Genomic DNA, 140,278 nt, shown 5'->3' with positions numbered 1-140,278 from the left:
ATGCCACTCTACTGCCCTGCCCCCTTTCTTTGCATGTGCCCCAGAACTGCCTCCCCAGCAGAGATGATGTTAAGGCAGCACTGGCTGCCCTGGGGCAGAGGGAGGTGGGCTGAAGTCCAGTCCTAAAAAAGTCAGAGGAACTTGCACAGTTGTCAAATCAACCAACTTCTCCTTATCTCTGCTGTGATTATTTCCTCCTCCCTGCTGCATTCCTCGAATAGCAACATTTATTTAGGAAATTCCTCTCTCTAACAGTTTCAGGCTGGAAATCTGTGAAGATGCAGGAGCAGTCTGGGGACAGAAGTTACACTTGTCCTGGGTCTGTGTGCCAGGCTGCCCTGCCCGTGTGTACTCATGTGGCACCCACTGGGATTTATGGCAGAAGCAATGCCCCAGTCCTGCAGCTGCTGAGGATGTCGTTTTTGTTGTCCCATCACTTACAGTTCCTCTGTGGTTTAGCATCTTGCTGCACAGCAGTGGTGGCACAGCAAAGCAGCTTACTCCTCCTAACCCTGTTGTTCCAAATCCCAACTCCTTCCTTGGCTTCAGGACTGTGCAGGCCAAACGAGAAAGTACTTCCTATGGCAGAAGTACTGCAGCTCAGCAGAAGGGATCTGGTGCTGCCAAGCTGTTTGGCACGTTTTGCTCTGTCTGGTGGCCACCATACAGTATGTTTTGTTATTGCCCACTAAAACATTAGTATCTGTACTGGTCGAGGGGAACCATGCAATCACAGGTGAGTCTGTGAGCATGGGTGTTCTGGAGGACAGCCAGTGATAACGGGGGGCTCCTGGCCTGTGTTTGAGCATGCTGAGATGGAGACTGGGCTGAAAACCGCGTTCTGGGAAGTCAAAAATCAAGGCAGGGAGAGGGGCTGTGGAATAGTTGTATGTTTATCACCCCTGGACAGCTGCCTGGCATCCTGGTCCCCTCAAGAGACAGTTGCAAATCAATAACACAGGGAACATCCTGATCCAAAGAGGACTCAGTAGGGGAAAGAGTTGTTGGCACCAACTGAGCAGCTGTGCTCTTAACCTTAGCCTGGTGCCAGCAATAGCCTGCATGACTGGAGAGCAGATCAGTGTCACAGATCAGGGACTTGTCTGACATGTTTCTTGGGAGCAGAAGACACTTGAATGTGCTCATGCACAGGACAGAGCCATACTGCAGCATATACAAAACACATCCCCACGTCTGAAACCCCAGACAAGCTGAAGGAGGGACATCCAGGTCTGTCACAATGCACAAGCAATGAGTGCACACCTCTTGCTAGCAAAGACTGTGCAGATGTCTACAGGTCAGACAGCCTGGAGGCACTGCTGTCAGGACCCCCAAAATCTACCTCCTACAAAGCTGTACTGCTTCCAGAAGGCTGTGGACTTTTGCTCCAACCAAAGAGGCACTTCATCCACCTGGTAGGTCTTTAAAATAAGAGGGCAAGTTCTTTGAACTGTAGGATAACCCCAGTGGGTGAGCAAAAGTAGAAGGGAAACAACCTGTAGAATTGCTCCAAAAGCCAAGCATCATGGAGTTGGGTCACAGGCTGGAAACCCTTGGTCATGTCCACAATCCCTCTCACCTGCCCAAATATTGTATAGTGTTGTGGTTCCACACTGCATATGGAGCAACATCTGGATCTACTGTGCCTGGCAAAACATCATCCAGAGGATCATGTACGTCTCTGCTCACATATGCAGTTCTGCAAGGTCCTCGTATATAAAAGGGCAGCAGAGACATCTTGCACTGCACCACAGGAGAGACAACAAGGCTGCTGGCCTAGGGAGCTGCCATGGCTCCAGGCAAATATGGGTAGTTGTGGAAGGTCAAAATCCCATACAGGAGTGTCAGTCCTGTGCGTCAATGCAGAGAAGAGAAACAACGCCCTGCACACCAAAATCTGATGGCAGAGAAAGCCTGAGTTGCAACATTTTTTTGGCAACCTCTAGGAAATAAATTAGTCTCACTTCACTGCAAACACAGAAATTTACAAACACATTGTGAGACAGCTGATGAGTCTGGGAGCTGTGGCTGTACTGGAGAGAGGAGCTTGAGCTGTTCCAGACCCAAGGGTAGGCTCTGTTACTGCTTGGGACAGACATTCTCTGTGGCAGACGGGACAAGGAGACTGCTTGAAAGTTACAGGAGTTCAAAGCAGTTTGGCCATAGCTTTGGACATGAAGAAGTGTGAAACTAGCAAGCTGAGGGCAATGGTCCCTTAGAAGGAGGTGTCAGCTTCATAGCAGAGAGGGACTGAGAGCACAGAGCCAAGAAGAGCAGCAGGGGGTGGGGGGCAGCAATGCCCTGAGGGATGAACATGGGACAGGTTTTTCCACCTTGTGCTTCCTTTGGGCTGAGTGCTGCTAGCAATCCTGTGATGCACCCAGCAAAAGCAAATGACCTTTCTCAGTGGAGTTTCATGTTTCAAGCACAGCTTGCTCCCAGAACACCAGTATTTACAGAGCACTTACTGGTCTCAAAATAGAGCACTTAAAGCAACACTGGGGGGTTTTCCCACATCATCACAGTGCCATTTGTCACTGGACCTGTTGCACGGGGGACACAGTGAACTAGTAATTTGAATTCATATAGTCATCAGAAGAAAACATATTTTGCTGCACATGTAAGACCGAAATTTATCTTGAATGCCAGAAAGCTTGACAGTGCTCAAATGACTAGTGTTGTTATGTCTTTTCTTGGACCAGGTAGGGGCAATTGCCTCTCCATTTCTGACTGGTATGGCTTTGGCTCCTTACACATCCTGAGCACAGACACCAAAACTCTTCTGGCACCCAAACTCTGCACAATGACTGCTGAGGATATTCATTGTGTGCACAGCCTGGGCAGGAAGGTCCAGCATGGGTGACTGCATGCTGGATAAAGTCTTGCCTTTTCAGACAGGCTTTTTCCTGACCCTTCTGTTCCCTCATTAAAAGCAGATGATGATAGGCCAAGGCTGCATGGTGAACTACCTAAGAGTTTTATGCCCTCTGACTCCCACAGATGCAGAAGGTGGAGTCTGCATTGCTGTTGCTAATGATAACTTGCAGTTCCCTACTGCAAAATGCAGCCCCTGTGCATGGGACACGTAGAGAGCACAGAGTGGTGCTTGCTACACTGGTGGCTCCTGCTCTCAAGTTGCAGCTGCAAAGACAAACACAGTTATCTCTGTGCCTAGGAGAGAACCAGGCTTCAGATCTCTTGCCAGTCAAGTCTGAGCCAGTGTGTATCTGGACACAGCACTTTGCACACTTGCACAGCCCCAGCCAGCACATGGCAAGAGCACAGGCAGATATGCTTGGTGGAGGCAAAGAGATTTACTCTAGGAAGAGCACTCTTCCTTTGGGTGGGCATGGGCAATCCCCATTCTTCAAAAGGGATCTCCACATTGAGCTAGTAGAAAAACTGACTTGATTCTCTCTTTGATGTATTTCCTGCCCTTGGAGCAGCTCGGACCTTATACACACTACCCTCCCCTGCCCCAGCATTGCCTTTTTGTGTGCCATGCCTGGAGCAAAGCTGGGGACAGGCAGCTCTGTGTGCTCCCAGCCACTGCAGCAGGGGGATGCTGACTCAGGCCTGCAGGTTGCCATGGAAACTGCAGTCATGCCTGAAATGCCATCATACTCCCTTCTGCAAACCAACCCCTGAGAGCCCGGGTAAAAGCCAGCAGCGGGCCTCCCCTGCCTGGGAGGCTCAGCTCCAACCCACTGGCAGCAGCTGAAACTGCAAGGAGAGACTCACCCTGCCAGTGCTACCAGTTGGAGACAGTGAGAAGGCCCCATCCCTGTGGTCATCCCTCCTACCAGGCCCACACGGCCAGGCACAGTGGGAGGGCAAATGAGCTGGTCTGAGCTTCAGGAAGCCCTTTGTTTTGTTTCAGCTCCAGCCCCACCACAGGCCCTAGTACTGGGTTTCCCTGCTCCTTTGCCATAGCACATAGATGCCTCCTCCATGCAAAGACCCCTTCCCAATGGGAGCACAGTGCTTTGTGGTCTCACAGCTCTGCTGTTCTTGTGTGCCCAACGAGGGGGATGTGTGTGGGAAAGATGCATACACGTGTTTACTTCACCATCGTTTGGGCAGAGACCTGGCATGGGGAACTGCTGTTTGGATGCAATGAAAAGCTGGTTCCCTGTGGAAGGGATGCAGCCAAGAAACAGAGGACTCGTAGCATCTCTGGTCTTGGAGATACCATAAACCAAATTGATAAGGCTCAGAACAACCTGACCTGATATTGGGGGTAGCCTGCTTTGAGCAGGGGAGGTGTTAAGAGCACTGCAGATCTCACTTCCGATTTGTTCTTCTGACTCCCTGCTAATAGGAGCCAGCTGGTTATGTAAGTTTCTGAAGGACATGTTCTGTGGGAGATCCCTCTTCTCTAAATTCAGGACTGTAACTTGCACAGTACCCAGCTCCCTCCCTCCCACTGCCATGACTGAAGCCAAGGAGAAAAACTCAGGGCTGTTGGTTGACAAGAAGCTCAGCACAAAGCATTTGCAACCCAGGAAGCCAACCGTGTCCTGGGCATCAAAAGCAGCATGAACGGCAGGTTGAGAGAGGTGGCTCTGCCCCTCTGCTCCACTTTGGTGAGACCCTACACGGAACACTGCAACCAGTCTGGGACCCCCAACATACAAAGGACATGGACCTGTTGAAGCAACTCCAGAGCCAGGCCACTCATCTGATTATAGGGCTGGAGCCCAAGCTGAGCCATCCTCATGCAGCACCCTCCACCCACATACTCCACCACAGGTTCACCTCATGCACCAGACCCACCTGGGGCCAGAGACCCAGCCCACCTCTCCACCCATCCTCCAGACTTGCTTAGCTACCACATAATGTCTCTCCACACCAGCATTTCTTGCCACCATGTCTCCTAAGTTCCAGCTGTGCCCGTGTGCAGACCACTCTATCCCAACCCACAAGAGCTTCATTCCCCACCAGAAGCTGACTCCTCCCTGGTCTGCTCCTATTTAGGTCTCTCAATCCCAGGAATCCTATCGCAGTCTAAATCTAGGTTCCCAGGGATGGCCGAGCAGTTGGAGGTGCTGAGTGTAATTCATTACGCATGTTGATTATGCATTCCTGGTTGACTAATATCCCCAAAACTAAACACCCATCTGTGTTCACATTTAAGCATAGAAATGTTTTTCAGGCCTGGTGATAATAAAAGTTACTGATTTGCAATTGGGAGAACGAGAGGAAAACTGAGGAGAAGAAAAGGAGAGATAGTTCTTGTATAAGCAAATCTTTCTGTCATAAAAATGCCTGGATAGGTCTCGACTCCTCTTGTATCTGAGTGCAGATGTTGCTGATGCTCTGCTGTATTAGCTGTTCAAAATTTGTGCCTGGACCTGATTAAACTGAAATCCTTCTCTTAGAGCTTCTCCAAAGTATTCCATCTATGGTAATTTGAATGCACGAGAAAAATCTTTGCCATTCCGACATTTTTGGACTAAGAATAACTACCTACAGAAAAGACTTCAGACCAAAGGTCTTATTCTAATACCAAAGACCCCTATCTTCCATCCCCCCACTGGGCTTGCTTGCAAATTGGAATAAACAAAAAACTGAAACAAAGGGGGAAATTTAATTACTATGTTTGCGAAATTTTTGTTGGAAAAGTAAAACAGTAAGGAGTTCCATTGTTAGCAAAGAAAAGGCTGCTTCTTTTGTAAGCAGCTTCCATGTGGTCATTGGTTGCACATGAGTAAGTGATTATCCTGTTTCAATAACATCCAGGAAACTCTGAAAAAGCACCAGACATAATGCCATTGCAATGTCTTAACAAATCAAATTTCTAACCCCCGCTGTCAGAGTTACAGTATTGCTGGGACTACAGCACAAAATAAGGGCAGAGCTATAAAGATCCTCCTCTGGGGAAATAAGTAACTTTTGCTTATGCCAGGGGCTGCTGTTGCACCAACAGCTTAGGGCAGAGAGTGCTCCAGCCATTTCAGCAACCCCCACTCCACTAACATGAGATGGTGTGATAGTAACAAACCCACCCAGCAGGAACCACCGATGGTATCGGCAAGAATAACACTGTGGAAACACGGCGTGGCCAAGGAGCCCAGGCCTTAGCAGCAGCAAAACAAGCCGAAGGACATCAGAGAGTGCCAAACAACTTCCATTTTGTCTGAGAAAGGAACAGGCTGTGCTTTAAGACTCGTCCTAATCTCTACCTTACCAGCTTGCTGGGAGTGATGGCCCTGGGAGGAAGCAGAAGGGACGGTGCTGCTGGTACCCTGCACGCTGGCACAGCTCTCATGGCTGCCCCATTCAGGCAGTAAGTTACTCAGGCAGTAAGTTACTCAGGCCATGCCAGCAAGCATGTTCACTATGGTGCCTAACATATAGCAAGACATCTTGCCTGCTGTCTTCTGCCAGCATGCCTGTGCACTTTCAGTCTCCCTGGTGGAACACTTGAGTTTCCACTGGTCTCACTACCTGTGACCTCAGCAGTTTTGTGGAAGGTTGTGAAGGGATCTTTCCTGAACTTTGCCAGCATCATTATCCATTTCTCCATAGTATAATTGATCCTATTGAAGAGCTTTTCAGACTCACAGCTATACAACAGTATCCAACATCCCTCCACTGGGCTGGCCACCGTCCTTCTTTTATGGCCCAGTGAGCAGTTTGCATTATGCACAATGAGAATTATTTTTGGGCCATGTTCAAGCTCATGTTCACAGTCACCTCCAAATCATATCAAGCAGCTCCACCAGTCACTTCTTAGCCTGAACCAATGCTTAGGGTTATCCCTGCCTCACCCCTGCACACCAGGTGCCACTGACACTTCTACTTGCTGGGCTTTGTAAACATCCTGATGTTCCAGTCTTCCCATTTAGAGATCTCCCTCTGGACTGAGGCTCTGCCTTTCACCATGTCAGCCTCCCCCTCATAATGATGATTTCCAGCACTGTAAAAAGCCAGAAAAAGAATATGTAAGTATACATCTACATATATATATGTACATGTGTGGAGAGAGAGAGCGAGCCATATAACATTCCTGTTTTCTAGAACTTAATCTTTTGTCTGCAGACATGCTGTTGAACTTCTGGTTTTTTATGTTCCCTGGCAAATGAAGACTTCCATTAAAAGCAATACAGAAATATCCAGTGATGTATTTCAAATTAATTTCATCCAAATGAGGATAAAACAGGAGCCAAAGTTTTCTTGAGGTTACTTCTTGCCAGTAACAAGTCTCTGGGACCATTACTGGATCCCCTGCCAACTCCATGGCCTCTCCGTGTTGGCATGGTGCTGTGACTTGGTCAACAACTCCAAAAGGCCCAAGGTGATCAAAGGTCTGATACCGGGTGGCAACCTGCCCTTTTGGTAAAGCCCTCCTGAGATGGCAAATAAAGAAGGCTTTGTACAGCCTTCTCACCACAACAGTACTACAGCTATGGAAAATCTGTTCTCAATAAATTCTTGTCTAGAGGAACAAGCACTAAAGCTAAGTAAACCTGCAATTACAGCTGAATCCTGTGAAAATTTAGGTTGGAAGGGACCTCCAGAGGTGCCCAGCTCCAAAGCCCTGGTCACTATGCCACCCTGTATGTCACCCTGGGCTCAGCCCCATGCCCCAGCCATTCTGTGCACGTGAGAGCATGAGGAGGTGTGTGTACACTGTACTGCCTGAGGTGCACTGAGAGCTGCCCCGGGTACCTCCACTACCCCCAGGCCGTCTCCAGCCTCTGCCACCTCTAAGCTGAGGTGCTTCAGATCACTCATCCCTGGTTTGAGTGGAAGGGAATGAATTGGAGACCCCCAGAGGCTCAACCACAACCACCAGCACTGCTGGGGGTCTGAAACTATTCCGGTGAGACAAATTGGTAGTAAACAGCAGTGGCCGAACGTGCTTTTGCTAAGTTACTCAACGAAGCACAAAACCACGGTTGTGGTACACAGCTGAAATTAAATCACTAAGTACTGCCTACAGCTTTTCACATTGCACAGATAAAAGAAAATCTTACTTAGGTGCAAATACCGGGAAAGTTTGTCTTTGTTCTGAGACACAGGTGCAAACTGACCCACCCTGCCAGCTGGCATTCACACCTTGGCTGAGAGGGATACTGCCGTCGAGGATGACAACTCAGAGACTGCTTTGCTTTTTCTGAATGTCAGGTAGCTGGCTTTTCTCCTCATGACAGGAGGAGCTGGGCTTCTTCCACTCGGCTTGGGGTTCTGACTATAAAATCTGTAAGAGAAGGGTTCGAGCAGACATTTCCAACACTCTCAGACTTTGACTTCAGCCCACAAGAGGGGTGTGTGTGTGCTTCTCAGTGACAGGGACAGAATACTCAGGGATCTCATCCAGCCACCCTGGATGAGGTGAATTGATTTAATCTTGGCTGCCTCTGGCAAGAGCACATCTACAAATGATCTACAAATGTAGATCATTTAAAAAAACAAACAAGCCACTTGTAATTGGAGGATTATGTTTGTCTCCCACACCAGCCTGGTCCACTCTGAGGTTTGTTATGGTTAGGCTACACACAAAGCAGCAAGAGGATACCAGCTCTGCCTCCACTGCCCAGCAGCAGTACAGGCTGCTGGAGTCTCTCTGTCCTGGTGGCTGTCCCTCCTGTCAGCCCATCCCTTTCTTGCAGCCTGGGAAAAAAGCCTGGTCAGTCTTCTCCCTGGCCAAGCTCCCACACAGATGGGTGAGAGGAGTTGTGATTGTTCTGCACTCACTCCACCTGGGAGAAAGCACCATTTTCCAGCTGGACACTGTTTGTTCTAAGGGACAGCAGCTGCTTGCCAGCACTGCACCCCTCAGGAAACACCCAGAGGCAGAGACATGGCCAAATGAAGGAGAGGCAGCTCACACATTTTGAGGCACTGAAACTGCTTTTGTTTGGGGTATCAGGGAGGAACAGGGTGAAAGGAGAGCTCTTGCTCCTGCAGCTGGTGCCTGAAATGCACGGTATGGAACCCCAGCCCTGCAAGTCTAGAACCCCGGCACAGACTCAGCTTTGCTGTGCTGTCAGACTGCTTGTTTTTGTCCAGAGCCAAGCCTCACACATGGGCAAAGGCACTTCACACCAGTCACAGAGCAGCGAGACCACTGCTCCTGGAAGAGAAGACTGAGTGTCTTGCTGGTGTTGGTGATCCAAAGGCCTGGACTGAGACTGGGGCTAACCCTGAAGAAAGGTGGCTGCCTGCCAAGCCACAAACTCCATTCCCTGTCACCTTCTTACTTCTACCACTCATGTTGCTGCATCTTGCCTCACTTTTAAATGCATCCAAGAGCCCTGCCCAAGATTATGACTTGGAAGTATAACACAGCCTGCAAGTTAAATATACTCAATTCTATCTGACATCAACAGGGAGTGTTGTTACTCATAATTAGTCTCCAGTTACACAGAAATTACTCTTTTCACAGTTCTCCCTTGCAGTCCTTAAAAACAAAAGATAAATGTCTTGAATCAATTTTTACCTGTGATTAACAGCTCTTTCAGCCTAATTTTTAATTTCACTTCTAACTTTGAAGGGGTTTTGACATAAGCCACATGTTAAAATTACTCCAATGGGTTGGAAGGTCCAGCTTCGGAAATAAACCTGTAATGTGGTCTCCCCCTCTAAGATCATACAGCCAAAGTACACCATGCCACATTTTGCTTTCAGGAGGCCTCCTCTGCTCTGTATGCGCCCAAGTGAATGCCTGTCTGTACTTGTATCACAAGTTGTCCCAGGATTTCAAAAACAGTGCAGGTCAGAAGCACTGGCATTTTCCCCAGGCTGGGAGGAGAAGCTGACCTGAGGCTAGCTGGGGATGCTAGCACCACATTGTGTAGGTTGGTTTCCTGCTGTTTGCAGTAAGGAACATGGGGGAGATTCAGCGCAGCTTGCAGATGGCAGGCACTTGCTGGAGTTCCCAAGGTGCCGAAGCCAGAAGTCAGGGGGCTGAGATGAAGCTGGTGGGCAGTCTGATCATGGGCCCTTTACATGCTGCTGCAGACCACCATGCAGGCACATGTGAGGAGCACCAGGCAAGCTGGAGACTCCCTATCACCAGCTGTTTACTCAAAACAGAGCTCAGCCCTCCCCACAGCTGTGGGGTAGGCTTGGTCTGAAACAGGATATGAAACCTCCAGCCTAAGGTGGCCACTGAATGTAGGTGTAGGAAATATCTGACCACACTTGGGCCATCCTTTCACCTCTCAAAAGCAGAAGTAAGAACGACTCCAGCTCTTACTACACTCTGTACAAGTCACCTTTTGCTGCAAGGCCACCTTCCAGGGAAATAGTAGTTCCTACAGCTCACCTTAGATCCCCAGCCAAGAGAGGAGGAAATCCTCATCAGTTCTCAGGACCCTTCCGAACCCACTGCACATATGTCTGGAGGATCACATAGGAGGAGAGATCCCAAGGAGAGATAAGAAAAAGCCCATAGCTAATATCAACTGGGAATGGTCACTGTGTTTCAGGAGAAAGGCCTGTCATCTCCTGTGATTTCAACAGGCTGAAGGAATGGGCCAGAAGCAACCTTGTGAAGCTAAGCACAGGAGAGGTGATTCTTTCTCACCACTTAGTGCTGCTGAAGACTCATCTCCATACTGCATCCAGTTTAGGCCTCTCCAGTACAAGGAAGACACAGACAAACTGGAGAGAGTCCAGCAGTGACCACCAAGGTTGTGATGAGGCTGTGTGTGCTGGTTTAAGGGTAAACCAGCAGGGGAAATGAACTCAACTCAAAAGAGAGACCACAAGTCAGAATAACAATTTATTAAAACAACACAACAAGTATGATTATACAGACAAACAACCGGCTTCAATCCACAAAAACCCAAATGTACAACCCAGCACGCTGGGATATGAACAAGCGGTGTTCCCTGGGCCCCCCTGAGTCCAAAGTAAAGGGAGAGCGGAAAAACCTGCTGGTGGGAGAGCTGTTGCAGTCCGGTCAGAATGGTGATTGCAGTCCAGTCGAGGGTGGTGGTCTCAGTCTGGCCGAGAGCGGTGAGCTGAAGTCCTCCTCTGGATCCCACGAGTGGTAGAAAAGTTCCGAAACTCCAGGTTTACATATTCTCCAGTTCAGGCAGGAATAGTCAATCTTTCCCTCAGAGCGGGGAATTCCATAAAAGGATGCTCAGTTCGTTCCCTCAGAGCAGGGAATTCCATAAAAGGGTATGAGGACAGGAACATCCCCCCCACAGGCAGCCCTCCCCCCCCAACAGTTTCTGGGAAATGGCATGGGGGGCCATAGAATACACAGTTTTGGGCTACACCCATCCAGTGATGAATCGGTCCCAGCTGTTCTAACTAGGACACTGTGGCACAGGGCATATGAAGAGACATTGAAGGAACTGGGCTTCTCCAGCACGGAGAAGTGACAACTGCAGAGTTCTCGCAGGGGTCACCCACTTCCTGAATCGTGGTCATGGAAAAAACAGAGCCAGAGTCTTCTCAGAGGCAGACAAGGACAAGACATGGGGCAATAGATACATGCTGTAAGACAGGACATTCCAGCTGGGCATGAAAAAATTCCTGCACTGAGGGTGGTGCAACTCAGAGAACAGATCTCTGTCCTTGGAAGTATGCAGAATTCAACATGGCCCAACGCAACCTGATCTAGCTTTGGACTAGGGGGTTGGACTGGAGGTCTACAGAGATGCCTTCTTACCAAGACTTCCTGGCAATTCTGTGTTACAGTGGGAGGCAGGGAATACGTCTGCCTTCCTTTGGAGGTTTGTGGCTTCCCTCTGCTCTAAAACATCCCTGGTGTCCAGGACAGACCTGAGACACTACATGCCTCTCCCTCACCATGCCTGGGCTGCTTTCCTCCTCATGCAGCATTAATATGGCAGTGAGGACTTTTGGTGTGGTTTTTTTCACGGCCTGGCAATGGCTGGAAGGTGTGTGTCCCTGCAGGCTGGCCTGGAAAAGAAGGTCTGAGAACACAGAGCTGCGCTGGAACTGGCACCACTGTACTGCATGGTGCTGTGTACTTCCAGCTGGCCCAGGAAATAACACAGCCGCTGCAACTCAGAGCCCTCTAACGTGCTCTTGGTGATCTTCTCTGCTACCTTTTGAGAAGTATTTGAGAAGTATTGAGAAGTATTGAGAAGTACTGCAGCTTTACTGATGCAGAGCAGTGACCGAGCAGCCAGGGGAATGAGACAAGGGTGGAAAATGACTGCAGGCATGTATTAAAGTATTCAGCTTGTCCAGCTGAAAGAGATTTCTGCCAAACGATTTTATAAGGAATGAGGCATTTTGCAGGAAAAGCAGGGCCTCTCCTCTCATTTCCTTTCTCTTCTTCTCTATGAACTTCAAAGACAAGAGGGGTCAAAACAGAGGCCAGGCAACTGAAACCGAGTTCCTGAGCCCTAAAGCCTAATTAGTCCAAGATACATTTCATTGGGTATCTTTCTGAGACTGACCTAAATTGCCAATCCTCCCTGCTGTGCTGCTGAGGGTCAAATAAAGCCAGAGTGTGGTCCACAGTTTGCGAAGCCCCAGCAGCACCAGAGCTCTTGCAAGGGTGGGGGTGAGGTCTCCGCCCAAGTCCCACTTCTGACAAGGCCCTCCCAGCCCCTACAAGCTTTCTGTGACCACAGCTAAACCCGCTTCTCCAGGACAGGGATCAGTCCACCTCCATGGTGCGTTGTCCCAGGGCTGATAGTGACCGCAGCCCACTAACATCCCCCGCAGCTGTGTGGCCGCTGCCCCTCATTGCTTCAGCCGAGGCTATCAAAGAGCCTTCAGCCATTTGGAATTGCCCTTCAGCAGTTTTAGGCTGATGTTAAAGCCCCTCCTGCCTCACCTCCTCCAAGCAAGCTGCCAGCTCCTGCCAGCTCAGCCTGCAGGCCACGTGCCCCATGCTCTTTCCTGCCTTGCAGTTGTTTGCTAGATCCCCCTCCAGCTTCTCCACATCCTTCCCAGACGGATACCCAGAAAAAGGGATAGTTATGTCCCTTTATCTGTGGCCCAGCATGTGGTCTGCCTCACCCGAAATGACAAACAAAGTCGGTTTTGCACAGGTTTAACAACTCTCTGGAACCACACCCCGATTTCAAATCACAGTGTCTCTGCAAGACACTGCTCTTGGGGTGGTTTTTTTATTAATTTCTTTTTTTAGGGGGGCCCACGAAAAGTATTCTCAAGAACAGAGAAACAGAAACCACACAGGCTCTTTCCCTTGCACAGCATCTCTCAAGAGGCTGGCCTCAGAGGCATGCATCTTATTTTGAGACTACAGTAAATGCACTTTGATGGAAGGATTCCTTTCCGGCCTTGTGGTCTGAAAGCTGAGAAAAGCAAAACTCCCAGTGCAGGTCACTAGAGTAATTCCAAGAGCAGGGAAAGGGCGTCATTGTCACTGTAAGCTTATGTGGCCTCCTGGTGCCATAGCACAGCTCTGGAACATAGGACTGGACAGGCTGTCTTGTGAGGAAGCAGACAGTGGCACATGAAGGCAGATGGCTGTCTGGCAGGGAACGTGGTGATGTCCTCATGGATGTGGGGTGGGCTGTGATTCTTCTCTCCATCTGCTCCATGGATCCTGCTGCCCAGCCACTGCAGATTGGTGACTTGGTCAACATAAGGCACGGCTCACTCCTGGCTTGGTGCTCAAGCTGCTCTCACAGGAATCTGAAAAATATTTTATTAAATATTTTATTAGATTTTCTGCCAGAAAAAAAGGTAAACTTATTCCCTTAAAAATAAAAAGTTTTGATTCCAAGGCACTTGCTCAGCTTCCATTTAAAGAGTGGGTCTGTGGCTGATGAGGCTTGGATTCAGCTCCAGTGTACTGCAGATACCTGTGCTGCCTAACTGCAGCAAGACTGTTTATCTGTCTTTGCATCCATTTCCCAGTGGAGCCAAAATATAAAATGGAAACCTTTCCTTCCCTTATGTAATGCTCTGCTAGAGCTGGCATCCTGTGAGTGTTGGCTAGAAGGATCTCTGGAGGTCTCCAGTCTCCAGACGCTGGACTGCTGCCAGCACCAGATTAGATTGGCCGTAGCTGTGTCTAGCCACAAAGTTGAAGTCTGCTTCTCATGTGCTTGCACAGCACTTGGATTGAGTTCATGGAAAGCACAGGAAGATTCACCTGGAGTCTCCCCGCCCCTCTCTGCATCTCTTTGGGAAGGAAGGCCAGAGAGGGTATATAAATCAACATCCATCCAGTCTGTTAGCATCTTTACCTCTCAGAAAAATACCATCCTGAGGACTGGGATGGTGCAGGACCAGGTAGCCTGACTGTTTGGTTTTTTCTGCTAGAGGCCAGTAACACTGCAGGGAGGGCAGGCAAGAGAGCACCAGCTGAATTTACTGAGGAATCGAGCCAGATTCCTGTGTGCTGCCAGCACAAAAATAGCTGCCATCTTTGGATTTTATGGCTTTGCTTTGTTACAGTCTGGATCAGACTTGTTTTCAGAACAACCTTCAGCCCACATAAGTACACCTGTCATTGAAAACAAATTTGCCTGGAATAATTTAACCAATACTTTCCTGCAGTAATCCCTGCACCTCTGTACAAGCAGTTAAACAAACTAGTTGGGATCACACAGAGGAAACAACAGCATACAAAATGTTAGCCGCGTGCCTCACTCACTATTTTTTCAGCTTCATGCTATTGGATTACTTTCTTAAGTGCTCTGGGGACAGAGACAGTGAAGAACAGCTTTCCTTGGCAGTTTCTCACACACGGCTCTATTTTCCATGGCTCATCCAGCAAAATGTACACGCCTAAAAAAAACAGCAAGAAACAATCCCATCCAAGATGGGACGAGTACTGTGGATTTCACACCCCCACGCCCTGGCAGTCTAGCACTGGTATCGGGGCATTTACTGGGAGCAGGTGACAAGTGTGCCATGCCAGGGAAAGGCGAGCAGCAAGATCCTCAGTGCTGCCCAGGGAGCGAGGAGCTCCTTTCCTGACAAGGCCACCTAACATGCAGGCAGGCATCTTACATGCAGCCAGGAAAGACACAGTCAGTTTTATCCATCCTGTAGCATTAACCAGAGCTTCAAGACTTCTGGCCTCAGTCGGAGTCCAGCAGAGCACGATGGACTGCCACAGCCACCCTGTGTGTGTTTAAAGGACAGTTGTCTTCTCATGCCCCATCCCCGTGCCACTGGAGGGCTCTGCCTGGTAGAGCAGTTATTTTTTTAATTCTTAGTCCATAAATAAAGGAAGTAAGTCATGCTATTAATTTCCTTACTCGTGAGATACTACTTCGTGTACTGTCATTCTTTCATACATGACCACACTCTTGAAATGCAAAGCTCACAATAGCTTATTAAGACTTGCAAGCTGCAAGTAATACCCCTGACTTGCACCTGCAAACCTGCACGTGCAAAGCAGCAGGAGGACAAGGAACTGTTCCATGTCCATGCCAGGATGCATGACCTGCAGCCCAACATGTCTGTGTCACCACAGGGAATCCTCTGAGATCCCAATGAACGAAAGACAGAGGGTGCAATCACAGAATCAATTAGACTGGAAAAGACCTCTCAGATCTCTTGAGTCCAACCTGTGACTGAACACCACCATGTCCACTAGACCACGGCACTAAGTGCCATGTCCAGTCTTTCCTTAAACACCTCCGAGGACGGTGACTCCACCACCTCCCTGGGCAGCCCATCCCAATATCTGATCACCTTTTCTGTGAAATTCCTCCTGATGTCCAAACTAAACCTCCCCTGATGCAGCCTGGGGCTCTGTCCTCTCATCATGTCACTAGTTACCTGGGAGAAGAGACTGACCCTCACCTGGCTTTAACCTCCTTCCAGGTAGTTCTAGAGAGCAATAAGGTCACCCCTGAGCAACATTTTCTCCCACCTGCCTCAGCTGCTCCCTATAGGATTTGTGCTCCAGACCCTTCCCCAGCTCTGTTGTCCTTCTCTGGACCTGCTCCAGCACCTCAAAGTCCTTCCTGAACGGAGGGGCCCAGACCTGGACACAGAACTCGATGTGCGGCCTCACCGGGGCCAAGAACAGGGGGCAATCCCTGCCCTGGCCCCGGCGGCCACAGTATTCCTGGTTCAGGCCAGGATGCCACTGTCCTTCTGGCCCATCTGGGCACGCTGCTGGCTGATGTTCAGCCGGCTGGCGCTGTGCTGCAGCTCGGTGGGAGGCAGCGGGACCGCCCGCCTTCCCGGACCGTGTCCTCGCCCCGGCGGCCGCGCCGGGAGCCCGCCGCGGTGCGCGCCACGCGGCGCCAGGGGGGCGCCAGAGGGCCGCCGCCACAGCTAGGGGCTGTCCGCGCGCGGGCCCCGGCCCCGCCAAGTGATGTCATCGGCGTCGGCGGGGGAGGGCCCCCGCGGGGCTTGAAAGCGCGAAGGTCTGGCGGAGAGTGAGTTAGGGACGCCTGGCGGAAAACGGATAGGACGCCTGGCGGAAGTTGCTGGACAGAAGGCCTTGTGCGGCGGGGTGGGGGGGGGCGGCGCAGCAGCAGCGCATCGGGCGGTAGCGACAGTATCGGCGTTAGCGGCAGCGGCAAGAAGCGGCAGCAGCGCTCAGATGTCGATTTGAAATCGAGTCCCTCCGAGTACGATGTGGCGGCGAAGGGGGGGTGGGCGGCGGCGAAGCGGGGGAGGGGGGGCGACGGCGAAGGGGGGAGGGGGGGGCGACGGCGAAGAGGGAGGGGGGGGCGAAGCGAAGGGGGGGGGCGACGGCGAGGGGGGGGCGACGGCGAGGGGGGGCGGACGGCGAAGAGGGGGAGCGACGTGAAGGGGGGGCGACGGCGAAGAGGACGGGAGCGACGCGCGAAGGGGGGGGCGACGGTGAAGGGGGGGGCGACGGCGAAGGGGGGGGGCGGCGGCTTAAGAGGGCGAGGGAGGGGCGAACGGCGAAGAGTGGGGGGGCGACGGCGCTGGGAGGGGGGGCGGCGGCGCGGGGAGGGGGGGCCGGTGCGTGCGGGGGCGCAAAGGGGGGGTTGGCGGCCACGGCCTCGGCGGCCCCGTGTGCGCCATGCCCGGTCTGAGCGCTCACTGTGCCGTTCCCCACAGCGTGATCCGGCTCATCATGCAGTACCTGAAGGAGAACAGCCTCCACCGGGCGCTCGCCACCCTGCAGGAGGAGACCACCGTGTCCCTCAACACCGTGGACAGTATCGAGAGCTTCGTGGCGGACATCAACAGCGGGCACTGGGACACGGTGCTGCAGGCCATACAGTCACTGAAGCTGCCTGACAAGACCCTTATCGACCTCTACGAGCAGGTGAGTGAGCACGGGGCTCGTACCGGCTCTTCAACCCGCATGGGAGTCTCTGTGGTGTTCTCCATGCTAATACAGACGTGTCTCTTGGTGCAGGTTGTACTGGAGCTGATCGAGCTCCGGGAACTGGGGGCTGCCAGGTCCCTGCTGAGACAGACAGATCCCATGATCATGCTGAAACAAACCCAGCCTGAGCGCTACATCCACCTGGAAAACCTTCTGGCCAGGTCCTACTTTGATCCTCGTGAGGTATGTTGTGCTCTCTTAGAGACTTCTGCTCTCCTGCACGACCCCCAGCGTCAGCCCAAGTCGCTGATGGCTCAGGGAGTCTCTTTTCCTTATCTCTGGGAGTGAGAACCTGCCTGCAGTTTCCCAGTTTGAAGACTTTATGTGTTTTATGAAGTGTTAAGGAACTGGTGCTTGGCACTTGATCATGAGACAGCACCAGAGCAGTGGGAGTTCTGGGGTGTATACATGTGTCCTGCCACAGGATGACATCTGTACTTTGCTTTTTCTGTCTTATGTAGGACAGCAGAAAAAAAGGCACCTTGTGCCAACAAAAATACTACTGTATAGTAGCAAGGCGTTATTTCTTACTGGTTATTTCAGTCTGATGATGTCAGTCTGACATTTTTGGTGAAGGCCTGTTAGGTTATTGGCTAACTGGGTTAGTGGATTGATCCTGGAGGTCTTTTCCAACCCTGAGAATTCTATGATTCTGTAGCCTGAGTGTTTCAAGGGCGGGTATTAAAGAGAAGAGAGTTTTGGAGGTCTGGTGGAAAATCGATATGGAAGGGGCTTCGATTCAGAGCAACAGAGGTTTTTGCGGAAAAAAATAATTATGCTTTGGAATAATCACCTCATAAAAACAACTTCTCTCTAGGCATACCCAGATGGGAGCAGCAAAGAGAAGCGGAGAGCTGCTATTGCACAAGCTTTGGCTGGAGAAGTCAGTGTGGTGCCTCCATCCCGTCTCATGGCACTGTTGGGGCAGGTAAGTCTTGGAAAAGTATTTCAGTAGCTGTGTCAGCTCCCTTAGATCTCTGCTGCAGAAAACTAGCTATGGTGTAGTTGAGTTTCCAACCCTGTAAAAGTAAGGCTCAGATGTTACGCATATACATGTGGTAAATTTAAATGTGGTAAATAGTTAAAAATTAAATTTTTCCCATGTCGCAAGGATTTAGCTGTTGTAGGAAAAGTCATCACTCGAACAGTAGATTTCTTCCAACAGAATAAATATTCAGCACATAGAATGCACTTTGAAAATAACATTCTATAACACACACACTGTTCCTGTTGTGCTTTCAGCCCATTTTTGGTTCTCAGAATGTTTTTGTTGATACTCTGTGCAGACAGTATTTCATATATCGTGTGTCTGTGTTAACTGATACCTAATGCTGATGTCTTACAACTCTTTTAAAGGCACTGAAATGGCAGCAGCATCAGGGCCTGCTTCCTCCTGGCATGACAATTGACTTGTTCAGAGGCAAAGCAGCTGTGAAAGATGTAGAAGAAGAAAAGTTCCCCACACAGCTGAGCAGGCATATTAAGGTGATGTATTTCCTTTTATGTATGTTACTGCTACTTGTTCCTTCCTGTGCTTTATGTTGGAAGATAAGGGTAAATCATCTGAATTCTTCTGTTCTTTTTGTTGTAAGTCATCTCCCCCCTCCTTTTCCCCTCCCCATTTCTACTCCATGCTTTATCTCATCGGGAGACTTTCCTTCATGAGAGTCTGAGATGAGGTCTTTTAACAGGATTGAGTGCTTGTGGTATTTGTGATTAAGATAAATGTGCTGTTTCTTTGGCTTCACAGTTCAGAATCAATCAGTTTCCAGAAGTTGGCATAGTCTCCTTCTTTGTCTGTGCAAGGAAATACTTGTATCTTAAACTGTTTTTTAGAAGCCACGAGTCAGAACTTGTGAAATCAATTTGTGGTGTTCAGTAACAGCTTTATTAGAACTTGTTTTGTTTACCAGTGCTGATCTTGTATTTTTATTTTGATTAGTGAAGACTTTTTTTTCTATATTCAGTTGTCATGGTCACTTGTATTTAAAAACTTGGAAATTTAAAAATTGGATATAAAAAAATATCAAACATTCCCTGTAAAAATTACACTGAAGAAACATCACTCCAAGTGAAGCAATGCTCCTTGTACTAAGGAGCATTAAATTTGTGAGTGCATACCTGTACAAAATGCTGCATTTTTACCATCAAAATGAGACTACAGTTTTGTTTTAATGAGTTGTTCCTTTTAAGTCGCTTATCAAGTTTTGCTTATATTCTTCTATAAAACAGTTTGGGCAGAAGTCGCACGTGGAGTGTGCTCGGTTTTCTCCAGATGGACAGTACCTGGTTACTGGCTCTGTCGATGGCTTCATTGAAGTGTGGAACTTCACTACTGGGAAGATTAGGAAGGTAAGTTGCTCCTTATTTCACACGAATGGTTCATTTGTCAGAGCACCTGAATTTACTCTTTGAGATTTTGTTTATTTTCATTTGTCAGGGAATTTGAACCTGAGAAGGTTGTCTGCTTAGGCGATTCACATATCAGTCTGGAACACTTACATGGGTTTAACTGTTTGGTCTGTCACAGATTTCCCTCTGTGATAAATTTTTTACTTCTCTGCATCACTGTTGTTGCCTTTGAATCCTGCATTACAAAGCTGTGAAGTCTGTTTGACGATAGGTTATAAAATATAACTGTAAGTTAAAACTGCTGTACTTTTGTACTTTGCCTTAAAATAGACATCTTCTGCTTTTGTTTAGGATCTGAAGTACCAGGCACAAGATAACTTTATGATGATGGATGATGCAGTGCTGTGCATGTGCTTCAGCAGAGATACAGAAATGCTAGCAACTGGAGCACAGGACGGAAAGATCAAGGTACAGATCTTTTTGTACTGTATATTGGGAGAGACGGTGACCAAAAAGATTACTTTGCAATTGCAGGAACGTTGCCATCCCATATAATAATAAATGAAGTTTGACATGGCTCAGAAACAGATATGTATATTGGCTTTGGTGTTTAAGCTTCTGTGACCTCATAGCAGAGTAACCACTTTTATTTCATTTGCTCTTTTCCTCTTCAGGTGTGGAAAATCCAGAGTGGTCAGTGCCTGAGAAGATTTGAACGAGCACACAGTAAAGGTGTTACATGCCTCAGTTTCTCTAAAGACAGCAGCCAGATTCTTAGTGCTTCTTTTGATCAGACAATCAGGTAAATAAACTGAGAAAGTGTGAACTACAGTGGGGGAGAAATGAAAACAGAATTTTCACATTAAGCAGCTAAACTATAAAATAATTTAATTTAGAAGGTACCTGTACAGGTCTTTAGTCCGCTAAGCTTCTCAAAGTGCAACAAGCCTTTCACTTAGGGTGGTTTGCTCAGGGCCTTGTCCAGCTGAGTTTTCAAGATCTCTGTGGTTGAAGACCCTATTGCTCCTATTGCTTTTCTTGGAATCTGTCTAGGGCTCTACAGTTCTTTTGGGGAAAATCCTGTTTGGAAATAGGAAAAAATGTTTTGGGTTGGTTTGATAATGATTTTTTTTTTTTCCTTTTTAACATGTATCTTTTACCTTTTGTACTTCAGCCGTGGGCCTTTGAGAAGAACTTGACTCTGTTTATTCTTTAAAAACATGTTGGATAGTGATGTTAAGCAAATAGTTATAAAAACTCTGTTCTAATCTTAAGTTACCAGGCAGCAGCAACCTCATCAAACCCTTTTTCCTGCAACTTTTAGCACCTCGGAGGTGTTGCTTAATGTTTGTGTAATGCAGTGGTTCTGATCTTGTGCCTACTTGGTGTCTTGTTACTGAGTGGAATTTACTCACTGGTTTGCACCTGTGTTTTCTGACAGGATTCATGGTTTAAAATCTGGGAAAACTTTAAAGGAATTCCGTGGTCATTCCTCCTTTGTCAATGAAGCTACTTTTACCCAGGATGGCCACTACATTATCAGCGCCTCCTCTGACGGCACAGTGAAGGTAAGATAGCATTTACCCTTTGTGAATAACACATTCAGGCTCTTGCTTTCTTCTAGCTGATTTGTTGTAGTTGCTGCAGTCTCTGGAGAAGAACTTGGGGTTACTTGCAGTAGAGAGTCTGCTTGTGACCTGCACTCTAGATTTGTGTGAGCACTGATGGCATCTCATGCTGTGCTTACAGTCTGTTGCAGAGCCCGTCTCTGCTGCATTTGTGAAAGGGGGGCAAAAGTGCAGGACTTATCTGCCTGTTCTCCTTTATTCTAGACATAGAGTTGACTGTGATACCTCTTGTCCTAGGACCTGGGGATTCCCTTCTCTGGAATAGTTGTATTTTCTTACTGTGTTGGTCACCTGTTTGTTTCTTGTTGCTTAGGAGCCCCTTGCTGTGTAAACTGGGTAATTTGACATCAGTGAAGCTGATGACAGGTCTGGCTTTTAGTCTCAGGAAAGAGTGAAAGTGCACAGTGTGTAGTAGTTAAGAGGAGTAAAGCATTATTGCATAGAGGGTATTACTCACTTATTTGGTTAATGTAGTTGTTTCTGTATTTATTTATTAAGTAGAGCATCGATGTAGTGCACTGAGGGTGGGCAAACAGATCCTGTTCGTAGATGTGCCCAGGAAACTGTGATAGGTTTGCTCGTATCAAATGGAATGTTACTTCAGACTGGCACCCTTTGCTTGACTGCCCCAGTCATGGGAATAGCGTAAGAAGGTGGTTTCTTTTGATTGTACTAGTAGGTAAACAGCACAAATATTTCACAGATGATGAATTTTAAATATTAAACATTTTAAATATTAAACAAGTAGTTCTGTTTCCTGTTTCTAAACAGCTGGTGTTGAGCCTGAGGCAGCTGTAAGCTGGGATGTCCCTCTCAGTAATAGCAGTGAGGCTTTGCTTTGTCTGCAGTTTTCATGTCAGTCTTGTGTAAAGCAGATTGCATGTGCAGAGGTTACTCATATATTCACAGATACCAGCTAAATGCAGAAAGGATGTCTGGATTCACCCCTTAGGGAATATGCTTAAAGTAAGGGAGCCAGGTAGAATTTGGGTAATGGAAATTCACCTACAGTTCAGTTGTAGTGAAGTTAGTCGTGGTGTTCACACTTCATAATAGATGTGATAACTTTCTTTCTCAAATTCTGCATTAGATTATAACTTTTGGAATTCATATTTCCCTCCAGGAGCCTTAGAAATTCTGAATTCTGTATTAGCTCATTCTTGTTTTAATTTTTTAAAGCTAATTGGTTTTATGTTTGTTTTTAAAACTAGGTTTGGAATGTGAAGACAACAGAGTGCTCAAACACCTTCAAGTCTCTTGGCAGCACTGCTGGGACAGACATTACTGTGAACGGTGTCATTCTGCTGCCTAAAAACCCGGAACACTTTGTTGTTTGCAACAGATCAAATACAGTTGTCATCATGAATATGCAAGGACAGGTATGTGACCTTACTGGCATTCTTTAAAGTTTCTCTGTCATTTCTAGAATGCAGAAAACCCCGGTTAATAACCTAGTGTTGGGTTAAACCTGATCTCTCTGGTTTGCTTTCTGGACAAACTATTCTGTACTCAGTTTATAGAATGCAGAAAGCACTTTTAGCTGTGGAGAGATCTTGTGTTCTAAGCAGACTTAGTACTGCTTAAATATTTTTACCCTGAATAGAGTAATGGTGCTGCTGTTTAATCCTGGCAATTATTTCTTGGGGGGGTGTCTTTACAGATTGTAAGAAGCTTTAGCTCTGGTAAGAGAGAAGGTGGTGACTTTGTCTGCTGTGCACTTTCCCCTCGCGGTGAATGGATCTACTGTGTTGGTGAAGATTTCGTGCTTTACTGCTTCAGCACAGTGACCGGCAAGCTGGAGAGAACTCTGACTGTAAGTTTTTAGCTTTGAACTTTTGCAGAGTTTAAACACAAGGAGGATGTAACTATTCACCATGACTTCCATAAAGAGTACTCTCAGACCAAGGAAACAGCCGCAATTGGTAACAAACATATTGCAGAACATTTGGCTGTAGAACGTGTTTGGTTTTGTAGAACCATTTGATTGTAAAAGTTAGAAAAATATTTACCCACCAGGCCAGGAGCAAATTGGGTCAAACCTATTTGAATGAGAGCATGTGTTGTCCTGGGCTCCAGCTGGGGGAGGATCTGACCAAGCTGTCAGATGTAAAGCTATCAGGCTGAAATTTGGCTTGGATTGAACTAAAAAGGAATACCAGATTGAATGTCTGAATTTGACAAGGAACACTTAAAATTTGGGGATTTCTGTGGATGTAAGCTTTCACTGAACCTCCCCTTGCCCAGCAAAAAGTAACTGCCATGTCACAAAAATTGTTGTGACTGGAATTTGTTGTTGGGGGGTATGTTAAAACTCAGTCCAGCTTTGCTCTAGTTCTTGTTTGAAGAGAATATCTGCCTCGAATCTGCTAAAGGAAGACTCTTTTGACGCATCTTTCTGCTTATTCTCTAGGTTCATGAAAAGGATGTCATTGGCATTGCTCATCACCCCCACCAGAACCTGATTGCCACTTACAGTGAAGATGGCCTCCTCAAGCTCTGGAAGCCATAGATGGGTGTCACAGCGAGCTCTGAAGCGTGCCTGTTAGTCACGGGTTATTGGTGTTTGTGCTTTAACAAGATCTAAATGTGCAGAGTATGATACTTGCTCAATTTTTAGTTAGGGTTTCCAGAGAAATGCTTAAATACGGCATTGCTTAATTTCATATACTTATTTTTATCAGAGTAGTCAAAGTGACTTTGGTGAGAGTGCTTTTGTGTCTCCTGAACTCTGTACTCTTCCTACAATGTTTGTAAAAGTTGAATGAGCCAGGAAGTAGGCACACTTATGAGTGGTTGCTGACTTCCTAAAATACAGCAAAATGTATTGTTGTTTTTTTTTTTTTAAATTTGAGTGAAATGTGGAGTGGGAAAGCTGTTTCTTTCACACTGATGAAACATAAGCATAGTTTTTCTGGAATGCACATGAGGCTACACTTCAGCTTGAAGGCAAGGCCATTTCTAGTTCATTGGGTTTTGCTGTGTTCAATTTTCACTATCATTTTTCCAATTATATTGGAAAGTAGTGTCACACAGCTTTCTCAGAATGAAACTATGCTTCCCCATCTGCCAGCACTTCCTACTGTAAACTATAAACTTGCCTGATCTGGCAGTGAAATACAGTTGGTTTTGTTTTGTTTTGTTTTGTTTTTCCTTTTGTTTTATTTCACTTCTAGATTAAAAGGTATAAATACTCTCTTCCTGTAAGTGCAAAATGTCTTCAGACCAGTTGTAACTGAAACAGACTTTAGGGGATCAATATTTTAAAACATGCAAAAGTTGGTTTACATAGGCTGAGTTCCTAGTGCTATGATAACGCTTTTCATAATTATTTGTAAGATTTTCTTTTTTTCAATTTCATATGCCTGTGGACCTAGTCAAAGTGATACTTAGGTCCCACAGATAAAAAGACACTTTCAGGTTCTTCATATGCTCAGTTTGGAGCAAATGAGTTTATGATTTGAGATCCTGTCTAATGCACGCTGTTGTGAGTGTACACCAGAATCTGACCATGTCTTTTCTACGATGCAGAAGATGAGGTTTCTCCTGTAATGATGAGTGAAACGCTTGTAGGTGTGAATCTGCTGTGCTGTGCTCTGTCCTCATCTCTTGTAGAATGCTTTCCTGCCACAGTAATCTTTCAAACAGTGATGATTTCTGTTTGATTAAATAAATTAGTTCCAATTCAAGTATTTTGTCTATGTCTATAGTGGTCCAGGGAATGCAGAAAAAGTTCAGCTGGAATTCTCACGTAGCATTGCTTGTTCAGTGCACTAATTAAACTGTAGTGTTTAGTTCTCTGTTTAGCTGTGATGTTTTAATTCCCAAGTTGTTTTTTTTACTTCCTTAAATACATCAATAGAGGGTTTTTTTAGATAGCAAAAAGTGATTATTTTTCCTGCCTGAAAAGACAGAAATATCTAACAGTGATGCATCTGACAGGCTCCATTGGCAATTAGTACTTTTGATACAGAAGATCTTGACAAAATATTTTTAATACTAGCTAACTTGTGGTTCATTTTGTCTTCAGATTACACAGAACTGCTAATCCTCAATGAAAACTGTATCTTACATTGTTCTCTAAGAGAAAAGTAGTTACAGCAAATAAAACTGTCAGAATTTTAGTGTTTAAAGGTTGAAATACATTCTCTAGCTTAGAAATGTAAGAAACTCTGGCCTTTCTTATGCTTTTCTTTGAAGAGTTTCAGTTTATTGCATTAAATACTCAAGACAAAAGGGGGATTTTTATGAGTACTTGTGAAAGGGCAGTGGTAAAACTTATTTCCTGGGCTATAGCTGTAATTTGTAAAATAGCTGACAGTTGACACAAAAATGTAGTCTTACTCTTGAAAATGTGAATTTTTTTTTTTTTTAATTAAAACGGAATTTTTTTAAAGTAAATGTTAGTTTTTTTAAATCTAGGAAGACATTTTCTCTCTGGACAACCACCCGGGTGTTATGCCACTTACCTCTCTGTAAGACTAGAACAAGGCAACATCTAGTGCTTTGACTCACATTAAAGAAAACATTGTTCACCCGTGGGCTTTGCTTTGTTCTTGAATTGTTTTGTTTGGAAACGTCAAGTTCTGTCATACACAGAGAAGTGCAAAATGTCGGGGTGGGGGGGAGTTGTGCCATGTGGTGAATGTCCTCCAAATATTTCCTTGAACGAGGCAGCAGAACTAACTCCCCACACCTCCCGAAGGGAACGGAGATAACGGCAGGTCGGAGCAGCAGGCCCTGGCCTATACAAGCAAAAACCGTCTACAGAGAGACCTGTCACCTTCAGCCACTGGAAGAGTGAAGAGAGTGAACTCTCTCGTCTGCACCTTTTTACATGTTGTGTTACGGAAAGGGATGATATGGAATACTTCCTTAGATCTCTGACCCCGTTGCTAAGGAAGGCCTAAAAAATCCAAAAAAACAACCCCACTACGTTCTCCACCCCTTATTCCATATCATTTCTTTATATAACACTTATATCTCACTCGTTTTTTTGGTTTGTTTTTTTTTTTTTACTGTCAAAAACGGCTAATGGAAAAAGAAAATAAACATTAGATATGAAGACATGAAGTCCTGGGTTTGTTTCACTCCCGTCCCCGTGCTAGCGAGGTCAAATAGAGCACAATGAGAAGTGCAAAGGGATACAAAAGAATAGCTGTGTTCTTCCAAAGGGCAATGTATCCTAGGAATGTCACATAGATATAATAGCTGATGGCAATTATTACGAGCTTGACATCCACAAACAAAAATCAAACCCTCCCTAGTGAAATCTGGGGAGACCACCTGAAAACGGAAGACTTGATCTCAACAGCAGTGGATTCGTTGTGAATGTCTTGTAAAGCAGGTGAATTCTCACGAAGCCTGAGAGAGTAGATGGCCTCCAGGATTGCCTGTCAGCCCTCATGAATCTCTGATCCTGTGTTTTGCAGGGTGTTTTGAGCCAGGACCCTCAGTAAGAGGGCCTGCCTCTGATGTGAGTCATCTTGACAGGACCAGTGTTCAATTTGTGTGAAAAAAAAAAAAAAAAAGAAAAGATGTTGCATAGATTTATAGGAAAAATGATGCCAGCAGTCAGCTATAAATACTTTTTGCATGCAGCTTTTCTTCACTTTCTGCCTAGTCTGTGTGGGTTTTGGGAGTCCTTAAGCATGGTTACTCCAGCTCCAGCTCCTGTTGATGGTATGGGCCCCCGTATGTTCACTGGGTAGTTGTAAATAAACCCTATGACCTTCTGGGCCATGACGACTCGTGAAAGACAGGCTGAGCAAACTTGGGTCTCACTATCAGGAAAAAAAGCACAGGCTTTAGGTGAATCCTAGGGAGAAAGGTGGTTAAATGCTTTATTTTGGGGGCAGAGTAGGAGTTATGGGAATTCTTTGACTCCTCATGGAGCAAGAGGTGGAGGCATAACAATTTTATTTTAACAGGTACTTGTACCATGAAAAAGAGTAATTAAGCTGTCCTAGTTAGAACAGCTGGGGCCGATTCATCACTGGATGGGTGTAGCCCAAAACTGTGTATTCTATGGCCCTCCATGCCATTTCCCAGAAACTGTTGTCGGGGGGAGGGGGAGGGCTGCCTGTGGGGGGGATGTTCCTGTCCTCATACCCTTTTATGGAATTCCCCGCTCTGAGGGAACGACTGACCATTCCTTTTATGGAATTCCCCGCTCTGAGGGAAGGATTGACCATTCCTGCCTGAACTGGATAATATATAGACCTGGAGTTTCAGAACCTTTCCACCACTCCTGGGATCCAGAGGAAGATTACAGCTCACCGCTCTCAACCAGACTGAGACCACCACCCTCAGCTGGACTGCAATCACCACTTTGACCAGACTGCAACAGCTCTCCCACCAGCAGGTTTTTCCCCTCTCCCTTTACTGTGGACTCAAGGGGGGCCCAAGGAACACCACTTTGTTCATGCCCCAGGGTGCTGGGTTATACATTTGGGGTTTGTGGGTTAAAACCAATTGTTTGTTTGTATAATTGTACTTACTGTATTATTTTAATAAATTGTTATTCTGATTTATAATCTCTCTTTTGAGTTGAGTTCATTTTCCCTGCTGGTTAACTCTTAAACCAGCACAGAAGCCCTCTTCAGTTTCTTTATTTCCCCTAGTGTATAAACCTTCTCCCTGTGTAGTAACAAATTCTTTTGATAACTGCCTTTGTTGGGCAGGAAATGGCATTTGCTTGTCTGGGAACAGGCATGTGCTGTTGGAAGCTAGTTAAGCCTTTCCTGTCTTCCCAAATTAGAAGTAAATGTTCTTGCAAGTTTTATTCACAGAACGACAGGATGTCTGATGTTGGAAGGATGGAGACTCTACCACTTCCCTGAGCAGCCTGTACCAGTGCCCAGTCACCCCCAGTAAAAAGAGTTCCCAAATACTCAGAGGAAACCGCCTGTGTTTCAGTCTATTCCCGTTGCCTCCTGTCACTGGGTACTGCTAGTCAGAGCCTGTTCTTCTTTGCACCCTCCCTTCAGGTATTTCTGCACATCAGTGAGATTCCCCTTGAGTCTTCTCCAGGCTGAACAGTCCTAGACCTCTTAGCCTTTCCCCATAACAGAGATGGTCCTGTCCCTTCAGCATCTTTGTGACCCTTTACTGAACTCTCTCCAGTACAACAAGGTCCCTCTTGTATTGGGGAACTCAAAACCAGACACACATTCCAGATATGGCCTAGCCCTTGCTGAGTAGATGGGAAGGATCACCTCCCTCTACCCGCTGCCAACAAGGACAGCATTAGTCTTCTTTCCAAAAAGGGCACATTACTTGTTCATGTATGACCTTGGTGTCCACCAGGACGCCCAGGTTCCTTCTCTGCTGCTTTACTTTCCATGAGTCTTTGGGCACTTCTCCCAGATACCATGATCAATCAAAGATTGTCAAGAGGGGCCTTGCAATGACATCTGCCACTCCCACAGCACTTGTGGGTGCATCCCACTGGGGCCCGTGGACATGTGTTTGTCCAGTTTCCTAGGTCTTCTGTGACCTATCCTCTTCCACCAGGGGTACCTCATCCTTGCTCCAGATTTTTCCCTTGGTCTCTGGAACCTGGGATTCTCTGAGGGCCCATGTAATCAGTAAGACTGAGGTAAAGAAAATATTCAGTACTTCAATCTTTTCTATGTCCTGTGTGACCAGATGCCCCACCTAATTCAGTAACAGACCCACATTTTCCCTACTCTTTCTCACTTTTGTACTTACAGAGGCGCTTGTTGTCTTTGATGTCCCTGACCAGATTCAGCTCCAGTTGAGCTTTAACTTTCATAGTTTCATCCCTGGATGCCCAAACAACATATTGGTGCTCCTCCCCACTCAACTCAACCCTGGTTACTCATCCTCCAGATGATTCCTTTTTATGTAGCCAGGAGTTCCTTGTGCATCCACACAGACCTCCTGCCATTTTTGCCTCACTTCCTGTTCACTGGAAGGGACTGCTCTTGAGCCTATGAGAGGTGAACCTTGAATATTAACCAGCTTTCTTGGGCCCTTCTTCACTCCAGAGCCTTATCCCTCGGGGTACTTCCAAAGCAGATCTTCAGAGAGACCAAAGTCTGCTCTCCTGGTCCAGAGCTGAGAACTTGCATTTTATCCTCTTCCTTCGTTTCAGGATTCTGAACCCCCCCAGCTCATGGTCATTGCAGCCAAGGCTGCCTTTGATCTTGACAATCCCAACAAGCCCTTTGTTTTTGAGTATGAGGTCCAACAGAGCACCACTCCTCGTTGGTTCCTCTGTCACTTGGGTCAGGAAGTTTTCATTGATGCACTCCTGAACTGATTATCACAGAATTTTTAGGGTTGGAATGGACCTCTGGAGATCATCTAGTCTTCCCCCCTTCCCTGCCAAGGCAGGGTCACCTAGAGCAGGTGGGTTTTGAATGTCTTCAGAGAGGCAGACTCCATGATCTCCCTGGGCAGCCTGTTCCAGTGCTCTGCCACCCTCGATGTAAAGAAGTTCTTCCTCATGGTGAGGTGACCTCAGCCTATCCTCACATGGCTTCCTCTCAAGGCCCTTCACCATCTTCATCGCCCTCCTTTGGATATTCTCTAGTAGCTTAATATCTTTCTTATATTTTGGCACCCCAAACTGCACACAATATTCAAGGTGAGGCCGCCCCAGGTCAGAGCACAGTGAGACAATCCCCTCCCTCGACTGGTTGGTGATGTTTTGCTTGATGCCCCCCAGGACATGTTTGGCCCTCCTGGCTGCCAGAGCACAGTGGGTAATTCTCACCCATAAACTCTCAACTGGTTTATCTGTCCCTGGGTAGAGTAAGTTTATCATCTCACCTCTGACTTACCATTTCTAAAAAGTACATACTCAACCATGACAACATTCCAGTCATGAGCTATCCCACCACGTCTCAATAGCTGCAATGAGATCATGGCCTATGACTGCACATATCTTTCCAGTTCTTGTTTATTCCCCATGCTGCATATGTTTGTATACAGGCATTTCAGAGAGGATCAAGCAATGAGGTTCTCTAGAAGGGGAGTAAGAGGATTCACCATGACCAAAAACATCCTTGATGTGGTTAGCCCTTTGGTCCTCAACTTGAGAGGCAGCCAAGGAACATCTGTCACTGCACTGGTTGGTATGACCTACTCCCCAGGGGGAAGCAATGGCAAAAGCATTGCCACTTTGGACTCCAACCCTAAGTCCTTCAGTTTAAAGCCTATCTCACCAAACTGGCTGGCCTGCTGCCAAAGATCCCATTTCTCACTAACAGGCTACAATCATTAAAGCACAACCCATTGTTACAAAAGCCCAAACCTTCTCAATAGCACCAGACACAAGAACATTGACCTGCACTATGCATCTGCTTCTGGCTGTCCCGATTCCTCTAACCAGGAAGAAAAATGAGAAGATGACTTGGGCATCAGTGTTTCTCATCTGCCTCACCAGGCCTTTATGGTTTTCCTTGATCCTACCTCTTTTTTGGCTTGTGGTGCCATTTGCACCCACATGAAAAAGTAATAGTGGGTAGTAGTCTGTGCTTTTGACAGTTTGGTGTACCCTCCTGACAACATCATGGATCTCAGTTCCCAAGAGGCAGCAAACTCCCCATGACTGTGTATCAGGCTAGCAGGTGGGTGCCCCAGTACCCCTTAACAGAGTCGCCCACCACACTCACTCAACATTTCTTTTTACAGTAACCACTGTGCACTGCTAGTGTAGGTTCTCCTTGTTGGCCTTGCTCATGGACATCTAGAGCCTTTAATAGGTATATGGTATCTGGCTTTGGTCTGGATGGTGGAGGTTGAATTGGAGCCCTGCTTTTGTGCGTCACCATGTCCAAGGTGCCTCATGCTTGGTGGTGTCCACTGTGAGTGTATGGTTCTGAACCTACTCATCTACCTCTCCTTTGTCCCTCTAATACTGCAGAGTATATTAACTGTCTCTTGTAATTTAGCCACCTGCCACAACACTTCATCAACCTCTGGGTTGAGTGCCCATCATTATGGCAGAGAGCACTTAGCACTTACCTGAGGCGTGGATCTACCTGTGTTACTGTTATCATGTCCCGCTGTGTTTTCCTGACAGCAGTTTTCAGGGTAGTTGAAGTCCCCCATTCTTTGAGCACCATAATAGCACTCATCTTACCTCCTAAGACAACATTCAGTCTGGCATTTCTTTGGTTTTGTTTCTTTCGTTTTCGTGTGTTTTTGGAAAAAAAATGGTTTAAATCAAACCTCCCTTCTCAGTGTGCCTTACCAATGCTCTAAGCAGTAATCAGCCATAAACATGTCTTCGCAGATGAAGTCACCAGTGAAGAAGTCACAGGGGCGAGTTGCTTGCTTGCTTGACCTTGCATCACACTGCAAGTTCAGAGCAGATTTGGGATAATTCAGTTTACTCCCCTAGGCTGAGCAGACTTCTTGCACTGCTGCTGGGTAGCAGGTATTCAAAGCTATGGGGAGGAAAGGACCTGTTTTTTTAAGGGCTCTGAAAGCAGAAACAAAAATGAGAGCAGGCTCTTAAATGAGTCTGCAGTGGGTGTTCTGTTTCACAGCAAACTTGTGCAATAGTGGAGCTGCAAGATTTCTGGGGGGAAAAAAAAGTCTCAGATGCCTGGTGCAGAGTGGAAAGAATAATAATAGACTAGACTATCGAGTTGAATATATGAATTTGGCGGTGTTAAAACACTGGAAGTGACTGCAAGCATCAACTCAGGTAACAACACGTCAGATTACTACACTGGTAGTCATGGAAACAGCTATTTTGTGCTACCGTGGCCTCAATTTCTACAGCTGTCCATTCATTTCCCAAAATGGGAAACTGTATTCCACATAAAGCAACAAGAAGTCAGAAAAAAATGTCTTATTTCTCAGTGGTAAAGAACATGTTTTGCTGCTTGCTGCAACTGTATAATACCTAGAATATCATGGGACAAGAAAGAAGCTTGGAAGAGGTCACACCTTGTACCTGAAGGTCTAAGGGCTGGGTCCTTCTTGCTAGCTCTTGCCATCATTGACTAGTGCTTTTTGCCAAATGCTCCCTCTAATGCTGCCAGTATTTCTTTGGGACACAGATTTTACATCAGTCACCAGCTCATTTCAAAGCAGAATCCTAAACTGGTGGTGTTTCTGCTGCCCTTCCTGCATTAGTAGTATGATCTTTCCCTGGACTGCTCTGCTAAGGCTTCCAGAGGCAGCTTCTGGTCAGCCACTCTTGTGGAATCTAGACCTGGCCCATCCCCTCTGGTGTTACCAAGCATGAAACAGAATCATCCGTGGTCTGAAAAGTAAGTCAAGACCATTACCTCAACTGTGTGGCTGTGGGTGTGGTGAAAGCAAAATGAAAGTGGTGTTGGGAAAATAAGGCTATGGAATGCTGTTTTTTTTTTTTTCTGTGTTTTTGTGATTTTTTTTTTAAATAATACACAGTCATCTGAAGCAAAATAATGTTCCCTTCTCATCCTCCAAGCACTGCATAGGTGTTGTTTGCTCTTGCTGCTTTGATCCCGTGCTTAAGGGAAAAAATAAACATGTAAAAAAAAAAAAGTAGCATATTTTACTGCTGTTTAAGTCTCAAGACAGCTGTGCAGAAGTCAGGCCTAGACAGAGGTAGGATTACTTTGTTTCTGCCCTTCACTCAAACAAACCATCCCTCAAAGAGAGCACAGGCACCTGCTGGTCACATTTGTACAGCTCACTGAGCTCATTCAAAGCAGAATTTGGAAAAACATTTTGCCTACAGGATTTTATTTCTGCTGAGCAGAATAAAGAAAACAAAAAAGCAGGGGAAACATGCAGACAATTGCTGCTCTGTGGATACCTGAAAGGGAACTACATTTCAGGTACAAAACCCATGGTGATAGCTGTCTTTATAAAATGACACCTGTAACACTTAGAAGAGCTAGAGCTGTCTTCTAAGAGTTTCCAGATATTCAAGTTACAACACATGTACTGCCACATAGCAGCTATTTACAAGAGTTCTCTTTGTGACACTTTTGCTTCAAAGCAGTATGAAAAGCATAAGCTCTGTCCCAAGCCAGATGGCTGCACAAGACTAAAGCACCACACTAGAGGTTAAATCTGGACCTGTCTTCTCAGCATATTTTCTGAAAGGTTTTTGCTAAGATTTTTTCTGTGAATAGCTGTCTAAAAAGAAGGGGGTGGTGTCTTTAAACCAACATCTGGTCTAAGAAAGGAGGCAATGAACCATTTTGTAATTATATCGGAAACGCTTCATCTACAATAATTAGAACATTCATACAGAATTTCCAAGATTCAGCTTAAAATAATGCACACAATACATTAATTTCAGAACATCCTATATGTTGTATTCACTAAGCTTCTCTCCTCTGCAGGATCACATATACCCACCAAAAGGGCCAGCACTGCTTTCCACGACACACCACTGAGGGATATCTGATTTCAGTAACCAAGGTGGAAATCAAGCAGCAGTGTGACAGATCCCAAGCCATGTGTGTGCTGATAAAGCCTAGAGATGTTCACTAATTCGCAGCAGTGAAGGAAGCTCCAAGCAAGCGCTGGCTCTAGAGGCAGTGTGGTGCAGGACAGCAGCCAAACAGGAGTCACTGGTGAAGCAAAGCAAGCTCCACATCGAGCTCTGGGGTCAGGACTAGTGTTGGCACAGGAAGGGACTATCTGACCTTAAGTGCAATAGCTTCAGAGAGCTTGTGGATCACATGGCTTCAATGGGCCTGTGGAGACTGACCACATCCACATCAGCTTCATGTATCACATGGCTGCATTAGAGCGAGTGCCCGCTTAACAAACAACAGTATGAGCCCAAAACATTGTTATCCTAATTGGTACAAAACTTAACTACGTCTTACCATGGATTGTAAGTACTTGTGCATACTTTATTCACAGAGTATAAGATCTAAAATTCCTAAAAAGCACACCACAGAATCTTAAAGTTTAAGCTTGGGCAATTGCACACATACAGGAATTACAAGGTTTGGAAGAAAAGACAAGCAGGTAAGGGAGTTTTCTGGACCAAGAGTCAGGGGTGAAGTGCAATCAACTTCATTGGAGCTTGCATCCTGGAGCTTTATACAAATTGCAAAGTCAGTTTAATTATTTAGTTTATTCCTTTATGCTTTTAGAAATAACTATGGCTGGATAGAACAACATATAGCAGGAGGTGAGGGCGAACTGTCTGTAGTCCTTCACTCATCCACTACTGCATACAAAACAAGCATCACAAGTTATTCACTGGCCCATTTACGATGTCTGGCATTGAACACCACCTTTAGGCTGATGCTCATCATCTTCATACACTTCTCCATTATAGTGGTGTTTCCTCTTTTGAGATGGATCAAAGTCCACTAAATCCACCTGTTCCATTTCCTCGGTTTCTTCTATTTCCTGCCTTGTAGGTAGCAGTTTTTCGAGTAAAGACAGCTTATCTGAGGAGAGGAAGCCACTCTCTGGGAAGTTGACCTGAAATCATCAAGAACTGGGGTTACTCAAGTCTGTCTGAACTGGTCTTCTACCATCGCTCCTACATACAGGTCAAACATCTGCCAAAGTCAGCTTTATCATCACAGATCACTTAAATCCAGAGCTTAAAGAATTTATCAACATCACTAAGCTATTTTTTAATGCCTGTATGAAGTTAGTTTCTAACTCTGGCAACTCAACCAATACATTTCTTCTGCCTCAGGCTGCCCTCTGGAATCAGCCTAGAACCAAACTATATATAAGATACATATAATAACATATAAAACTATATATTTGTATATATAAACACAAAATGTTAACATTACAGATATGGTTAAATATCTTCTAAGCCATAGCAGACAGAGCCTGCTGCTACAGCTCCCAGCATTAGCTTCTCCCCAGCGAAGAAATCATCATTTTCCAGCCTACTCTTCTGCTCCAGCACAGAAGTTGAAGTTACTCATCCATCCTTCCTAAAGAATATGTGAAACAAAAGGAAATTCACAAGGTCACTGAAGAAATTCCTCTGGTACTTTCAGCATAGAGTGTGCAGGAAGTTCTCTCTTTGTTCTGAACTGTAATTCTGTTTGATGGATTACATGTTCTCACTCATTGTAAAACACCAAAACAGAACATCTGATTACTGGTATCTCTTCTTGACTGAGGTAATGCTTAGAGATTAAATTTGGGATAGATATTCAGTCCTGAACTATGCCATGGGAGTGAGTTGACCCACTTACCCTGAATTCTATGATCAGACGTCCTTTTTCATATGGTCTGCGATAAATTGGCATACCTTCATTCAACACACACTTAATAGCCCCATGCTCAACTACCTGGCCTAAAAACAAAGCAAAACAAAAAGATCACACACACAAAAAAAAGGGAAGAGATACATGCAGGCAACAGAAGCAGCTTTAGTTTTAAGTCCCTTTAATATTTATGTAGGTTTCTATACTGTGGTTAGGCACCTACACCACTATGTAGTAGTCTAACAGGGACTTACTGCCTGTAATATCTGAGTAGGAAAGGAGGTTGATACTAAATTAAATCTGTAACCTTGTTATGCTTCCCAAAGGAAACATACTTACAAATTTATTAAGTGTTCCATCACTTCCAAGGCCGAAAAAGTGGTTTTCAGAGACCCACGCCCTTCAATTCTCATGAGGTATCCTCAGGATACAAGTATGTCCATGAGGTAAGGTCTGTTACTATGTCATGCAAAGAAAAAGTTACTGCTGACTGCTTTCCAAAACTCCCTTTTTAATTCATGATTTGTACTGTAAAGACTAGGGAAAAGAGCTTGATAGCAGCATACATCCCTTGTACATCAAAGCTGGATGTTTCTGTTCCTTTCGTTTCCAGCTCACATTCACCTTGTGCTAGGACTTCCAACAGAAAGTAAAGCAACTCTTACCAGGATGGGAGGTAATAATGATAGTTCTGTTATCCAACGTTGTGATAGGCTTTTGAAAGCCACAGAGTGCTTCCACCAGTTGAATATCCATAGCCAGAAGAAGATCTTCATCTCGTCTAAGGCAGAACCAAACAAACAACTGTCACAGAGAGGCAGAAGCAGTAAAAGGACCATACCCAATCTCAGTATTTAACTTGGAAATGACAATAAGCTGTAATGTTAGTAGAAGCTCAGGCACTTAAATAAAGAATACCAAATATTGATGTAGCATTTCAAGCCAGTAATTACTGGAATGATACCCACAGAGAGCCATTACTGATCACATCAAGCTAACTAAAGTGTAGAAGTGTTTACTGAAAAGAAATACATACAGCAAGGCTCACTTGCATCCAGTTTCACTTCCCTGTTCCATTCCAATTCTAAGAAAAAAAAGATCTCTCAGTCTCATAAACCCTGCAACAATTAATCCCTACCTTCATTTTCTTAAGTGTACCACCTTGCTCTATGTTAATATGTTACACTCACTCTTGAAGATCTGTTACTGGGGGAGTTTGAAACGGTGATGGCCTCTGTGTAATGATGCAAGTACCTTTTAGAAAGCACCAAGAAGTACCTGGAATAGATCGTGTGAATTCCTTTAACTACTGCCTATTGTGGCTTCAGTACGGCAGTGCTAGTGATGTTTACGTGTTCAGAAGCCTATTGAAAGAACTCGTAGCACTTACCCTGTTTTTGAAAGGTCTCTGGAAGGAGACTTGCACGAAAAGCTAATTTTAGACTCTTGACAGGAGAGGAGGAACATCCCACTTGCGCGAGAGCATGACCTCAGCATAACCCCACAAAACCAGTAATATCAAGGGTGATCTAAGGACACTAGAACTGAAGGCAGTGGGCAGAAAGATGGACAAAAATAATCTAGCAGAATTCTGACTTCAAGACCCAGGAAACCATGAGAACAGGCACATCTGATTCAGTGTCTGGTTTCACTGGAAGTTGAGAAAAATCAGCTGAGTAAGCTTATCCAAAGCAAACAGAACTGATTCTTAACCTGTGAGCTCAGTGTTCTTTGGCATAGAATTCTGGCACCAGCTTCAAGAGCTCAGTAGCATGCAAAAGAGTCAGGCAGACCAGCCGCAGGTTTCCCAAGAACCTTTGGCTCACTGTTCCTATTTACAAGGTCAGTGGTTGGTGCTGAAACAAATAAATGCTTCATCTAAACTGACTGGTTCCCTTTTAACTGCTGTGAACAGAAGCAGCACGACATCAAGTACAATGCATTTCTGCAAGATGAACAGCAGTGCTTTTAACTGGGCCAAAATGCACTGCACAGACCACTTCCACAAACAGTAACTTGAAAGAACGAGGTGTGCAACACTGAGCAGGACTGTCTGGTCACGTGAAATAGCTGACATGTGGGCAATGCTGCTTGAGTCACTTCTGCATTCACAATAAAAAAACAGGCAGGACCAACTACCCTGCCCACAGCACTCAGGCAGGAAATTAATTGAGGGAAACCACCTTTGATCAGAAGGGTGCAGGCTATACTGAGTGAGTTGGTCATAAGTAAGATCCCCAAACAAATGTGAACACACTCCAAGTTTTCCATGCCTTGAGGCCAAGCAGACAATAAACAGCTGCCTATAGGAAATGGTAATTTTCTGAGCTAAGTAACAGAATGCCATCCCAAAGTGACCAAGGAAAGAGTCACAAATACTCAAATCTACCACACAAAATCTCAGTATTTTAAGAATTCTTAAAACTAAAGACCTGTAAAGTCTTAATTACTATAACTGGTTCTGTTTGTCTTCTATCCCCTTACTCTGCCAAAGCTCACAAACAATTCTCTCATGCTACTAGAACACACACGACTGAGACTATTTGCACCAGAATTCCTGCACCTCGGTGCTCCTCTGGCCACCCAAACACACTCAGTGAGTTCCAGTCACATGATCATATCCACTGACACTCCAGCAGGCACCAGAAGTTAACACAAGAGGATTCAAGAGTTTTTACCTTGTAAATACAGAGTGGTCTTTTTGATCCAATACAATAATAATATCCCCTGGCTCCAGACCTGGCTCTTGGTCCCCTTCACCATGGAATGTTATTTTCTGACCATCCTTCATTCCTATTGCAGAAAACAAATAAACATTTTCCTTATTTTTAAGTGAAAAGCACCAACAAGAAATACTTTTATAGACACAAGCTGGTATCAAGAAATCTCTGGATCTTTAAACAAGAACATCAGAATCTTCCCTTGAAGAATTCTTCTTGTTTTTAATCCACTCACGTGTCCAACCTTAGTGTTGGCTAATCTGAATCAATATTATGGCTGAAGGTCACTAAGCTTAATTGTACTATCAAAACAGCCACCAAGATAAAACTCTTTAAGGGGAATACCATAAAATTTTCATTATACACACAAGTACTAAAAATAAAACAGCAACACTGTGTACAAACTCCATTTTGAGAGCAAGTGACCAATAAGCTATTTCAGTTTTAGAAATACGTGGCACATCTCCTTATGAAACATCATCTCAGTGCCTGCCAAGTTGAAGAAGCACTTCTAGTGGACTGTAATCCTTGTGTCAGACACTCCTTTCACCCACAAAAAAGTGCATCTACCAAAACTTCTAGCTTCCTAATGCTAAATAAGTCTATTTTTCTAGAAAGGAAAAGACACTCTTCTCAGAGATTTTCCTGTTTGAAACATCAGTATTATATCCCTCTTAGTCCTCATATTTACTATTACTGTAGGATTTTCCTTGTTAAAAATAAATTCAGCATTGCACAAGCTATGCTTACACATACAACAGTTGCAGCTGATAATCAGGAGCAAGCCTGTAGAAGCCATGTGTTGTAAGCTTGCTCTGTCTTAGAAGTTGGACTACTCCAGAGACTTCTCCCACCAGCTTTTGAGCAGCCCCCTCAACAGAGGTGCATTTGCCATCCAATACTGCCACGTTCACCCACAATTGTGAGGGTTGGTGTGTGGAGCTGCATTTTGGCAGGCAGGGAAGGAGTACCTACACTGAGCAGCACTGTCAGGGTTGTGCAGCCACCAGAATTCTAAGCACAAGAGGCTTAGCACTGTCTCAGCGCCCTGTTACTGTAGCAGACCTGGTTCCCCTTCACACTGAAACACAGCAGAAGTGATCGGAGTCTGCGGGGTTTCCCGACGGGCAGTGAAACCTGATTAGGCTTCCTGACTATGAAGTGTGCTTACAGTGAGTTCAAAAATAATTAATCTCTTACAATAATACAGGTTCTAAAATTCATCCTTAGTTACGTGCACAGGTTTTAGAAGGGAACATAGAAGTAGTCAACCTTCCCTAGAAAAAAGTCTCCCACTTCAAAAAAGGCAGCAACAGGCAACTTTACTGTATGTGTATTCATCAGTGTTACTCACCAAATAAACACCACGTATTTTCTAAAGCTTCTGTTTTAGAGCTGCAAAGTCAGTCAGTACATCCAAGTTCAACACTTCACCTTAGTAAGACACCTCACCTTTGTCAATGTGCACTTCTAGGATCTTCTTCTCTCTAACAATTTTCCTGCCATTGCAGCTCTTACACCGGTCCTTGGGGCTGATACGCTCTCCGTGCCCCTGACACTCCATGCACACAGACTGGATTTGCTGCACCATTCCTGGCCCGATCTGGTGAATTCTGATCTGCATGCCTGATCCCCTGCAATTAGGGCAGCATTCTACTGCCCCTTTCTTGCCACCACGACCTGACAATGAAATTTGAAGACAGACCGTTATGTGCTGCCAGAAAAAAAACACGTTGACAACTTTAAAAGCAAGTTATGTTTAGTTTCAGTTTCACAGTTACCTTCACATTTGTCACAGATAACGTTTTTCTGCAGTGCAAGTTTCCTCATTGCACCATTGTACATATCTTCTAAACTTACTGACAGTTGGTGGACCACGTTTTTACCTGCAAAAGAAAACAGATATTTAAGTCTGTAAGCTTGGTCTCCAGCTTCCCATGTCTCCATGCTCAAGTCACGACACAATCTTTAGGCTTTAACATTTTGTTTCAACAGAACTTTGTCTTGTTTTGTTGGCATTAGTCAATAGCCCCTTCCCACCTGATTTCAAGGTAGGTAACAATTCTAATGGCTTTGCCCTTAGAAGAGACTTTCTGTGAAAGCAAAAACAGTAACAGAAAGAAAATATACAGAACCTCAGCCATTTAACTTATATAATGAAGGACTCAGTTTTAACAAGGTCACTGAACATGTGTCCTATAAGGAAGTGGGAGACACTGCCTGGAATCTGTGCTCCAGCACTTCTTCCTCTTACCAGGAGACTTTCTGGAAACAGAATTAAGCAATTACATTTTTGCACTCAGGAATTTCTTAGAACTTTAGGTGCTGCAGGCTTAGTTTAGCTCTGGCTTACTAGGAGTATTTTGCTACAACACTATAACACTTTCATACAAATTCTTTTTTCTTCCCTTTGTCACCAGATCTGCACCAAGAGGTGATGGGGTCAGCACTGCTCTTAACCAGTTTAGAATTTTTCCCAGTGTGATTAATCTGGAGCTTAACTGCTGAACAGCGTTTTGCTGCAGCTTCAACTTAACTCCACTGAACAGTGCAGGAAGATAAAAGGTTTCACAGACTGAACTTGATTCCGATATCTTATTTAGATGCAGTTGCTTGCAATTAAACATGAAAGGCACATTCAGGCACTACACTTACAGTAGCAGGGCTAACAAATCACGTTAAGCTACTTAACCCTTATATTTCCTATTCGGCCTATTGACAGCTGGGATTACACTCCGGTAAAGGCTGCCCAAACACAATGACACCTGGTTAGCGATTAACAGGGGACAATGAACGGCAAACCAAACTACCACCGTAGGAAACAAATGTCCTCTCTCCCCTGCAGTCTCAGGCATTAAGGGACAACAGTTTTCTGCGATTTTGAGATTAAGCCCGTAACTTCCCTTTAACTCTCTTTCAATTCTTACATCCAGACTCTGATTTGTCTACCACCGCGGGCACCCAGAGAAACTGTCGGAGAGTCGGCACCTCACCTCGTCTCTCTCTCTGCATCCTCCCTCCGCCGCCGAAGAACATATCGAATATGTCCATGGGGGACCCGAAGCCGCCCCCGGAGCCGCCCTCCTTGATGGCCTGCTCGCCTCCTTTGTCATACAGCTCCCTCTTCTTCGGGTCTGACAGCACCTCGTAGGCTTGGGAGATCTGCTTGAACTGCGCGAGAGACACGGGCACTCGGACATCTGCGGGCCCCCCCGGCGGGACTCCCGCCCCGCTCCCTCCGCCCTGTCCCGCCCCGCCCCGACCTTCTTCGCCCTCATTTGGGTTTCTTGTTCGGGTGGTACTGATGCGCGAGCTTTGCGCGTTAGGCCTTCTTCAAGCTCCTCGGCGGACGCGTGGGCTTTCAAGCCCAGCACGTCGGTAGTAGGTTTGGTTCTCCTTCACCATGATGGCGGCGGCGGCGGGAGGCGGCCGGGGCTGCGGGCGGAGATCCCGCACTTGCGGCGCGCTCCCGACTCTTCTTGGAAAGATTCGGGCCGGTCCCGCGCCCGCCGGCTCTTCGCACCGGCCCGCCCGCCCGCCCGGAAGTCCGCCCCCGCCGCTGGCTGGGCCGGAGCGGGTGCCGCAATGGCTGCTGAGGAGGGGAGCGCGGCTGGCCAATCAGCGCCGCTCTCGCGCCCCTGCGCGCGCGGGCCGCCCCGCCCCGCGCGGGCGGTGACTCCCGCCCTGCCCCGCCGTGCGCATCGCCGGTGCGCGGCCTGCGCGCCGGTCGCGGCCTCGCCCGCCTCAGCGAAGGGCACCGAGCGCACAGGATAGCGCGCCGCCCTGCTCCGCCTTCCGGCGCCGGCTGCTCGCCCTTTCCTGCCCCGTCCTACGCGGGTCTGCCTCGCCGACGCACAGCTGTCGGCGGCCCGGACCGCTCCGCGCCCATTGCGCCTGACGCCAGGCCCGCCGCGTCCACCCCTTAAGCGGCGGGTCGGTGCCGCCTTGCGGCGCGCACGGGCCTCGGCGGCAGCCACCGCTGGTCACGTGGAGGGATGCGCGTGCAGCAGGCGATTGGCGCAGGCGCGCGCCGGTAAGGGGCGGGGTGGGATGGGGGTGCGACCGGGAGTTGCCATGGAAACGGGGCCTGTAGTTGCCAAGGGGATGGGGACCGTGAGGATGGGGCGGGGGGTGACAGTGCCGGTGCTGCACTGGGGACCGAGTCTTGCTTTCCGCCGGCGTGGGCTCACCACAGAGTTGGGAGGAGGAGCGCTCAGCGCCGAGCACCGGGCAGGGGGAGGGTGAGGGATCTTTGCTGTCCAGGGTCGAATGAGTGTAAACCTGAGGGTTTCATAGCATGATCCATGTGCTGACTGTTGCTGGATGAAGCTATCCCCTCTCTCTCATTCTCTCTGCTGCTCTCTTTGTTTTAGCGGTTAAGTTAGTCACTTGAATCAACTCTGGTTCAGTGGGAATCAAATAACTTTCTTTGTAGGTAGGCTTTTCTGTCGGATGGAACCATCAATCCAATTGATTTTTCCTATATATGATCCACGGTTTTGAGAACGTATTGTAACGTAGGAAGGAAAACAGCATTGTCCTTTCAACAGCTACTTGCTCTTAGGTTATGTTGAGTGTTAATGCCGTGCTTTGCCTTGAATTTCAGAAACATGAACCCATTTAGCAGAACTGGGTCAGCTAATGGATGGGCTGGCAGCAAAATTCCTGGACTCTGCTCCACGGGAAGGTGGCCTCTAGGGAAGTGGTGTGTTGGTAACACACTGTTTATTTTGCTCTGTAGCCCAGCCATGCGTGTGTGCTGGCTCGTGGGGAAGGAGAAATGCAGTCAGCGAGTGAAACTGCCACACTTGGAAGCAGTGGTAATTGGGCGTGGCCCAGAGACTGGGATAACGGATAAGAAGTGTTCACGGCAGCAAGGTAAGGTGGCTTAGCCCAAATCCTGCTTTCCACATGCAGCAGCAACCGAACTTACCTCCTTCCTCTGTGTGGTCTGTAGGGTTGCCTGGTTCTTGAAGTCATCAAGCTTTTTCAGTAAGCACTTAGGGAGATCTCTGAGTCCTGAAAAATAAGAGACACCCAAAGACAGGACGTTCACCTTCATAAACTAAAGCACTGAGTATCAGCGTGAGTTCCCAGGCCCACAGTTGTGTTCCACTGCCTGCTTTGTGGGTGGCACTTCTCTCTAGTATTCCACCGGCTCATTTTTGGTATGACTTGTTATTCTGTACATAAAATAACATGCTTTTGGAGAATATATGAAAGTACCTGTGATCTGTAAAATACGGCGCATCTTCCCTGCCTTATTTGTCATCCCTCTGGACACAGTCCTGCTGCATGCCTTATTGTCACAGAGAGCTGGTAAGAACATGTAGAAGACCTCCAAACATTCCACTTTCTTCTGAAGTAATTTTGCTGGTCATGGTGTGGCTCTTTGTGTGGGCTGGTTCTGTTTTACCTGTGGTTCTGGGAGGAGATGAGGCAGAAGTGCTCTTTGCATACATTCACAGCAGTCAGCTTCAGAAGGAAGCAGACCTTCAAACAGAGGAGTATTTTCTGCACTGGGGGGGTTCATCAGAGTTTTTTTTATTTACACTGTTTTGTGACACTTTGTTCTTTCTCTTTTGCCAGTTCAGTTAAAAGCAGATTGTAACAAGGGATATGTCACAGTTAAGCAGGTATGTCTTTATGCGTGGATATACAATATTTATGATACTTACTGGGATGATTGTTGTACTTAACTCCACAAATGCTCCAGCTGATGATTCTGATCACTGATCGCTGGATCTGAAGGACCTGGAGCTGTTTTATCACCAAAGGAGAGCGCAGCAAGTGGTCCTCATAAGTGATCTTTTTCTTTGTGCACCTCAGTGACAGACTGCACTATTCCTTCCAGATATGTGCCAGTCTAAAGACAGACAGACTTGCAGCATCAGGGAATGCTACTGTGAATCCTCCATCAGTTCTTCCAGGTGCTGCATTTGGGAGATTTTGGAGTCCTTCCCCTAAACTTGCTTATCTGCCTCCTGAGCCTTAAACTTCTCAAGCTGAGGCAGCCCTTCCTTTGAGGTTGAAATTCTTGTGTTGGTGGAACCACACAGTTGTGAAAGGTTTTTGTTTTGATGGTTGATAAGAGCCAAAGACATGGTTACAAGGGATAGGATGGATGTGAGGCAGCACTAAAGGCATTCTCATGTTACCAGCTGGATGGATGCAGGGCCACTCCCTCACACTTACGAGGCCCAGCACCAGTCTTGTGAAGCAAGCAGGTACTGCTGTGAAGAAGCTATAGAAATTCTTTGTGGCAGAATTTAACAGTCACAGGAGGGAGCTGGTTTCCCAAAGCCTGCTTCAGGCATAAACATTAACCAAAAGCATTTTTCTGAAGAGTCCCAGTTTTCCTAGGGTCACCCTCACAATGGGGCGAAATCCATCTATCAGGCAGTCACTGTAGGTTGCCCACACCATGTGTGATTGGACTAAAATAATTTGTTAAAACCACTGTCACTGCTCAGAAATAGTTGCTGCTGTGGGATGTGTGGCACGAGTCGTGCTGTAACTCTGTTGTCAGCTTTGCAGACCTGCAGGCTCCCTGTGACACCACGTCCCTGAGGCTGTGTGCTGACAGCTGTGAGTGTAAGACTGGCCATAGACAGCTGGACTTCCCTGGTCCTCTAGAGCGGGTTGATGTGGGCAGGGGGGCAGTGAACACAAAATGCATTTGCTGTCCAGGATGGTGAGTGGTATTCCAGAAGAACGGGGTGGAAGTTGGCGATTCCACTTAAAACATCATTTGCTACTGTTTTTTCCTTTTTCTGTCTACCGAAGATAGGGGTCAACCCAAGTAGTGTTGATCTTGTGAATATTGGCAAGGATGAAGTGGTGAAAATGAAGCCAGGCCAAGTTCTGCATATTGTGAATAATCTTTACCCCTACACGGTGCAATTTGCGGAAGAGTCGGGGAAAACTGTTACAGAAGTGGAAGAGAAAACAGGAACCCACAAGATGCCACACGAGGACTCCTGTGAGAATGATGATGCAGAGCTTGTGCCCAGAAAAACAATGAAGATGGAGGTGATGGATACACAAGGCAGTTCTGCAAATCCCAAGCTAAGCACTACCAGTGTATCTCCACATGAAGGAACCTCAAGCAAAAAGGCAAATGTATTGTATTAGTACTGATTATATAGTACTGATTGTTCTGGGGTTGTCTCCTCCATGGGGACTTTGATCTTTTACTTTTGTGGATTCCAGCGGTGGGGAGGTGTCTTTGGTGAACACGGATCCTCAGAGCATACAGAGCATGTAAGCTGATCTGTGCTGATGCAAGGACTGTGCTCCTGGCATCATCCAGGCCCTGAGACAGTTACTTGGGACCCCTTCTAACCTGAGCTGAGGGTTGGGTGTGTGTGAGGGAGCTTGCTTGTAGCAGGTGAGGATTTAGTTTCTGGTTTCTGTTGCAGTTTCTTTTAGAAGGACAGTCCACGTGAACTCTATTTAGCTGGAGTCACCCAAGGATACTGTCCTGGCTCTTGCTGTCTAAAAGCAAACACACAGAGAATAGAACAACTTGAGACCTTTTTGTTTTGTTTGTTTTTAATTGCGTGGGTTTTTTTTTTCCCCTCCTGCTTTGTTCATTCCTTTCAGTAAAACCATTTTTACATTAATGAATGTAACCAGCTAGAATCATTTGAAAGGGAGTTTTTAGCCCTGTGAACACGGGCAAAATAAAAGACTGCTTAATGCATTTGGAACTAGTGCACTTGCTGGAGGAGAAGGCACAGAAATGAAACCCCTCAGGACAAAATATCAGTCTCAGGTTGCAGTGGGTTAAGCACTTACCTCATTCGTGGATTTGGGCTAGTTACACTGGGGCCAGATCTGTGGAATGAGCCGGCAGATAAGATGATTCACAGTGTTTCTCTGCCAGCACTATAATAATGTTTGAACATCTTCCTCTATACAAATATGCTGAGGGTCATCATTGATAATGCTTGTAAAGTGATCTCAACACATAAAACATCTGTTTTGAAAGAGGTGCACTCGAGGCAGCCCTTCTGTGAAGTGTTCAGTAACCAAGTGAAGAGAGCTGCTATTGTTGGCTTGATTTTCCCGTGCCTTTTTTGTTTGTTCTACAAGCCACTCCACAATACAAAAAAATCAGTACATCTAAGAGTAGGGCCACACACCACAACTACTTTATTCTGCACAGAGCAGTGTGGGATAGGACAGTTAATGGAGATCTTTGTACTTCTTGTAGCCCTGGTGATCCCCGAAGCAGAGGGCCTTGTGCCATGATATGTGTATGCAGATTATTAAATTCAAATAGAATTAGAGCTCCCTGATGTTAAATTTCCAACATTTGAAAGATTTAACTTTTCAGCCTCACTGTATCTTGTTAAAAGTTTTCAAATGTAGCTTTTTGGGGGCAGTTGGAGTAGATATGTTGGTATTTTATGGAAGGGAAATAGCTGTCATTCAGCTGTTGTTTTACTGTTACATACTAATGAATGTTTCTAACTAAATCCTTTAAAATATATAAGCGGATGCTTAATTGCCTTATAATTTATTTTTTTTCCTTTTGTGCTGTAGGAACATCTAGGACACTGGAGTCAGGGTCTAAAGAGCTCCATGCAAGATCCAAAATTGCAGGTAAGGGTTGTACACTTGTACTTTACAGTAGTTCCTGTCTAGCAAAGCTAAATGAGCTTGATTACTCCTTCAGTTTACTTTCACAATCTGGTTAACCAGTGGAGTGTTGCATGAGGGCTGAATTGTACTTGCATCTCTCTCTGTAATAAAATTAATTGGGGGCAATTTTGCAGATTGCAGATTACTGATTTTACAGAGTGTCGTTATCTTAATTATCTTTGAGCTCTCTATACTATCAGATTTGGCCAACAGATTTCAAAAAGGTTGGTGGAAGAGCAGGTGAACCATGCAGTTGCTTTGTTTCCTCAGGGAAACCAACTAAAATGGGGTTGTGGCTTGAAGCAAGTCATGGAGGTTCCCGTTTTCCTGTAGTCAGCACTGCCTTGTTTCTAAGCATAGTGCAGTTTCCTGGTTTCCAGCAAACTTAACTTTGATACCTTTGTGCCAGGGGACAGGATCTGACCTCTGGCTCCTCCTTCACTTGGTTTCTTTGTGCCAACAGGAATTTTTCTGGGTAATTTCTTTTAATCTTGTGCAGATAAGCAGAGTTATCTGTCCCAGGTGCAGAATCAGGCACTTGCCCTTGTTAAACTTCATACAGTTGGTGATTGCCCATCTCTCTGAATTTGTCAAGGTCTCTCTGCAGGGTCTCTCTGCCCTGGAGGGAGTCGACAGCTTTTCCCAGTTTAGTGTCATCAGCAAACTTACTTAGTATTCCTTCAAGTCCTGCACCCAAGTAATTTATGAACATGTTGAAGAGCACAAGATGGAACCTAAGATGGAACCCTGTGGAACCCCACTAGTCACAGGTCACCAGCCTGATGTCACTGCTCTCACTATAACTCTTTATGCCCAACCTGTGAGCCAGTTGCTTACTTAGCTGATAACTTATCAGAAGGCCCTATTTCTTGACTGATGTATTATTATTTTTATTCGAGTCTGGAGTGTTGAAGTGCATACAGTTGTGGAACTGGATGCTTATTGTCCTGGAATTGCCAGCACTTTCAAATGAGTCTGTCTGTAGGGAATGATAAAGTTACTGAAATTCTTACTTACTTTTTAAACATGAAGCTTAGTTTTCATCCCTGAAGTGGAATTTCATACAGCACTTATCAAAAAAGTGCTTTTTTGACCCAAGATATAAGCATAAAATGTAAGAATAGAAAGCTTTTTCCTTCTATAAAGTATGTGAAGAGGGATGCTGCAACACCACGCCATAATGCATATTATGGAAGAGGGCACTTATCCTGAAGCAAAATTTCTCTTTGGATAACATCTCAAAACCCACTAAATACAGTGCTTATAGGATTAATATAGTTAACTTTCAATCAGAAAGTAATCTAGTTGTTTTTTTGCAAGGTTTACAAAGATGAGAAGACTGTGGTCATCAAGGATAAATATCCCAAAGCACGTTACCATTGGCTTATTTTACCATGGGACCCCATTTCCAGCTTGAAGTCAGTCACCAGGGACCATCTTGAACTCCTGGAACATATGCATGCAGTTGGGCAAAAAATGATTGAACAATGCCCTGCCAGAGAGAGCCTAGAGTTCAGACTGGGTTACCATGCTATCCCCAGTATGAGGTAAGACCTGCAGGAGTCATCAGGTGGAGACCCTGTTCTTCCAGTCACACAGATTTGGGGCTCAATCTGTGAGGTGATTTGGCATGGCTAGAGAACAGCTGATCCTCCTGAGCACCACAAACAGCTTGGTGTCCAGGTCCTGTGCAGCACACTGCTGCATACATGCAGATGGGCTAAACAGTGTCTTGTGTCCAGTGGGAGATGCCTGTTGGGTTCCCCTGGCAGAGGGCTGGGGCTGTGGGATGCCTGTGGTCCAGCCCCAGCCAGCTCCCAGTGCCAAGTGCGAGGGCATCCTCATCCCAGGTCACCAGTGTGGCATGAGAGACTGACTCTTGGGCCTGTCAAGTCCTGCCTGATACCACGCAAGGATTTGAGTTTTGTGTGTAAGTCCAGATCCCAGAGCATCCAAAGGCCTGTAAATATTGCAGTCAGTGCTCCTGAGTTGTTCTCTGGTTCTTGAGTGGACCTTCTGGTCACTGATCAAGTCCCATTCAGTTACTCTACAAAGTTTAAATCTTTGGTTTATTAAAACTACTCTCTGCCTTTCTGGAAACTAGTAGGAATATAGACTGTAGTGAGGGGCCAATGGAATATGCAGGCTAGTGACCTTGACTGTTTAAGTGAAATGCTTGGCAAGAGGTGGTGCTTCCAGAACAGACTGTGTTTCTTCTGTCCCGGGACTGAGGGCCAAGACTGACCCACAAAGCTCTGCTGAATCATCAGTTTGCAACTGATACTACTGCAAAAGAACTTGAAGCGTTAACATTCTTCTCTCATATCTGTGTTTTTTTTTTTTTCAGTCAGCTACATTTGCATGTAATCAGCCAGGATTTTGATTCTGTGGCCCTGAAAACCAAAAAGCACTGGAACTCTTTTACTACCGACTATTTCTTAAACTCTCAAGGTAATATTAGAAAAGGTATTTCATAACATGTAATCCTACTTGCAGCTTCTGGCTTTGGGCTTTTTTTCTAAACAAATACGTAAGCCATGCATTTTGTTGCAGAAAGTGAAAGGTTTTATTTCATTTCAGATACTGGGGAGTAGCAGTAGGTAACAGTGCATTTTGTGGCTGGTTTAAATTAGAATGCAGCAATGACATGCTGTGCATGCAAAGCAGTGCACAAAGATTTGCAGTGTCACGTGTTTCATGACGCTATGTGGTCTCAGTACCTCTGGTTTCTTTATTTTTCCCCCAGATGTGATAGAGATGGTAAGAAGCAAGGGAAAAGTGATGGTGAAAGATCATGTGTCTGAACTTCTCAAACTGCCCCTCAGATGCCATCGCTGTAAACAACAGCTGTCCACAATCCCACAGTTAAAGGAACATCTCAGGAAACATTGGCCAAAATGACTTTGCAGAAAATGGTGTCTCAACCTGCCTTTGGATTTCAGGCCAAAACAAAGACTGGGAAATGTAAGTGGAAATATGTGTTTGTTAACTGGAATGACAAATGTAATGTTGGGAAAAGTAGCCTGGAAACAGCAACATACTGACTTTGTAGTAGCTGAGACAAAAAAACACCCCCCCCTTCAAACAAATAAAAACATGAAGTGATTTCTGAAATTGAAGGTGTGTTTGCAGCTTTGCTGTGGTACAGCCACACTAATCTGTACGTGAGCCAAAAAGTCCGGAAGAAGTGTTTTGTTTCCATTAAAGGGTTTATTCTAATTCAGAAGCTGAACTGAGCTCAGATCTAGGTTTCTACTGAGAACGCAGAGAAAAGGATTTAGAGGTCTTTCTAGTCATGTCTGCTGCCTGTCACTGAAGTTTCTCCTAAGGGATAATGTTGCAGGTGCTGGTGTGGCTGACAGAATGTGCTGTCAGTGTAGGGGAAGGAGCATCAGCTATAGCATCCACACTTTGCTGTGCCACTGAATGGCTTGACATTTCAGTGCTGCTGAACTTCCCCTCAGCTATGGAGCAGGCCTTGCCCCTCACCAGGGTGCAGGATAGCCACTGCTCAGGCTTTAAGTGGGGCAGACAATGTCTTTCTTGTACAAAGATGTATTTAAGCATTTTTATATAAAAATACATGCATAATAGGAAATGATCAGCTTTACTGCTCCCCAGAGTAATAAACTATCAAGGTTTGCAGTTGCTTGTCTGCATACGTTGAGTTTGGTACAGAAATTGTGTGGTTTAATCCTGCTCTGTTTCTCCCTATCGGAATTTTGGTGAGCCTCTAATAATTTGATTATTTTCAAGATGTGAATTTGCAGAGAGGCAGCAGAGCAGTACTAATAAAAATCTGTTTCTGGGTCCAGAACTGGTGTGTACAGTTCAATTTCATCCTAAGCCCAGCTCTGACTTGTTAAGTAAGATGCCTTCTGGGTGAAATGGCTTTCAGTAAAAGAGCATGCAGAGCTTTTACTACACAAGGAAAATGCTGCTTCTAACTCTTGATAACGCATTTTGCGGGAAGAGGGTGTCCTCTTCTTCCATCCCCCCATGCAGCTGCATGTTGCTATACACACTCCAATGGGCAAATAGTAAACTTGTTGCTGCTGGAAAAGAACAAAGACATTCCTGTCATGGAACTGTCCCCAGAAATGGGTTCTTTCACCTGGTGTGCAAGGAACTGAGTTTATTTCATGCCAGCGCAGAGATGGGTGCTGGGTGGTGAATCCACAGAGCCAGCACACCCAGTTACAGCCAAGCAGTGTGTTTGTATTTTCAAAATACCGAAGTCTGGAGTTATCCAATTTCTAAATGCATGGCCACTCGATAGCTACTGGACAATCTTTTGCCTGCTTCAATTTAAAGGTACAAAGCATTTCAAATTTATTGTGCATGTTCAGTAGGTAGCTGTTTTCACTTGGACAGGGGTAACCTAAGATTTAGAGGCGTGGCTTTCACATTATAATGAGCTAAGTTCATCTAAAGGACCCGTTTTTAGCTGATTTAGCTAAGTTCAGTAAAACTTACTGAACATTGCCAAGTGCAGTGTCCAGTATCTAATTCAAGATCTCTGTTTGTGATATCTCTTTACTTGTTTCAAACTATTCTGCAACACCTTGCTGTTTCCCACTTTTCTGGGTCTTTAAAATATTTATTGTTCCCTTATGAATCACTCTGCAAGATCTCTTTTTAAACCATTCATCTTTCACCAGAATGGGGTACAGTAAGTGTGAGGGGTTGGCTCTGGCCTAATTTCAAACACCAGTCACACTTAAGCTTTTGCTGACATTATTAATAATATGCCTTAATTTAGAAAGCAAAACTTAAAGAGAGTAAGAAACAATAACAAAAGCACTGCCAGTCTGTGGATTCACTCTTTATACAAACTAGGGCTTCAGCTGGCCCCAGAGATGAAGTAGTGCTGATGTTTTGCAATGGGAACTATTTTGGACCAAGACCAGTTGCAAATACTTGAGAACCATGATCCTCCTCATGGCAGACACAGGCCAGAAGGGAAAGCCACAAGATTCACAGTTAAATGCAGCTGGAGCCACAAGGGTCAGCTCATGTCTGTGACTCAGGGCAGCCTCAGGGCCATGAAGGAAACAAAAGCAGCATTTGTAGACATTGGCACAGGTTACTTCATGTGGCTTTGCAGGGAAGCTATGGCCTTCCCACATCCTCTCATGCACAGCTGGTAAGCCCATACAGGAGACTGAGAGCAACTAAGAAGACATCTTTGTTGGAAAGAGAACTTCAGAATAGCAACATAACCTTAACACTCATCAGCCAGTAAGACATGGCAGTGGTGGACTGAAACTGTCCCAAGATACTTTGGAGTGTATTTTGCAGGTGAAGATTCAGCTGGAGGACTATGCCACGCTGTTCTGGTGTCAGTGTCCAATTACTGATAAGGAGAGAGATGATGAGATGAAGTTTGAAGAATTTCTGCTGTCCTTGTTGCCCACCAGTCTTATTTATCCATGTACTCTTATGGAAAAACCTCAGCTCTTGTGGTGGAAAGGGGCCATGGCACTCTGCATGTGTCTCCCCATCCATGAAGGTTATGTTACATGTAGCATCACTGAGATTATGGTAGCTTAGATGTCACATGTTATCTGGTAAAGTTACTAAATGTGTAGTCACAGTACTTGACAACAGCCTGAAGTCATCCCCACACCACCCAGACAGGCCACATAACTCAGAACAGCTGGAAACAAGAGGCACTCCAATGCTTCACCCTGACAAAGGAGTGTTTTACCATTCCACTCGAACAAGCCCAAGCCAGCACAACACACAGGGCACAAGACCAAAGGGCCATCCTGATACAAGGCACAAACCCACTGATCTGCAGCACTGGATGTGCTAATGCCACGCAGTAAGAACACAGGTCACTACTTTGTCATTAAATACCTCCAGCAGACATGAAGTGCCTTGGTTTTGCTGGCATTTTTCCATAGCACCTGAAAGGGCCTGCATTGAACAGAGCAGCTGTTGGGCCAAAAGTAACTCAGAGGGGGCTGCTACCACTGAAAGGTTTTCCAGCCTTGCCCTCTTCCTCTGCTCCCAGAAGTGCTGCTGTTACTGCTTGCATCAGATTACAGAAGTATTCTTGGGTGAAACCCAACTCTCAGGTACGAGACCAGTTTCCAGATGACACAGTTCTGCAATGGTGCACAGCATTATCAGGGTACAGCTGCTGATCTGTCAGTGCCATACAGCAGCATTAGTCTGTCTTCTTTAAACTCAGATAATTAGTTAGGTAATTATACGTAGTATTACCCATCAGAGCATGACACTGACACCTCCTGCCCTGCTTTTATTCATGTTTTCCTCTGCCTAAGATTTCCCTGGTGTGAATGAGCACCGTTTCAGGACAGCAATGGCTGTTGGCACTGCAGGGTTCACTCTGATGTAACAAAGCAATATTGATGAAAAACTGGTATTAGCAACATCCAGCTTCAGCAGAGAAAACAGTTAATTTGTGTAGCAACTACAACAGTTTGCTATTGGTACAGACTTACTGGTGAGATCTACAGCAGGCTGAAGTGCTTAAAATGTGGCCTGTCATCACGGCATGTACTCCCATCCATGGGAGGGAGTGATGGCAGAGAAAACAGCCCATTCTGGTGGGATTGCTTCATCCAGAAGGGAGGGAACAGTGGTGGGAGATGTTGGATTCAGCCAGCAGCACTCAGAGCTGCACAGCCTTTTGCTCCCCAGCTTCACAAACCACCTCTGCAGTGAGATGTGAGTGGCTGTCCCCATGAGTGTGACACCACAGAGGTCACAGTCACAGCCGCATCAGGTGGAGGGACCCTTCGCTTGCACAGCCCTAAGAACAGGACAGGACAACAACAAGCCAGGACAACAACAGTTTCTGTAAAGATATAATGAACTTATATGAAAAATTACAGTTCAGAGTTCACAGGGATTCCTTGGCTTGCAGAAGATGCAGTTTCCACTGTAGATTTTTACTGAATTTTGGTGGAGTAAGTATGTCTGGATCTGAAAAGCAAATGGAACAAGTGTCAGAACGGGGGGTAACAGCAATACAGGTTCTTCAAGAGCTGTCAACTACTTATTTCACTTTTCTTTACTTCAAAGGACACTGAGAAATCTCTCAAGATCTATCATTTCCCTTTAGTGACTGATCACCAGCCTGCACAGAGGAGTGCTGCCAGCAGAGCTGCTTACACAAGAAAATCTCTGGGGCACATCAATCCCCTCTCAGTTATTGTTACTGTTCAGAAAGAAGAAGCAACGAGCAGTGTCACAAAGCAGAACTCCATTCATTCACCTGTCACTGGGCAATCACACACAACAGCCAGCTCTCTCTGTTTGGCGTGAATAAGAGCCACAAGGTTTTTTCTGGAGCCAGCCCTGGCAAGTGGCAACAGGCAAGTCACATCTAGAGGTTCATTAGAGGATTTCCCCAGGCAATTCCAGGACTAGCAGGGGAAGAGACTGTAGGACTAGTGGGGAAGAGGGAAGACAGGGTAGTTGGGACCCTTGCTAGGTCTCTCAGCCCTAATTTTGCATTAACTGCAAGAACTTCAAGATGGCAAGGTGACATGACAGGCTGTAGCCTGCCCTGGTCAACACCATGGCCTGACTGCCAAAGCCAGATAGAAAAATTCAGCAGGTAAGTTACAAGAAAAATTATTTAACACATTCCTTAAGAAATTAGATTTTCGATTCCCTTGAAACAGACTGACATTACACACACAGGAACCAGGAGCACAACTGAGACAGTTTTAGCACAGGAATTCAGAATAAATAAACCTTGTTAAGATGGCTGCTCACTTGCCATGAGGCAGGACAGTACATCATAAAGAAAAGCAAGAAACGCCTACAGCTGAATAACTGGTACAACTGCTGGCAGGCAATGGTTGGAGAGCCTCAAAGCCCACTAACCTTACTGACATTTCACATCCACACCTAACTCAGAGCCTCAACTAACCTTGTACAACAGGAGGCATCATCCTCTTCTGCTGGTAGGCAGCCATAATGCTGTTTGCAGTTGAATTGGGTCCCAAGACCTGTAATAAGAAGCAATAGCCATGTTCCAACCTGAACTAAGCAAGGCTAAAAGCAGGGATACCCTCAAAGGAAATTCTGCTGTTAGTGTTTAAAAGCAGAAGCACCTGCCTGCAGGAGACCTCAGAGTACAATGTAACCAGGAATGTGTGATCAAGTCCAGTAATATCTCAGAAAAGTTAACATAGAGGAAGAAAGAAAACTGCTTTCTCACAGCTCTGAAGGACACAGAACCCTTATCCCAGCACCGACTGCTTCACAGCCCTGTAAATGTCATGACTTGGCAGTACTAATTTCATTACAGCACCATCAATATTTAAAGTTCTTTTGGGAGTCTCAATTCCCTGTCATACAGAAAAGTGTTAATCTGTCTTTATGAGTCCTGCTGATCAGCAGTTATGGAGAAGATGTTGGGGAACATCTTGTATTCACTGTGAATGCTCAGAAATCACATATTAGAAATAAAGACTTTTACTCTGGAAGGGAACTAACTACAGTCCTAGTGATTTCCTTATTCTGCATTAAGCTGAAGCTTAGAAACCTGACATAAGCCTTCTTTTTGCAATATACTCCTTATGATATACTGGTTCAGACTAAACTGACTGGTCTGGTAGCTTTTCACTTCACAACACCAGGTTGAACAACCACTACTCTTGTACATAAAAGCTATGTTAACACTTCTACCATTAGGCCTGAAAGAGAAAACAGTGTTCCCGTGTTCTACAAATGGCTTAAAATAAAGTTTACAAAAAGAAGTCACCACTAGGACAAGGTAACACAAACCTCAGGATGTCCAAAGTGGCATTCAGTGCAAGGACACAGTAGGCTATACCTGTTGTACACATCTAGTGTGTACTGACTTGGCAGATACTGCACAGAATGTCTACTGAACCTCTACAGAAAAAAAAAAGCAAACCAGATTTTGAAAGCCAGGGAAGGATTCTGGGCTCTTGCTGAGTAATACAAAATACTGGTAAACACTTGGTATTGTATAGCAGGTGTGATAGGTATTGTGGATGAGCACAGACCAGGTCGACAGAGCTCTGATGCAGGTCTGGAGTCCAGATTTCTGGGACGGAGGTCTCCATCAGCTGCAAAACCTCCTCCAGGACTTGCTGCAGTGCCCCAGCTTGTTCATCATAACCAAAGAGCACAAGCTGCTTCAGAAGGATGTGTATATCTCCTGCAGGAGGGAAGAGAAGCACAAGCAATAGCAATTAACGCAAGTATGCTAAATAAACAGCTGCATTTCTTTGCTATCAGTGCATAGGAAGGAGAGTGGCAACTCAGAGCTTGTTCTGTCCCTATCCAGCCCCCACAGTGCTGGAATACAAAAGTAAGACAAACCTTGTCTGTAGAAACAGACAAGGCCTTGCTTCTCTGCTCCCAAATTTCAAATGCAGGGAGCTCACACTATCACATGTTCTTCCAACCACAGAGCCAGAGGAACTATACCAAAGTTCAACACAGATAGTTGTACGGACCAGGCAACTTTTCCTTCCAACACACACAGTAAGAAAAAGAGGGGGCACAGTGCCTCAGCTGTCCTCACAAGCAGAGTGGATTAAGACCACCAAGCGTCCTACCCTTCACAGACTCAACAGCACGAACACTTTCTCCCAGGACTTCCAGAAGGGCAATATCTTCAAAAGGACTCCCCTCCTTCAAGCTGTATTTCTTACGCTCTGCCTTGCGCCGATTCTTTGAGGATCGCCTGAAAAGGAGTGCACTCAGTTACAGGATGCACAACAGGACTGGCTGTTAACAGGGTAAGTCTGAAGGAACATCAACAGTGTGCATGAGACTTGTTATTCAAGTCCTTACTCTCTATAGTGACAGGGGACTGTGTGTAAACTTCAGCACTGTGACAAAGTTTTCAGTGCTACTAAACCCATATCCTTTGTGGTCTGAAACACCAGACAGGAGTCAAACTGTTTCTCTACCACAAAAAAGACTGCTCTGTGTTCCAGCAAGGTTAAAGCATGACTTTAAGCACAAAGCAGTAGTCACTATCAGGCAAAGATGAGCTCCACTTGAAACACTGGTGCCAGGGTTGGCACTTGTGTGTGCACATTTTAATTTTTGCTGTCTCCAGAGCCTCTTACTCATTATCACAGGAAAGCAACTTAATTCATAGGCCAGACTTAGCTGTATATTGTTCCCAAGTGATCAGCACGCTCTGGCACAGGTGTGCTGAATACTAAGGCCACATTCTCTTTCTCTTTACATCCGGTCCACAAAAAAAAAAGTTCCCTAAGAAGCCCACAATTTTTACACAACTGTATTTTTCTACATTTCAGCTGGGAATTCAGAAGTGGTCCCACAGAGTACACCAGCCTGTAACACACCACACCCCACACTGCAGCCCATATTCTTAGGAGCACTCAAATACAACGCAGACGCCCGCTGTGGGAAGACATCGGTATGAGATTTAGCAGCAACCCCCACACACCAAGTGCAGAACCAGGGACAAAGAACACAAGTCATGCGCACAAGCTGTTAATGTTTGAGAGGCTCTGCCTGTATTCTGTGTCAAGCTTTCTACAGCCAGCTATTTTGGCAACATGCCCAACACCCACAGAGCCAGATCCCGCCCAGAGTCTGTGCTCACAGCTCCTCTGCTGGGCACTCAGTTGCACTAGTAGCTTCTGGCATTTTCTCCTCTTTCCCTTCCAGTAGGAGTTAAAATAACTATGAAATGCCTGTAATTAAAGCAGCTTCAAGGCACACACAGCTGCAAGGAGGAGCATTCTAAGCACGAGCAAGCTGACCTGCCAAATGCTGATGCCAGAATAGTCACTACCTAATTTGGAGGCAGATACCTACGCTGATATCCTTGAATTGCTGTGTGAATATCTGCTGTTCATGTCACTGGCTGTCACAATACTGCTGGTTTCAGAGAAAAGCTCCAATTCTGGGCAATTTGGCATGTCATAATCTGTAAAACACGGTAACAATTGTCACAGTATGGAAAAAGATCAGAGTTATTTCAAGCTATCTCTCTGGGTGATCAATGTAGTTTGCTGGGCAGATTCATTCTACCTGCTGGTGTCCTGGAGCATTATGGCTCTCAATCCCACTCAGCCAGCACACGAGAAGAAACAGCAATTGTGAGAACAACAGTGCTCCTCTTCCCTGGTGGGGACAGTGATACTGAACAGCACAATCAGAGGGATGGCAATCTCAGCGCAGCAGATCTGCACCAGGACAAAGCATTCTGCTTTCAGAAAAATCCCCTGAGCCTGTGTGAGCTGGCAGGTGAATATGGCTACAGGTACTCAGCACAAAGGACATGCAGAGCACTGTCTCACCCAGCCAAGATGGCACTGTGGAGACAACCCTGTGTTATTCTGAAGAGCTTCCAGGTGCGTTTTGATCCCATGAAAGCTGTTACACAAGATAGCACTGAAAATACAGAATAAGGAAGGCAAAACAACCACACTCCAAGTATGGTATGAGCAGGGCGTGAGGAGAGTGCTGTTCTACCTGCTGGAGGTGCTACTGGAGCTGGGGGAGAGCACAGCTCTACCAGAGCAAAAGGAAACCACAAAGAAAAAGATGATCATAGTTACTTATGCAGGATAAAGTCATATGCACTTCAATACCAACCCTGCAGGCTCTCACAGGCCTTCTCCTTCAGCTCTCGGACCACTTGCAGGCGACTCTTATAGCGAAGAAATGCTGTTTTCTGAGAATCTAGGAAGATCAGCTGACTTTTCTGAGCTGCTCATTGAGAAAATCAGAACATCAACATTTGTGCAACAGAAACAGAAAAGCATTTTTTACACAAGCACAGTCCTCAAGAAGCTCAGAAGTCAGGTACAGAGCACACAAAAGGACTTAAGTAGAAGAAAATTCAAAGCTTATAATACAGGAGACCACCAAACAAGATACCCTTGGATGTGGAGTGAATTAACCTGCCATACAAGTGTTTTCTAGCAGAGTCTTGTTTCTGATACACGAAGACCAGAAAGTTCTGTGGCTTAAGTCTCTTTCCATTAATTAGATTTAAACTAAAGAAAAAAAATTCAACTAGTAAAGTCCATAATCTGAGAAGAAGAACAACGAACAATGGTAACAAAACATCCTCCCTGGATGGGAGAATACAGCTACCAAGTATTTTTTTTCCTCAGAACTACTCAAAACTTATAGCTGCTACCCATTTTCCTAGTTCGTAGCCCTGCTGCCACATGTTCTCTGGAACCAGGACTGTCCTGCTTGTTCATGGACATGCACACACAGACACCTCTTCAGTTTGTGACTGTGAGCTCTGGAAAAGCTTAAAAGGAGCCTGACTAAGTTAAAGAGAGCCCATGACACTGCAGGGCTTCGATATGCATTGAGCAGAGCCAAACGCTGCTAACTGAGATGCATCAGTTAGGTGGAAGCAAAGCTTCCACACAGCTTCCAGTACTGGAGTGCTGTGACTTCCCTCAGAGCCAGTAAAGACCTTCTTTAGCCTCTATAGCACAGAGATCAGATTTTTGCAGATTCACCTTCCAGAATAGCAGGTTTCAAGTTGGTCTCCAAGATATCCAGTCTATCATACTTGTGAATCTAGATTAGGGAAAGGAAAGAATGTATTATTTAAGGATCTAACCCAGATCACATCCCTTTGTTCTTGCACTCTAAACAAGTACTTCCTTTCCACAATTCTTGCGCTCTGAAATGTCTTACCAGCCTTAAAGCATCTTCCCAAAGAGCCCCTTCTAAGAGCAGGAGAACAGCCTCTTCATAGTCCTAGAAGGAAAGAGCAACCATGGGCTGCTACTGATGCTAGTAATACACATTCAGGTAGCAGCTATTCAGATGCATACTTCTGTGCAGCAGCATCACAGTCAAGACAGGAAAACACTGCTATGCCAGGTACTTTGAAGTGTTGACATAAAAAAGCCAAACAAGCAAACAAAAACCACAAACCCACCACAGCTATGTTACTCCTCCCACAGTAAGGGGAAACCCCTCTGGAACTCTGTCTTCCTTACTCCAGCCCTCATGCTTCAGCTGTCTGAGACAAAAGGTTTCCATATCAAAGCACGGGCAGCTTCGTGAGTGGAAAAACTCAGGGACACAGTGTTTATCCCCACCCTGCTCACTGCATCACCTGGACCTGCTCTGCCCTCCCCAAGGGAGCCCATGGCACAGACTGTTTTGCTGTCAGCATGCACGGAGTCACATGTGGTGCAGGAGAACAGAGAAAACACAGATGGTGTATCTATCTGACAGAGGGTATTACTGGGGCACAGACACGAGGGTGATATGTTACCTGAGAGTACTGTTCCAGGAGTATGGCTGCCTCTGCATGCCTTCTCTGTTCAACTAGTTTTCCTACAAGAAAAGGTGGAGTTTCAGCTTTTCAGAAACAGCTAGATTTTGTGCCACAGAACTGCAAAGCAGAGGAAAATCCCACTCACTGAAGCACTTCCTATCTGCTCACACACACACTCAATCACTAAATTACAGCTGTAATTTAAGAAGGGCACCAGAAAAAAGTACTAAAGGCAAGACATGAAGGATTCAAAAAAAGCAAATACTGCAGTATCCAACTGTGGAAGACTACACTCCCAGAAGCCATATTCCCACTGTGTTAAGCGGGCCCTTCACAAACTTGACCTCTGGGTAAGGCTAAAATCAGGACAGTGCTCCATTTCTCTTGCTGCAATATATGCCAGGTCCACAACACATCTCACACATGCAGTCCGAGATGCACTAGTGAGCACAAATTCTGAGACCAGTTGCCTTTTTCTCCTGCATCAGGACAGCACAGAGTTTTACATGTACCATGTGGTCCTAGCTGCTAGCAGGCTTTAAGTGGAAAACATTAAAATGCAGCTCTGAATTATCCAATAGCTTTCAAGATCTGTGATTAGGCACAGTACTTGCATCAGTGATGTCCAGAGGCCTCAGTAATGTCACACACTTCAGAGCATGTCTATTCCCTGAGGTTAACCAAGGAGGCAATTTGGAAGAGCAGTTTAGCAACCAGTTGCAAGGAGACAATGCAAGAAGCAGTCAGCATGGGACAGCCAAGGCCACAGCTAGCTTGGCAACTCCTGGGCGCCTACCAACATAGCTCCAACACATTTAGGTTCTTTTGAGAAACAAAGGTGATTGCACAAATCCTTGGGAAGCAGGGGATCTTTGTTCTCATTTAAAAAAAATGCTGCTGAATACTGAGGGTTTCACTGAATTTTAGAAAAAACCAAAATGAACCATAAATAACAACAGCCACTTCTGCTCTGCACACTTCCATCTCCTCAAGGCCTACCTGCCATGCTCCGTGCCAGACTGGACAGCTTATCCTGTGTGTAACCAAGCCGTGATGCCATGCACAGGGCTTGCTGCCAGCTGCCACTGCTCTGAAAAGCATCAAGTGCTTTGGCAAAGATGCCAGCACGAGCAAATACCAACGCAGCCTGTTCATACAGCTGCTTCTGAATCAAGTACTCCCCATACGCATCACTGATATCCTGCAAGAAGAAAAATAAAAAGTTAGCTGTAAAGCCGTAGCAGTCCTCTGTTAGTAAATATTAAGGGCCCATCAACAAAAGCCTACTACCCCCTCCTCCAAGGGGTTTCCAGGCACAATGTTTCTACCTAATTTCAAACTTTTTATTAAGCCAAAGGCTGATGATCAGCACATGGAGACATTTCGCAGGGCCAAAGCAAGTGACGTGGGGAGGTACCTAACTCTCCAAACCAAAGGCCGGGTAAACTAGATACTGCAAGAAATCAGACCCTTCTTCCCCACTCACATGAGCAGTTTTTGTCAGAATGTCTCTCTGAACCAACTTAATTCAGGAGGCAAACATTGGCACAAGGGAACAAGCAAGCCCTGCACTTCCAGGCACAGGCTATTTGAAGCTCACTAGCTCCATAAGGAAGGGGCAGGTGGATTTGACTTGAAGGATACAAAAAGAATAGAAGACTCCCAATGAATCACTCAGGAACAGACGTCCCTCATGAGTAAAGAGTCCTTTCTGCTTTCACTGTGTTGCAAATAGACCAAGTTTCTATATTTCCCCTCTTACTCAATCTACTCCTTTTACAAAGGCTTCTGTGTTGTGTATTTACAATAGCTAAATAAAATTATATTAAATGCATTTACATTTTATCTCAGCCTTGGGCAAGCTAAAGTTCTTCAGTAATACCGAAACCAACAAGGGACACTACATAGTACAAAACTGCACAGCTGCAAGTGTCCCAAGCTCTATAGCACTTTTCAGAACAGTTTAAGGATAACAAAGCATCTCCACACAATCTGCAAGCCAGACAGAAATCAAGACAGGAAGAAGTCTTCCTGTGGTAATGGAAGTTCATCAGCACACCACAAGATAGTGCAGCACAAGAAACAGGAATTCCATGTGCTCTCTGGGTCACGGGACCAAAGAAATAACAGCCAGTCCTTCAATGACCAGGCCCCATAGGGTTAGTCCTAATAGTCATTCCAGCCATCATCTCAGAGGAGGGTCTCAGACAACACTGGAACAGCAATCACCTGCAGAACCTGCACACAAGCAGCTGCTGTTTCATTCCTGCCCTCATGCAAAGTGCTGAGGACATGCAAACACCTGAATAAGAGATTGAAAAGCATGGACACTGCAGTGTCACATGCTTACACACCTTGTACTCCTGAGTGCTAGAGGGGTACAGCTTCAAGGCTTCACCATACAGATTCTGATCCTTCACCAAGTTCAGAAATTCAGAGAAGTGTTCAGGACCTGCAGAAATAATGTACTTTTCATAAAAGTAAAAGAGAAAGCACACAGCCCTCACAGCTTTCCCAGACAGTCTGGGTTCATTACATCAAGAAGCAACTAGAGGTGCTTGGGTGGAAGAGCAAAAAAGCACCTGTTCTACTACTGTAAAATCAGGGTGTTCACTTCCTTGAGGTTTGCTCCGCTTTTGCCACAGATACCAACTGGGCACAAGTCACTTAAGCAGGAACAAAACAAAACTTAGGCTTCCTGATCACTCCCTGCACCAAGCTACCATTCAAAAAGCATGCAGCAGAAGTTCACCATGCATTACCAGGAGGGAAGATGACCTTGTGCAATCCTTCTCTTTCTTCAGATATTTTACCCAAAAGGCTACCCAAAATTAAAATGTTACACTGCAGAAGTTCTCCTTAGGACACCTACCACATTTGCTGAGGTGCCCAAGAGCTTTTGTGTATCTCTTCAAGTGTCTGTCTATTGTATATCGCTGATAATTGGTTTCCATTTTCCGGAGGGTATTTAAGAAGGGCAAGTATTCTTTTGGGTCCTGCAAAGAATAGTAAGAACTGCAGTTGAGCTAATATGCTAAAAATCCTTATTTGCCGCCATCCTTACCAAGAAAGAGTCCCATATTTGAAAGTATGTAATACCCTAAAAAAAGGCTTTTTTTTTTTTCTTTCCAAATGTAAGTAATTTCAGAGATCAATTCTGTATATGTACTCTCGCCAGGAATTATTAACTTAAATTACCTGCCTCCCACATAGACTTTGGCAGTATCTAAAAGCTGGTGACATTTAAATTTCAAGGCTGTTATGTCATATCAGATATTAGTTGCTATTAGATATTATCATGTATAAATTTGCAGCCATAAAGCTGATCGATGTCCCCCACACCAAAGGTCATAAAACCCATTAACATGAATAGGGTGTTCTAACTGATGGACAGAGCCTTTACTGTAACATTAGGAAACTCTGCAGATCCTGATGGGCATTTCCACTCAGAGACTTCACATTAAATCTTTGTGAAGATACACACTGCTATCATAAGCACCACTAAATAAGCAAGAATGGCAAGAGTACAGAGCTGGGAATGGAAAGCATGCAGTCACAACACTTCAGACACCAGTCCCTCCCTTCCCCAGAGGTATTTTGCCCCACTGCTCTAGAAGAACACCATTTCACCTTGAGTACAAGTTTCCAAAACTGTACTCAAGAAGTACTAAGGGATGTAGAGATGTGACAGCTTCTGAGCACCACCCCAAGCACACATAGGACTTCTGAGCAACTGGAATCCTGCCTGGGTAGAGAGCCATTACTAACAGAATATGCACTCTCATCTACAGACTCCAAAGAACCTTTGAGAAAGCAAAAAATTAGTTCCTTCGCTGGAACTATAAGCAAAGACCTTTTGAGACTTCTCTGCCACCATGATGACTAAATCAAAGTCATATGTCCCCAAGGAATACTCATACAATTCGTTGACATCCACAAGGAAAAGCAGGTACTTCAGTGCTTCTTCTGCACTCACGGCTTTGATATCTGGAGTAACGCTTTCTGTAACAAGATAAAGAAGCTATGATATGATCTGTTACACCACCAGCAGTGGAACCCTGATGTGAAGGAAGGATGCATCCTCAAGCACAACCCTGACATCAGACAGGGACCCTCAAACTAACAGCTTATTCTGTCTTGCAGAAGTGGTTACTTTGCCTTTCCTGGGCACCTTCAAGAACCATCCCAAGCACAGTAAATTCTTAAATGTGCAACTGTGACAACTTAGAAGCATCAGCACAAAATTAAGGTTTGCCAGCCTGAGACACTAGGACCCAGAATAGGAACTCTCTATCCCATGCTTGGAGAACTAGAGTTCCAACTGGAAACCAAGAACAGGTCCAACTCTGGGGTATCTGCTGACAAACCTAGATAAAAGGATGAGCTCAGGGCATGTACAGGAGCATATCTTAGCTGATATGCTGCTGTACCTAAACAAATAGAAGTTTCAAGTACATTTGTTTTCTGGCTGACTCCATAAACAGTCACTTTAAAATAATTTTCTGGGTGAGCCATGCTAACAAATGAAAGTGTTGAGGAATGCATTCAGAGCAGGCAGCTCGGTGTGCAGCTGCAGTGGGAGCTGCAGGCTGAGCTCTGGGGGCCGTGAACTGCCAACCCTTTGGGCCTGGGGACCTGTGGCCCAGCCACGAGACCAGACACTTGGAGACACAGCAGGAGCTGAGGACCACCATACTTCTGTGGGGAGAGACTGTGAGGGTATAAAAGCCCTTGTAGGCCAGGGGGTCCTTTGTTCAGGGTCCCTTCTCACAGGCACTGGCTTGAGTTGTTATTTTGTTATTTAGCTATTGCACCAAAATTAAATTATTTTAAGGATCTGGACATCTGAGACTCTCCTGTGCAACACCTGGGGTTGAGCTGGTAAGGAAACCTGATCTGACCGTGTGAGTGTGGGGTGTGTAGCTGCAAAGGGGCTTCAGTCCCAGCTCAGGTGGTGTGAGTGTGACTACCAGAATGGCTCTTGGATGGTTGGACAGGGAAGTTTCCTTAACAGAAAGCTCCTGCAAACCACCCATTTTCAAAACTTTTGAGTTCTTGATACAAAACCTCGAAGATCATGAACCTTCTGGAGAGCAATTTCCAGTTCTGGTGGACTTTTCTTTACATGTGCTGTCAGTATTGATAGGCAGTATCTGAAAAAAAAGGGAAGTAGTGAATGAAAAAGTGGGAAGGCAAACACTGCTTATTCCTTTTTTAACACGGTTTTTGCAAGTTCTAATTTATGTTTTAGTAAAAAAAAAAAAAAAAAAAGAAACTTCTCAGAACAGAATATACCAGAAAGGTTTTTCTACTCAGCATGACTCCTCAAACATGTCACAAAGCTGGAGGTTTGTTTTGAGTACAATGAACTTCCTTACCATGCCAGCCAGCATAATGAAGAGAACACATGTCTCTCTGAAAGTTCAGATAGCTGGACAGTTTTCAAAAGGAAATTTGGCATGAAAATAGCCTATTTTATAAAATGAAAGCTTTGTAGGATGTTATTTTTACTTCGATACATTTCAGAGTTACTATTTCAAAACAGCTTTCCACCTAAGGACATGCTTTGTTTTCTGAAACAGTTTGCTGAAAAGTGTCTAAATTCTCAGGGCTCAGCAGCAACTCACCACCTGTTGCTCCTCTATCCACTGTTTAACATGTAAGCTGCCCATAGTTCAACACCGTTTCACTAAACACTGTTATTATCCCATTTCCCCACCTTTTATCCTTGTCTGGTGTTGATTCATCCAAGGAGGATGGCTACCAAAAAGCTAATAATTCAGAAATATGCAGCTGATGATTTACAAAACAATTCAGTCTCAAATGAAACAGCTGAGGTCTCTGCAAAAGGCCAGCTGCTTCAAACAGTCAGCAACCCACTGATATGGGAATCTTGCTCATGTCTCTCCACCCCCATACCACACTGATCCTAAACAGATTGTACTTCTTGAACCCTTATAAGCATCCTGCATCTATTATTTTAATTCTGGTAGTAAAATGCTGTTTTGCTATGTGTGGAATTATCAGATGTTGTGGTTTCCAGGACAGCATCCTCAGCAGAAGGAAGGTATGGTATACCTAAGTTTTGTGGAGCACAAGCTCATCTCAGAGAACCTGAAGCAAAATAACTGATGTCAAAGACAGCTTTGCTTTCTGCCAGTGACTTACTAGAAATCTCCCTAATGGTTCCCTTCACCTACAAGAAGAAAGCGCTCACTTTTGAGGGTCAATGTGTTCCATGGCAGCTCTCAACACATCACATATGAGGTTAACTTTCTTCTGATCAAAATGCTGGTGTGGTTGGGTATTACTGCTACCATTCACAGATGGGTACATGCTCTTTGTGAAATCTTCTTCTCTAAATAAAAACAGATGACATGAATAACAGCAGTGTCCATCAGACAACCCAGAACAAAGACAATAACATTAAGAAACACAAATGCACGTAGAAAATTACTACTCAGTAAGATAGCTGTCATGCTGTACTGACACACAGCCTGCCACTCTACCAGAAAGCTCTCCAAAATCTCTTATCAGTCCCAATTGATTGTCAGCCAAGAGAGGCATTAAAAAACCACAACAAATGGTCAGAGCAACTACTTCAGTTGCACAAAAAAACCCCAACCAGTAAACAAGATTTATAAGATACAACTGTCTGCTACTAAATCCAGTATGGATTTATCCACTGAGCACTTTTGAAAAATAAGACATTTGCTATTATTTCTGGTCAGGTCAAAACTGAAAATAAAATAGAACAGCAATGTGATAGCTCCAGCTCCTAAACAATTACTTACTTCAGTAAGCTTCAGAAGTCCTGAAGCTACCAATGCCTTAGAATGTCATCACTCAACCTTAAGAAAGAAGTCAGGGGACCTGATTTGGAAATCCAAGCAAGTATCTTGGCCTCAGGCTCTAGATAAGCAGTGCCATCTTGCTCCTCTTTATGTGGGAACAAAACTTTCTGTTCTCATTTACTGCTGGACAGCAAACCAGAAGACAAGTCAAAGCAGTCGGACAATGTATTAACTCCTTGCTGCAAAAATCTAATGGCTGCCTGCAAGCTGGAATTCCCAACAAGACACACTGTCTCTGAAACTTGGGCCTTTATGACTCAACATGCCAGATTTCTGACTCTGTGCACCCACATTGAAGACCTGCTAATATTTTGACAAAAGTATGTACCACCACTGACTACATACATGTTCCATTTGCAGAATTATACTCACTTCAGTTCCGTGAAAAATAAGTTGATATAGTTCACAGAATCTATTTGCCTGATAAAGGTTTCTGTGTTTTCCAGAAATACCTGAAATGAACAAGAGTATTACCACTGCTACTCTGAATATTCTTGGTATATTAAGTACAAGAAAAAATTCAGAGACTTTCTCTGAAAGTACAGGGTGAAGGAAATGCTAAATCTAATCTGCCTGCATGATGATGTCGCAGTGCAGAGCAGTGCAGGGCAGCCACCTCTCCTGAAAGCACCACCTACTCTTTTGAACCCAGTGTTCAACAGTGGTGGATTCTAGGGTAGATTAGCATGCCAAACACCACAATAGAACTGGGCATACTTGCCTTGGGATTGTGGTCATAGAGAAGATTAAGGTTGATTCGCAGTTTCCTCATACACTGAAAAGCTTCCCTGAACATAAGCCTAGAGGAATGAGTCAAGTTGGACAGTTTACATAGTGGATAAGATGCAATATCCGTAAATAAAGGCAACTGACTAGAGCTAAGTGCAAAACCAGAGGGAAGAGAACAGCCCCATGCTATAAGCTGTGTAGATTGCCTTCCTGAAAAAATGTGCAAAGTCAGCACTGTTCATTGCCAGCCCTTGCACTGGGACACACCAGCGTGCCAGGTCGATGACGCAGTATGTAACTTGCATTATTTTCTCCTCATAAAAAGAGAGTGCTACATTTTAACCTAATGGATCAACTTCTGTTTCAGAAAATTTCAATGTAAGTGAATTAAGTAAAAAATGGAAAACAGCCAGCTTCCTCATGAAGTGATTGAGAAGTCTGGAGAATGAAGCAGATGATTTCTCCCACCCACACAATCTCCGCACATGTAATAAACCCTTCAGTGGTGAAGTGAGAAGGACCTGGCACTGCTGAAAGATGGACTTCTCAGCTGGTAGCCCCAGAAACTGTTTCGTTCCTTCTAATAAGGTCCATTTCCCTGAGTTTAGCCTCCCTCTCTTTTCCAGGTCAGTCAGCTTCCAACAGCTCAGACCAGGGGAAAGAAGACCCAAATACACCAGTGCTATTTACCTGTCTAGCCACTTCCGAATCTGGGCAAGAACCAGAGCTCGGTGGTGAACAGTCTCCAGATTTCCTCTTGGCATCTGTAACACAAGATTCACACAGTTACTTATTTGCAGTTATTCTGCCTACATTGTAGGCAAAGTGAGGGCTTGCCAGTTTTCTATGCCTGTCTGCTACTTGCAGGTGCATGGGCCTGTTTGTGCACTTCAAAGGACATGAATTTCAGTGACCATGGAAAAATATCTGAGAATTCTTCTCAGTTCAGAAACATTCCTTCATCAGGAGGCTAGACTCCTCTCAATCAGGCAAGACTCAGAGCAATCTGATCAGGTTATTCAGGTTAGCCCTGCTCCAGGGAGGATGTCGGGCTCCACATTTCCAGTGGTGCCTCTCAAATGACATCTTTCTCCATTCTGTAAATCTCTGCTGGTTCTGAAGAGTGAGCTTAGCACTTCAGACAAACTTAGTGCCAAGGCTAATGAAGGGCTGCTAGCAAGTCCTAGGAAGTGAGCCTGAGACTCATGGTGAGAAGCCACAATATGCAGCACTACGCTACCTTAGCCATTAAGAATTTGCATCGTCCTTCCCAGTTCTGTTCACACCCAGCTGCCTGTGCTGCAGCACTACAGGGCTGTTTGCATGATGGCCAGGTGCTGCCCACTGAGACGGCCCCCTACACACCCTGACAGCAGAGCTCAGCAGACACGGGCAGAGCACTGACCTGCAGCACAACCTTTGTGTCCTGGGGAACAACGGTGACGATGCGTGACCCTCGCTCCACCTTGCGCAGGGTCTCACTGTTGGGTGCAGCAGCACTGCTCAGGCCAGCCTGAAGGGCTAAGACAACATATGTATCAGCACAGGGCACGCTGCAGCACAGTGCCCCAGTAAGGCCCTGCTGTGTAGCTCTACGAGTTTGTACTGGACCAACTGAGTCAACAATACACCAGTGATCTCCAACAATTCCTGACAGGATGAGAACCTCTCAGTGCCAATCCCTGCTGTACCTGTACACAAAGCAGAGCTATGTCCTCTATACAAGAGGATCACAAAGCTCAACAGAGCAGAGGAGAGAAGCATAGAAAGGTGCAAAGCACTATTATGTTGTCATCCTGCCTTTACCAAGGTCATCATACTTCTCATAGCCAGGTACCACCAAAAACTCTTTCTACAGTAATCCCTTCTCTACCACACCCCCACAAATAGCACACAGACTGTTCTTTTTTCGGACATGGAGGGGAGGGAGTGAATTCAGGGCTAAGCTTTTGAAAATAGTGAAGGGACAACAACTACAGGACAAATACTGCTCCTTGTGAGAAGCATGTGATATATAAAGTCAGTTCCCTGCATTTCTTGCTCTCTGATAGATTTCTGAAAGCAGCTCTCTTACTCTCGTCTCTTAAGCAGTTCCTTTGAGGGACCCAAATACAGCAGGTTTGGATGTGAAAAATGGGGACATCTTGTCTTCCTAGACAATGGCCATGAGCTACCAGCAGCAGGCAAACAGTGCTGACATTTACCTTTCACGGATAAGTTCTTTAAGCAGAAGCACTGACAGGTGTGGGAGCTGGTTGTCACCAACAAAAACTCATTGTATGTTGTGAATGAGGTGATGTTGGAAGCAACCTGTAGAAAAATGAAGTTTATCATTGTATAGACCAGAACAGGAAAGCTGCCTTTGGCAGAAGAAAAGAGGATGCAACAAGGGACAAAAACTTTGGTACCTCAACATCATTAACAAAAAAACGGCATCGATCTGTAAGGCCCAGGATCACCTCCTGTAATAAAAAGGATGAAAACTATGAGCTATCAGCATCACAACCTCCACGATTTTACAACATTGACAAGCACTGGATTGAAGTACCTTACAATTAGGTAACGAGTACCTCCTGTGAATTACTTAGAGAAGCTGCACAGGAATTCATGCAACCTCTATTCCAGTAGGGCTCAAAGTTAAACATCTTTAAAAAGTGTTGGCTGAAAATTCGCCTCCCCTGCAACTGCACAGTCATAAAACAGAAGCAGAAACCACACCAGATATTTAGGTTTTTCTATTCAGCAGCACTTTGGTGCAAAATACCAGAGGAAACACAGCAGAGTATAGCAAAGCAGCTTCATACAGCATTCACCGGGATGCACACTGAACAAAAGAAACCCTGAAACTATCAGCAAAACAGCCATTCACTCTTAAAGCTGTTGCAGCTATCAAGAAACCAACACCAATAGGAAACACCAGCAGTAGGAGATCTGAGTAACTCAGTGCAGCCATATTTGCTAATAGGTTAAGTTCGTATAAAACAGAGCAAAATACTCCTTTCAAACAGAGCATGGCAGCGACTGCTGGAAATTTTCCATCTGAAATTTCTTGCTCTTCAATAACATTATTTGTTATAGTAATAGATTGGGGTGATTGGGTGTTAACTGCAATCCATCAGAAATGCTTTGGAAGGCAAGGAAAGATATGCTCTCAGGTCTGCACAGGGCCTTATGAGAAACGCCTTAAAGAAGTATCATTGGACCCTGTGCAGAGGATCACGGTGCACTTTTGACACAGAGAACAACTGAGTCAGGAATTTAATCTGCTCACAGTCTCACTTACTTCATCACTGATCCTTGTGATAGAAGTCTGAACACAAGGGTAGGGGAACTGAACAGCAGAGCCACTGCTCGTCCGCCAGGGCTCAAGGACTGGAGTAGAAGCCTCTGAGAAGAAAAGAAGATTGAATTGTTCTCCAGCCAATCAAAAATTCAGACATGAAAACCACATGGCACAAGAAAATCAGAGTTGGGAATAAGCTACACTATCTGACAGAGGGGAGGAATGCCAAGACAGAAGTTCAGGCTCAGGAGACAAGAAGGCATTCACTTCTGGGGCTCAGTAGCACCTTTATTCCACCATGGAATGAGAGAGAAGTACCAAGGATGTGGCAGCCAGTCAGTACTGAACTTTGTGTGTGTGCATATATATATATGTGTGTGTGTAAATATAAATATATAAACACATACACACATACATAAATACATATACAAATACATACATACATTTAAAAAGTTAACAATGTTAATTGCTTTCTCGCACAAATCACTAATTTCACCCCATTTCTGGGAGCAGAGGGAGCATGAAAGGCAGCACCAGCTACCCAGCAAGAGTCACTCAAGTCCCTGAAAGTCAAATCATCTCACTAAACCTTTTAAGAAATCTGTAATAACTACAACTAAGGCCAGGTACTTTAACAGGGCCCAGCTTACCCCACAGGTATTTTAGGATCTGTCTATCAGCCAGCTGCAGAGCTACAGTTTTGGTCACTGGGCTGCAGTACAGGCTGATCACTTCTCCATCTACAGGCGTAGACAACCTGAAGCAAGACAGAGGAAAACACAGAATATCAGTTACAATAGATACACTTAAAACCTATATCCCGCCTTTCCTGTGGCCAGATGGAAAGATGCATATTTCCAGCAGGGACAGATAGTTTGTTCAAGTAAGGATCTTCTGCAGTCTTTTCACACCTGTACCAGCTGACATGGGCACCACAGAGCACCAGCAACTCCAGCCAACAGGCATTTGCCTAACTGTGCTGGATACCATCTGCATGCCTGCAGCATTCTGAAACCCACACTTCTTTTGTTCTGTTCTACAGTTCATATGTAAATCAGCCTGTCTTCGCTGTGTGAGTGCTGCAGAAAGCAACTCTCCAGATCTCTGTGAAGCCTATTTCTGTACTGCAAGTGGCTTTTTTTTTTTGTGATCTGTTTTAATTCAACTGGCCCCACAAAACCAGCAGGTGAGGAGGAGGAGAAAAGCAGTTACAAGGGCTACTAGTCCCCTTCTGGACCTTGATAATGGTGGGAATTCAGTGTCACGTCCCATCCTCCTGCCCTGAGGGCCTGGAATTCAAGGGAACAAAGCTATCCTGTACTGACACAGGCATGTTAGCATGCACACTGCTGTTGGGCTGGGTGTAGGCATTAGGACTACACCCAAGTGCTGACCAGTAGGCAGTTTAATGAGCTGTTTGGTTCTCCTGCAGGAAGGGAGTCAAATTCCCCAACCCACAGCCTCCAGGCTGCAGTCTAAAAAGAGGCTGTCCAGAGGTGTTCTCAGACTTCAGCCACAGCTGACAGATCTCTAGTACCGTAAATTCAGGCGCTGTTCCTCAGCTCCAGCCACGTGAGGCACTGCAGTCAGATGGTGAAGGACAGACTGAGCAGCACCTTGACCAACCACCAGGAAGCTGCCATCTGGCAGCCAGGTGAGAAATCGGAGCCCCAGGGGATCCATCACTTCACCGTTTTCACGGCCCACATCAACCCTGTCACAAAATAAGAGAGACTGGGAAGCAAACGGAACTTGATTTCAGTAAGCCACCTCACTGGAGAGGCAAAGGTCTTCCTAGGCACAGCCAGCCTGGCTGCTCAGATATGCAGCGTGGCTGGGAAGGCTCCAGTGCAGAAACAGAGACACCCAAAGCATGAATTCTGCCACAGGCTGGGCTGGAGGCAAAGGATGAGAACTAGGAAGCTCCTTTTGCTTTCCCTAGGTAGTACTGCTTCCATACCAACTGCCTCAAGGAACAAATGAAGAGCAGAGTGAGATTTTTAACCTTGTCACTGTCTGCCATGCAAGCAACTCAGTTGTTCAGTGTGCCATGATCATGGGCCTGGACACTGTGCTCCTGCTCCCAGAGACCAACTGCAGCACCGGGCACAGGAAAGGGTATCTCAGGACTGGCACTGAGAGTCACTGCTTCCACCAGACAGGGACCTCAGTCAAGGGCACTTCTCAGCACTAGTTGCAGCCACAGCGTCAACAAAATGAAACCATGTTATCTGACAACCTCTTAAAAATCTTGAGACAAGTGCTCAGAGCTGTGACCTTTAAAGCACCCAGGTAGGCACAACAGTCTTCTCGACACTACAGCTGAATTAATTCTACATTACCTGTAGGTTTTATCCAGGTGTGGTGTTTCCACAGCTGCTTTAAATCCATTTCCACCCACAGCTCCTAACTTGACAGTAGGGTCATTCACTGTACTCTGTCCTAGCAAACACAAAGCAGAACAAAGCAGAGTTTAGAGATCCTCTCAAGAGAGCCCCTTCCAGCTTCAATCTTATCGAAAGTAGATCAAACTACATCAAACTATTAAAAAAGTCAGACAACTCCATTCCTACTTGTACAGCCAACACATAATTCTCATTAACACTCACTCTGGAGCAGACAGTTACCTTGTGAGGTTACAGTACAAAACAGAGACAGCAGTAACAGCCTGTTTCCTCACAGCACACTATGTAGGACTGCTTTGGGAAGATTCTCGGACATCTCAGTGCCAATCAGCAACATGCCATCAGAACAGATTACACAAGATACCGTGTGCTGCACTCAAGCTGAAGCTAGTCAGGGGGATATTACCAGCAAACGAGTATTGAACACTGTCTTCTCACAAAGTCAATGCACCACCAAAATGCTTCTTTGTCACCCAAACTACTGGACATGAGAGCAGAGTTTGAACCCACAAATAAACATGTCTTGTTCCTAACTACTAAAGGTTTGCCTGGCTACCACCCTACTAGTCCCTCAGGGTACTGCTCTCAGGAACACAGGCTTTCTTTCAACAAGGTTGTGCAACATGCTCTCACCATATCTGTACACAGAGATTCTGTTATCAGCATCCAGGACAGCCATGTCCCCACTATGTTTGGGATCTGTGTGAAATGCAACCTGATTAACTGCCTGTTGGAGCTGGAGCTCATAGGTACACATGGGTGGAGGCACCACAGCATGCTGGAACACTGTGACAAGCACTTTATCTGTGGAAAAAAAAAAAGAAGAAAATCCAGGCTGCATCCCACTCCAAATGTTAGTGAGGCTCTTGTTGGGTTCTTTACTGGTAGTAGGAATAATGTTACAGGAAAATATTTGCTGTGCTCTTAGCAGTTAACTTCACTGACCCACCTCTGAGGCTTCCACCAATTACATGGACCCCCTCAGTAACAGCTTTATAGAAACAACAGTAAAAGAACCATAATCCCATCCAGCCTGCATACAAAAGGCTACACCACCTCTTCTAACTCTAGAGCTGCAAAGCTGTCCCACTGCTTACCTCCATCTATGACAGCCACATTTGCCACATGCTGACCGTTCTCCCCCGTCCCATGGTCTGTGGCCCAATGCCAGTCATAGGAGAGGTAATGCCAGCCCTGGCAGAGTATATGCAGTCTATACAGGTCCTCTCGGTCCCATAGCAGTGACACCAACCGATCTTCCTCCAAGCTACCAAAATGTAGGCTTTGCTTCAGGTACCAGTGATAGTTTCCTGTGGTCCACAGCTGAACTGTAAGAAAAACAAACGGTTACTACAAGACTAGTACTCCAGCTCAAACTCTTCCTCCCCACCACCACTGCTCTTCTAGGGGTGGGTTACGTGCAATGAAAGTAACAGTTCTGGCCTTCAGTCCATGAGCTGTGTCACAAACACCCAGCACAGGAAAGCTTAACAACAGACTTTGTGCAGAAGAGTCAATCTCAGAATTCATTGACCTACCTTGTGAGAAGGTACCCTTGTTCCATGAAGGGTTCACACCTTCAGCATTCCATTCATACCACTTCCAGTTGTAGCAGCCTGGAAGATGCTTTGAGCTCAGGCTGAACTATCAGTTCTTCCTGACCAACTATGCTGGTTTTGGCTGGGGTAGAGCTAATTTTCTTCAGTGTCTAGTATGGGGCTGTATTTTGGATTTGTGCTGAACACAGGGTTGATAATATAGAGATGTTTTTGTTATTGCTGAGCAGGGCTTACACAGAGGCCAAGACCTTTTCTGCTTTTTGTACTGCCACACCGGTGAGGAAGTTGGGGCTGCCTGGGAGGTTGGGAGGAGACACAGCCAGGACAGGTGACCCAAACTGACCAAAGGGATATTCCATACCACATGGCACCATGCTCAGTATATAAAATGGGGAGAAGAAGGAGAAAGAGGGGATGTTTGGAGTGAAGGTGTCTGTCTTCCTACATAATCACTACAAGTGATGGGGCTGTGCTCTCCCGGGGATGGCTGAACACCTGCCTGCCCATAGGAAGCAGTGGATTAATTCCCTGCTTTGCTTTTTCTGGCATGCACAGCTTTTGTTTTCCCCATTAAACTGTCTTCATCTCAACCCATGAATTTTCTAGCTTTTACCCTTCTGATTCTCTCCCCAGTCCTGCTGGTGCTGGTGAGGAGGTGGATGAGTGACTGTGTGGGGCTTGGCTGCTGGCTGCTGGCTTGGTTAAACCATGACACCAGCACTGCAGTCTCAAAGCCATTGGTAAGCCTCCACAGTGCCTCCTAACTTGCAGATAAGTACCCACTGCTGACCACATTTGCTGACCACCACCAACTGTAAGAGCCAGAGCCGCACATAGTGCTCTCACCATAACTGTTTGGGCTGGAGTTTTCCACCTTCAGGTCTTCCAGCCAGACAGCCAGGACTGTGGAATCCGCATTCCAAAGCAGTTCATTAACCTGCAGACACAAACATGGCTCTTACTGATATTGTTGCTCCCAACTTGTTTGCAAGACCAGGAGTTGTTCTTTATCTTCAATAATGTAAGGTGCACGGGTTAACAGACAAACACAGCCCTCCTGTATTGCAAAGCTCCTGATAGCTGGAGCAAGGCATCCTGAGAACCCCACAGCTGAAGAGGCCACAGACATGACAGCAGTGTTCTCTTTGCTTTCCTTGGCACTAAGGAAGCATCTGCCAAAAGGCCTCTCAAAAGCCAAAGGCAGAAGCTTAAGTAACATCCTAGCAGTAGCTTCTCACTTCTCTTACCTGGGACTCTTGCAATGGCTGGCATGCTGAATAGCACTTATGAATCATTTGCCTGACAGAAAGCATACAGGGCCCAGCAGCACCCCAGTGCTACAATCACCATGTACTACATGTCTCTCTACTGTGTGCTCACAGAGGGCATTGCATCTTCTCCATGGGCTTCTTCACTGTTATCTTTTCAGATCACTTCTTCCATTAGGACAGGTACTAAGTGTTAAGTTAAAAACTTCCTCCTAGTATCTGCAAAAGATCTAGTCCTCCTCTCCACCACACTCTCATCAAAGAAGGTCAGACACAGAACTTACTTTGACTTGCCCCTTCTGGAATGGGAGGGTGAATTCGCCATGAAGAAGTCCATTTTTCTCCAAAAAAACCACGTCCTGTCTGTTGGGTTTTTCTTGTGTAGATGCTATCAGGTTTCCAGAAGGCCTTAAAAAAGAGCCAAATGAAGAGTCATTGCTCACACAGTCACTAGCTGTCATTTAAACACCAATCATTTCACATTTTCTCCAGGAACACGAAGAAAAGGGCAGCAGAGGATGTGTTTTCCTCAGCACTGTGCAGACAAAGTCATAGGTCCAGCAGAGACATTTTTCTGAGCTCATGGCATCTGCAGGGGAGCAAGTAAATGTCAGCACTGGCAATGGGACCTGTAATATTCCTATTTATACAGTTGAGTCCCAACCCACTATGCAGACAATCTAGCCCTTCTTCCCACATGTAACACAAGTATTGGACTTTTCAAGGTTTAAGGCACCGCTCTTTGTCATGCTGAATCACAAAGTGGCTTTCTTCAAGTTTTGGGAAGAATCAACAAACACAGAAGAAATTAAATTGATGCTGATCAAAGACGGTGACCAGGGAATAAAAAGCAACACTGCTACCACCATGCAGACTGCTTTATTACTCACTTCCAGGACAGTGCTTGTTGTAATCCTGAGATAGGCTCACTTGTTGACTGCAGCACAAGCTCTCTGGTCCACACCCTGACCTTCCGAGCACCTACAGGTTGAGAGCGCAATGAGACAAAGCTCTAGGAAAACACCTGATTTTATGAGGGCAGAGGAGCAAATTTTGATGCATGTATAAAAAGGAGATTTCTCCTGTACACCTTGAAGGCTAAGAATTCTGTCTCAGGCAGTTCTCCCATTGTAACTGAGTGACTAAAGGAACAGAGTTAGGAATTGCAGTCTGATTTAGTTCAGTCATACTAATTTCCTCCTCCAGCTTTCACCATGGAAATGTTAAAATCTTTGTATACATTCAAGATCCTCCCAATCTGAAGTACTGAAGGTAAAAGCCCAAACTTGTGGAAGAGCAGTGCAGTTCAATATGTTGACCAGTATATTTGAGCTTTCAAAAAGTAGCATTTATCATGGAAGATATCAGTTACAGTCTTACAACAAATGCATATGCTCATCACCTCTTTGGCTTCAGGGCTAAAACAAGGGAAAAGTATTTACCAGTATTTAAAAAAACAGTGTGCAATGCTAAACTGCTGGTATGAGGGACAGTGGATATACCACCCCAAACATGTTCACCCATTTGGCACTGAGAGCCTATCAGGTATGGCTTAAAGCTTGAGTAGTAATTTAACACTGGTGAAAAAAGCAGTTCAGATAGTATCTATGCAGTGGTACCCTCTCCTGGCATCTCAAGGAACTGAAAAGCAAACTGCAAAGAAAGTGTTCAAAACATCATGTCTATAAAAGGCCTCTGAGAACATCAGAACAGAGAAAAGAGCAATTAACTAGCTCAACTCACCCTTGCTTTAAGTGGCCAAGAGACCACAAACACCAGCCAGTTCTTGCCTTGTCTAGATTCTGCTTAAGAAGCCCCTTACACATGTTGGTATTCCAAAGAAGTCTGGTCCCATACCTGTCTCTGGACAGACAGCACTCACTGCAACAAACTGCCCGTCTCCTCTCCATGTCACCCGAGGCCTGCCATCATCCCAGGCTGAGGTTGGCAATACTTCCTGAAGTCATACAAAGAAAGTTGCATCAAAACTTTGGAAGGCAAATGCTGTCTTTGTCTAAACAGACTGCTCTTTGAAGAGCCTTGGCATGGAATCAATCTGTTAAAAGTGTCAAAGCTACAAAGTTAAAAATTCATTATTTAGAATGTTATTTCAGGAAATACTAGAATTAAAACTGAAATAATTCAATCTGCTTTTCCTGCAAGTGCATATGACAGTTTCTTCACATGATCACACACTATCCTTCCCCTCCACAAGGGTCTTTACTTATAGACCACCTGAGCTAAGCTGGACACAAGGGTGAACTGAGATTTGTTCATTACTGATGCTGTTCATTGCATATTTGTTCATTACTGTCACAACCCCTTGGAAAGAGAAAGGCATGCCATCCAGGCAATCTGTAAGGCAGATAGAAGCTGGGATGAGAAGTAGTGATCTTTAACGCAAACGGGCTCTTCATGGAACACAGGAAAAAAGAAATTTCAACAGAATACACATAAAGAGGCAGCTATTCAGAAGCTTCAACTTTGTCAAACTAGGCATATTTTCCCTTGTCCAGACAATCTTTGTTCTGTCTGTCCCAACAGTAAAGCTGGAACAGGCCATGTTTCATGTCTGCACTGTAGCCTGCGAGCTTTCAGCAGTACCGATTTAACTGAACGATTTTAATTCTGGAACTTAAGCATAAAACAAAAGATACATTTTTAGCTGCCTGACTTTTCACAAAACAAAAAGTAGAGAAAACAAGACTCAAACACGGAAGCGTCAGACAAAGGAGCACAGAGCTAAAATGTGAAAGAGCTGCCTCACAAGTGATGCTCAGGTAGCCCAAATCCTTCTTCTCTGGTCTTCTGGGAGTTCAATCTACTGTTATTTCTGCTGCTTTCAGCCACACTGCATGCTATTTCTCTTGCTTGTCAAAAAACTTCAGCACACAGCACACATTCAGCAAAATTGATCATGCTGATTTAAGGCAGGGTTTACCCCTGCAAGCACTAGAGCTTCCAAATCTTCTTGCTTTAAGCTCTATACGAAAAGTATTAAGTACTCCCAGCTGCTTTCTTGATTTAGGAGGAGGATAAAAAGGCAGGATTTCAGATAACACAGAAATAGAAAGCAGTCTATGAAGAGAACTACCAGAAAGGTGTTGGGAAACTGGCACCCCAGGAATAACAGAAACTCTCTTTATACATGTTCTCCCAGGGACAGCATGGGCTTGACACAAAGAAACCCAGTATCATACCGTCTGTTTGCGATGTGCTGCCTGTTTCCCTTCTGATCCATGGAACTGTGTCTCCTTTTTTCCCCAACCAAGAGCAACAAACTTTCCTGAAAAAGAAGTAATCATTTTAGTGGAAGATTTACAGCACTATTGTACACTACACACACAACCACAACTTCAAGCCACACACACCTTCACTCCAAATTTTATTCTAAAATCTTGCAGGCAAGTTACATAGCCCAGAAAGTCCTTTAGTACATAGAACTTACTTGAATTTATGCTGACAAGTAAAAGTATTGACTTTCTTCTTCAGCTGTCCAGCAGCATTACAGGCTAAAATGACTCCTGGCACCCATACATGCTCAGCTCCACTTCCTTACATGCTTACAACATACCAATGACATCAGTTACGGCAACTTCATTTCAGTGCACCTCTCACCTTCCCCAAACTCATCTTGGTGGATTTGCTTCTCAGTAATTGGTTCAAAATCCCTTGTCATCATGATGAGTGTTTGCTGACCTGCAAGGCAGATGCTAAATACAGTATTGGTGCAAATGAACACTCAACATTCCCCTGTGTTGTCCTATTGTTCTGTCATGGGCCCGAGTACAGAAAATATGGTACTACAGGGAACATATCCTTCAAAGCATGAAATCTCACGACTGGAACAGAAAAACACTTTCAAATTTTTGTACTCAAAAACATGTTTCCTTGTCTAACATTAGTAAGTTCTTTTCATCTTCAAAACAAGTACCTGGCACTGTGAAGTATTTTCTCTTGAGATATGAGGGAGAAGAGCAGTCAGCATGGATTTATGAAGAGAAAATCATGCCTGACCATCCTGAGAGCCTCCTACAATTAGATGACTAGTTTGTGGATAGGGGGAGAACAGTGGATTTCATTTATCTTGACTCTAATAAGGCTTTTGATGCTGTGTCCCACAACATCATCACAGACAAACTCATTACGTATGGCATAGAGAAGAGGACACTGAAGAGCAGCTGAACTGCCAAGCTTAAAAGCTTGCTATCAGTGGCAAAAAGTGCAGCTTAAGGTCAGTCACCACTGGTGTGCCCCAGGTGTCCAGAGGCAATGCTTAACATCTTCCTTAATGAGCTGGAGGACAGGACCCTCAGCAAGTTTGTAGATGACACGAAACTGGGAGAAGCAGCAGCTGGAGCAGCAGGTTCTGCTGCTGTCTGCAGGGACCTTGCCATAGGTGAGATGGGCTATCCAGAACTTCATAAAACTCAAGAAAAAAGGCATGTCCTCCACATGGAAAATAATCATCTCAGGCACCAAGACAGATTGGGAGCCAAGTGGCTGGAGAGGCGTTTGCCAAAAATATTAACCATGTTTCCTGGAGTACACCAACTTGAAAATGAGCTAGCAGTAGGCCCCTGCTGCACATGTGGACAACAGCATCCTGGGCTGCATTAAGAGTGCTGCCAGCAGGTTGAGGAAGGTGATCCTGCTCCTTTACTCAGTGCTGGTGAGACACATGCAGAATGCTGACTCCATTTCTGGGCTTCCCAGTACAAGACAGACAAGAACATACTGGAATGAGTCCTGCAGGCGGTCACACGATTACTAAGGGCTTGGAGAATCTGTCACATGAGTGGAGGCTGAGAGAAGCCAGACTGCTCTGGAGAGAGGGCTCCAGGGGAATCTCATCAGTGTGTGTAAATATTTAACGTGGGAAGCGGGGTACAGCAAAGAAGACACAGCCACACCGTTAGTGATGCTGAGTGACAGCACAAGAGGTGGTGGGTACAAATTAAAATAGAGAAAATTCCCTTAAACTGTAAGAAAACATTTTTTTACTCTGAGGGTGGTCACAGACAGGAAAAGGATGCCCACAGAGGTTGTGGGATCTCAGACCTTGGAGATATTCAAAACCTAACTGGGAAAGGTCCCCTACAATTTGCTCTAGGTAACCTGCTTTGAGCAAGGTGGTTGGAATAGGTGATCTCCAGAGCTCCCTTTCAACCTCAAGCATTCCATGACTCTGTTTAGTCTGAGGCTAATTTCACTTTCTGAGTGAGACACACCTGTATATAACTTGGGCCTGTGACACATACATTTCCTACCAAAGGCCAAGAAACAGTTTTTGTTACTAATAAATCAAATGGGGATATAAAGGAGGAGTCTTCATGTTTTAGAGGCAAGATCAAATCTACTTCTTGAAAGAGCTGAAGGACTAATAGCTCTGCTACAAAACTCAGTCTTTTGGACCTGAACAGCTTCTGCTTAGATCACCAAAGCACCTCATGGATCATGAAACGAAATCTCACATATAGGATGAGGTAGGGGTTTTTCCTGCTTTAAGTTCTAGTTCCAGTGACATAACTTTGTCTTTTTATTCTTCTCTATAAAACTTAGCTGTGTTTTATGTTTTGGCCATAATGAGTTTCACTCCCAAAGACAGGAAGCTTACAGGCTGCTATTAATACCTGTTGCAAGCAAAACAAGCTCTTGGTCAGGACTCCAGCTCATAGTACTCAGACCGCTGTCCACACTTCCAACACATTCCACCTGCAAGACCAAAATAAGATCACAGAGGGGCGGGAACATGAGTGCAGCACTATTCCAGCACAAAAGCAAACAGTCACCAAGTAGGAAAATCCCCTCCTACTTAAAAAAGTCACAAGTCTTGCTTTATCAAACAAAAGAAACTGTCTGACCAAAGATGGTTCCAGAATGTTTATGTATGAGGGCCCAGATGTTTAAAGATTAACACTTTCTACCATACCCAGTTTTAATAAGAGTTTTATTCTCAGCTTTCAGTCTTAAGTCAGCACATATAGTGTCAATACTAATACTGCCTGACAGGGCCTCTGATTACATTGGTAAAAAACTCTTTAGTCACAAAACACAGACATAATGATTCTCACCTAGAGAATTCCAACATGCAGTTAAATTCTGATCAGCTGGTGGGTGCTGAACTTGACAACTGTATATAGCTGCACCAACTTCAAAGTGTATGAAAACCAGGCCAGTTTTATTGGGCCATCATGAGCACATAACAGCAGTGGCAAAGAAGTTCTGTCACGCAGTGTTATCCTGACTTGCAAAAGGCATGGAACAGAACAATAAATATATCATGGCAAGATGATGCCATTACAGGATTTAGGCTTGGGTGTCACAATCTCTTCCAGGTAAACAAAGTGAGACTGGGCACCAGTGCACAGAGTAACTATCACCCATGTAGAAAGGGTTTCACAACAAGCAGAGGAACTTTAAAGACTTCTTTCTTGCTGCCCTGACTGCACCAAAAGAACACAACCTTAACATTGGAAAGTAAGCCAAAAAGCCTTGAAATAAAGAATCTGAAGTTAGACCTCATCTCTGATGCATCTATCAGTGCAAGAAAAGTCTCATGTATCACATGCTTCGTTAATTTTTATTCCCCTATGACATGTTTTAAGTTGCAATCCAGGACACCTTTTTCAGACACAGCTGATTGCATATTTAAGTTGTATTTGCAAATCAAACCCAAACAAGAATCAAAACAGGCAAGCTGCAAATAACCACAACCTTACAGCTAACCCAGACAGATCACTGTCATCTCATGCCCACCTACACCTGCACTGTTGGCCTGGTATCATGGACGCTGATTCAGACTTCAGAGGGTGCTGCTGAAGATAGTACAAATCAGAGACTGAGAAAGCAAGTGTCTCAGTTCCTGCCATATCTACTCAGCTATTTCAGTTTCCCTTTAATGTTTTCTAGGGCTTTTTAATTCCAAATGTTCCAAAAATCACAACACACTACACTTTCTCCTCTCTTCAGTTAAGTCATGTCAACATGATGTTCTGGATCGACTGATAACAAAAAGGTAGCTACACTATGAGTTAGGAACGATTACTTTATTCTGCACCTAGTCTCAGCAAAATCCTGCTTCTGTAACACTCTCCATCAGATCCTGTGCTGCTGGGTGTTTGCTAAGAGCCCTCCGAGCAAACTTGAGAGGACTGGGGCAGTGGACAGAAAAGCCATCACTCCAATTCCAGTTCTTTTACAGCGTGTCTATTCTGTCCTTAATTCTGCTCAAGGCTCCCACAAAAATCAGCTTGTCTGCCCACAGAAGGGAGACTAACCACAGCTCAGTATGCAACAAACTTACTGCCCTTAAAGAAATAACAAGTATCATTCTTTCCTCTGAAATCCCTCAGTACCGTTGTGTCTTTTCTGCAATGTTACCTGCTTCGTGCTCAAATTGCAGAGCAGGATGTCTCCCGCTGCTGTAGCAACACACACACACTCTTGCTCTGGAAGATCTTCCATACCCACGATGTAGCCACTTCCATCCTCAGGCAAGAAACCCTCCTCAACCAAAGAAACTTCTCTTGTCGCCTTGACACAGAGGGAGCAATGACTTAGTAATTACACATCACCTCAGTGGGGTTTTTGCAGAAATGACAGACTGACATCCATGGGTGTATTTCATCCTATTGCAGTTACACAAAGCATTAACAGCAGAAAAGAGTGTGTGAATGGCACCAGGAAACTTCACTTATCCACAGGAAACTGTGAAGATCCTCTTACATTAAAAGTGCTAGGCAAACAATGAGAAACTCATATAAGGAAGCAAACAATAAATGACAATACCACAACTTTCAATCTGTCTTGCTAATCATCTTTTAAACCTTTTTTCCTAACTCCCTGCATAGTGTCAACATTTAGAGGTGCATCAGTAGCTGCCTAAAGTGTCCCAGTATTATTAAGGCGAGCTGCAGACTTCAAAGACACAGCACGAAAAAGAATTTCTAAGGAAAAGCATTTGCATGTGCACTAAGGTACAGTAATCTTTGAAAATGAGATCTCTGGTAAGCCTTAAAGCTCTTCTGCCAAGTTAAGTTCAGAACCCAACGTATTGAGGGGAATTAGATGCCTCAGAGCTGCACAGTGAGAAGACAGCAACCCAGCTCTAACAACAATTCGTAACTCAGCAGCAGTATTTTACTTCAGCGATATGTTGGGGTTTTTTGCCCCCTAGAGCACAGTTTCAAAAGCTTCCTTCTGTGCTCTTCACTACCCCTTTGCCTCCTTGGTTCTGTTTTGTGAACTGTGTCTCTGATTCCACTGCTCGCCAGGTCATGCTTAAGACTGAGCCACGTGAGTGATCCGTGTCAAAACACAGCCACGCTCTTAAGAGGCCGATTTAGTATTTTAGAGGCACAGGAGGCCTCTTCAGCCAGCAAGATGACAGTGCGGCGATCCCGCGGCACGGTGGGAGGGCGGCGGGCGGCGGAGGGCGCAGCCGGAGGGTCTGAGTGCCCCAGAGCCCCAGACACGGCCGCACCAGGAGACGGGCGAGCTCCGGGCGGACACCGCCGCGCTCCCGGAGGAACCAACGCTTTATTCCAGCTCTGCAAACAAAGCTGACCCCAGCAACACGCCGGCAAGCACGAGCACTGTCCCCCGAAGCCGCAGCCCTGGCTCTCACCGAGTCCCGCGGGGCGCAGCTCCACGAGCCCGTACTGGGAGCCCACGGGACCGTGCGCGCTCGGCACCGAGGCAGAGCAACCGCGGGTGCCGTGGCGGCGGCGCCCAGCGGCGCCCGCCGGCCCGGAGCAGCCGCAGGTTCCTCAATGGCGCGGGGAGGCAGCGACGGAGCCGGGCCCTCACGGCGCCGCATCTCCGCAGGGCGGGCGGGCGCAGGCGCCGTGCGCGGAGGCCGCGCTCGCAGGGCGGAGCGGGGCCTTTCCCTGCCTGCTGTGGCCCTGCGGTCTGTGCCGGGCCGGGTCGCCAGGGGCTGTGTCTCAAAGAGCAAAACCAGTGCTTTGACTCCTCAGCTGCTCGGCTCTCTGTGTGGCTGCACACAGGATCACAGAATCATAGGACCGCCAAGGTTGGAAGAGACCTTTAAGGTCATCCTGTCCGCCCGTCAGCCTGGCACTGCCACTGTCACCACTTAAACCCTAAACCGCATCGCCCAGCGCCAGATCCGGACGCCTCGTGAACACCTCCAGGGATGGTGACTCCACCACCTCCCCGGGCAGCCTATTCCGATGCCTGACCACCCTGACAAGGAAAAAAGTGTTTCTAATATCTAATCTGAATCTCCCCTGCCTCATGTTTAAGGCCATTTCCTCTTATCCTCTCCCTGCAGGCACGGCAGAAGAGACCGGCCCCCACCTGGCTATAACCTCCTTTCACGTGCTTGTAGAGAGCAATGAGGTCCACCCTGAGCCTCCTTTTTTGAGACTAAACAAACCCAGCTCCCTCAGCCGTTCCTCATAAGACGTCTTCCAGACATCTCATGAGCCTTGCAGCTCTTTGCTGGACACTTTCCAGCACCTCAATGTCCTTTTTGAAGTGAGGGACCAGAATTGAACTCAGTACTCAATGTGTGGCCTCACCAATGCCTGTGCCAGTGCTAGTGTATAAAGTGACACTGGAAGCAGGATGATTCTTTTCCAGCCAGTCTTGGCACTAACCAGTTGAGGAACTTCAGCTGAGACTTTTTAAGGCACTTCCAGGCCAGCCTTCACACAGGCCAGTGCTGCCCTGTTGGCACTCTTTCTGTCATGTTCTGTCACCTCCCTCCAGGTGCAACTGAGGGGCAGAACGCAGCTCAGCTTTCAGGGGAGAGACAGAGTTCATGCAAGAACAGTTATAGCCTTCATGCTTTTCCCTTTTCCTAGTGGAGCTCAATTCCAGCAGCACTGAACCTCAGTACAAGAAAGACAAGGAGCTACTGGAAAGGGTCCAGTGGAGGGCCACAGACATAATTAGGGGACTGGAGCCTCTCTTTTATGGGGAGAGACTGCAAAAAGTGGGCTTTTTTAGTCCAGAGAAGACCGAGAGGGGATCTCATCCATACATATAAGCATCTCAAAGGCAGGTGCCAAGAGGATGGTGCCAGACTCCTTTTGGAGGTGCCCAGTGAGAGGATGAGGAGCAAAGGCTATACACTAATACATAAGAAGTTTCATCTAAAGATGAGGAAGTACTTCTTTATGTTGAGGGTGGCAGAGCCCTGGAACAGGCTGCCCACAGAGGTCTTGGAGTCTCCCTCTCTGGAGGCATTAAAATCCCACCTGGACATGTTCTTGTGCAACCTGTTCTAGGTGACTTTGGCCTTGGCAAGGGGTTTGGACAAGATAATCTCTAGAGATCTCTTCCAACCCTAACAGTTCAGTGATTCTTGTGTGATTCTGTGATCCAGTCTAATAGCCAAATGCTGAGGCAAGACAAATTCGGGACAAATCGGTTTTGGCTATGGAAATCTGTAGCTTTTACATCCTATAATCAGCTTCATGTGTGTTACAGTTTGGCAGTTTAGGCCAGTGGAAAGACAGCCCATCAGACACCTAGGTTTGCTTTTTTCTCTTCTGGTATTAAACTTGATTAAAGTCGGTGATAAAACTCTGTAAAGCTGGCTAAACTCAAAGAGGGCTTTCTTGAGACCAACAGAAATGGGTGATATCAAGGCTCAGTTATCACTGCACACAAAGCCAAAGCCATCCAGATTCATTATCCTGGGGATAAATGCATAAGAACTGCCTTCCCGGGCCAGTCCAGTACCTGCCAAGCCCATCAGGGCCTGGCAACTCTAGCAGGAAGAAAGGCAGCTGACAGAGAGCATGTGAATCTGCCTGCGCTCTGCCCCGCCCCCCGGGCCCCCCCCCAGGACCTGCACTGCTTGTTTTGGTCTTTGACACCCCTATTCCTTGCAGTATCTCTTCTGGAAGCTTTTTCAGGGTTTAGTCTAGACCCCTTGGCCCAACCTGATCCCATCAGCCTCGTCTCCCGCAGCACCAAGTTACCACTGTTCTTACCCATTGGAATTTGCCTGCCTTTGCTCAGTTGCTCCAGCTGACTGCACAGCTGTGGCTCTCGGATTGCGGGGTGCGCTGAGCAGCGGGTCTGCATCGCCGCCCGGTGGTTTTGGAGGCCTGGGGAGAATCCCTCCCAGCAAACGGGACTTGCGGGTCCCCTGTAGCCTTGACTCCTTTCCATGTGCACCATCACCCTGGTGAATCACTTTCTTCCCCCCAACCAGCTGAAGCGCCCTTCTTTATTACTATTTTCCCCTCCGCGTCCCGCGCGCGCTGGCCCCGGCCCCCCGCCCGCCCCGCCGGCACCGCCGCGGACGGCGTGCAGGAGCGCAGGGGGCGGCGCAGGTGTTCGGGGAGCTGCGCGTTCCCGCACCGCCACCGACGCCCCCCCCAAATCCTCGACAGAGGCGCTCGTATTCCCTCCCGCCGCCGCCCCGGCTCGCCGCCAGGTCGCGCGTGCTGCGAGCCGCGCGTTGCGCCGGCGCGGTGCAGCTGGGCTGGGAGGCGCTTCTGCGAGAGGCACGGGGAGGGCTCTGGGGCTGCCTTGTGCCGCTCACGCCGCAGCTCCGGAGAGGTTGGTGCGCAGTTCACCCTGTTCTGTTTTCATTGATGAGTCAGTGTTAAGGCAGCTTTTTGCTAAATATATTTTTCAGACAGTTCCCTGGCAACGACCGGACCGAAGGAAACCTGGAGCAGAAGCCGCTTTTCTGTTGCTGTTGGGTTTGTTGGAGGCTGTGGTTACCTGCTTGGTGGTACTTGCAGCAGTAGCTCTATGCCAGCAGACGGTGACTTCCAGGAGCATCTCTCGGCTTCTTTTAAGGAGGTGAGATCTTATCTAGAGGGCTTTGCAATACAGATCTGACATGACTCCTTGTAACTTGGTGCTTGAACCTGAAATGCTTACTTGATCCTGTTCATAGTGTGGACCATCATGCTGATAAGAGATGTGATGGAGTCTTCAGACTGTACAGGACATAGTTGGTACTGCCATTAAAGCTCCGGGGTCCGTTCAGGGGAGTTGAGAATGTTACTTCCTCCTGATGATAGTTCATTTGTGCCAGGTAAAATTCGTTTGGAAATGAAGCTTTTGGGTGTTACAGAACCTTAGTTGAGGCAACACCTTCACAAAGGGTGCTTGTTGTTGGCATTTGTGAATGTGCTCAGCACCAAGATCCACGGCCATGGTAGTCAACTAAAAGAATTTCAGTAACTTTCCAAAAAGAGCGAACATTATCAGTAGTTGTCTGTAAAGCTGATGTGGGAACAGGAGTTGGCAGCAATAAACATGATGGTGCTTAGCAAGCGCTAGGGTGGGTAAGCCTTCTTTTAGTCATGAGGATAAGTTGTTCCTCAGAGTGTGAGGTTGGGCAACATCTCTGTGTGCTCCGTTGTATTATCTCCATTCACATGCTGTCATACAGCTGGATGTTGTGTTTAATAGTTTTGTGTCTGCAGTTAGATTCCCACTAACTCAACACTGCAACAGTTTATTTGCTTACATATTTGCTTCAGATATGTTAGTGTCTGAAACTGAAGTTTAAAAAAAATGCAAAAAATTATTTGTAGATACTGTTCTGGTGTGTGGTTAGCTTTCTTTATACAGGAGCTGTGGGTGTTTGCAGCTCTGAGCAGAAAATCACACCTGTCATATAGTGAAGCACTTGAAAAACTGCTCAGAAGCATGGCAGAATTGATCCTTACATATGATCAAAATTCATCTGAATGCATATCTGAGCAGCTGGCTACAGCTTTTAAGTTGGCCCCTTCTCTGAGAGAAAAGTGGAACTAGAGATCTACACAGATCCCTGCCAGCATGTTTTTTCTCTTTTGCACCTTGTGTTCCCCCTGGGACCCAGGTGGTTACTTTGGCCACTGAGCAACCAAGTCTCTTTTGCAAGGATCACAGAATTACTTTTCTCTGATGCATAATGGATCATATGATTCCATCCTACTGGATGAAGAACTAACACATAGCATACAGGCTTTTTAACAAAAATATTCAGCTGACACAAATTAGTTAAAAGGATGCTGCATAAGGCTGGATTTTTCTCCAGACACCATAGTTTAAAGTATTCGTTGAACATTCAGTGTAATTACCAGGACACACTTACTTCCAACCCCTTGACCTAAGTATGTGCCTACCCCCAGAGCTTTTTATCTTGCCATGTTTTCTACAACCATTCCTTAACATTTTAAGTCCCGAATGCTCTCATTATTGCTATTGATTTTGTATGCTCACAGGTTGTACTTATTTTTCACTCAAAAGATTATTTTTTATTACTGTTTCTTAGTTGCTAGTCCACGCTAATTTAGAAATGAAAAAGGAAGAAAGCAGATATGTAGAGGTCATCTGAGCACAGGAAGGCAGGGACCAACAACCAAAAGCAGAGTTGGAGATCTCAGCTGGGTAGTTTGAAAGCTAGGGTGTGTTTTTTTGTTGTATGCTAGACGTGAGCTTATTCCTTCTTTTTTATTTGCTTCAGATTCTATAATGATGATATAATCAGGATCTGCTGTTACTTATTTACCTAAAGAATTTCCTGTTTTGATCTATTTCCTGAAAGAGATGAAGAAAGGACCAGAAAGCGGAGCATGTCCCCTTGCAGCTCTAGGAAATTTAGTGGAGTCAAATCCAGATGATAACAGCAGAAATGGAGCCTCAGTGAAAGACAAAGATGTGCTTTCCTCTCCTGGAGAACTGGAAAACATACAGCTGAAACCTAGCAAAGAAACATCCAGAAAAAAACTCTGTGGCTATTTAAATAAGCTTGGCATCAAGGGACCAATCAAGACCTGGAAGTCTCGCTGGTTCTTTTACGATGAAAACAAATGTCACTTACTATACTACAGAACTGCCCAGGACATTAACCCTTTGGGGTCTATCGAGCTCTCCAGCGCCAGCTTTGACTGCAAAATGGAAAACGGGGAAGGGATTTTTGAGATCAGAACACCAAGCAGAGCTTTTACTTTGAAGGTAAGGGGCAGCATCTTCTTGGAATGAAACATTCCCAGTCAGGACAGCCAGATTTCTACTAAGGCATCTCTTAGCTTGAATTTCACTTTAGTCCTCCCAGCTTGGATCGTTACCATTTGGACCTAAACTACTTGCTTGATTTGGCAAGGGTGGGACTGCAATATCTGTGAGATGGCTGTTGTTTAACAGAATAGGAATAAAACCTGAACTGTGTGCTGAATTAAAGCAATTGAGGAGTCCTGCAGTCCACACGTAATGTACTGAACCAAAATGAACTCCCCTGTCTAAAATGATTGTTCCAGCAGAAATCTTTGCTAGATTTTTATCTCCATGAAAGTTGCTTTTAAGAAGCTCTGTGGGTGATTCCTGTCTAAAATAATTGTGCCATTTCTGCTTAGCCTTGGAGCATAGTAAACCAAAACACGTTTAAAGTTAGGTCAGCGGTCCACTGAGCTTCTTCTACTTAAGGCCATACTAAAGATTTACTCTGTCCTCCCAGATCGGGGTGAGGACCAGAGGATACAGATTCAGCATAGGCTTGATGCAGCTGGCCTTTATTTCTGCTGACTTCTGTAGCAAAGTGGTGGTCATCCCCTCAGGATATGTCTCATGCTGATGAGATTATTCCCTTCCTTTTCCTGGTTTTTTTTTTTATGTTAGGCAATCAGCAAGCAGGCAATGATGTACTGGCTGCAGCAGCTGCAAATGAGACGTTGGGAATTTTGCAACACTAAGAGCAGATTTCCTGTGGGCAGCTCCCAGCTTGTGAATGAACCTCTAGCTGGCAGAACAAGTAGGTGTTGAGTATGTCAGCTTTTCTGTTGCTTTCAGCACACCCTCCATGGATGGTGTTCCTCATCTGTAAGTGGGCAGAGGTTTTGGCCAGATTTTTAAATGCGGGTGCCAACTGTCAATGCTTGTTCAATGTTTGGAACTTCTGCCTTATTATGCATGAAAGTGAATAAGCTGCCTCCAAATCCATAGCATGTGTTTGGAGATGTCCAGCTATTGTCTTATGATCATGAATTCTATCTTGATTTTCCTCACACATCTGAAGTGTACACATTTGGTATATTCCCTTCCTCTTGCTAGGCCTGTGAAATTTAGAGTGAGCAAGTTTATTTTCAGCAGTGATATGAAGATGTTCATTCCTAGAAGTGGTGGTACACAGATGGGTGGATCAGGGGAGGGTACAAACAGGGTGTCCACCTGTTTAGTCATGACTAGATACACTTTTTGTTTGAGACAAATAATTCCCTCCCTAGTAAGTGTCTGCTCTGAAAGGTTCTGGGTACCTTGGCATTTTGGTACAGCAGGGAAAAATTTGGTAACAAACTGTGGAGACTTTGTTACCCACACATTAAAACTATGAAACATGATTTGGGATGTGGAAAGAGAATGGCAAAGTCTCCCTTACTTATTTCTCTAGGCAGTTAAAAAGTTTAATTGTTTAGGGTTAGTCGTTCTTATATATATGGTTGAAATCACATTATTGTCCTCAAATAGATGATTGTATTTGTACATGGAAACTTCTGTAATTTGATGGAAAACTAAGGAAGACTGCTCTGCTCTCCTAGTTCCACCTGACCATTTGAACATACAGTGTATACCCGTAGTAAAATATTGTGCCTCTCAGGTTACATGAAGGAGCCAAAGTCCAATGGAATTCTGTCTTTCTCATTTGCTTTTGTGTTCTGTTTTGTTTTTACATAGATGTGGTTGACAATGATGACTTTCTGCCTTTGGTGAAAACACCAACAGAAGCAGTGGGTTTAAAGGCAGCATCTTTGCCTGCACCCCAGACATCTACTGCTTTGCAGAACATCTCCCTTAAGCACCCTTGGACAGAGATACAGTAAGTGAATGAAGAGAACTAGATTGCAGAGTGCTGTTGACATGCTGGTCTACCACTATGTGCCTTCCTTGCCTGTCGTGTGTTGTTTGAAACAGGACTCTTGCCTAGGCGGAAGAACTGTAAATCAGCTTTTTAAGGATAGTCCAGGTTAAAGTAAACTTCCTACCAGAGGGTCTTTCACATACCCCAGTTCTGATGCATTTCACATCATCTTGTTCTCTTAGCAAAGATCCTAGTGGCAGACCTAGGACTTGGTTAAACTCTCTTCAGTGTAAGCAGTGCCTTGCATGCCTGTGATGTATCTGCACAGCACTTGTGGAAGGGCACATGGTCAGGTTGAGCTGGACTCAGTAGGTAGTGATAGAAACCCATTAGCACTTTTCAGTTGTTTCAAAGGACCTTGAATGTAGTGCATTCTCTAAAGCAGGAGCTCCAAGGAAAAGGTTCTTGAGCCTGTAATATGGCCTGACTGCACAGTTTGCTACTCCTCCTTCTGGATTTCAAGTTGCAAGCCTTGGGCAGGTACAGTTGCACAAAAGCAACCCTATTAATATCTCAGAGGGTATTTCCTAATCACTTATTTACATATAACTAAAAAAATGTGTAAGTGGCACAGGTGTAGTAGGTAGCCAGCCACCTGCCAAATATTTTTGTTTGGGAGGTTGCCTGTTGTTTTTTACCACCACTGCTGTGGCTATAATCTGATGCCCATAGGAGGAAAGACCCCCATGGGACCAGTGAGTATCACAATCAGCTGTACTATTTCTCAGGCTATGCATTTTCTCCTACTCACTAATTTTTGATTAAAAGTAATGCAAACATTATCTCCTCCCTCACCCCCCCAACTCCCCAGCCTTGCTTTTGTGAGCCTGACTAGCAATAGTCTCTTTTCAGCTTCAAATTGTATTGCTCCCCTCGTTCTGTAAACATCTCTCCAGGCTCTCTCTCACTGTCAGGCTGGATCTTCATGAGTGTAACATGTCTGGATCCCTGAGCTTCTGCAGTCTGAGGGGAAAAACAAACTGCAGCATGAGGTAGAGAAAATCAGGAAAATTGCATTAGATGAGTACTAACTGCAGACAACAGGGGTTGAAGGTCTGCTGATCTTAAGCGCCAGTGTGTTCTCTGATGTCAGTAACGTCTGTTCTTCTGCTCTGGAGCCAGTAGCAAGGCAAAAGGAGAACAGTATCTAAATGGTACCTTCATTTACAGTTAGGAAAGTAGCAGAGGTCTTTTGCAGACCTCAAAATGGGGCTTATTTTGTTTTAGCTGATGGGCAGCATGTGAGGAGAAGGGAAAAGACCTGTATGCATACCTTTTTGCATAGGTTTTACAGAAAATACTTGTACATTTGTGGCTCTGTATGATGCTGTAAAGTGCTTTTGACAATTAATGCTTTTGACAATATCTGATAACAGCAGCTGAAACAAACTGTTTCTGGGTCTGACTGCAAATTTGTTCCAGAATCTTTCTATTCCATTTAGTCTATTGACTTTGTTGTGGCAAGGTTATTTATTAAATGTGGTTTGGAGCACAGAACCCATGGCTACTTCAAATCTGATCCTTGTCCAAGTTTTGGCTTTGCTGTAGGTAGCTGAGCTTTTCTTGGCACTTGGGGATTTCTGCCATGTGCTAAGGGAAGGGGCAGAGAGAGGAAGGGAGGAAGAGAGGGAAGGAGAAAGAGAGGGGAGAGACAGATGTTGTTGGTCTACTGTTACCTTTGATCCCTCTGTTTCATCTGTTATGTATAGGGCTCAAGCACATGGGGAAAGATCACTGGATTTTATGTTGCCGTGCTGGTACTGATTTTGTGTACAAAAGTTACAGCAGTTTAAGCCTTGCTCCCCTCAGATCCACCAATGCTGTGAAGAGTTCATTTTCTCAGCACATGAAAGAGAGAGGTTTTGGGAGGCGAAGTGGGAATTAAGGGGAGGTAGAGGCATTGAGTAGTTTGAATGTGCACTGACTGCAGTGATCATGGCTTCTCCTGTTCACTAGCCTGTCTTGATCTCTTCTTGTTTCAGAAACACTGTCTACAATATCTGTGGCTCCAAACAGCTCTGGGGGAACAATGAGAATGTCTTCAGCTTCGATGAATTCCAAGAGCATCCTGCGAACCTGGATGAGGAACAAGAGGCGGAAGTGGAGGCAGGGTGTGCAGGTGATTGTTACTGAGCTGTGTGAGCGGGTCTGAGCATGATGCCTTTTAGTAGGAATCAGGACTTAGCAGGAATGGGAAGGAGAGGGTGGCAAGTTGTCAAGGGATATGAAGACTTATCACATTGTCTCAGGTCTCTTCCTGTCTTGTTGCTACAAGACTGGCTCTTTTGGCTCTGCTTCAGGTTGCGTTTGTCTATATCTTCAACCTCTGCAACCTTCTGCAGAGGCAAAAACCCCCAAAATCCATGGTGCCAGACATATTTCTTTGAGATAGAATCGCTGCACAAGCAGAGGCTAAGCAGAGCAGCTCCACTGCATGCTTACCTCTCTATGGTGGTAACTTGCATTTGCTGTGGGTAAGATACATGAGGAGGGTGCAACGTGGGTTAACAGGTACCATAAAACTGCATAGCTTAATTTATTCTGGGTGTACCTGTGTCTGATCCCTACTGTTTCAGCTTCAATCCTGTGGATCCCAGCAGGTCAATTTTCCTTGTCCTGTGTGTCAACCTTCTCTGCAGAAGTGTTGTGAGTCCCCCAAAGCAAGACTTGGGAGTCCACAGTAGCAAAGCAATTCTATGTAAATTAAGCCTATCTCTCTTCAGTTAAGGAAGGAACCCTGGAGGATGGAAGGATGGAGTCCAGGCTGAACTGGATTAGGAAAGCCAGGTGGATGAACAGTGGCTTCCCAGGCTCACATGAAGAACTGTCCAGGGAGAGGAACCCAATGGATAAAGTGAGTGTTCTACAGCAACAGATCCTGACGCTGACAGAGGAAGTCAAGTCACAGAAGGTAAGTGTGGTGAAGAAACTGCTGCTTCTACAGGCAGGGCCCTGAGACTGGTTGCAGGGACTCCCTGTATGTTGGTCTTAGGCTGAGAAGTGCTCAGCAGGCACTAATGGGACCACTTGAAGCTCCTGGTGTTACCACTTTGTGTGTGCCTGATTGTGCCCAGCACAAGGGAGGACCTCCAGCCATTACTAGGAAGTGCAGCCATCTAGAAGAGGGAGGTAAAACAAATCCAAGTGTGCTCTGCTGGTGTCTTGCTTGTGCATCTCTGTTGCTCACTGATGGTATGAAGTACAGTTCTGAATAGGTACTGTGACACTGGCAAGAACTGTCAAGTGGAGTCATGCTGTTAACAAGAAGTCATTCTTTTTGAACAGTGAACCACCACTAAGATGTGATTTGACTAGAGAAGTCAGGACACGAGTCACTGCAAGGGCTGTCTCTCATGAATGAAACTGTTCTTCACAGATGGGGAGCAATGCCAGGTTCTCCACTAATGATGTTGGTAATAATTCCAGCGGAAGAGACAGGAGAGCCAGGTCCCATGTTGGGCAGTCAATTGCATCCTTGATTTGCTTTTTTAAGTGTCTGAGATGGCAAAGCCTGAATCAGCAACGTGTTGCTGGAGCAAGGTTTCATGCCTTCGGGTAGGATGGAGCTAGGGAGGACTCTGGCAGTGGGAAGATTAAAATGGATACTGCAATTACCTCCTGGTAGCACAGGAGGATGCAGACTGCATTATTTCCTCCCAATTTTACCACACTGCTGACCAGTTCTCCAGGTTCTCTGCTGGGCCTCCCAGGAATGATTGTAGGAAAGCCAGAATTCAGACAGTGTGAGCAGCAGCTTCTGTGCTGCAATCCGCATAAAGTCAAATCATCTGCAACCTGCTGCAGAGACATTTCAGGCCCAGCTCTGCGAGCAGAACTTCTTTACTATGGTGTCAGTGTGATTTTAAGATTTCTGCATTGTTTTCCTTCTGAAATGAGTCAATTTCAAGATCTTGAGGACCTTTCACTGTTGGGTCTGTGCTGTCTGTGCTGCCATTGCCCTGGGCAGCACTGTGATGTGATGACTTTGCATTCCCTTTCCAGGAGCTGGTTAAACTTCTCCACAAAGCTCTGGAGGCAGCCCAGCAGGAGAAGCGAGTATCTAGCATGTATCTCACTGCAGCAGAAGATAAGGACAGGCTGGAGCTGGTGCGCCACAAAGTGAGACAAATAGCAGATCTGACTAGTCGACTGGAAGCTCTTGAACAAGAAAAGAAGGAACTGGAGCAGATACTGACTTTGAGAGACAGCCACATCCAGGAACTCAAGGAACACGTTCAGCTTCTGATGGAGAAGAACCACGCCAAACAGGAAGTCATCATGGCCTTGACAGAACAGATGGCCCGAGAGCTCTCTGACCCCCTGCAAGAAGACAACACTGTCACTGCAGAGACGTTGTATAAGCAGCAGGAGGAGATTGAGCACCTAAAGGTGTGTGAGACGACACAGGTCTTTTGGGGGCTCCCATTTCTGTTCCCTCAGGTTCAGTGGGAGGGTGTTTTTTGTGGGAAGCACAGAATATGCTTCTGCTAGTTGTTCCATCTGCCTTCAAAGGAGAAAGGCTGGAAGGGGCTCACCTGATGCCATTAGAGTGCTGAAAAAGCTTCTGGGTCAGCTTCAGCTCAGAGCTTGTTTTGTTTGACTTTGCATCATCATTCAGTGCTTGCCTCTTTCTTTGCTTTCTTTTGTTTCAGGGCTGCAGTCTCACTTGCTGCCTTCACTAACTTGTTCCCCTGTGTTTCCTTCTTGAAAACAGTTTTCCAGTACATCCCGGTTCTTTCAGATCCATCCTGTTTTATGTGCAGAGTTGTAATGACCAGTTAGCGTGAGGTGGAGAATTGCCCAAAAAGCCACTTGCTACACTGGGGGAGAGTGTTTTTGCTGGCAGCCATGGGGCTGAGATTTGTTTCCTTTAAAAAAAAAAAAACAAACCAAAACCAAAAACAAATCAACCAACCATATGAAACCCAAACAAAGCACATATATTCTGTATCTTATTTAGATGCTTCTCTAGCTTTATATGACCTGGATGTCTCCGTGTTTTTTAAGCATATACACGAATTTAGCATTTTCAAGTGTCTTGACGATGCATGACATTCCTATTTAATGTTGTGCCTTGGTTTCCTTTGTGGGCAATATTTATCCTGGGGAGTCCTGTCTGCTCCCCAGAACACAAAATTTTTGAGGTACTTTATTGTCCCTAACATAACCTGGTGTCCCTGAAATGGGAGGGATTTTAAGCCCCCCAAGAACTCTCCTTGTATGACTGTTTTGCTTCATGGCAGGATGATATAGATGCATACAAAACCCAGAATCAGTTTCTCAATTCGGAGATCCACCAGGTTACTCGACTCTGGACAAGTGCTGCTGAGAATGAAAAAGCTCTTCTGATGAAGGTAAGGCAAAATGACCTTCTTCCTTTGATGTGAACTGTTACTAATTTATTTTCAAAATTGACACTAGAATGGATTTTGATCTGCCAGGAGCGAGCTTTCTTCCCAATGTCTTTTTTTAGTGTGACCTTTCTTCTGCTTTGTGTTGTTCACAAATTAGACATGATCATTTTCATTCTGCAATAGAAGTAAAATACCTGCAAATTTCAGTCTTAAGGGTGCTGAAACTTAACCCAGATTTCTGCATTTCAGTTATGCTTTTGTACACAAATGAAAAAGCAACACTGTGTAGGCAATCAGAAGAGGTTCCTGAGGGCTGACAGACTTGAGTCCTGGCTCCATTTAGTCATGGTTTCTCTGCTAGACCTGGCATTGCCACGTGGCAGCAGTCTTCAGGTCCTGCAGTTAGATCAGAACTTTTATGTTTTTCTTAAGTTTTATTTTTATTTCTAGCCTTGCAAGTGTGCATAACCTGGTTACTCTCAGACTTGTCTAATCCTACCTTTTGGTCTTGAACCATTTCAAGGGCTGGTGGTGTGTGCTGGCATTTGTTCTGTGGGTTTTGCCAAGGTTTTACTTCCTTGGTTTTTAAGGTATTGTCATGAATGAATGTTTTAGGTTGCTTGAAGAATCACTGACAAAGCTATCAGCTAAAGCAGGTTTAATATTAAAGTGAAAGCATGACAAAGTTTGTTGGCAAGGCTTGCTCTACTACTTACTGGATGGTTAAAGCACACAGAGGAAAACTAGTACTAAAACCTAAAATCGATAAATCTAAAACTAAAATCAATCAAAAATGATCTGTGTGGAGGCTGGAGATGGAAAAACGGGAAAGGGTAAGGATAAAAGGAATAAGGAAGACCCTCCCATTGAGTCACAACGGTCAGCATGGACCCCTTGCCAAACTGAGCCCTGAACTTGACTAACAGTTTAGGCCTAAAGGTTTAATAGCGTTAAGCTTAGCAGCACTTAATCAGTAGTTTAATTTAATAAAAGGTTCATACAGAATTTACTATAGCACAGCAGTAGCCCACTTGTAGGCCTAACTTACTTACAAATCCATGGTACTTAAGAATCTAGGAGAGCAGCACTCATAGTGCATTTGCTGTAGCATATTCCCACTTGCACACACACAGACCTGTGGAGTATGTACAAGGTATACACCTGTGAAAATTTCCTCTCGAGTTCAGTGAAGTACTCATGTTGGATGACTTTGCAGCTTCTCAACAGGCAAAGAGTGGAGCCTCAAGGAGTGGAGGCATCATCTCAGAGTCTGTGGTTGTCATTTGGTGGTGGTCCTCCAAGTATAGCAAACTTGAGAGCTGTCTGGCTCTGAGACATGCCCCACTCAGAGGGAGGTTGCTGGTCACAGGCCACTGCAGTCTGGGAGAGCTCAAAGGGTCTCACATAGGGTCACATGAGAGTGGGCTTTAGTCATAGTAATTTTCCATCCTGGCTGCAATTTGGGCTGGTAACTTTTTTTGAAAGTTTGGTAACAAAAATGTTATTCCACTTGGGTTTGCAAGAAAAATAAGTTTCCAGTGCTGTTCATTAAAAATCAGGAGCTCGTTAGACAGCAGAAATTCCTGGGAGCAGACAGTGTTTCTGATAAGCTCAAGAGGAGCTTAGCCCAGGCCCCGTTCATCAGGGCTGAAGCCTAATGAGCATTTCTGAGATCATAGTGTGGCCTGAGGTGGGGGATGCACCACCACAGGTATGTTTCCACAGTTGTGGATTCTGGAACAGGGCAAAAAGGTGCTTCTGAAGTGTTATTGCCATTCTTAAATCTGTTTGCTTTCTAGTTCTTAGAAACCCTGCCTGCCTCCTAACTTACTGCCCTCTCTGATCCTGAAACAGCCATAACCTTCAGAAAGGAAGTAATTGGACCAGCCCAGCATGCTCAGTGTGAGGCAACATGCTGATTAAAGTGGTAGTATGAAAGTCTCCCATGCTCCTTCCTGTCCCCTCTATATGCAACCTAATTCTCTCCATGATTTCTGTTTCGTTCTTGTTTTCCACTGCTGCTTCCACTGAACAGGAGTCTTCACTGAGCTTCCTTTGAGACACTGGGTGAGTCTTGTCACCTCTGTGGCCTCAGTCCCTCACTTGTGGAGTGGGCTAACAGTCATCATTCTTTTTTTCTGCTTTGTGTGCCCTGGAGTATGGTGGTGTCAGGTACTGTCCTGGTGTTTGAACTCAGCTGGGCTTCCTGTGCTTGAGAAACGATGTGTACCAGTGCCATGGGACTGGGGGTGCTGAGGGGCATGTGGCACCTGGTCCGTGGTGCTGCCATGTATCCTGAAAATGGTATGCTTATAGCTCGGTCTCAGGAGTGGTGTGTTTTGTCAGGGCACAGCTCAATGTGGTGTACACAACTTGTGTGAGGGGCAGGGAAAAAGACTGCAGAGAATTCAGATGCAGTGGCTGCTCTTGGATCGTGTCCTGAGTTGAGCTGGCTGGAATATGGCCACCCACTGGTGTAATGCAGTGCTAAAGTGATGATGTAGTAGGTCTCCCATGCAATAAGCAACTTCTGGTCCTGCAGTATGTGCTTGTTGATAGACCAAGGTGATTCATTTGCATCTGCAGTTCCACTGACTGTAGAAAACTACTGAATGTGTTTTCTGGGGCTTTGCTGTTCAGCAGTCTTTGCTTTATGTGCAGACCAGGCCAGTAGAGAGCAGTGGCAATGCAGGAAGAACTGGCACTGAGCCAGCTTTTTACTTCTTGTTTCCCCATCAGTGTGCCTGCCTGCAAGCAAGAAACTGCCAGATGGAGAGCAAGTACTTGACAGTCTTGCGGAAGCTGCAGGAGGCTGTGCCTGGCCTGCCCAGCTCCCATGCTGAGTTGGTGAAGAATCTCATCCAGGAATCGCTCCAGTGGGATGTGAAGGAAGAAGCAGAAGAAGGTTTTAACTTGAACCCTGTAAGGTAAGAGTCAAGAGCTTGGAAATATTAACACCCTTGTAGAAGCCTGTCTATGAAGGGGAATGTGCAGGCAAGAGAGATCTGGGAACATTTTTATAGCAGGGACTTGGAGTCACAACATAGCAGAGGAAGTTGAGGAAGCTGGTTTGGTTTGGTGTTTTGGAGACCATGAATATCTGATAGCAGCATATCACCATAGGTAGGGGAAGTTAAAGATGGTACAGCTAAAGTTTTCTTGTGGTGGCAGATAGTATGGCAAGTGATGACAGCCATGGATTGCCTGGGAGGTGAATAGTGGACATCAGGATGAACTTTCTCTGTAGGAGAGGCCACCTGGTAGCTGGGGCATCTCTGTCCTTAGAGATTTTCTACTTGCCCTGTGCTAATCCCGGGGACAGCCTTGCAGTGAAGGTGGGCTGCACTAGAAACCTCCAGAGAGCCTTGCCACCAGCACTGCTGGGGCCCCTACATGTGTTTATGCCTTCCTGCCCAGTCAGTGCTCCTGTTCTGTAGCAGTGTCCATTTTATCTGTTTAATGAGTCTCGCAGGTTCTGCAGATATCTTTGGAGATGAGACCCCTAGGCCAGGCTTGGTCCCTCTGTCAAGAATATGATGATACCTTACAAGTATCCCACCCTGTGGATGGACGGTGCACAAACCCTCAACGAGCTGTACTATCAGCACTCCTGGTGTGTTCCAGTTGGTAGGAGATTTTCACTGCGTACCAGGAGACATCAGAAAGGACTGTGGATCTCTGTTCTTTGGTCTGATGCCCCAAAGCCTTTGCAGTCCATTCCTACAGACCTGTCTCTGCCCTAGGACATGGTAGGGAGAAGGTACACAGGGTGAGCTAGATACTTCTTTAGGGGCTGGGGAGCTGTGAGAGAGGTCTGATGAGGCTGGGCCACAGCTCAGAGCAAAGTTACAGTTGAGTCTAAGGTTGTATGCCATTGCTGCAGGCTCCCATTGGTCCTCAAGGCTCTGAGACAGTGGGCATATCAGGCTATCACATGCTGCTGCCAGGGAAGTGAAGGAGGAGTACCTGTGCTCTGGCGTGGGTGATGGGAATGTGGCAGCAGGCTGTAGCTGGCATGACCCTAGGCAGTGTCCTTGACAGAGGTACTAGCACTGTCATTTGAACTAACCACTGCCTTGTGTTCCTCCAGTGAGTATGATGAGTATGGGTTTATGACTGTACCTGACTATGAAATTGAGGACTGGAAACTTCTGGCCAAAATCCAAGCCCTGGAGATAAAGTCCAACAAACTGCGGAGCCAGGAAATTGTGGAGAAGCCCCTCCGTGACAGGTGGAACAGCATTGTAGAGCTGAACCCCTCTGCGGAGTTGAAGAGCCTGATCCGCAGTGGCATTCCAGTGGAGCATCGGCAGCGGGTGTGGAGGTGGATTGTCAGCAGGCACTGCAGCCGCCTGCCTGACCACTACCAGCGGCTGCTGCAGCAGAGCAGGAGCACTGAGCACCCTGCCTGCCGCCAGATCGAGCTCGACCTGCCCCGCACGCTGACCAACAACAAGCATTTCTCCTCTCCCACTTCCCAGCTCATTCCCAAGCTCCGGAGGGTATTGTTGGCATTCTCCTGGCACAATCCTGCCATTGGATACTGCCAGGGACTGAACAGGTGAGAAGCCAGGTATGCTGCTTCTTCATGGAATAACTCTAGGTATTTTCCTGCAGAATTCTGCATTTGGTGTCTTTTTTTCAGCCAGTGTTGTTGCTGGGATCCAGCAAGCAGCAGGATGCACTTGTTTAGCGTCTTTGTAGTTACAGAAAGGGAAGGAACAGCTGTAGGAGGTAGGGTGAGGCAGTTCTAGAATAACAGCATGAGGCTGGGGCTGAATTTTTAAGTTGTAATGTACTCAGCATTGGTGATTCCTTTGTTTGCTGAGAAGAGTTGAGGGAAATGTCGTGAAGTGTTAAGATACAAGGGAAGTGCAGCAAATAACTCAAGGAGAGGCTGAGGAAACTGAGGTGATTCTTTCTGGAGAAGAGAAAGTTCAGGGAACCTAAAAGCTTCTTTCACTTGGCAAAGGCAGTTATAGGAAAGGTAAACACAGACTTCTTAGAATTGTCCTACCAAGTGAAAAAGGCACCGGGCACAAGCTTCAAGAAGAGAATCTCCAGTTGGAGCTTTTCACATGAGGAATATCTGTATAAGCTATTTCTGTTGTTCTTTGTGTGGTCTTCAGAAAGACATTTTCCACTGCAGAGAGCCCTTGATATTAGATGTCATCTGTCCAGTCTGTCTGAAAGGGATAAATCAGAGCTAAAGGAGGTAAGGGATATAAAAGAATGTATGGGAAGGTGAACTACATCGCAAATGGAGTACCTCTGAGTGAGCTCTTTCCTGTATTGAATAGCCAAAATCAACACATTACTAACTTCAGCAAATTTACAGAAAATTCCATTAGGTGGGAAACCCAGCTTTGTCACACCAGTTCCATATTTTCTGACAGAGGCACATGGGAAAGAAAATCACAGCCTTATGGTCCCTTCAGAAACATGCAGAACAGATCACTTGTCTCTCTGTCCAGCTGTCCTGATACATTGGATATTTTGGATACTGATGGACTGTGCCAAAAGAAGTCTTGTATTCTTCAGTTTGTGTGCTGACTGATGACACCTCCTCTAGTGTTGTATTGCTTCACCGTGTCTTGTCCATCACAGATTGGCAGCTGTAGCTCTCCTGGTCCTGGAAGATGAGGAAAGTGCTTTCTGGTGTCTAGTCCATATTGTGGAGAACCTAATGCCAGCAGACTACTACAGTGACACACTGATAACATCACAGGTGAGCTTGGACTCTCACACAGTGCTTTACAGTAAAGGTTTAAAAGTGAGCAGTCAACTTGTGGTGCGTTTGATTTCTCACAGGACAGTGATACCACTATGCAATTCTTTCTATTGCAGAGGTGTTGTAGACTTGAGAGTACAAAAGTGCTAGCAAAATTGATCCCCAGCACTAGGAAATTGGGTACTGCTCCTTGAAGGTCAACTTAGTCAGAAGGAAGATGCTCATTAATTCCACAGTTACTATTTTAAGGAGGGCTTAGTAGAGGTGAAGCAGCAAACTTTGATATGAAGAAGGCACCATTCTGCAGCCCTTCTGATAAAGGTAGAAAGATATCTTATAAAAAAGATACCTTTTTTGAAACTGCATTCTATCTTTGGAGTGCTGCGTGCAGGTGGATGAAAATCATGAGATTTTTATATTCGCTGTACTTGCCTCAGTTCATGATCAGAGACAGTGTGTATTCTTGCTTTGGGGCTCCCTGCAGATCAGAAAGCCCTCTGGCCATTTGAGAGAGTCTTTTTTAGAAAGACTTCCTGAACTCATGGTTGGTCTCTGAAAGTGTAGCCAAGATCCATGTAAAGAGGAAAGTCTAGGGTGATACTTTGTGGATTGGCTTGTTCCAGCTTTGCGTTGGCTGGAAAACTTAAGGTTCTTGCAAATTTTAAAGACAAAGCATATTACCTCATCTGGTTTGTACCACAGTGCCACAGTCAAGTGGGCTGACACAGCTGGGGCAGTAGTACGATATGGCATAGGGAAAGACCTAACCATGGTCCTGCTCCTTAGCACTTACCCTCTAGAAACCACAGCTCCGCTGACACGAAGCCTTTATAAACCTGTATCAAGGATCTCACCAAGTACATTCTGGGTTTCGGCTCGTGCAGGCAGAAGCAGAGCACAGGCAGTACTTGGACCACAAAGAGATGCTAATTGAGTTCAGGTCCTGCTTGTAAAGTCAAAGGCATTCTAGGTGTTCATTCTGTTGGGCCATGTGCAGTCATTCAGACCTGGGCAGGTTTTAATCCTTGTCATTCAACTGGTTGCTCATGGTATTACAGAAAATCCCAGGAAGACTGGTGCAGGAAGATGTGGCAGCATTTTTCTTCTCTACTTTGAGATTAGGAAGGAATATGATCCTTTTGAGTGAGAAGAATGTGCATATCTCTGCTTGTATCTTAGCCCTTTTTCAGCTCCACACCTTGCACTGGGTGCAGTGTGCAAGTACACTGCTCAGTAATTTTGAAGGGTTGAGAGACAAAGGATGCTCTGCTCTTCCTGGGGTGTGGTTCGCTAGAAGGCAGCACCAGTGATGACCCCAGCACACAAGGGCCACTGTCCTGTTGCACAGCTCCTCCTTCAATACTAGGACTGCTGTTGACTAGGGCTTACTAGTTTTCTTTTTTGTCAATTTTAGGTAGATCAGAGAGTCTTCAAAGACTTCCTGTCTGAGAAGCTGCCTCGCCTCATGGCTCATTTTGAGCAGTATCAGATTGATGTGTCACTCATCACCTTCAACTGGTTTCTGGTGGCCTTTGTGGACAGCCTGGTCAGCGACATCCTTCTGCAAGTGTGGGATGCCTTCTTGTATGAGGGAACTAAGGTACAACTCTCAGTCTAGGCCTCCCTCACATCTGTACCACCTCTGTGATGCGATGGCAGGGCAGTGGACATAGATATGTATCAAAGAGGTGGGAGGTTGAACCCCTTGTCCTTTCCTGCCTGTTTGGCAGCACGCCTTGATGTCTCTCAATCTCCTATGTTGTCTGTGTACTTGCTGCCAGTAGGCAAACCTAACCCCTGATACTGTGCAGAGTATCCTTGGCACTTTTTATCAGGTATTTGCGCTACCAAACAGCTCTCTGATCGGCCATGGCATCTCCTGTTTTGTGACCTGGACACAAGTAGTATGACAGATTCAGGGAGCATAAGATAGGCCGTTATTGTCTGAAAATGTGTGTCCTGCATTGCCCCTGTGCATAGGGAGAACTGGAGACCCCTTGTGAAATCCCTGTGGTATCCTTTTGTAGGTCCTGCAATTCTCTAGGGCTGTAAATTAGCTTACAGAGGGTCATTCTCCTGAAATTTGCTCTGTGCTTCTTTAGGCTTGTCCTAGCACAGCCTGTTGAGAGCAGGAGTATCCCAGGGTCAAGCCTATGCTGCAGTGCTGTGTGCCTGACCCCATCTTTCATGCCAGCAGGGCCTGGTCCCTCAGCTGCTTAAAACTTGTCAACTCAAACACATTTCAACCCTCCAGGTCATATTCCGCTATGCTCTTGCGATTTTTAAATACAACGAGGAGGAAATCCTGAGAATTCATGACAGTGTGGAGATCTACCAGTACCTACGCTTTTTCACGAGAATGATCGTGGATGGCAGGTAGGACTGTGAGTTGTAGACAACCTTCCATCCTGTATTTGCACTTCCTTTCCTGTTGGGTCAGAATTGTCACTGATCTATTAAGAGAGATGCATAAGCATTGAGAGGTACATGGGACATGGATCGGTTTGTCTCTTTTTGACTTTCCCTTCCTGACATTACTTAAAATATTTTTGGCCCAGGCAAAATATTTTGGGGCTACAGCAGAGCATCTTTCCCAAATATTTTGGGACTACAGCAGAGCAAGCCCCAAATTCTGTGTCAGCCTCTTTTTTGTAGCTACTGGAACTTGTGCTACTGCTTGCTGTGTTTCACTCAGCTGTAGTTGGGGTATTTGGGTACACAGCACAACTCGCAACCTTTAATGGCAGTGTGTCTGAGGTGAAGATTTCCATGTTGAGAAGAGCTTAGCATCAGGAATATTCCTCCCTGAGAGGCCATCAGAATTGGCATCTGATCCACTGTCTTTTGACTGGTGGCTGCACACTGGTACCTTAAACGGTGGTGTGGTATAGGTGTGTTTAAAGTATTGCTTGGGTTGGTGTGAGAAGAAATTGCCTGTGATTCCTTTAAGCCTCTGCTGCTTGGTGGCTTTTGAGCCCAGAGAGCTGAAGTGTGAGGTCCTACTTTTTGCCTGCCTCGGGATGCCCTTGGTGTATCTGTTACCACGTGTTACCAACCAGTAAATTGGTTGACCAGACCTGTGTTTTCTGTTGTAGGAAGCTGATGAACATTGCCTTCAATGACTTAAACCCCTTCCCCATGAAACTGCTGAGGAACCGTCGGTCAATGCACAGGGAAGAGCTGGAGGCAGAGCTGTGTGAACTGGAACAGATCAAGGCAGCCTATGTAAAAGAAAGAGCAGAGCAAGGGCCTCAGGACCCAAAGGAGGTTGCTAGTGAAGAGGAAGAAGAGATTTAGCAAAAATAGGGTTGGCCCTCCCTTCCCTCCTATCTTGCAGAAGGTCATCAGTAGTAAGAGATAGACCAGAGGGGGAAGGGTGGTCACAGGAGCTCATCTGCCCCAGGAAGCAAGGCTGTAGTTCCTTGACCATTTGGGGACAAAGTCAGACTTTGTAATGGATTGGAAGATGTCAGAGGAGTTTTATTCTCTTCTGTACTTCTCCCCATTCAGCCCACCCTGTCCTGTACAGTTCAGGGTTACAGCTGAGGGTGCATAGGAAGTACCGGTTGTTGTACGATGACAGGAATTGACATGGTGCAAAAGATTCAACCAGGCAGGGCTTTTCCACATTTTTCCAATGGAGGCTTGAGTGAGATCTTTATGTACAAGTAAAATCACTGGAAATAACGAACCGAGAACCCTCCCTCATTGGTACCTAAAGCAGATTGGTTAGGAAGAAAGCCTGCTCTTTGAAGGCATGGTGCCTTCAGTGGCTAGCCTGCCAGGAGAGCTTGTGTTAAATGTTGCAGTTACTGAGTCAAGACACTGCGTCCAGGTGAGTGTTGGGTCTGAGGAAGTCCTGGAAGCTGGAGAACATCACCCCATGGGATTTAGGCTCAGACATGGGAGATGGGTTGTGGGAGAGTGGAGTTGTCTCTCCAGTTTGGTTCCCGTGGAAATCCATGGGAGCAGAAGATGTGTCTCCCTGTCTGGCTGGGAAATGCTGGGAGCTCTCTCTCCTCTTTATTTAGCTTTGAGCAGAGCCATCTATGGATTGGCCTGACCCTGGCAGCACTCTGCCTTCCAGAGGTGAGTTTGCTCTGTAGAGGAACTCATCTCAGTGTGAAACCAACCACAGCCTGGCTTCAGGCAGGGCCTATGTTACAGAGACTTTTACTGGGAATGACCTTCTGATGGCCTCACGCTTGGCCAGGATGAGTGTGTGGCCATCTCTCTCTGCCCCACAGTTACTGTTTTCCTGTGCTGATATCCCTGTCTCTGACTCCTATTCATAATGGAGGGACAAGGTCTTTTCTGTAGGAGTTTACAACAATATTGAAGGTGTTTTGCCCATGGCTTATGACACTCTGGGAATGAACCTGCAAACCACAGGGACTAGGTCACAAAAGATGACCTGATTTTCTTTAGAAAAATCATTAATTTCCCCCAAACCCAGGTCTAGTACACAGAGATGCCCTATCTGCCTTTGGGAATGGGGTCTGATAGCCTTCTCCCTTGCCTCCCAGGCTTGCCCATCCCCTGGGCTGGATGCCCTGCCTGTGCGGCTCAGTCCTCAGACCCAGGATGAGTCAAGTGCTTCAGATAAATACAATTTCTTTTTCCTAACACAATGCCAGATCCTGCAGCCCCTTTCCTGCTGAGTGGTGCTTTATTCCAGGTGTGCCTGCAGTGCTGGCACTGACAACATGCAGCAGACCCTGCTGTAATGGGAGCTCTACTCTGTGTTTTTAGACTGACATTGAACCCCTGTGGATTATGCCTCCTTTAAACATCCTGTGGTTGACAACCCAACCCTTCAAGCTGTCAGTGCTTGCAGAGGAAGGGGAAAGATGCATTCATAGCCCATAGTGTCCTCAGCCTGGTGCCACAGACTCTGGTGGAAACAGCACCAGCCTCTGTTCACTTGAGACGCGTGGTCTGCCTCAGCTCTGCCTTAGGCACAACTGGACAAGTCAGCCAGCTTCAGTGAATTGTAGAAGACTGGGAGAGAGCTGTGGAGACCAACCGCACAGTATGGAAGTAATCAAAGTGGAAATGAGGTTTTGGGAAGAGTGGATAGATCCTCTGCGTGTCACTGAGAGCTGCACACATTGAAAGTGCGGGATGAGAAGAAAATGTTACTGGAATCTTACAACAATATCTCAGAAAATGCACTTGCGCCACCTAGGCAAGGTAGCCTAAAAGGCAGAAGGTTTTTCCTCACAGATGGTATTGCTAATGTAATTTACTCATACTGTTATGTGCATGGGTGTGCACAAATACAGATTTTTGCTACTGCTACAGACATTATCTTTTAAATCAAGACCATGAAAATAACAAGTTTACTTAAATTTTTTTTATTCCTAGAGCTTTCTGCAACAGCTTAAAAATCTTTCCTCCTGACTTGCCCTTATGTTTGTTAAAAAAAGCATTTGAAACATGTATTATTAGACCAAACCATAGCCAGATTATCTCTGTGGTATATAATAAACTTTGGTCTATGTGGCATATAATGACCTGTTAAAAAATAAACACCTCTGAAGTAAATGTAAGAACCAAGGTGTTGTCCCTGGTGGGGAATTCTGAGAATAATTTTTAATTGAAATCAGAAGGGAAGGGCATCTCAGGTTTTTACAAGTTTCTTTTCTTGTGTGTCTTCACCAGCTCTTGGTTTTGCTTCAGACATTATTTGCTAAGGGCTGTTTCCTCTGGTCATGTTGCTGACTAGTCACTTGTCATTCAGTGGGGTAGTTCTTTACTAAAACATGGTGGATGCAGGAATATCTGCAAAACCTATGCAGACCTGCATCTTACCAACAAACTTACATGTCCTCTGGGCCCTACTCTACTTCCCTTGTGCTTCACAAACTTTAGGGGTACTGAAAAGCACTGAACTCAGGTCACAAGGTGCCAGCTGGGCCCGGAGGTTAGGTTTGTCTAATGCAAATCCCTCAGGCCTCTTTAAGACCTGCAGTGAGTATCAGTCAGTGGAAGGGGTGCTTTGAACAGAGGTTATCTCTGCATGGAATGCTCAAGGACGATTTCTGCTGCCACTGCCAGCTGTTGTGGCTGGGATACAGTTTGACCTGGTTGTGCAGCCCAGCAGCTCCTCCTGCCTGCACTGGCACCTGTGACTTTCTACCCAACACTTGTCTTTGCTGAGTCTTGCTGTATGCATAACAGTACTTGTTAAATTAAGCTTTCTGTCACTGCATTAATTTAAACCTTGGGATACCAGCTCCAACCTTAGAAAGGATGGTTTTGATTTCCACACCCACCCTCTTTCTTAGAATGTGCCATTAATCTATAGTTCACCTTGTTGCAGGACCGTGGGGCCACCTTAGGTTTATAGGGTTTGAGAGGATAAATTGGTGGAGGGTGGCCAAACACTGCTGGCTCAGTAAGTCCCTGAGCTGCAAACAGGTAGAGGTCATGAGGCTTCCCTTCTTCCCCCCTTTTTGGCCCTGGGTGATGTTGGGCTGGCAGGATCTATGCCTCTGTATGCTGCAGCTCAGCCCTTGCATATAAAAGCACTAGTGCTCACATGAATGGCACTTGCTCACGACTTGCTCATGACTAGCACAGCCAGGTGCCTACAGTGGACAGGGCTGCAAGCAGCAGGAATCTTTCCCCTCAGTAACCTCAAACAAAGACATCTTTGTCCCCTGTCAGTCCTGCATGCAATCTTCTACAGCTTAAACAGGCCTGGAGCACAACACATGTGAAAGGAAGCACTGGACATCATCAGTGCATCAGTACCTGACCTGTCCTGTACTTCTCCATGGTGAAGATGTGAGCACATGCTGCTCAGACAAGTGTCCTGAGGGGTTCCAGAAGTCACCTCAGTACCTGAAGGCAGGGCAGGCCAAGGGCAGCTGCTGCACACGCAGCCATGATTCATACCCACAGCTGGATTATTTCCTGTGCTCCATCCATGGACTTTGCTTCTCAACAGCTGTCTGGTGGTATATCTGTGCAAGTGCCTCAGTCTCCTGGGATGTCCCAGCCTGGAACCTGGCAGCAAGGCATGAAGAGTACTTTTGGGGCAGGCCGATGGATTCTGAAATTCTGCTCAACATCTTTGAAGAATTTGGTGGATGTAGTCTTGGGCATGATTTTCCTTCTCCAAAAGGATTTCAGGTGTCCTGAGGGGCATGACTTCACATGTGCAGTCTACTCTTTTACTAGAGTTGGGGTCTCTAGTGGGAAGGTAGTCACTGGGTCAATGGTCATGATCTCCCCTTGCTGGGATTACCTTTTGGATAAGGACACAGTTCTTACCTCATTCTTTTGGCACTGTCAGCAAGTCTTACTGCTCTACTGACTTCAGTCCCTGTTATCTTGCCTGTTGTTTCCTCAGTTGCTTTGATTCAGAGCATTTGAGACATCCCCACTGTCTTTGCCAGAGTCTGTCTCAGGTTGATACCCAGCTCCTTGGTAAATAGTCCTCTGTCTTGAGGAGTTACAAACTGGTAACAGCATCTGAGCTATCGTTTGGGCATGCTTGATTTTCTGCTTGGTCCCTTACACTGAATTTCAGCATTTCACTTGTGGAGGACACTGAGTGTCACAATCTTGTCACAGCTGCTGGCTCAGCCCAGAGCTGCCTCTGCTACCCATGACTGGTGGGACTAAAGCATGGAAATGAGCTAGCTGTCTCAGGCTTCAATGATCGGACAGGACCAGAGTGGTGTTAGCTGAGAGGGTGACCTGGCTAAGGAAATCTCCTCTGCTCTTTGATCTTGGGCATTGCTGTCTACTTGCCAAGTTCCTCACCCAGGGTACCAGGGAGGTTTTTAGTGCTGCTGAGACACCAGCTAACCCCAAAGTCTGAGTGTGAGCTCTGAAGACATGAGAAGCTTTCTAAGGACCCTTGCCACCAGCAAAGGCCCTGCAGCTTTGGCCAGTGTCTCTCCATCTGCCAAAGTCCACCAGAGGCTGCCATCTAAGGCTGGCACACTAATACGTGTTGCAGGGGTGTGTGCAGTATTCAGGATGTTCAGGACCTGGTGGTTGCACTGAGGACATGGCACAGTGTGTCCATCTCCTCAGAAGCTCTTGGAGCCAATGCAAGGCCTCTCTGCAGGTGATGGCAAAGTCATGATGCTATCAGGACGATCTTGTAGGAGGAACCCAGCCCTCACCGTGTGCCTCCAGCCAGAGACTCGGGGGCCCTCCCTGCAACGGGATGGTGACGGTGAATGGCGCCCGTCGGCCTGGGCGAGCCGGCTCCCAAGGCCGGGGTAGGGAGAGCCGCCCGCGCACCTTGCAGGGTTTGCGGAGGGGCTTCCCCGCGGCATCACCAGCGCAAACCCCTCGCCGCCCACGGCAGGCTGCGCGCCGGGGGCCGGGCCCGTCCGCGGACCGGCCCTGCCCGGGAAGGCTCTCCGGAGCCTGCGGAGCCGGGGCGGCGGGCAGCCCCCGGTCCCTCCGGCCACCTCCCGGCCGCGGGCGCGGCGCGGGGGGGGCCGGGCGGGGACCGCGGGGGGCCGAGCCGGGCCGGGCGGGCGCTGCGGCGCGCTCTTGAGCGCAGGGCAGACCCCGCCGGCAGCGCAAGGTACGAGATGGGGACTGTGGGGGGCGTGGGCCGGGCAGCGGGCACCTGCCGCAGCCGCGCGGCCTGCGGATCCCGGCAGTGCCGGGAGCGGGGGCGCCTGCCCTGCCCGCTGTGCGCCGGGGGTGCCGCAGCCCCGCCGGCCCCACCCTGCTTTGTGCGGAGCTGGGGCCGCTGCCCGCAGCCGCGGGGCACCACGGCGAGGATGCGGCGGCCACGCGTGCCACGGGGCCTCGGCATCCCCCGGTGTGTGCGGCGGGAGAGAGAGCGGAGCGGGATTGGGAGCGGGGCGTTCCCGCTGGCCGCAGTCGAGGCAGCCGGTGCTGCCCGCGCCCTCGGCGGGCAGGAGTCTCGCTCCCCGGGAGCGCCCTGCCCTCGGGCTGTTCCTGCAGGGAGCTGCCGATGGGATTTTCCGCGCGGAGCGTGGCGGACCTGCAGCCGGCCGAGGGTCTGCGGCCGGCCCGCCCGCTCCGAGGGGCCGCCGGTGCGCGGAGCAACAGCGCTTCGTGCCGAGCCGGGGCACTCCGCTGCCTGCCCGGGAAGGCTGCGCCTCCTCCTGCCAGCCGGGGCCACGGGTGGCACGGCTTGGCACCTGTATAACTTTGCTTACTGTGTAGAGAGAAGCCTTATCTACGGCTGTGTGTGAGGGGTTGAATTTGGCCCTTTTGTGCTGGAGTCATGGGGAATTTGAGTGCCTGTTGTCAGGGCAGGTCACATCTTGCACAGAGCGTGATGACAGCCACATAACGATTCTCTGGCATCAGGATCTCCTGGTACCAGTTCCTCCTTCAGGGCAAGCCCTTGAAGGGGTCTTACTTTCAGGCGACACAGCTTTGGAGGATTGCTTCCATGCTGCAACTCTTATCAGGGGCTAAGGCAGGCTGTTGCAAAGGGATAGGTAACAAGGACAGCACTTTGCAGACAAGTCACTCATGGCCTGGGGAGGTCAGCTATGTGTGGTGTGTCTTGATGAGCATCACTGTTCACTCTGCAGGGAGTGGTGCCCTCCTTGTCTCGATCTGGAGAGTCCTGTCTGTTTCTGATTCCCACCCCACCTCGCCCCAGACCTGTTCACTTACACCTTCTAAGAAGACAGTGTTTGCTGCAGTCCTGTAAAGAGAATTTGCCTGGACAGGCTTAGCCTCTTTTGGCCCCTTGGGTGCTCAAGAGAAATGATTTCTGCATAGGATTCAGAGAACATTTGGGAGAAGGTTGGCTGCTGGTTGCCTTTTAAGCTTCTCAGTGCAGGCTCCCCAGTGGGTTAACAAAGGAGCAGCCTGTGTAGCCCTGCTGTTCTCTTTGTTCTCCCACTGGCTGTGCCCTCTTTGGAGAGCTCTGATCTCTCCTGGTTTCATCAGAGATAGGGAGTGACCGATGGAGGCACGAGGGAGTTCATGTTTTGGCTGTGAGCATTTCAGGAAACTCTAGAGCTTTGGGAGGCAGGATAGGGAAGAGCTGGTTGCTTCTTAAAGGCAAGGGAAAAAGGTGTTTTCATCTGTGCTGATGTTGTTTGAATTAACATGACAGCTATTATTATAGCTTAGGTAAGAAGTATTTCAAATTCATTCGATCTATTAGTCTGTAGCAACATATCAAAGCCACTTATCTCTGTAGAGCTGCCATAGACCTGGGAAACATGAGACCTAGGTGCTGGTGATGTTCGGACAACGAGCCATTCACTTAAGAGTTGGACTCAATGATCCTTGTGGGTCCCTACCAACTCAGAATATTCTGTGATTCTGTGAATTCTGCTGCCTGCACCCCAGCTCTGCCCTAAGCTCCTCCCGACCTCTCTTCCTCTGAGGCAAAATAGCTCTGCATGAGTGTGCCTGTTTTGCAAGACCAGGGGATGAGGGAGAGCGCTGCCCTCTGTGTGGCAGCTGCACCTGCCTGGCCAGCAGCACTGTTCATTCCATTGATCCAGCTGGCTGCTGGCTGATCTGGTGCAGCAGGTGGATTTCCTGATAGCAGGTCATGGTATCTTATTCTCTTTTTCTTATTCTCTTTTTCTACCTGGGTAATTTCTGCCTCTTGAATATGTTGGTTCGTCCCCTCTGAGCAGTTTTCTTGCTCTGCAAATGTTAGTAATGAATAATATTTTTAATGTTTCTGTGTTTGCTACATTTGTTAGCAGCTGGATAATGAATGGATTGCCCATTGCCTGACTCTATGGCAGGTTTCTGTGAGTCTCTTTCTAGTTTGGTTGGCACTGGGCAGGCTGCTGTCTCTGGAGCAGGTTTGTGATGCCTCTGCAAGGGCAGTTCTCCCTTGCCTATGGGCTGTCTGGACTGCCAGATGCTTGAATGCTGTGTGGGCTGTGTTTTGGGGATGAATAGTTCAGTACAGAGCAGGTCTCTGTGCTGTGATCTGCAGGTGCTTCAGTGTTACAGAGACTTAGGGAGAGAACTGAAGGCTTTGGCAAATCCCAGAAGCAAAGGTGATGCTTTGGAGTGGGAGACTCTGCCTTGGGGGCAAGCTAAGGTAGATTTTATGCATGACCTTGTGACTCCTCATAAATTGTGATCAGTTTGCTTCCTCTGATATTTTTGTATTCCTTGGCTCATAGTGGGTGCATATCATGAAGTCTTCATCCCACTCTGGGTCTGGATTTCCGTGGCAGGGATTTTGATGGGGAAACTGTTGGGGTGTGAGTTGTCACAGGGTACGACAGAGGCTCTCTGTGAAGAAACAGGATGGAGGGAGAATATCCCAAATGATTTCCCCACCATCCACTTTTGTTTGGTCCAAGAGAACTCAGCAGATCCTTAAGAGCCAGACCCTGTCCTTCACTCTCATAAATAAATCTTCTCCAAGAAAGTTTGCTCAAAAGTGTTTTCTTCAGTAAGAAAACCCCACAACCCCCCACCACCTTATCTGAGCATTCCCTTCTGCCTGTTATAAACACCAGCTGTCTTTTTCGGCAATAAAATGGTGGTCAGTGGTACAGTTGGCCAGTAGGCTGATGTCTGGTTGGGTGGCTGCTGAGGACCTTGCAACTAAACCTCCTGCTCAGAGCCAATGGGACCTGTGGATCCATTCCTGGTGAGGCTGGACAGCAGCTGTCCTTTGAAACAGCTGGCTCTGCCCACCTCTTGATGCACAACAGGAACACAGACAGTCTGGTCTCTTGCTCCTGTGGCAAGAAGACACCAAAGCGATAATGCAGTGAGTTGTTTATATGTAGTCATTATCTGGCTTCCTGTAAGTGCATGTTAAGCTGCTCTGGCTGCAGAGAGCTGACTGAGGCAAACTGCCTGCAGCACATACCAGTTACGCTGACGCGCCTTCTGCCTCTCCGCAGGAGAAACAGGAAAGACCTTTAGATCATCCAGGAGGCTGTATATGGGCTGAGAGGATTTGACACTCGCAGGGTTATACTGGCCTGTAAGTAGAAGCCAGACTGGCCTAGTATTTCCAGGGATTTCCCCTCTGTGGTATTACAGGCTTTCCAGCAATTCCCCATGTTGAAAATACACCCTGCGGGGCTCTATTAGGGTAATGCTGATGCTTACTATTTCCAGAGAACTTTAAAATTCAGAAAGAGGACTTTCTGACCCTCAGCCAAGCAAAACCCTTTCTAAAGCTTGCAGACATGCCACTGCCAATGGTAGGACCAGTGATAGTGTGCAGCTCCAAGCCCCGTTCTCTCTTCCCTTGGCTGTTGACTCTCCCTCTGCTCTGTTTCACACCGCTTCAAATTTTCCTGAGCAGTGCCCAAAGTTTGGCCTTTCTCTTCCCCTTTCTTCCAAGCATCCTTCACAGCTCTGGTTTGTGCAGGAGTTTCTTTCCAGTCTGGTGAATCACTGTGCTCTTTTGCTCTGTGCCAGGAAACATGGATTCTTATCTGCAGAGAGGAGGTCTTCTGCAACAGATGACTCTGCTCTGCCTCTCTCCCTCTGTGGGACAAAGTCACCTAGGAAAATAATAAGGAAGACAAAGCAGCAGAAACTCCCAGCAGTTGTGGCATTTTTATCACTGAGATTAAAACAAAGTCCTTGGAAGCTGATTAGATAGGTTGCAGGAAGGCAGGAGAGGCCAAACTCTATCTTGTTCTTCTTCCTGCAGTTCTTGGAGCTGTGCTTAAACAGGTTGGGAGGCAACGCTGGGGGAGAGCTCCTCCCAGGAAAAGGTGACTTGGGCAAGGCTGCCCATGTCAGGGTTGCACTAGTAAAGGAAATATGAGCCTCTTGGGTCCAGCCTGTACCTAGAGTAGAGCAGGGACAGTTAGAAAAAAGGTGCAAGGAGGAGCCAAGGCAAGTACTGGGCTTACTCCCAAGAGCAGAAATCAATCAGTCCTTGCTCTATAGACAATGTGATTTAAGCTTGCCTTGCAGAGTGCCTGTGCAGAGGGCTGAAATACTCCTTGGGAGAGTTGGAAAGCTCTGGATCCCACCCCAGGCTTTCTGAGAATCAGTGGCAGGTGCATGAGTAGTGCTTGGTGGACAAGTGCAGTTTTCTCAGACACAGCTTTCTCTTGGGGCTGGGATATGGACTGACACAGCAAGTGAAAGGGAGCACGTTCAAGTGCAGGACTGGGAGCAGTGGATCTCTCCTGACACTGCCTGTCCTCACTTGGGTCTTGTTTAGCCAGGGAGTCTTTGCACACAGGAATTTGCCAATCTGCCAGAAGGACCCTTGAAGTGATGCTGCCCCTGAATGCCACCGAGTGTCATTGTCACACTATTGATCTGTGCTGGATCCTGTAGCACCATAACTCTTCTCCCATCGGGTATCTGTGGAGTTTTGCTTTCTGGGCTGCAGAAAGTCTGGCTCTGCCAGTGCTGTTCAACCTTCCACATGGTTATAGGTGAGGTTATTTAAAACCAGTTGTTTAAAGCAGTGTTTCACAGTGTTTTCTCTGAGCAATAATACATAAGTCTTGAAAAATATAAAACATATATTGCCTTAGAAAAGTGTAGCTACTATTTTACCTGAATTGCTGGCACAGTTACAGTGTTCCTTTCTAAGAAAGCTCACATTGATGTTAGGAATACTACCTGTAAAGTGAATGATGCCAGGAGGGACCAATCTTCATCATCCTCTGGTTTCTTCCATTCTATTTGCCCTCTAAAAGGAGCCTGTGCTGGCAACAAAATTGCAGGGTAATAGGCACAGAGAACCCAGGCAGCTCTTTAATTGTAACAGACAAATGGAAGTCAAAGGTTGTCTTGCTAACATCTACTTAAATGTAATTAGCTCACATTATTTTTCCCTGCCATTTTCTCTAATTTAATTTGAATACCAAAACACACACATAGAGGAACAAAAACAAAATCAGAATAGAATTGCTCCAAGTTCCTGCTCGAGTAATATTCAGCTCTTTCTATGTACAGAGACTCTTTTCCTTACAGTCAGGGAGGATCAGAGTCTCTCTTCTGACCCCTCCTGCCTGTGATCATGGCTCTGGTTCATGTTTCTCTTTGAATTTGAAAAGGTCTTGATGTCAGTAAGTGATGCCTGAGTCTTAATTGAAAAGATTGATTTTGCTAATGATAGCCTGGCATCCAACAGCTTCTGCAGAAATCAATAGTTCGGTGTGTCACAGATTTAAAAATCATGGCACTCATTTAAGGGCTTAATAGGGATTGAAGGGCTTGACTTTACAGCCCCTTGCATTGTTTGAGGCTCATGCCCCCTGCCATACATTACTCCCCTGTGCAGTAGTTACGGGTGTGATGCACCAGGCATTGGGTGTGATAAACCCAGCTATGGGTGTGATGCACGAGGTTTGTCAGGCAAACCAAGTCTTAGAGCGGAAAGGCCCAACCCTCACTGAGATTTTTATAGGTAAAAGCTCATGTGGAAGGTTCACACTTTTGTCTTTCTTAATGCCCAGGTTGTATTTTGGTGAACTCTCTTGGTTCCCATGGAGTTGAAAAGATCAGAACTCTCTTTTGTTTTTATAGATAATAGATTCTTCAGTCTGGCTGACAAATCAGAACAAGAGCCAATAGCTGGAAGCAGAAGATATTATTTGGCAAAATAATAAGGCAGCTGTGTTTTTATCAGCAAAGAGGAGGAATCGTGGGAAGAGCTTCCCGGGATAAGGCATTGGTAGAAACCTGAACAGTGTGATCTTCTAAATCACTGAATCACAGAATATTCTAAGTTGGAGGGAACCCACAAGGATCACTGAGTCCCAACTCTTCATTGAATGGCCAGTGTCACTCAGTGCAGACAGCAGTGTTCTCTGGATGTAGGTTACATCTCTCAGTTTGCCATTAGCAGGCACCAAAACAACAGCAGCTACCTGGCATCCTGCAGAAATTTCTTTCCCCAGCTTGTCACGCCTAGAGTATCCTGTCTCTTCATAGTGAAGACCATGCAATTCTCTCTCCATGCTCTCAGCATGTTCTGCTGAGCTTTGCCTTTAGGGCCCCAAGGTGATTTTCTTGTTCCCTAAAGCAATAACTCGCTTTCTCTCCTGAATTTTGTTTTGTAGTCGCTGTAGGGATGATAGTTTGAAGACAGGAGTCCTCTGAGCCACTTTGGACATTGTCTGTAAGTGGAAAAGAACTTCACCTGCTGTGTTGTCTGGAGATCTGGAGAGGGAGGGGTACATGACTCATCCTCATGGAGGCAGAGCACTGTGTAGGACCAGTACCTGCCTTTGTGGTTTGTGTGTTGACTGACTGTGGTCACAGTTATTAGCCAGACAGAGGCTTAGCAGGATGATTTGCTTGCCTGTGGTAGGACCTCCATCTTTGGAGATTTTCAGAATTCACATGAACAAGACCCCGAGAAACAGCCTGACTTGGAGGCAGACCCTGCTTCGACAGGAAGTTTCTACCACTGGCCCTCAGAGGCCCCTTTCAGCCTGTGATTCTGTCATGGTATTAGAAGCAAAAACCTGGTAATGATATTAGAAATGAAAGTTTCAAGGAGTTAAACCAAAGAAACTGCTAGCTAAAGTCCACCTGAAAAGTTTGTCTTGGTCCCTTTGTCCCGTGCTTCTTTCCCAACAGTCATGATGAATGTTAACCTGGATGAGTGGTAAGAATCCTTAACTTTCTGCTGCAGCACACATATCTGCTTTATGGGTTCACTCACTGAACTGAGGCAAAATATCAAAGGATGTCCTTGAGTATATTGTGGTCATCCTTGAGGATTAAAAAAACCTCATTTCAATAAAGCTCATCTTGCTGTTAGCTTGGGAAATCTTTGTGTAGGGAGCTTTGTTTTGGTGTCCAACCCTTTGTGGGCTGTTAGTAGAACAAGACTTCTTGAGCTTAATTGAGAACAGGTGTTTGATGTGTAAAGAGGGAACTGAAATGATGATTTCTCTTTCAATTTTGAGAAACCAGGGAAACCAGTCATTATCTTGTGTATGGTTTTGTGTATTTCAGAAGAGCTTTACAGTGTCTTACCTATTCTTCCTTCCCTGACAGCATGACTTGCAACATGAACTTCTCTGTGACTTCATGGCAGCTCGTCTTAGGTTAAAAAAAAAAAAAAAGGCAGCAGTTTTTATACCCCAATTTCTGCCTGTTTTGTAGGTTTGGAAGATACCATACATGGCACTAGAAGTGTTTCATACACCTTTCGTTGTTGTAGGGTTCTGCTTCCACTGGTGCCGCTGGCCAGTGCCAGTACAGGGAGATGACTGCACTGTGTGTTAGTCTGTAAGTCTGTAAATCCACAAGTGTCTTCAACTCCTGCAGAAAAGCAAGTCTTCCCCAGGAAACTCCGATCTTTATTTTGAGCTCTTTCTAAAAAACTTCCCCTTTCTTTACTTCCCTGTCCTTTCTGTGCCTGGAGTTCCCTGGCATAACAGTGTCACAGAGGGCAGTGGTTGGACTCACCCACAGCCCTCCAGCCTGCTGTGGGACTCTTCCCACTTGCTGTCATCTCTGGCTGAGCTAGGAGCATGGTACTGACTCTCCTCTGGCTCTGAGCAGTCTTCAGAAGTTTCCTGGAGCCTGAAGACTCTCTGATACTGGAAAGCCCCAGATGCAGATATAATTTCATGAATGCATATAAGATGTCCAGAGAAAACTGCATATTCAGTCAGCTGCAATGAGGCCTCTGTTGTCTTATCCAGAGCTTTTCTTCTCACTTTTCTTCACACAGTCCTTGTTTTTACTGCCTAAGGCTTGGAAATAGCATCCCAAACTGCCTGGCCTACATTATGTCAGAAGTTCAATATTCTGCTTTAATTCACAGCCAGACTTCAAGGGCTGCTTTACCTTTTTTTTTTTTTTTTTTTTTTTTTTTTCCCCTCCTTTCTGCAGCACTGTGGAAAGATCAAATACTGTCTGGATACATCTACAGTGCAACTGTGTCTTTAATGACTCATGCAATGCCAGCTTCGGCAGCTCATTGAGGACCTGGTAGATGCCTGAAAAGGGATATGGCATATGGCTTTTGACATATGGTAGTATGATGGGATGGAGAGTTCAGATAGGGAGTGATTGTTCCTCTGTTTATCACTGCCCAGGAACTACAGCATGCAGATAAACAGTGGAACTCATTGACACAGGATGTTGGGGATGTGGTTCAAGAAAAGCCATTAGATGAATCTGCAGGCGGAAAATCCATTAGGGCTGGCTAAACAGACAGATAAGCCTTTGGCTCAAAAGGTCTGTGAGGCACAGATGCCCAGAGCTGACTCAAAGGCATAGGAAAAGCTCAGTTTGTCAGTGTGGAATCAACTATGCTGGAGAAATAGGCTGGCATGGAAAGTAGCAGTGGTAGAGGGAGAGAGAGCCTGTAGCAGTGAGCTCTGCTGGGATGTGGAGGTATTGTTAGAGGTGCTCCCTAGCTGGAAGGGTTAAAGAGCAGTCTGGTGCAGTGGGACAAAGCTGGAAGATGATGAAAACTTGTACTGCAGATGTGTAAAAAGGCTGGCAGGAATGAAGTATGTAGTAAATAAACTACTACTATGTGGGAGGAGAGGCTGATCTTCATTGCTAGAAGGTGTGAAGATGGAGAGGTGTGAAGAATGAGACTGGTCACAGAGAAGAGCAGTGATGCTGAATGAAATGATAAGAGATTGAGGAACACCTAAAAGCAGCATAAGAGTGCAATACCTGGAGGAGAGGAGGCAATGAAAATGGTATATACGACGATAAGCAAGGCTGAAAGTCAAACAGAGAGTGATGTCTATGAAAAAGAGGGCAGTGACAGACCTCACCTCTCTGTTAACTATAACAACAAGAAAAGTAGAGTGCAAGAAAAGTAGATCTGTGGAGTGAAAGAGGTGGTACCAGGATTTTTCATATCCACAAGCATTTTGAATGTTTTAATTTGTCTCAGCTGGTCCCATTAGCACTGGGTTCTGATCCTGGAATGATTTTAATTTCATCTGGAAGAAATCCTGTTTGCATGCTCCAAGATGACTTTGCAATGCAAACTGGAGTGCAGTGAATGGCAGCAAAAAGGAGATTTGCCCCAAACCTGTGTTCCCAGTCTGAACCAAACATTACTTCTGCGCTTGCACTGATGAATTTGTTTCAGAAGGATGGATGGCACTAGTTCCTCAGAAACTGCATTTGCCAAGCCCAGTGGGTGAATGAATGGGCACAGAATCTCATTTCCCTGGCAGGGAAATCATGAGTAGTCCTCCCACTTACTCAGCATCAATCAAAGGCAGACTGAAATCCAAAAAGAGTAAAACTGAACTATGCTCTAAATGGTGAATTGATTTTATAGCTTGTGATGTATGGGGTACCATGTATCACAGTGGGGTAACATCAGGCCAGTGACCTGTCACTAGTGGGGTTCCACAGGGCTCCATCCTGGGCTCCTTGTGCTCCTCAACATCTTCATTAACGACTTGGATGCAGGACTGGAAGGGACACTAAGTGAATTTTCTGATGACACTAAACTGGGAGGAGCTGTCAGCTCCCTCAAGGGCAGAGAGGCCCTGCAGAGAGACCTTGATAGATTAGAGGGCTGGGCAATCACCATCCATATGGAGGGAAAGTACCAGATTCTGCAAGTGGGACAGAGCAGCCCTGGATGTTCATACAGACTGGGGAATGAGAAGCTGGAGAGTAGCACTATGGAAAGGGACCTGGGGTTTCTGATTGATGGCAAGTTGAATCTGAGTCAGCAATGCCCTGGCTGCCAGGAGGGCCAACTGTGTCCTGAGGGGCAACAGGCAAAGCATCGCCAGCCAGTCGATGGAGGGGATTGTCTTGCTCTGCTCTGCACTGGCATGCCTCACCTTGAATATTGTGTGCAGTTTTCGGTGTCACAGTATAAAAAAGACATTAAAGTATTAGAGAGAATCCAAAGGAGGGCAATGAAGATGTTGAAGGGTCTGGAGGGTAGTGGAGGGTCTTATGAGGAGTGGCTGAGGTCACTTGGTCTGTTCAGCCTAGAAAAGAGGAGACTGAGGGGAGACCTCATTGCAGTTACAACTTCCTCGTAAGGGGAAGAGGAGGGCCACTCTCATGATCAGTGACAGGACTTGAGGAAACAGCATGAAGCTGGTTTGGGGGAGGTTTAGGCTGGATATCAGGAAAAGGTTTTTCACCCGGTAGGTGTTTGGGCACTGGAACAGGCTCCCCAGGGAAATGGTCATGGCACCAAGCCTGACAGAGTTCAAGAAGCGTTTGGACAACACTCTCAGGCACATGGTGTGATTCTTGGGGTGTCCTACGCAGGGCCAGGAATTGGACTTGATGATTCTCATGGGTCCCTTCCAACTTAGCATATTCTGTGATTCTGTGATGTGATGGAAGAAAACATTGGCTGTTGTGTCTGTAACACCAGCCTTTGCCAGACTCTCTCTGGCTTGTCATGTGTCACATAAGTGGCACCTGCTGTTACAGAGCTCAAAACTGTGTTAGGAGTTTTGTGGAGAACAGAGAGATGCCAATTCTGATTTAATCAACCAGTCAAAGGAAAAAGCCTCAACTGGAATCATAAACCAATTCAACACTGCATGGGTGTGGGAGAGTTTCCCACAGTTCTCTTTTATGTGGGCCCCTAAATGTTTTTCTACATGCAGGTTATGCTGCAAGGGAGGTGGAAGAACTCTAGTTATGGCTTCAGAGAATACCTCTGGTGCTGCCCCCACTGCCTCTAAACGAGCAAAGTCTTGCTGTCATTGCTCCCAGAAAGACAGGGACCATTTCTCTTTAATTCTGGCTCACAACTGGGAAACTCAAAGCTGGTTCTTCTATGGTCTATGGTGGTAGGTACCTCTGTCTTTTGCTGCCAAACCCAGTTACTAATATCTGGATACAACTCCTGGAAGGACAATTACAGAGCCATACTCTCCTTGGCACAGACAGTGTAACAAGGAGAAAAGAACACAAGCTGCAGCTGGAGGGAAGTAGGTCAGACATTAGAGAAAGCTGCATCCCCAAGAGGGCTGTACATCCCTGGGACCAGGCAGGTGGAGGCCATCATCCTCGGGGATTTTGAAGGCTCCACATCTGCCCTGACTTATATGGGCAGACTGACTGTGAGGCTAAACTGGAGACCACCAGAGGGGGTGTCTCCTGCACAGGGCCCTTGCATCTGTGCTTGTGCTTTCTTGTCCAGACCAGGCAGAGCCTCGTTAGTGCCTCCCAGCTCTTTAGCAGTTTCCGTTTTCACCTGGTTATATTCCTCAGTTTTCTCAGGCAGCTTCAGAGATGAGATCCAGGCTTAGTCTCACTGGCCAGGATCCCATCACATCCTGGAAGTGTTCTAACCTGTGGGCTGGTTAGTGCACAAAGCTTCTGTCATGGGAGAGTGCAGTTACACTACATCACATTAGATGCAAGAGCTGTATCTTGAGACATTCAGGTGAAGTGTGTAACCTCCAAACCTTCACAGAACTCAGGAGAAACATCTGCACTTGGTGTATTTCTGTTGCCTCACCATCCTGCTGGTCACTTCAGATTTCCTAACATATCTATGTTCTGGTGATGACCACAACTCCTCTGGTAGGCGGAAGAGGTTTGAAGAGAAATCTGGCTAGCCCACTGGATCTCACTTGGACTCCTTGGGTAAGTAACCAAGATTGTGGGGTTCCCTGAAGTTGGACTATCTCCTTGAATCAGTGGTGCTCAGCTTTGCTGCAAGGAAAGCCTTTTGTACAGTAGCCTTTCGAAGAGATACCTGCTCTGCCTGATGTCTGCAGGCACGCTTAGGCCTCACAGTAAAGAGCAGTGGGACCAAGAGTCATGATCTTCCCAAACAACACGGCAGGTTACTGAGACCCAGCTGCATCTTTTCAACAGGGAGCTGAACTTTGGTTCCTGAAACTCAGAAGCCAGCTTGGTCTTGGATAGCAGGGAGCTTCTTTCTGTGAAATAGGGGAGTGAAAGAATGGTGTTTTAGTTTCAGAAGAAACCGCTGAGCTTGTGAAGTGTCTGATGATGAGTTTTTCAAGGCTGTCTTTCTGACAATAAATGTGGCAATGTGCTTTTTAGACTAAGTTTTTGCAGGTGGGGGGTGGTGGGGCAGATTAGGCTTCCAGTTTTCATTGGTCTTTGAACCAAGGTTATTGTATTTGCTTTTCTTTTGCAATGAGGGAGGATCTTGCCGGTGTATAAACACTCTGTAAGGTGGAATTTGCTCTCTCATTGAATTCAGAAGCACATTAGTACTCACAAGGAAGTTGATAAGCAATAATATTTTCTTTGCTGCCCAGGTAACCAGCAGAGTGAAAGAGGGTATTGTCTCTGGAGAATGCAGGCAAGTTGGCTTTATCTTTCTGTACACAGGCTATCTTGGAAAGCTGGAGGAGAACCAGAGGAAGGAGGGGCTTACTCTCCAAAGAGGCTGGGGTGGCCCCATCCTCTGCTTCAGTTATACTGCCTCTGACCCTTCCTGGGACCTCTGAAAAGCCTAATGAATCTGAACTGAGTTTTGGGGTCATTTTGAGTTTTTCTAATCTTTCATACTCCCCCGACCCACTATGGTATTTTGTACAGGCCATGTTGACTGAAGCTATCTGTGTCCTCAACTCATCATCTTTCTTTCTGTCAGAGCTTGCAGAGTATGGACACCACATGAAGCAGACAAGGGATGGGTGAAGGGAGAGTTTGAACTGCCAAAAAAAGGTGTTGCCACCGAGTATGGGATCATCCCTGGAGGATTCTCCTGTCCCTCATGAGATGCACAAATTGACTTTGCACTGACTGAGCACAGGCATCTTCACACTCACTGAAGGGTGGGCCATGCACTTCAGCTTGATTTCTAGCTGATGCTGGCTTCAAAATATTAATGAAGACACTTCTCCTGTGACTGGGGGCGATCCTGATGTTTCACTCCCTGTGCCTGAGTGAGAGATGTGAATCTTCAGGAAGTGAAGCTCCAGGCGCCCTTGGCTGAGGAGTGACAGAGATGGTGCCACAGGCGCCTCAGGCTCCCTCGCTCCAGGGTGAAGAAAGGTTGCTCATGGGAAGAGCGATGCTTGTCTGGCCTCTGCAGGGAAGTCCAAAGTTTGGCAACAGACCCTCCATAAGCACTCCACAGCCCTTGGGCCTCCTAAGCAATCTGGAGGCTCCCAGAGTGCTTTATGGCTATCATGAGGGGAAAGACAGGCCCAGGAAAAAAGATAGATGTCAGCTTCTGCCCCTGAAGTGTAGCAGCTCCCTGCAGTGAAGAGAGCAACTCTTCAGTGAAGGCTGTGAGGGTGCTGGTGGGCAACAAGTTTGACCAGAGTCATCTGGGTAACCCTGCAGGCCAACTGTAGCCTAGGCTTCTCCACAAGACTCTAGGCAGGCAGGTGTCCCAAGGAGGCCAGTGAGATCTCCATCCTCCTCAGTCTTCCAAACTCAGCTGGACAGCCTGAACAACATGACCTGCTTTTGTAGTGAGCTTTGCTGGGGGCTGAGATCAGAACTCAGGACCTCCAGATGTGCCTTCTGGCCTGAGTTGTTCATGTGATTCTATGTGTTTTTAATTTATTTTTGCTTCTTTTACTTGTACCATGGGGAGGCTCAAGTACACAGCTGGTGTCAGGTTTGCAAGTGACCACAGCAATAAAATAAAGAACAGGTGACAATTCAGCCAGTACTTCATGATGTGCACTTCACAATGTTCTGGGGGATCCTACCCATGATACAGTCTTGGATTCTTCACCAGATCAGGTGACAGGAGAGTATGAGCCTCATGGAAGCTGCCTGAAGCTGTGGTCTCTGCTAGTTTTCTCTGTGCTTTCTTCACTGCTGCTCACCATTGCTGCTGGCTATGCTGGGATGACCCAGTTAAAAATAACCCGGCTGAGCTATTTTTGTGAGGCACATGTGCTCCCTTATCCATCTCCTTGCTGCACCAGCATGACAGAAGAGCAAACCCGGGGAGAAATACCAGCTAGTGGGGATGGGGCAATAACATGAATGGGTATCACCATCAGGGAATTATTATGCTGGAACTCATTTGGCATTGCTACCTGCTTTGGGGAGTGCATTGTGGTTTCAAATTGTGACTGAATACAAACGCAGTTAGAAAGCTCATCCAGGATGGCCACTGGACTTCTGCTGTCTCAACCTTGTCTTGTGGAGAGTGGCCTTGTTTCACTCACTCCTGGCAGCCCTTGTCTGCCCCTGGACATATGTACTTAAAATTATTTTGAGGTCCACAACACTTGGTGTATCCTCTAATGTGAACAAAATTTGCACAGTGTGCATTTTGCCAAGCTTGGGGCTTTGGTATGTCTTTGGCCCTTGGTCAGCTGCCTTGGGGTCCCTCATGAGAAAGATGCTCTGAGACAGACAAGGTGGTACCAGCTGTTTGTGGAGTGCAAGGCTGCAGTGGATTTCTGGAGTCTTGCTGTTCATACAGGCTGAGTCTGTATGCAATGTTTCTGTATGCAATGTTTGCATTCCCTGGCCCCAGCCGATAAGTGGGGGAGGCAAAAGTACTGGAATCTCCTTCTGCTTGTGGCCTAAGCAGAAGATGCCTACATCTCACCTCTCCTGAGGCTGTGTCCACCCAGTACCTTCTGTTTGTTGTTGTAAGATTTGACTTGCTGCTAGCATGGGGGAGGGTCTGACATGTCTCCTTCCAGGGGCATATGTGAGACCTCATGTCCTGTTCTGGCCATTGTGCACCAAAAATAAGGGGCAAGGGGGGCTGCTGTGGTTGCTCAGAGAACGGTATTGACCTCGTTGTTTTGAGTATGAGGAAATCAACTCATTATTTTAATCTTGAGTGACTCCTTCACCTTCCTACTTCATGTCCTCTGTATTGTGCAATGTTTATACTACAGGCAGAGCTGTTTTTTCGCAACCAGCCTTCCAGGGCACCATATTTAAGTATCCTTGCTGTGCCAGAGAACTGCAAGTATTTTGGAGTTAGAGCTGGTTTTTCTGATGGAAGATAACACAACTCTAGAATATGTTCTTTGAGATCTTGTTCACTGCTGTCACTTTGTCCCCCACCACCTCTGCAAATCCTAGTCCATTTGCACCAGCAGCATGTCCTTCCTCAGGTAGCCAGTAGCCTTCATGTTGTGCTGCTGAAATGAGGTGACAGAAGCAGTTCCTACAGCTCCTGGTGGGCTGCCAAGGAGAAGGGACCTTTGTGCTTCTGCTGAGGATCAATACTCAAACTAGCACTAGTGAGGGACAAAATGCCTCATTTTATCACCTGCTCTGCCTCTGAAAATACAGAGATTTGAGCATATGACTGATTCTTGGTTTGATGAAGGCTCTTTACCCATACTCCCACATTAGGGAATGGTAGAGGCTGCTTTATAGCACAGGAGAAGGATGGTGTGTGTGTGCTGTGTGGCTGGTGAGGCCATCTTGTCCCTCTTCGGAAGGGCAGGCTGCAGGCTGTCAGCTGCTGATTTTGGGGAGTGGCACCTGCCTGTTTCCGAAAGCCAACTGAAATCTTAGTCCGAGCTCCCTTAATCTGAGCCCCGGAACGGTGGGTGTGGATCCTTATGGAACAAAAGACAAAGAAAGGCAATTGATAAAATCGAGGCCCATCGCAGGATGGCTGATTTAAAAGGCTGGTTCCCAGCTGACCGATTTAAAAGGCTTCCAGCTCTGGTCGCAGATAGGGTTGTTTTTCCAAGGATATGCCTCTGAGCAGCTGTAAAAAGGTCCTGCTGCCTGATAGAAAGGCGTGCTGAAAGGTTTTTATTTGCTGCTGTGGATTGATTGGAGTACAGATGCTCTGGAAGACGTGCTACATTATTCATGTGGTAGATACCGTAGCTAAAAGCTAATGCACAGCCTGGAGGCTAAGAGGAGTGGTACAGTCCTTTGTGTGGTTCTGTTGATTCACTAGAGAGTCTGGACTGCTCTTAAGCTTTTTTTTTGAATACTGAGATTGATAAAGCAAATCGAGGAATGCAGATCACTTAGTTAATGGCTCTCCACCTCCTTTCTTGTTTACAAACTACTCCCAGCTTTTTCTTTCTGTTTTTTTTCTTTTAATACATTATTCATACCATACTGCTTGGGAGGCTGGTCCTGTTTGCAGGACTTCACTGGTAACTCAGTTTTCATGTGGCAGCAACTTAAACTGCTTCCCTGTCGAGGCTCAGGTGTCTGCAGTAGCTGTCTCACTTTGGATTCTCTATTAACTCTGCATCACATCTGGTGGGGAGAAGATCTTGCTGGACTCAGCAAGGCAAACCTTGTTTCCTAAACTAACTACAGTCAGTTACCTAGATTTGGGGACTGACTAGTTGGCAGTAGTCTGGGGACTGAGTGCATAAAAAACAAGCCTGGGAACATATCTCTTTCTGTAGCTCCCTTCACTCTGTTAGTAGCTGCCTGTCAAGTGCCATGGTCAAGACCGTGATCTAGTGGTTAGGTTGTCTGTCTGGGGACTCTGAACTCCAAGGGCAATATCTTTGTAGGAAAGAGTTTGCTTCTCAGATCACAATTGTGGAAGAGACATACTCTCAAGGCAGGCTCCACTCACCTGCATTAGGTGGAACCAAGCCATGAACCATGAGGTGAAAGACACCATATCCGTACTGTCTATTACTCTCGTAACAATAAATCTGTAGCCTCTGAGCTTGTAGTATTGTTTGAGATCACATGTGCAGATGGTATTTAAAGGTCTGGGTTGCTATGTAATCATGTTGTCTGTTGACTTTGGATCCAAAGGAATTTATTGCTGGTAATTTCTCCTTGATAGTGTTATAACACAGAAGTGGAATTTGGATGACAAGGTGTGTCCAGGGGTGTGTGACCTAGTCTCTCACAGATATGCCTCGGAGAATGTCCATGGCTGGAGGCTTGGAGGGGAGCCTAACTTAAGCAATGAGCCTCACAAACCCTTTGGTGTGGTAGGTTTGAGAGAAGCTAGACCAGAAACAAAATGGTCTGTGCTTATTTGGCATCTGACTCAGGAGGCTGATGTCTGGTGATGAGGTTCTGAGGGCTTCAATTTTGTCTTGAAGCAGTCGCTCAACACAAACCGTGGTAAAACATCTGTAAAAGACAGGAGACTGTTCCATAAGTGTGTGTCTTACAAATTGTAGATAACACTGACATTCCTTTGTTTGCCCTCAGGGTTGCCTTTTTGAGGGCATACTCATATTATGTTTTGAAACTTTGGAGATGGAAGCGTGTGGGTGGGTTTTTGAAAAAAGTGCAAACTCAAAAATGTAAACCTGAGACCATCAAATTAGTGAAAAATGTTGCCTGGATGAGGGTTGGAGCCAGCAAGCTGGCCTGTGATATGACTGTGGCAAATGGACACATCGGGGCAAGCGTAATGCCTGGTGTAGAGCAGCAGGGCTGTATGATGTAGCTGTTGTGTGTGTACACCCATCCTCTGACTGTGCTGCTGGGTGCACGGAAACAACTGGCCAAGGGCAAGTCAGACATGCTGGACTTAAGAGGAGTCTTGCATTATTTGCAAAAGTAATCGAATTGGCAGGAGTGCACAAATGTTCCAAAGAAAGTGTTCTCTGGGAGCTATTTCCCGCCCTTTTCCTGTGCAGGAAAAGACAATTTCTATTTTGAAATTAAAGAGCTATGGCTGGAATAAAAGGAAGGAGAAACGAAAATGGCATTGATAGTGTTATCTGCTGAGCTGTAAAGTGTGAGCTGTAATTGCTCTCTGGATTTCTGGAGTTGTTGCTTCTCGTGTACTGCAAAGCACAGACACCTTTACTTACTTTGTTAGTGCCACTGGGTTTTCCAGGCCTGTTTATGTGGGAATACATTTTCAGTTGAAGCTAAAGCCTGTAATTATATGAATATAATCACACCGGTATTGCTGGTTCCCCTTGGCATGCAGAAACTAATTCAAAAGGGGTGCTTCTCACAGGGGAAAAGATGAAGGTGCTCTTCATCCCATCTTGCCTGTAGAGAACCATAGGGCCATTTGTTAGTGTGCAGAGCAAAACTCAGTGTGGACAGCCTGTCCTGCAGAGAGCTGCCAGGCTGCACAGTGCTGCAGGCCTGACTTTCCACAGTAGGAGCAGCAAGACTTTGTGCAGCCCAAAAAGGTAGGCTGTGGCAAGGGGTGTTCTGGCTCACTGATTTTGCATTTGGGCTCCTGTGTGTTGCTCCAGACATCCAGCCACAGGTGAGACAGGAGGTCTCCTCTTTCTGCAGATAAGACTTTCTCTGAGTGATCTGCTAATGATACAGATATTTGGTGTGCTGGACCTGGAGCTTAGTCTTGTGCATTGGAAAAACCTGCTTCCAAAGCCCCAGGAGAACAAAAGCTTGGAGATCCTGAAGAACTTGTACCCCTGGCAGGCTGCTATGAGCAACCAGCAGTCCTCTGTCCTGCATGCAGTCCAGTCTGGGGACCCCAGTGGGTATTGGGATACTGGTTGCTTAGCCAGTGAGTTGACACCTAAGTGGCTTGGTGTACCCTGCGATCAGCTCAGCAGAGCAGTCCTGCCTGGCAGGGATCACAGCTTCTAGCCACATTGGATTCTTGGAGGGACAAATGCAGAGCCCTTCCCAAACTTGGCTAAATTCTTCTGCAGCAGCAAGAAGGGATGAATGGTAATTTGGACTACAGATGTGTGAGGAGTTAGTGTGGGCTGCAGGCCACATGAAGAACTGTCTGAGATTGACTCAGCGCAATTAGCAGGTTGTCATTAAGGACTCTTCAGAGTCCTTCAGAGGATGGAGATTTCTGAGCTCTAGACAAAGCTTGAGCTTCTCTGTAATGGTATATCAGAACAAGTGGAACACACGGGAGAAATAATGAGATGAAAGAGGTAGCAAAAGCATGGCAAAACCAACCATGTCAACACACTGATTTCATGTTACAGAGGGTGGTGAGCCCAGTGGATGTGGGATCCTTTGTCTTGGCTTTATAAAAATGTTCAATGTTGTCCCACACAAGTAAGATAAAGGAGGATGCACTAGATACATCTGTCTATGGTGAGGTACATGTACATTTGATGAGAATTATTGAGGAGAACTTATGTGACAGTTAATTATCAGAATGTGAGAGTTTATTTAGAAGAGTTTTGCAGGGTTCTTCCTGACATCTGTTGCTTTTTGGTATTTTTATTAGCAATTAGGACAAAAGAATAAATAATAAGCAGGAAACCAGGAGGAGCAGGAAGCTTGCAGAATGACAGGGCTCTGGTTTGAAACTGCCTTGAAGAGCTGAAGTACTGGCATGGGAAAATTAGGATGCAGTTCAGCAGTGAGAGGTTCAGGTCTTCAGATGATGCAGTACCATCAGACAGACTCAGTGCTGTTCTGCAGAAAAGCGTCCACAGGCTGCAGTTCATTCCAGGCTGAACACGACTCATTGACATGCTGTAGCAAGAAAGTGATAAATAGGAACAGGAGAGTATCTGGTAAATTATAAAGGAAGCATCTGTTCATCTGTATTACTGAAATAGATGTATGCCAGTTTTAGGTGCAGCTGCTCTGGTAAAATGCAGATGAGCCAAAGAGCTCAGAAGAAAGGAGAACAAATTCATCAGCTGTTGAGAAAACAAGGCTGACAGGAGGAGAATAAAGTAAAAACTGGAGAAGACTGGAAAACTGGGTATAAACTTTTGTCTGGGAGCTGGCTAAATAGAGTAAGAAGCAAGGGACACTGACTGCACAAAAGGAGATTTAATTTTGACAGCAGGGACAAGCTGCGTAATTGTAAAGGCAGCTGAGAGCTGGGATAAGTTTAGCAGGAATATGATGGTCTCTCCGTTACCCGAGAATTTTAGAAGAAACATCCTTAGGGAAGAATGTAGAGAAAAAAAGATGGACTCCCAAAACCTGTGGGGATCTGCTTCTGTTCCACGAATTTATGCTTTCTGGGAGATACGCAGGCATGTAAATTGGGTAGTGAGAGTCTATTTTGAACTTAAGCTGGCAATACTCAAATGTAGGTATTTCCCATTTTTCACAAACCACTTACCAATTGAGGATCTTCTTGCTAAGCTCATTCTGCCTTATCACTGTGGTGGGGAACCATCATAGTACTGGAATCTGAGTGCACAATGTCGCAGTGATTTTCGGTTTTGTCAGTGCAGTTTGGCTTGTGAGGCCTGGTAAGAGTTTACAAAAGCTGTGCTGACCCTCCATCTTTCTCACTTTTGCCTGTGTATCTACTATGTTCCACTTTTTACTATTTTCATGTTATGCTTTTCCAAGCCTCCCCTGAAAACCTTCTAACCTGTCTGTTCCTCAGCTAGTTTTGAATGAGGGAGTTCACACTGTGGTCCAGCTATTTTTGTTGCTTTAAGTCACCTGGTTGAGTTGCTGCTTGTTTTCCTTCCCCTGAACGTGGCCTGTCCGATGAATCCCCGGAAGGTGGTGTTGTGTAATGGAAACATCTCCCATCTTCTTCACACTGACTGTACACACAAAGTTCTGGTCTACTTTCACTGTATCTGCTGAGGATGCTCTCCCTAGAGATCACTGTGTAGATTTCACAGGGTCAGAGCGTGGCGGAGGGTGAAGGCGCCTCTGGAGATCACCTAGTCCAACTGCTCAAAGCAGGTTCAAGGCCTTGTCTGGTTGGGTTTTGAGTGTCTCTAAGGATATCTCTAAGACTCCACACCCTTTCTCAGCGACCTGTACCTGACAGAGGCACAATCTTTGACCGCTCTCACAGCCAAAAAGTTCCTTCTTACAGTTAATGGGCTGATCAAGCTCAGGCTGATGGGCCTGTGGTTCCCCAGATCCTCTGTCTTGCCCTTTTTGAAGATATGGGTGACATTTGTGTTCTTACAGTCCTCAGGGACATCGACCCTTTGCCATGAGCTTTCAAAGAAAACCAAGAATGACCTTGCAACAACACAGGTCATCTTCCTCAGCTCCTGTGGGTCCATTGTCAGGCCTTTGTGCATGTCCACAGTCTGTTTAAATGTTCCCTGACCTGATCCTCCTCCACCAGCTGTAAGTCTTCCTTGTTTTGGGCTTTCTACATCTCTCAGGGACCGAGGGTGCCTGAAAGCTGATCTTAGCTGTAAAGACTGAGGTGAAGAAGGCATTCCATGGCTCAGTCTTTCCAGTGTCCTTTCTCACCAACTCTACAATCCTTGCTGGTTCTTCTATTGCTTCTTTGCAAGAAAACTTCCTTGTTTGTGCTTGCAACTTCTTCTTGAGAAAAAATGGAGCTGCAGTTAATATTTAGGCTTTTTGCCTTCTCTGAGCAAAATTGAAGATTTACATTTCCTTTAGGAAAGGAGCTGAAATGCTGGAGGTCTGTTGTGACACCTGCATCTTCCTGGTGCACCAGCAAGCAGCCTCCTAGGTACCAGAAGACAGGAAGGTGGCCCGGGCACTACCACTACCAGATGTTGGTGGTTGTGGGGACAGATAATCTGTTAAATGCTCATCTCCAAGATCAGTTCTTAGCAATATTTCCTCCATAGGGACAGCAGTGTATTTCATACAGCCTTACCCAAAAGCTTTCACAACCCAAGGCAAGGAATGCTTAAAACGAGAAGGAACAGCATGACCCTTTCAACACAAAGCTTGGATGGCTGTATTGAGGGTTTGGCTTTGATTTATTGCAGTACATTCTCTTTGGAAGATCTTGTTATAAATGAGGTGTCATCGCACAGAACAGGGACAGGGGAGAGGAGCATTTGCCTTTATGATAGACCTTCCTCTTGGGGAAGCAAGAGCTGCTAATAGGATGGGATGAGGGTAGTCCCAGACCAGTGGAGCAAAAGGACATCTTGGCAAAACCTCCACCTACTCCTCCAACAGTCTGGCAGCATGGTAATTCCCTTGGTGTTTTGAGAGATCCCCTCTAGTTTCCTTGCAGGCTGAAAACCAGTGGCTGCCTCTTCATCTGCCTAGTGGTGTGTAAGACTCATTATTTATGAATATATATAATTAGTGACTCTGTCATTAAGAGACTTGCAAGCCCTACCCTGTTGGCTTCCCTCTGGCTGCTGGTGAGTCCTCTCTGGAAGCAAAAGGCAGGTGTCTCTGAAAGTACTCCCTGCTCTGCTGGTTCTCCAGGCCATGCCTGGAGAGCGTGGGCAGAAGTCTCTGGGGGTAGGTCAATCTAAGGAGGGTGGTACAGGGTAGAAGGGGAGGGAGGGACTCTCCCTCCTGGAGGTTTGCAAGGCACAGCTGGAGAAAGCTGAAGCTGTACTGATACGTCATTTAGGATGGCCGTTCTCTGAGCCAGAGAATTGTTCACTAAACTTTGTGATAAAACTGTCCCTTACTGCTGCTTCAGATAAAAGGGAAAAGAGGAGGGTGGGAACAGGATGAGGTCTGGTGACATCACCTGGGAATAATATTTGTGTGGGGTAGAGCAAATGATGAGTGGACTGTGCTCCAACGGGCTGACTGCTCATGCCTGAGCCTGGTCCCTATTAGCATGAGAGTCTGTCTTGTCTTCCAAACCCCTTTTGGAATGAGTGTGTGCTACCTGCAGAAAACGGTGTCTTACTACAATAATTTAGCAAGAGGGATGTATTTGCCCACTCTACCATTTCTAATGAAGCCCTTCTCATTGCCTTGAAAGCTGGTGGCAAACGAGGACATATGGGATGGGATATTGAAACCTGGCCCTGGGTTTGCGCTAAAAAGTGGCACCTACAGACTAACATGACAAGTAGACACTTTTCTTGCTGCTGGCTTGCTTTGTGATCATTGCGCTCCTATTAGGGTTGCAGCCAACAGCCTTTTCTCTGCATAAGGCAAGAAGAAAGGGTGAGAAATGCATTTGGAGCGGTGTGAGGTTGAAAATTTTAAAGCTGTCTGGAAGCAAGAAGTTCCTGTGCACACTGTTTTTTCAATGACTTTCTCTTTGAGTGCTCTTACTTAACCTCAGGGGCAGGTGTGCAGTACCAGGTCTCAGGGAGAGAGATCTTTGCCCTGTAGAAGAAGCATTAGTGGCATTATTCAGAGTAAATAGAGTTATGTGATGTATTTGTGTTTGCCAAATTTGTGTGTCCCGGTCTAGCTGTGTGGTTCTGGGACTTAGCTGGCTTGGTTGATTAGTCAACTGCTAAAAGCAGCCGTTTCCCAGTGAAGGTGCTTGTATGTGAGTCTTGTTGGTGCGTCGCGTCCAGGTGATAGATGCCATCTGCAAGGGGTGTAAGAAACATTCACCTTGTTGGCCTGGTGTATGTACTGCATTGCTTCCCAGCTGTGCCTTGGTGCTGGCTAGGTAAGAGCAGAAAGTTTTGGAGCAGCCTGCTTAGCAGATGTTCTGCTGCAGAGCTTCATCAGGAAGCAAGATGCAGCAAGAATCACATCTCTCTGATCAGAAGAGGGGCCAACAGTCTCCTTAAAGCAGAGACACTGAAACCAAGTCCCTGAGCCTGAGTGAAGAATGTACAAGCCTGGTTTGGGAGCAGGCAGCAGATGCATTTCTGCTTCAACATAAATCTATTGTGGGCACAGCTGAGTGAGGAGAGGGGAAGTACTTTGTGGAGCTCTCTTGTACAGCCCGCTCCGTATGGAGCCATGTCATGAAATTTACAGTGCACGTAGCTGGTTCTTGGGCAGAAAACCGGCAGTATTTCATGATACATTAGCTGCCTTATTTAAAATAGTGTCTTTAACTGTTTCCTTTGTACAAGTCCTGGGGTATTGGGAATGGGAATGTATCCTCTGTTTCCAGTACACAGTTTGGTGTTCAGTGTAAGGCAATAATGAAGCTGACTTCATGTATGTCAGCTTCTGGATCTAAGCATTATCTAATTGCCATTAGCAGAGACAAGATAGCTGAAAGAGCTTTTTGGGTCTCTTAGAATGTATCTTCTTACTTTTTGGCATCAAGTTACATTATTCGCTTTTGGATGGGGAGGGATGAATTTTGAGAGAATAAGTGGTGTGAAAGAAAAGTGGAGGAGAGGAGGGAGATTTTAGCAGGACAGGAGAAGAATAAGATGAATGAAACTGATTTTAAGACAGTAGGAGTTAAGGGACCAGAGGAAATAATGGATCTAGGCAGATTTCGGGAAGGACACTGATTCTTACTTTGGTTTGATTTTATTACTTGGAGCTGAGTTCATGTAAAGGTTTTATTTCATGGGCTGCTGATAGAGGGCTGAGAAGAGGCTGAGTGTCTTCTGAGGAGCTTTCTAGTTGCACATCCCGTGCCACTTACCATCTACTTTTTTACATGAGGTTTAAAGTTTGAATCTCTTGTGGCACTCTCCTTGTATACTTGCAAACAGTGTTCTCAAGAGACTTGCAAGGCTGCTGTATGGGTTTTTTGGCCATAGAAACATCACTTAAAATGATATGGTTGAAAGGGAAAAGGCATTACCTGTGCAATACAAGTTTAGCATTCCAAAAGAGAAAGTAAAAAGGGAAATGGAAAGCTTTAATGGCATTTCAGATTGAAATGTTCATTGTAACTTTCAAAATCCCCCTTATTAGCATTTGCCTTCCTTTCTTTTGTCTTTTTTGACCCTGCATGCAATAGAAGGAATGAGGGGTAAGTGTATTTTTTCTCTGTTGGTCCTCCTGCTTTTCAAATTATCGCTAACTTTCAAGAGATTGAAACCTCAGAGAAGTCCTTCAGAACTGTAAATTCTCTTGATTCCCTGGCAGTAAGGATGCAGGAGGAAGAAAGTCCCAACTTGTCAAGATCACCTGAACAGCTGAAGTGCTTTTCAGGGTCTCAGGTGAGAGGCAGAGTTTTGAAACCTGCCTATAAACAATAGAAAACAGTACTTAAATGTGTTTTGGCAGACTATCATGTTACGTGCTTTCCCCAGGAGTGCACTGGCACTAGGTCTTCGGGTGTATGGCAGGATTTCAGCCTTTGTCTCCTGATGCCAGGACAGCTTTTTTGCAGGAATGTAACACAGGCCTTGTGGAGAACAGGTCGTAAAGAGAAGGGAGGCTTCATGCACAAAACTAGGGGAGCGTGAAGCAAACATAACCATTGTTAATTCATTGGCACGTGTTTCTACCCTGCTTGGAGGTATGCTGCAGAAGAAAACAGAGAACAATTGTTTGGCAAGGGACATGTACATCCACTCAATGGATGCACGCAATGCACCATTGTGCACTATGAACTGGAAGGCTCTCAGCCCAGGCACGGGGTGTTCTGAGCAGTGTGGGCATCCTGTTGTGTGTTTGGATGAGGAAAGGATGCAGGTTTGTCTCTTCAGGAGATGCTGTGCCAGATCCTGCTCTCCAGAAGAGCTTTGTCTGTCTTTCTATCATTGCAATAGTCCTGATATCAGGACCAGAGACAGGCAGTCTGTCACCCCCTTGCTTACCTGAAAGCAGACAGAGCTGGAGAGCTTTCTGTTAGAACTTACAAACTTACTTGGCCTTCTGCATTGGCTTAATTGAGTGATACTTCCCAACCTTTATGTGCCCTGCTTCCTTGACAAGACTGTAATACAGTCTTATGAGAGACCCTTCATCTAATGTGATGTTTTACAGGCAGTGATCTTGTGCTTGCACGGGATTAGTTTGAATGAAGCTTGTCAAAAAGTCTTTGAATAAAGGTGATCTTACAGCTGGTGGAGTAGGATGCCTGTTTCTGTCACTGGAGTCAGCTGCGAGCCTCCTCTCTCTACAGCCTTGAATGAGTGAAATGTTGTTAAGTGTTGCCATGGGGGACAGAAAGGGTCAAGAACTTGTGCCTCGATGAATGCATGTTGGGTGGGTGCATGCTGGGTGCTGCCAGGCCCCTGGATGCACTGTGCAAGAGGTGGAGCTGGAGAGAGAGGTGTAATTTGTCTCTGGAGTCTGGTCCCACAGGAGATGGGTGTTGGGATGGGGCAGGGGCAGCCTGGGCACAGGGAACCAACCAGCTGTCTCTGCAAACACGGAGGTGATTTCAAACCTTGTTAGCTTGAAAGACTTTCTGGTGCCAGAGATCTCAGACACCTTCCTGAGGGAGCTCCAGGTGGCCTAGCCAAGAGGAGAAATTTCTTGTGCCCACTGAGCTCATTCAGCTCCTATGAGTTCTCCAGATGGTGTTTTGTGTCACTGTGAATGCTTTTGTGCACCCATTTCCTTCCTTTACCATTATGTCATGTGATTTCTGCTTTTGAAGGTGCCACCCCTTTTGCTCACCATCACTTTCAGGATGGGGTGGTCTTCTCCCTCTACACATGCTGTTTGCAGTCCCATAGAGATGCTGAGTTCAATTTCAGGAAAATAGGGCCTACTTGTTTTAACAATGAAGCCTAAACAAGAAGGTTTAAGCTGAAATTCTGCATTAAACAAATGAACTGAAATCAAACTTTTGGCTTTCATCTACCATTATACCACTCCTAATAGTAACCCTGAACAGTGACACCTTTGAAAGGATCTATTCTGGCCAGTTAATGGTGGGAATGATGGCCACTGCTAAACAGCTTGACTTGCAGCGCAGCTCTTGGTACCTCCTGCAAGGAGGACCCAGGAAACTACAGGCCTGTCAGCCTGACCTCAGTGCCTGGCAAGGTTATGGAGCAGATCATCCTCAGTGCAATCACACAGCACCTACAGGATGGACAAGGGATCAGACCCAGCCAGCACGGGTTTAGGAGGGGCAGGTCCTGTCTGACCAACCTTATCTCTTTTCACGATCAGGTGACCTGCCTGGTGGATGAGGGGAAGGCTGTGGATGTGTCTACCTGGACTTCAGCAAAGCCTTTGACACTGTCTCCCACAGCACACTCCTGGAAAAGCTGCAGCCACGGCTTGGACAGGGGCACTCTGTGCTGGGTTAGGAACTGGCTGGAGGGCCGGGCCCAGAGAGTGGTGGGGAACGGGGCTGCATCCAGTTGGGATCCAGTCACTTGTGGTGTCCCCCAGGGATCAGTGTTGGGCCCAGTCCTGTTTAATATCTTCATTGATGATTTAGATGAGGGGATTGAGTCCATCATCAGCAAATTTGCAGACGACACCAAGCTGGGGGGGAGTGTTGATCTGCTGGAAGGCAGGAGGGCTCTGCAGAGGGACCTGGACAGGCTGGAGAGTTGGGCTGATTCCAACAGGATGAGGTTCAACAAGAACAAGTGCCAGGTCCTGCACTTTGGCCACAACAACCCCCTGCAGTGCTACAGACTGGGACAGAGTGGCTGGAGAGCAGCCAGGCAGGAAGGGACCTGGGAGTTTGGATGGACAGGAAGCTGAACACGAGCCAGAGTGTGCCCAGGGGGACAAGAAGGCCAATGGATCCTGGCCTGGATCAGGAACAGTGTGGCCAACAGGTCCAGGGAAGTGATTCTTGCCCTGTACTCAGTGCTGGTGAGGCCACACCTGGAGTGCTGTGTCCACTTCTGGGCCCCTCAGTTCAGGAAGGACATTGAGGGGCTGGAGCAGGTCCAGAGAAGAGCAACAAGGCTGGTGAAGGGACTTGAACACAAGTCCAATGAGGAGAGGCTGAGGGAGCTGGGGTTGTTTAGCCTGGAGAAGAGGAGGCTCAGGGGAGACCTCGTCACTCTCTACAACTCCCTGACAGGAGGCTGTAGCCAGGTGGGGGTTGGTCTCCTCTCCCCGGCAACTATCATTAAGACAAGAGGGCACGGCCTTAAGTTGTACCAGGGAAGGTTTAGGTTAGATATTAGGAAAAAAATTTTTACAGAAGGAGTAATCAGACATTGGGGGCTGGCCAGGAAGGTGGTGGTCCCTGAAGGTTTTTAAGATGAGACTGGATGTGGCACTTAGTGCCATGATCTGATAACCACAGTGGGGTTGGATCAAGGGTTGGACTTGATGATCTTGGAGGTCTTTTCCAATCCATTGATTCTATGATTCTCTGATTCTATATGAAACAGATTGTTCTGAAGTAGCTGTACATGATCCAGCTGCTTTGCCTTTGGATGTTAAGAATTGACATTCTGACAGTAAGTACTGCAACTGAAAATTGATTAAAATGGAGATACTGGGTGCCTTTCTAAATGGGCTAGTACAGCCAGGATGAGTGGGTGAATAGCCCTGCCACACTCCGGACATAGCAGACTTACTGCACATGAAATTACAATTATTATGTGATTACTCTGAGCTCTATGAGTCTGTCTTCTATCCAAATCAGAGCCATCTGTAGCTCTGTTGTCATTGCTAGCCTTATATCAAATCTGTCTGGGAAATGCCACTGACAGAGATTCATGCCATTCTCTCCTCCACTCCTGTGGCTGATAGAAAGTTTTACTGCTGCCTAATTGAGAACTTCTTTGATGGAGTTAAAACACATGTCCTTTGACTCTTTTGTCTCTACTAGACTTTGAAAGCAGATGATTTATATCCTCCTTGTAGCAACTTTTTCTTTGTTTGAAGCCTACTGTCATGGCTTCCCTCCTTCATCTCCACACCAAAGATTTTGGTATTTCTTAGCAGGTCACACACCTTTGATCACTGTTCCATACAACTCTACACTGAATTCTCCTCTAACTGTCTGGCACCTTCCTCT

At 46.1% G+C, this 140,278-nt stretch overlaps 6 protein-coding genes and 1 long non-coding RNA gene across 9 annotated transcripts; 4 read left to right on the top strand and 3 right to left on the bottom strand.

Moving 5' to 3' along the window:
- Positions 1-12,985: 12,985 nt before the first annotated feature.
- LOC115308055 lies at positions 12,986-15,924 on the bottom strand. The gene is made up of 2 exons (XR_003916404.1): positions 15,733-15,924; positions 12,986-13,605 (listed from the first exon to the last, which is right to left on the bottom strand). It is a non-coding gene; the product is annotated as an uncharacterized LOC115308055 (long non-coding RNA).
- A 998-nt stretch (positions 15,925-16,922) lies between these two features.
- SMU1 (SMU1 DNA replication regulator and spliceosomal factor) lies at positions 16,923-25,764 on the top strand. Its single transcript, XM_008923248.2, has 11 exons — positions 16,923-17,182; positions 17,276-17,428; positions 18,063-18,173; positions 18,602-18,730; positions 19,478-19,597; positions 19,949-20,065; positions 20,272-20,399; positions 21,039-21,165; positions 22,437-22,604; positions 22,886-23,038; positions 23,636-25,764. Exons 1-11 carry the CDS (start codon positions 16,934-16,936, stop codon positions 23,732-23,734), a joined length of 1,554 nt encoding a protein of 517 aa, XP_008921496.2. The 5' UTR covers positions 16,923-16,933; the 3' UTR covers positions 23,735-25,764.
- An 8,275-nt stretch (positions 25,765-34,039) lies between these two features.
- Positions 34,040-42,008, bottom strand: LOC103757144 (dnaJ homolog subfamily A member 1). The gene is made up of 9 exons (XM_029965448.1): positions 41,976-42,008; positions 41,522-41,682; positions 41,113-41,420; positions 39,901-40,005; positions 39,572-39,799; positions 38,078-38,192; positions 36,065-36,180; positions 35,388-35,488; positions 34,040-34,647 (listed from the first exon to the last, which is right to left on the bottom strand). Exons 1-9 carry the CDS (start codon positions 42,006-42,008, stop codon positions 34,429-34,431), a joined length of 1,386 nt encoding a protein of 461 aa, XP_029821308.1. The 3' UTR covers positions 34,040-34,428.
- A 255-nt stretch (positions 42,009-42,263) lies between these two features.
- APTX (aprataxin) lies at positions 42,264-49,882 on the top strand. 3 transcript variants are annotated; one of them, XM_018085943.2, is made up of 8 exons: positions 42,264-42,360; positions 42,861-42,997; positions 43,709-43,755; positions 44,906-45,241; positions 46,670-46,729; positions 48,089-48,315; positions 49,116-49,219; positions 49,515-49,882. In XM_018085943.2, exons 2-8 carry the CDS (start codon positions 42,868-42,870, stop codon positions 49,667-49,669), a joined length of 1,059 nt encoding a protein of 352 aa, XP_017941432.2. In that variant the 5' UTR covers positions 42,264-42,360; positions 42,861-42,867; the 3' UTR covers positions 49,670-49,882. The 3 variants fall into 3 exon arrangements, with proteins under 3 accessions (XP_017941432.2, XP_008921498.3, XP_029821252.1); XM_008923250.3 differs by having other exon boundaries at positions 42,265-42,360; positions 44,906-45,235; XM_029965392.1 differs by lacking the exon at positions 44,906-45,241 and having other exon boundaries at positions 42,267-42,360.
- A 1,931-nt stretch (positions 49,883-51,813) lies between these two features.
- LOC108641935 (actin-like protein 7A) lies at positions 51,814-52,523 on the top strand. The gene is given in 4 exon segments (XM_029965447.1): positions 51,814-51,857; positions 51,859-51,938; positions 52,011-52,163; positions 52,166-52,523. Coding segments are annotated over 4 exon segments (390 nt in total). The 3' UTR covers positions 52,279-52,523.
- Positions 52,524-53,592: 1,069 nt separating this feature from the next.
- ELP1 (elongator complex protein 1) lies at positions 53,593-87,107 on the bottom strand. Its single transcript, XM_029965391.1, has 36 exons — positions 87,092-87,107; positions 83,508-83,660; positions 81,758-81,839; positions 79,743-79,823; positions 79,325-79,410; positions 77,982-78,081; positions 77,015-77,105; positions 76,409-76,532; positions 75,703-75,793; positions 74,395-74,625; positions 73,931-74,101; positions 73,235-73,334; positions 72,430-72,606; positions 71,543-71,649; positions 70,893-70,996; positions 70,018-70,071; positions 69,814-69,919; positions 69,015-69,130; positions 68,300-68,373; positions 67,602-67,680; positions 67,253-67,332; positions 66,244-66,384; positions 65,094-65,179; positions 63,880-64,028; positions 62,899-63,022; positions 62,381-62,478; positions 61,026-61,227; positions 60,024-60,085; positions 59,435-59,497; positions 59,254-59,314; positions 58,367-58,480; positions 57,584-57,695; positions 56,344-56,471; positions 55,786-55,940; positions 54,681-54,759; positions 53,593-53,725 (listed from the first exon to the last, which is right to left on the bottom strand). Exons 2-36 carry the CDS (start codon positions 83,589-83,591, stop codon positions 53,643-53,645), a joined length of 3,795 nt encoding a protein of 1,264 aa, XP_029821251.1. The 5' UTR covers positions 83,592-83,660; positions 87,092-87,107; the 3' UTR covers positions 53,593-53,642.
- Positions 87,108-87,642: 535 nt separating this feature from the next.
- Positions 87,643-108,585, top strand: TBC1D2 (TBC1 domain family member 2). Its single transcript, XM_008923252.3, has 15 exons — positions 87,643-87,665; positions 87,745-87,914; positions 89,658-90,065; positions 90,726-90,858; positions 91,779-91,920; positions 93,945-94,081; positions 94,686-94,873; positions 95,965-96,351; positions 97,206-97,316; positions 100,056-100,243; positions 101,407-101,877; positions 102,924-103,044; positions 104,462-104,647; positions 105,302-105,423; positions 106,143-108,585. The coding sequence occupies exons 2-15, from the start codon at positions 87,864-87,866 to the stop codon at positions 106,342-106,344; spliced, it is 2,847 nt and encodes a 948-aa protein (XP_008921500.2). The 5' UTR covers positions 87,643-87,665; positions 87,745-87,863; the 3' UTR covers positions 106,345-108,585.
- Positions 108,586-140,278: the final 31,693 nt, after the last annotated feature.

The sequence above is a fragment of the Manacus vitellinus genome, unplaced genomic scaffold, assembly GCF_001715985.3.
Source record: "Manacus vitellinus isolate BGI_N305 unplaced genomic scaffold, ASM171598v3 scaffold_9_pilon, whole genome shotgun sequence".
Lineage (NCBI taxonomy): Eukaryota > Metazoa > Chordata > Aves > Passeriformes > Pipridae > Manacus > Manacus vitellinus.
The sequence above is the reverse complement of the archived record's forward strand: the minus strand, read 5'-3'. Positions and strand labels throughout refer to the sequence as shown.

What these genes read in the sequence shown, in the direction of transcription:
- SMU1 (XM_008923248.2), top strand. Translation starts at nt 16,934, where the DNA reads ATGCCCGGTCTGAGCGCTCACTGTGCCGTTCCCCACAGCGTGATCCGG. An exon ending in TTATCGACCTCTACGAGCAG is followed by an intron (nt 17,183 to 17,275) that starts GTGAGTGAGCAC and finishes CTCTTGGTGCAG; the next exon opens with GTTGTACTGGAGCTGATCGA. An exon ending in CACAGGACGGAAAGATCAAG is followed by an intron (nt 20,066 to 20,271) that starts GTACAGATCTTT and finishes TTTCCTCTTCAG; the next exon opens with GTGTGGAAAATCCAGAGTGG.
- LOC103757144 (XM_029965448.1), bottom strand. Translation starts at nt 42,008, where the DNA reads ATGGGCGCGGAGCGGTCCGGGCCGCCGACAGCT. An exon ending in CCGCCGCCGCCGCCATCATG is followed by an intron (nt 41,421 to 41,521) that starts GTGAAGGAGAAC and finishes CTCGCGCATCAG; the next exon opens with TACCACCCGAACAAGAAACC. An exon ending in GATGCAGAGAGAGAGACGAG is followed by an intron (nt 40,006 to 41,112) that starts GTGAGGTGCCGA and finishes TTTCTTTTGCAG; the next exon opens with GTAAAAACGTGGTCCACCAA.
- APTX (XM_018085943.2), top strand. Translation starts at nt 42,868, where the DNA reads ATGCGTGTGTGCTGGCTCGTGGGGAAGGAGAAATGCAGTCAGCGAGTG. An exon ending in CCTCAAGCAAAAAGGCAAAT is followed by an intron (nt 45,242 to 46,669) that starts GTATTGTATTAG and finishes TTTGTGCTGTAG; the next exon opens with GAACATCTAGGACACTGGAG. An exon ending in CTATTTCTTAAACTCTCAAG is followed by an intron (nt 49,220 to 49,514) that starts GTAATATTAGAA and finishes TTTTTCCCCCAG; the next exon opens with ATGTGATAGAGATGGTAAGA.
- ELP1 (XM_029965391.1), bottom strand. Translation starts at nt 83,591, where the DNA reads ATGGAAGATCTTCCAGAGCAAGAGTGTGTGTGTGTTGCTACAGCAGCG. An exon ending in TCCAGAAGGGGCAAGTCAAA is followed by an intron (nt 75,794 to 76,408) that starts GTAAGTTCTGTG and finishes TTGTGTCTGCAG; the next exon opens with GTTAATGAACTGCTTTGGAA. An exon ending in CACCTGGATAAAACCTACAG is followed by an intron (nt 72,607 to 73,234) that starts GTAATGTAGAAT and finishes ATTTTGTGACAG; the next exon opens with GGTTGATGTGGGCCGTGAAA.
- TBC1D2 (XM_008923252.3), top strand. Translation starts at nt 87,864, where the DNA reads ATGCCAGCAGACGGTGACTTCCAGGAGCATCTCTCGGCTTCTTTTAAG. An exon ending in AGGAGATTGAGCACCTAAAG is followed by an intron (nt 96,352 to 97,205) that starts GTGTGTGAGACG and finishes GCTTCATGGCAG; the next exon opens with GATGATATAGATGCATACAA. An exon ending in TTTAACTTGAACCCTGTAAG is followed by an intron (nt 100,244 to 101,406) that starts GTAAGAGTCAAG and finishes GTGTTCCTCCAG; the next exon opens with TGAGTATGATGAGTATGGGT.